The following is a 121,896-nucleotide window of genomic DNA, read 5'->3' on the forward strand; positions in this document are numbered from 1 at the left end:
CCAGACACCCCAACAAAATAATTTTTAAAAAAATCTGAACGTGTCCTATCCCTACTTCAAGTCCTCCAGCAATTTCCTAAGGCATTTGAAACAAAGTTCCAACTCAGTTCAGCATGGAAGCCAGTTCCTGATCCCTTCTCTCCACATTTCCTGCCAACCCCTCCCTCTCACACAGCTTTCCCACCAGTCAAAGGAAGTAGCTTCTCATTCCTCCAGCCAGCTTTCACATATGCTGTTCCCTCTGCCTGGAACACCCTACCCTTCTCCCAACCTTCTTCCCCAGCCAAAAAACACCCTCCAGGAAATGTACTGCTTCCAGATTAGGAAAGCTAACTTATATTGTGGTATTGGGATGTGTTAATGACAAAGAATTCCCACCTCTCCAGGAGAGCAAATCCTCCCAAACTCAGCCCTAGGGTCCCCCTCATCTGAGGCACCCCGAGCCCTTACTCTGGTTCAGATCCTCCGCTTTGGGGGCATGGCTCTCCCGTGGTACCCCAACACACCCGTGTCATATTGTTTGGTTTCCTTCACCCTCTCTAGACTGGACAACTTGAGGCAAACGGTGTTCTCATTCACTCAGTTTTGAGTGCCGTGCCTGTCACTAGCAGATGTTCAGCCATATTCTTTGAGCAAAGATTGTGATGCCAGCCACTGCTTTAGGAGAAAACTCACAGCAGTGAACAAGATAGGCCCTGCCTTCAGGGAGGAGACTGACAACAAGCAGGCAAACAGATGAATGAGATCATTGCTGTCTTACTGAAACTCCTCTTTGTCCTCCAGATCCAACCCCCTTTTTCTCTGTGTACCGAGAGACTGACCTCTGCAGACTGTATCAGTGGGCTCCCCCATCATCTGGCTCCTTGTTGGGTTGCATCAATGGGAGGCACGAACATGAGACATGAGGGTGGGAAGAGAATGAGACTGGGGTACTTTTTCTCCACAGGTCCCAGCAAAGTCACTATGGTAGGTCACAGCTCCTGCCAGGCAGTCTGCCTCTCCTTAGTCTCTCTCTGGGTCTGGGAAACCTTCTTCTTCTTGTATGTTCCGGCCTAAGACAGTGAGGGCTTCTCTCTGTTACTAATTGTATGGTACCACACTATCCTGTGTGGGTTTCCCCAAACCCGGCCCACACCTTTGTAAATCATCCTTACTAAACTCTCCCCAATGACCCAGTTTGAATGGATCCTGTTTCTTGCAAGGACTCTGAATGATCAGTGGGTTCTTTGCAAATCTGTGGTATACCATCCTTGGAAAACTCAGCTTTTTGCCCCAACCTGGTTCCCTCTGATCACAAGATAGCTGCTGCAGTTCACATTCAGACATGACAAGGGCCAGAGGGACGAGATTGCACCTCTTGCCATGTATCCATTTTCAGAGTGAAGAAGCCTTTCTCAAAAGCTGTCCCAGTTGACCCTGGCTTTCAGAATAGCTTGCCTTGAAGCATTTTTTCATTAAGGGAATTCCCCTGTCCTTCCTATGGCTTTCAGTAAATGACCACAAATGTGTTCCAAAAAGTATTTGGTCCCAGCTGTAATCAAATTGGTCTTAGTAAGCAAACAAAATAACTTTGTCAGCCAAATGTTCTTGGATGTGCTCTCACTGTCTCTGCCAAGGAGGTGGTCTCTTTTAGACCTATCGGGGACAGCCTGGCCGCCCCACCAGACACTGACGGGCCACTTGACAAACTTAGGAACTCTATCCCACCTGCCCCACCACTTGCAGACACCCGATGACCATTCCTTATCTTTTAACCTGGAGAATAAAAACTCAAGCAGAATCTCAGTCTCTCTCCACCATACTGCTAGCTCTTGGCTTCTGTTTCCCTGCTGGCCACGAGGCTTTGGTGGGCCTTCTCAGGCTCTTGGGAGCCTCTGTCTTCCGGGCCAGTGGTGCAGGCACTGTCTAGGACCCAACACCCTTAGGAAGAGCAGTGCCTTGACTTTCAGTCCCTCCCAGGCTCCTTGGCAGCTGCCTCGGTTGGACCTGTTTCATACACAAAACAACACAAACAGTCCAAAAAACATTCTTCTTTCTTCCCTTTTTTTTTTTTTTAATTCTTATTTCTTTTTGAAGGTTTTGCATGTGTTGTTATCATTAACCGGGCTTTTTTTTTTTTTTTTAAAGATTTTATTTATTTGAGAGAGAGAAAGATCATGAGCAGGGGGAGAGATAAGGGGAGAAGCAAGCTTCCCGCTTAGTGGGGAGCTCGATACAGGACTCAGTCCCAGGACCCTGGGATCATGACCTGAACCAAAGGCAGACACTTAACTGACTGGGCCATCCAGGTGCCCCTTAACCAGTCTTTCTTAACCAGATTCCTGTCATGAACCAGATTTCTCCTACATATCATTGGCCAGAATCCTATCACGGATCTGTGTTTAATCCAATCACCAGCAAGGCAACTGAGGCCACAGTGGCTGGTGCAGGGCAGCCAGGACCCACTCCCTCAGGCTGGGGGATTAGGGTCAGTCTCCTCCAAAGGCACATAGCTCAGGAAAGGAAGGTGGAGGACACTTGCACGAAACAGGGGTGGAAGAGGTGTTAGGAAGAAGAGAACTCAAGGTTGTTGGGGGGAGAATGGCCATCAGGTGCCTACAGGTGGTGGGGCAGTTGGGAAAGTGTTCCTCTATTGGTCCAGTGGCCAAACCCTGGCTGGTGGGGCGGCCAGGCTCTGCCCCGATAGGTCCGAATGAGACCACCTCCTTGGCAGAGACAGTGGGAAGTCATCCAGCAGCATTTGGCTGACCAGAGCAGAGGACTTGCTTTGAGGAGAGGATGAGAACATTCTCTCTCAGCAGATCTCGGTGTTTATATATAAAAGGGCATTTCTTTCTTTCTTTCTTCTTCTTATTTTTTTAATTTGATAGACAGAGATCACAAGTAGGCAGAGAGGCATGCAGAGAGAGAGAGAGGAGGAAACAGGCTGCCCGCTGAGCAGAGAGCCCAATGTGGGGCTGGATCCCAAGACCCTGGGATCATGACCTGAGCCGAAGGCAGAGGTTCAACTGAAGGCAGAGGTTTAACCGACTGAGCCACCCAGGCACCCCTATAAAAGGACATTTCTAACTGGGAATCGGAGCATTCCCCTGAGCATGCCCAGCACCCCCATTAGCAGGTCAAACATTTCCCTGCGAGGCTGTTTTCACAATTCCCTGGCTTGGTAAACATTCCCCCAATAGTAAAGGCAACTGCCAACCTGAGTGGAATTAGTCAAATTGGGACATATACTATGGGTCTAAATTAATCCTATCTGTTGCTATTGAAGGAAGAAGAGACAAAGGAAAAAGAAGGTCTGCCTTTGTCTCCATTGCCACTCTCCCTCCCTCCCTAGCCTTCTCTGTGCAGTTTCCCAGGTCTGCCCCTTCCCGGCCATTCCCCACCTATCAAAACATGGAGGTCTCTCGTCCCAATCCTGCAGCGCTCCCTCTGTTGAGGGCCACCCCAGAGCCGGCCCTCTGCCGATTATTGTAGGGGACCCAATTGTGGCCCCATTGAAAGGAGCCAGGAGACTTTGAAACAGAAAGAAATTGAGAACTTCTGGTGACCATGACCATGTGGTTAGCCATGTGGCCTTGTCCAGATGCTGGCCTTGAAGAGAAATGAAGAAGACCTAAGGTAGGATGTCTGATCTGGGCCAGGCTGAGATGAGATTCTGAAGGTAGGATGGTGCCTGATGTCCTGTCTGCTGGGAACAGAATGACTGACAATCTCTTAAAGAAAGGATCTGGGGTGGGAAGATCCATTTAGCTGACCACCTTGGACTTGGTGCCCTGCCTACAAAGACCCAGAATCTCACTAGGCCTCTGCTATTGAAAACTAGATGTGTTTTCCCATTTGGGGGTATCACATTCCCTTATGTAACAAATATGCATTTACCATCCACAGTGTGCCAGTTTGCTATTGATGAAACATTGATCAAAACAGACAAGAGGGGTGCCAGAGTGGCTCCATCAGTTAAGAGTCCTACTCTTGATTTTGGCTCAGGTTATGATCTCAGGATTGTGGGATCAAGGCCCTGCACTGGGCTCTGCGCTCAGCCTGGAGTCTGCTTATCCCTCTTTCTCAATTTCTGCACCTCTCCCTGTTCTCTCTCTCTCAAATAAATAAATATACTCTATCTCTCTCTTCTCTCTCTCTCACTCAAATAAATAAATAAAATTATTTAAGTGAGAGAGAGAAGAGACAGAGAGAGCACACAAAAGCTGGGGGAGTGGCAGGCAGAGGGAGGGAGAGAAGCATGAAGTTTGTAAGTATACAAATTAAAACTCAAGTTGAGAAGAAAGGTAGAGTGGAGTGGGAGTCAGTGTCTAGTCTTACATAGGATGACTAAGGAAGGTGTATTGAGAAGGTGATATATAAGGAAGTAGACAGGAGGATTTGGGGAGAAATTTTCCAGGGGGAGGGGGAACAGCAAGTGCAAAGGCCCTGAGATAGAGTATAGAACTCTGGCCCCTTGCTTCCTGGCCAGGACTCTATCCACCACAGTATCAATCCAGCAAAGCCTCAGGGGCCCAAAAATGGACAGGCTCGGCCCCTGGGTCAGGGCCCCCCATTTCCCTCTACTCCTGGACAAGAGTCTGGTGCTACTAGGGTTATGGGAGGCATTGCACTTCTCATTGCCAACTGTGCCTCAGTGAACAGTCCACAAGAAAAAGGGGCCCACGAATCACCAGACAGAGAAGGAGGGAGGCAGGCAGGAGGTCAGAGGTCCTTGATGTGGATGGAGCTAAACAGCCTATCCTGGGTCAAAGTTCGTATGCCTTTGCGTGAGAAGAACTTTGGCTAGGATTCCCTAGCCATCGATCCATTTGCTACCAGGAACATGGGGACAGTGGGGCAGTGGGGAGGGGAGAGGGTTCTGGGCTGAGGGTCTTGGCCCAACCAACAGTGTTTGGTCAGCACTGCTGAAGACTGTGGTGGGCAGGGGCAGATGGAGAGACAGTAAAACCCAAAATAAACCCCTCTCCCACGGTGAGGATGGGAAGCACGCCCCAAACACAGCCTATGCTGACTCTGCAAATGCTCCAGGAGCTGTGAGAAGGCTAACACCTTGGGGTGGGGGCAGGTAATGGGGTTCTACCAGAGGGTAGACTCAGAAGAGTGTAAGGGGGGCATTCCAGGCTTGAGGAGAGAGCATGGCAATGAAGAGGTAGATTTACCTGCTTAACGGATTATTAATACCTTGCAAAGGCTTAGCTAATCAATCTATTTCCTCCAGGTTGGTGTTTGTTCTGTGTTAGGGCATGGAGGAAGAAATGACGGGTTGGTTTGAGGTCATAGTAAGGGTCAAATGCCCTAACAGTTACTATGGAGGAGTGCTGGAAACATAGATCAGGAGACATTGAACTAGCTGTGGGCAGGACTTGGGGTGGGGTAAGGGCTTCCCAGAAGAAGTGATGTTTTAGCTGAAATTGACTGATTGATTTATTTAAAGATTTTATTTATTTGAGAGAGAGAGCACTAGCAGGGGTTAGGAGGAAAGAGGGCAAAGGGTGCAGGGGAAGCAGACTCCCCACTGATCAGGGAGCCCAATACCAGGCTCCATCCCAGGACCTCAAGATCATGAACTGAGCCAGAGGCAGACCCTTAACTGACTGAGCCACCCATGTACCCCTATTTATTATTTATTATTTTTGTTTATTTCTTTAAAAGATTTTATTTATTTATTTGACAGAGAGAGATATAGTGAGAGAGGGAACACAAGCAGAGGGAGTGGGAGAGGGAGAAGCAGGCTTCCCGCTGAGCAGGGAGCCCAAAGTGGGCTCGATCCCAGGACTCTGGGATCATGACCTGAGCCAAAGGCAGATGCTTAACAACTGAGTCACCCAGGCGCGCCCCTATTTATTTTTTTAATGAAGATTTATTTATTTATTTTAGGGAAAAAGAGAGAGGGAGAGAGAGCAAGGGCATGGGCAGTTTGGGACGAGGAGAGGGAGAGAGTGAATCTCAAGCAGACTCTCCACTCCCTCTCATGACTCTGAGATCATGACTTGAGCCGAAAATGAAGAATTGGATGCTTTAACCCACTGAGCCACCCAGGTGTCCCCTAGATGAGATTTAAAATAGGGGAGATTGGGGCGCCTGGGTGGCTCAGTGGGTTAAAGCCTCTGCCTTCGGCTCAGGTCATGATCTCAGGATCCTGGGATTGAGCTCCACATCAGGCTCTCTGCTCAGCAGGGAGCCTGCTTCCTCTTTTCTCTCTCTGCCTGCCTCTCTGCCTACTTGTGATCTCTGTCTGTCAAATAAATAAATAAAATATTTAAAATAAAATAAAATAGGGGAGATTAACAGTAGAGCTGGTGGGGCTCCTTGCTCAGTGGGAAGCCTGCCCTCCACATATGTGCTCTGTCTTTCTAATAAATAAATAAAATTTAAAAAATAATAAAAAGTGTGACACCTTAAGATTTAAAAAAAAAAAAAAAAGAGGAAGTAGAGGTGGTCAGGCCTGGTAGGTTCTGCCAAAGATTCTGGTTTCCATCTAGATGGGAGCCACTCAAGGGGCATGGTTGTGACAGAATGAGAATTTCGCACTTTTGGAAAGACACCTGTGGGTGCCACAGGCTTGAGAAGGTATTGGAGGGAGCAACAGGCAAGTGGGAACCAGGTTTGGAGATTATTTTTACTCTAGGGAGCAATGATAGGATCCCAGGAGAGGGTTCCGAAGATTTGCAGTGGGGTTGGACAGCTGTCAGGGTGGGTAACCTATCCTCTGTGATCTTCCTTGCCTCAGACCCCACAATGTGTCCATCTCACACACAGGAGATGTTTCTCAAGGGAGTGCTCTCTGCACCTGGGGATGGGGGCACTCCATGCTAAGAGAAATCCCCAGTCACAAGACCACTGCCATTTCCAGGGCCCCTGGTACTGTTGCTTCCCTCCGCCTCCGCCAATGACTGCCTTTAGGGGCCTTTGAACTTGCTGTCTCTTCTACTTCCAGATACCTGTGTGCCTGGGGTCTTGATTCCACACTCTTGCCTCTGCTTACTGTCATTTTCTCAGTGAGGCCTTCTCTAACTGCCCTATTTTTTTTTTTTTTTTTTTTTTTAAGTAGGTTCCAGACCCAACATGGGTCTTGAACTCAGAACCTCCAGATCAGGAGTCCCTCCACCAGCTGAGCCAGCCAGGTGCCCCTGACCACCCACCCTATTTTGAATTGCAATTTTTCCCTGGGGTGATTTCTACCCCTTCTCTCCTGTATTTTTCTCTAAAGCATTTTTCACCCTATGACATTCTCTATGTGTGATTGGCACCCCTTCCCCCCCCCCACCCGTCCCGCCCCCGACCCGACCCCAGAGTAAGCTCTAAGTGAGCGGGAGTAGGGTCAGTTTTGATCACTTGTGGATCCATCGCCAGCATGCAGAACAGTGCCTGCCACATAGTAGGCATCTGTCCAGTGTTTGAGCGGAGTGGTGAAGGGGCGGGATGAACCTCTGTTTGCGGTTGGGCCAGCGGATGGCGGTGTCATTCGCTGGGTCGGGAAGCACGGGCGGGTTGGGCGGATGAAGTGGTTAGTTGGGGACAGGATGAGCAAGACACGCAAATGCGACTTTTCCCTCCTGCACGTTCTACAGCAGGAGGGCTCGGCACGGGCAGCGTCCAAGGCAGCCAGCCAGGCGATCCGTGTGGCGCTGGGGCTGCGTGTCCTGCCACAGGCGTGGACCACAAATATGACACGCGCAGGCTCCTCCTTGCAGGCAAAAGCCTAGCTCCGCACGCAAGCCGGGGCCCTTTGCACCGCCCCCCCCCCCCCCCACCAATCGCGCACCCGCCAGGCTTCGGCGTTCCTCTCCCTCCACCCTCACCTCCAGGCTCGCCTAGGGACTGGCGCTTTAAGAGCCCCGCCCCCGACTCCTCACCCCCTTCGCGTGACTGTGCCGGGACCCGAGGTGGGGAGTCAGGCAGCTGGGTGGCTGCGCCAGGCTCCAGGTCCTTCTCACGCGACTGCTGGGCACCGCGCGCAGCCCAGGTGGAGCGGGGATGGGCCGCGTGACCTCTGCCCCCTGGAGGGATGTACCAAACAAGTGCACGCTAGCCTGGGGAGGCTTTTGCGCTGGGCGTCCCCCTCCTCGGTCCCTGGGCCCCCCCTTCTCCCCGGTCCGAGAGTCCCCCTCTTCTCGGTCACCTGGAGCTGGCCGCACAGCCTGCTCGATTTCTCCGCCCCTCCACTAAGCTGGCAGCCCCGGAGTCAAAAGGGAACCTCGAAGGCCTGTGGGTGCCCCCTGGAGATACCCCCAAAGTGGTCCTAGAGCTAGTGAGGGCCAGTGAGCGCTCAGCGAGACTGAGCGTTTCCATCCATTCCCGCCTATCTATCGCCTATCTATCGGGGAGCTCAGACTTCGGCCAGTCACCCCGGCTCTGGGGGCTCTTGGGGAATGAAGCCAGCCCTTCGGCGCCTCTGGCCTTCCGGCCCCGGTGACCTCAGGGCTGGGGTCGCCGAGCTTCTCACGCGAGCCCGGACTCAGTAACCCGGGGGAAAGAGGTCATCACAAGGCAGCCCCGCCCCGCCTGCCAGGCCCCCGTCAACTAGTAGCAAGAGGTAGGCACTTGCAAGCCGTGTCCTAGGGAGGCAAAAATTAGGGTGAGGGGTTACCGCACCCGGGTCTGGAGGACTTCTCATACCGTGTCTTTGGGCGGTTTGGGGACTTTTTCAAATCCCCACCTCAGGTGGGGTCTGCGCTGTCCATCGGGACCTTGGAACTGGGGTCTCAAGTATCCCCAGCCGTCACCCCTTTTCCTGCTGGCACTTGGATGAGGAGACCCCATAGTGAGTTCTTACCTGTCCCTGAGTTCCCCCAACCCAGTCTAACCCCCACTTCCCATCTCCGGTTTCTCCCCTCTATCCCCTCTATCCTAGAGCAACCCCCTCTTCAGTCAGCCCCTCCCTCTGCCTAGCTCCAGGGGGTGTGGCCAAGAGCTCCAGCTGTTTATAAAGGTGGAAGTGCTTTTCACCCTCATCCTGAAGGTGACAGTTCCTAGGAGCCTTCCCTGATCTTCTTTGGGGTCTACGGCTTAAGAGACCACTTGTCCCAGCTCACTTCAGTACCTCCTCATAGCCGCAGGTGAGTGCTGGGGACTTCTGGCTTGCCCTTTTCCTCCCAACAGTAAGAAAATTTTGATGCCTCTTAGGTTTTCCTAGGTGGCCGCTGACCTGGCACCTCAAAAAAGGAGGCTAAGAGTGTCCTTAGTGACCAGGCACTCCACCTCTGTAGTGGGAATACTGAGGCCAGGGGAAAAACAGGAATTAGCCAAGGTCCCACAGCTAGTGTCAGAATTCTAGATTTTCCATGGGCTCCCTTCAAGGACTCTGGGATTCAGCCTCCAGTTCCATTCCCACTGACTCTCTGAAAGCCTCTGGGCTTCCCCATCAGGGTCACCTAGGAGGCTGGAATAAGTACCGTATACACTGCGGGAGGCAAGAATGATGTGCAGTGCCTTGTTCAAGCTGTGTGAGGAGGGGGGCTTCTCCCTGGGTGGACAGGTTGGATGGAGGGGGCAGGTTGGGTTCTTATCTGTTGTACCTTGTCTCATCTAAAAGCTACCCCTGGCAGTCTCAACCCTCCTACACCCAAGGCCTGGCTTGTAACACCCAAGATGTGCTGGCCAGAACAAGAGAGGCTGCTCTGAACGAGAGTCCTGGGCACTGCCCAGGGCCCCTCCCTATCCCACTAACTGCCTTCTCTGTCCTGTGCTCTGGGGCAGTCTATGGGAGAGCCTACGGAGAGCTGGACTGTCAGTCCCTGAAAACTTACCAGTCACATCTTTCTTGGCCTCTTACTGTCGTGCTAAGGCTGGAGGTCATCTGGGCACCCCGTGTGCCGAAGGGAAACCATGGCACCCCAAGACCTGTCCCTACATCACTCAAGGAGTCAGGGCTTGAAGGATCTAGCTCCTCCAGGAGGCCTCCCTAGACAGATGGCTGTATAAGGTAGGACCTAGGCAATCTCCCCATCTTAGGAAGTTCTGTGGGGAAACCAGGATTCAGATGGGGAGGCTCCCAGGTCAGATCTAGGTTTTCTGTTCTCTGAGATCTAACTGAGCCTCCTGAATCAAAGATCATATCCCCACTTCCACTCCAAGTGATATAACTGCCAGAAAGGCAAAATGACAAGTCCAAGGCCCGTGGACTTGGAATGGGGAAACCTGGAGCTCCTCATCTCCAGTCTGGGACACCTGGCAGGAGCCCCAGTCAGAGACCCATGTCTTGAAGAGAATACTCAATGAATTTGCACACCCTTTCTAGAACAATCCTAGAGAGAAAGTATTGTCTCCACTTCTGTTAAATTTAGATTGATTCCTAATTTCCCCAATTCCAGTCTAGTGTTTTCTTGCAGCCCTTATCTGGTGGGAGTCTTCCATTTATTCTCTGTTCTTTGGTGACTAGGAAATGGGGGAGGCCCAGACCATTCATTCATTTAGAACTGAGCCCAGTGAAAACCCTGGCCTGGATTTCTGTGACCGGGAGCCTCTTGTAGCTTTTCTCTGGTTGCTTTTAAACCCTGGGTCAGTCTGACTCAGAGAGCCTCATGAGGCGGAGTAGTGTGGCTTAGGCAGTGGCCTTGGGGTTCCCTGTCACTTCCCTACCCTGTCCCAGGGTCTGGTCTGGCAGGATTCCCTAGACCCTGGGATGGAGATATAGAAAATGGAGAGTTCTAGGAGAGAATGTGACCACTCTTCAAAGGGAGGTAGCTGTGACGGGAGCTTTGGAACTTCCTAGGGAACTTTTCCTGAGAGGTCTGAGTCCCAGCTCTGTCACTGAGGGGTGGGTGACTTCAGTCAAGTCAATAGCCCCTCTGGAGGTCAATGTCCTGAAATGTGAAATGAGCCAAAAGGAGCACATGATCCCTAGTTCTCCTGACGTCCTTGTTTCCCCAAGTGAGGTGGATAGTACTCAAGGGGGTTGGTGGTGACATATGTCGATTATGTGTTTGATAAACATTAGGGGGAAAAAATCAAACCTGTACTTTGACACGGGTTTTTTTTGTTTGGGATGATGCTATGTGGGTAGATTTAAAGTTGATTATATTTTATTTTTTTAAGATTTTATTTATTTGTTTGACAGACAGAGATCACAAGTAGGCAGAGAGGCAGGCAGAGAGAGAAGGAAGCAGGCTCCCTGCTAAGTAGAGATCGCTGTGATGTGGGGCTCCACCCCAGGACCCTGGGATCATGACTTGAGCCGGATCCAAAGGTAGAGGCTTTAGCCCACTGAGCCACCCTGACGCCCCTAAAGTTAATTTTAGAAAAGTATAAAATAAGTGACAGTACAGGTGCTATATGAGAATCACAGACTGAGGTGTAGAAAACCCTTTTTTAAAAAATTTATTTTATTTTATTTTATTTCATTTCCCTTTAAGGGGGCTCCACGCTGGGCTTGAACTCACAACCCTGAGATCAAGACCTGAGCTGACATCAAGAGTTGGATGCTTAACTGACTGAGCCACCTAGGAGCCCCAAGGAAAAACCTGTTTTAGATAGGTGCAGCAGTGTTCTGGAATTGGGCACTTTGGGTTGGGAGTGTGGATCCAACACTGTGTGACCTTGTGCTAGTTACTTAACCTCTCTGAGCCTCACTATAGTCTACCTTATAGGCTGTGGCCAGGACTGAATGAATGACTGTGAAATTCTTGGCACATGGCCGCATCTCAACAAACAGCTTCTCCCATCTTCTCCTCTCCTTCATGTCCAGATACTGTTCTGGATAGGAAAATTTCTCCTTTCTTTGACCAGCATGCTGACACTTTAGGACACTGGTTCCTCATATCCCCCCATCTGATATCTTGGTCTTTTCTCCCCACCCTGCCTCTCAGCAGTCATCTGGAGAACTCTACACTGATGATGTCCTCTGTGTCCAGACTCTCCATCCCCATCTCGGCCACAGAGTTTCTTCTGGCCTCTGCCGTCTTCTGCCTAGTGCTCTGGGTGGTCAGGGCCAGGCAGCCTCGGGTTCCCAAAGGCCTGAAGAGTCCACCAGGGCCGTGGGGATGGCCCCTGCTGGGGAACTTGCTGACCTTGGGGAAGACCCCACACCTGGCGCTGACGAGGCTGAGCCAGAGGTACGGGGATGTGCTGCAAATCCACATTGGCTCCACACCCGTGCTGGTGCTCAGTGGCCTGGACACCATCCGGCAGGCCCTGGTGCGGCAGGGGGATGATTTCAAGGGCCGGCCTGACCTCTACAGCTTCACTCTGGTTACTAATGGCCAAAGCATGACCTTCAACCCGGACTCTGGACCAGCGTGGGCTGCGCGCAGGCGCCTGGCCCAGAATGCCCTGAAGAGCTTCTCCACCGCATCAGACCCGGCTTCCTCGTGCACCTGCTACCTGGAAGAGCACGTGAGCAAGGAGGCAGAGGCCCTCCTCGGCAGGCTGCAGCAGCAGATGGCAGAGGCTGGGTGCTTTGAACCCTACAGATATGTAGTGGTATCGGTGGCTAATGTCATCTGTGCCATGTGCTTTGGCAAGCGCTATGACCATGATGACCAAGAGCTACTTAGCTTAGTGAACCTGAGTAATGAGTTCGGGGAGGCGGTTGCCTCTGGGAGCCCCGTGGACTTCTTCCCCATCCTTCGTTACTTGCCCAACCCCACCCTGGATTCCTTCAAGGACCTGAATAAGAAGTTCTATAACTTCATGCAAAAGTTGGTCAAGGAACACTACAGAACATTTGAGAAGGTACTGGCTGGGGAGAGGTAGGCGACTGTGGGGAGCAGTAGGGTTGGGGTCGGAAGGTCAGAGACAACTGGAGGAGTAGGGGGTTTGGCGGGCTCTCAGGGACTTCACCCTGCGATTTTGAGGAGAGTTGTCGAGTGGACTCCGTCCTTGGCAGGGAAATAGAACTTTTCCTTAATTGGCTTTTCTATCCTTCCATTAGACAGCAATATTTACTGAATCGAATATCCAGTTTGCGCAGGTCCCAAGGCCAGTGGTTATGGGCAACAGAGAGTTAAAAAGCTGGTCTCCTGGCCTCATAGATGACACCTCTGTCTCTGGGGTCCCTTAAATTGGGGCTGCCTGCATTCCAAGGCAGGAGAGAGCCTTAAAGAGGCAGAAAAGCTGGTCTGGCAGCCTTGGGGTAGAGGGGTCACCTCTTGAATGAAGGTGCTAGGGATGTGAGGAACCAGTCCTCATGTGAAAGGTAGGCCTGGATTTGGGATCTCGTTCACCTGTGGGCCTTCCCTACCCAGGGCCACATTCGGGATATCACAGACAGCCTGATCGAGCACTGCCAGGAGAAGAGGCTAGATGAAAATGCCAACATCCAGCTGTCTGACGAGAAGATTGTTAACGTTGTCTTGGACCTGTTTGGAGCAGGTATGAGCTACCCCTTCATGCCTTTCCTATTCCCGGCTGCCCAGACCTGCCAACTGCTTGAGCTTTCCCTTTGTTCTCTGCGGGGCAGGATTTGACACGGTCACAACTGCCATCTCCTGGAGCCTCCTGTACCTGGTGACAAACCCCAATGTGCAGAAAAAGATCCAGGAGGAGCTGGGTAAGTGGGGGCTTCCTTTGAAGTACTCAAGGCAGAAGGCCTGGCCAGGTTCTGGGCAGCCCCTTCATGCACATAGTCCTTTTATTTTATTTTATTGTAAATATTTTATTTATTTGAGACAGTGAGTGAGAGAGGAGAGCACAAGCTGGGGGAGGGTAGGGGGAGAGGGAGAGGAAGAAGAGGGCTCCCTGTTAAGCAGGGAGCCCAATGCGGGGCTCAATCCCAGGACCCCAAGATCATGACCTGAGCCGAAGGCAGATGCTTAGCAGACTGAGCCACCCAGGTGCCCCACATGGTCCTTTATGTTCTGCAGACACAGTAATTGGCAGGGCCCGGCAGCCCCGGCTCTCCGACAGGCCCCAGCTGCCCTACATGGAGGCCTTCATCCTGGAGATATTCCGACACGCTTCCTTCGTCCCCTTTACCATCCCTCATAGGTGAGGCTCCATGGATCGACTGCTGTCCCTCCAGTCCATGCACCCCATCAGGGCCAGTGGGAGGGAACAGTGTGGGAGGCAAGGGGATGTCCTTGTGGTCCTGAGCCTGACTGGGCTTCCTTCTTCCCCAGCACCACAAGAGACACAAGCCTCAGTGGCTTTTACATCCCCAAGGGACGTTGTGTCTTTGTGAACCAGTGGAAGATCAACCATGACCAGTAAGTTGAGAGGAGGCAAGGGCAACTCTGCCCTCTCCCGAGCTCCAAACCCTGCTGTCTTCGGGCCACTTGGCCATCCCCTACCCTTCCAGGCTTGGGTTCAACCCACTGGATGCTTCTGAGCCCCTGGGCTACCACTTTAGCTGCTTCTCTCTGATTACAGGAAGCTCTGGGGTGACCCGTCTAAGTTCCGACCAGAACGATTTCTCAATCTCGATGGCACCATCAACAAGGCACTGAGTGAGAAGGTGATTCTCTTTGGTATGGGCAAGCGGAAGTGCATCGGTGAGACCATTGCTCGCCTGGAGGTCTTTCTCTTCCTGGCCATCCTGCTGCAGCAGGTGGAATTCAGTGTGCCCCAGGGCACAAGGGTGGACATGACCCCCATCTATGGGCTGACCATGAAGCATGCCCGCTGTGAGCACTTCCAAGTGCGGGTGCGCACTTAGGGACTTGAGAGCCCTGCAGCCTAGACTCTGCCTACCTGGCCTGTCTGGGTAGCCAGGACAGGGGACTGGCCCAGGTCTGGGGGGTGTTCTAAGCCTCAGCCAGAAACCCACAGATATTGGGCTGCAGGCAAGTCTGAAGGATCGTGCCTGCCCACCAGCCTGGACTTGCTGCTCTGCGTACTGACCATGGACAGTGGGCACAGCAGGAGCCCCAAAGGAGCAGATGGAGCCTTCTGGAATTGTGCTTGAGCCAGGAGGCTTGGTTGGTTTGGGAGATCCCAAGTGCCTGGAAAGCTTGAGGGAATGCACTAAAAGGCCGTAAACCCAGTGGCTGGCTGGCTTTCTGTGGGGGTGGATTGGCTGGAGAAACATTTAGAGCAGGCCACACCGGGGCCTGTCCAATCCCTCTGACACTTGGGAGCTGTCACTAATGATGGGAAGAAGCATCTTCAGATCTGCTGAGCGATCTGACCACGGGGTTCTGGGCCACTGTGATGCCTTTTGTGTTCTCCCTGCGTCAGCAACAGGGCTGCCTCCCAGCCTTGGAAGGCCCCTGTTCCTGTCCAGGAGGGGCTGGGGACTTGGACATGTCTAAGAGGAGTAGAGAGCAGAGGGAGGGCCCAGATTCAGACACCAGAGACCAGTTCTCTATGCCCTATATAAAAATGCCTTTTAAAAATATTTGTATGCAAGAAGCTTTTTATTCGCCTGCATTTATCATACATAAGAGCTTAAGAACAACTTACTGAGTGCAATAGAGACAAAGTCTAACCCAAGTATCCAGAAATGTGTAAGAAACACCTACCTAAGCTAAATAAAGATATTATCCAGGACTCCTATTGTGGAAATTTTTTGATTCTTGAGTGAATCCGTCCCTCCTCTACCTGCCCAGTCTGAGCCCAGTCTCATGGTGGGTTTTACTCGGGGAGGAAGAAAAGGAAGAAGAGGCGGTGAAGAGGTGAAGCCATGGCTCTCGGATGCTCAGTGTCCAGCTGGGGCCCAGGATTACCGCCTCACTGCCTTCCTCCAACTGATCACACACCGATGAAGTACATTCTCTAGACCAGGCACTGGGGGATACACAGCAGATAAGACACAGTCTTGGCCTTCAGAAGTCTCCCAGACTCATTGGAGGAACCAACTCCTAAACACATCACCCAATCCATTGTGATGAGGGCTCTACCAGACAGATGCATGGAAGACGAGGCCCTGAGCTGGGGCTGGGTGGCAGGGAGAGAGAGAGAGAGAGTAAGGGGATGCTGCAGATCTTGGGGTTATCAATGCAGATTCTTTCTCAAAGAATGAGAGGCAGGGGATGCCTGGGTGGCTCAGTCTGTTGAGCCTCTGACTCTTGATTTTTTTTTTAAAGATTTTATTTATTTATTTGACAGACAGAAATCACAAATAGGCAGAGAGACAGAAGGGGAAACAGGTTCCTGCCGGCAGAGAGCCCTATGTGGGGCTCGATCCCAGGACCCTGAGACCATGACCCGAGCTGAAGGCAGAAACTTAATCTACTGAGCCACCCAGGCGCCCCTGACTCTTGATTTTTTACTTAAGTCATGGTCTCAGGGCTGTGAGATCGAGCCCTGCCTCAGGCTTTGTGCTTAGTGAGGAGTCAGCTTGAGATTTTTTCTCCCTCTCCTTCTGTCCCTCTCCCCTACTCACATTTTCCCTCTCGCTGTCTAAAATAAATAAATAGGTCTTAAAAAAAGAAATGAACAATACTAAACTGCACTGTCTGGGAATACACACTTGGCAACAACTCTGACAATAAGAAGAAGGAAATGATTACTATCTGGATATAGAGAGTGGTCGCTCTGGTGGGGAGGGAGTGTGTTATAATTGAAATGGCCATGTAAGGGACACCTGGGTGGCTCAGTTGGTTAAGCAGCTGCCTTCGGCTCAGGTCATGATCCCAGCGTCCTGGGATCGAGTCCCACATTGGGCTCCTTGCTCAACAGGGAGCCTGCTTCTCCCTCTGTCTGCCACTCTATCTGCCTGTGCTCACTCTCTCTGACAAATAAATAAATAAAATCTTAAAAAAAAAAAAAAAGAAATGGCCATGTAGATGGCTTCCAGGATGACTGATAAAGTTCCATTTCTTCTTTTTTTCCCAAAGATTTTATTTACTTATTTGACAGAGACACAACAAGAGAGGGAACACAAACATGGGGAGCAGGAGGGGGAGAAGCAGGCTTCCTGCCAAGCAGGGAGCCTGATGCGGGGTTCGATCCCAAGACCCTGGGATCACAACCCGAGCTGAAGGCAGACACTTAACCCACTAAGCCACCCAGACATTCCCCATCTTTTCCTCTTTCAATTATTTCTAGTTTTATACCCATGCAGCTGGAAAAGAAATTAGTATTATTTCAGTATTCTTAAATTTGCCATGACTTGTTTTATGACCTATCATATGACGTATCTTGGAGAACGTTCCTTGTGCACTTGAATAAAATATGTTTTCGGCTGCTATTAGATGGAATCTCCTGTATATCTGTGACAGGTCTATTTGGCATAAATTTGGGAGTGTGTTATAATTGAAATGGCCATGTAAGGGACACCTGGGTGGCTCAGTTGGTTAAGCAGCTGCCTTCGGCTCAGGTCATGATCCCTTGAATCAGGACATGATTCAAGTCCAATGTTTCCTTGTTGATTTTCTCTCTGGATGATATATCTATTGTTGAAAGTGAGATTTTGAAATCCTTCACTATTATGATATTGCTGCCTACTTTTCCTTTCGGATCTGTTAGTATTTGCTTAATATATATTAGATATTCTGGTGTTGGGTGACATATATATATATAATATGTATATTATATATATGATTATTATTATTTCTTGTTGATGAACTGACTCCTTTAGCATTATACAGTGACCTTCTTTGTCTTTTATTAGCATTTTTGGCTTGAAGCCTTGTTTTGTCAAAATACAGCTACCTATGCGATCTTTTGGTTTCCACTTGCATTGTGTATCTTTTTCCATCCTTTCTCTTTGAGCCTCGGTGTGTCCTGAAAACTGAAGTGTTTTTGTTGTTGTTGTTGTTGTTTTGTTCCTGTTTGGTTTTGGGGAGGAAGAGCCCGGCAAGAACTTTGTGACCCCAGGAAAGCAGCTGCTAGGGAGCAGCACCTGGAGCCAAATGGGCTTCTGTGGGCAGGTAGGAGACGTGGCCTGCTGGGCTCAGAGCCCCGGCTGGATCCCAGTGGCGCTCCTTCTTGTTCATGTGACCTTCACCAAGTGTGGTAAACCGTCTGCGTCAGCGGAGGAGCAACAGGAGGCCTCCACAGAAGAGCTCACTAAGTGTCCGACTTCGTAAGCACGAGGCACCCAGCAGCTCAGTTAAACCTCATCACGGCTGCGCGCGCAGGGACCGTCACCCCCGTGTTCCACTTGAGAAAACGGAGAACCAAAGATGGTAAATACCACGTCCCGCGTGGTCCGTGGGGGCGGGGGCGTCCATACATTATTTCAAATTCTCCTTTACTTCCAGTCGGGGCACGTCGGTAGCGGCACCTGGGAGAAGGTCAGGTCAGGGCTGAGGTTGGAGAACACCCAACAGCTTCTTCACTGCCTCCCTCTCTCCGGCTGAAATACTTGTTCCCACCCCCGCGCTCTTTGTCACGCCCCCTGCCGGCTGTGGAGTAGCGACCTTCGTTTCCCAGCTCATGCTTGAGGCCATATGGGCCTGCAGCCTGGAGGCAACAGAGAGGAAAGGACCCGTGGGGCCCGGGGAGGTGAGTGGGGCTGACTTTGCCGGGGTGAAAGGAGATGGTCCGTCGGGAGGCTCAGTGCCGGGGCTCACATCAGGCGGCTGGGCTGTCTGCTTCAGCCAGGCTTGCTGGGCCGCCGGGTACCTAGGAGGGAAACCGCACAGGAAGGTGGTAGGTGGGGAGCTGGGGCCCGGCTGCGGACCTTCCAGAAGAGACAGTGCTTCGCCTTGAGGAATGTGTAGGCGCTTGCTCCATAGGAAACTAGGGAAGGGCATTCCAGGAAGAGGGAACAGCATGCACAAAAGCTGCGGGCCTCAAACCCTGGCTGTGTTTAGGGAGCTGTGTTTCCAGGTGTGGCCGAGGCCTGGAGGGCCCAGGAGTGGGGTAGCTGCAGATGGGCCTGGAAGAGAGGCAGGCCCAGCTCATGGACACCACGGGCCTAGAGCTGGGCCTCTGGGAGTGAAAATGGACAGCAGGGGACTGGCCTGTTGAGGTATGGGCTTTGGAATGCCCTTGTGTCAGAGATTGTGGAGTTGAATGGGAAGGGGGAGATTCTAGAGGGGGTGGGGTGAGAGGCAGAAGAAGAGCTAGCAGGAGACTGAAATACAGGTTAAACATTTTTTTGGTTGTTTGTTTTATTTTTTTAAAAAGATTTTATTTATTTATTTGACAGAGAGATCACAAGTAGGCAGAGAGGCAGGCGCTGGTGGGTGGGTGGGAAGCAGGCTCCCCGCTGAGCAGAGAGCCGGATACAGGGCTCCATCCCAGGACCCTGAGATTATACCCTGAGTGGAAGGCGGAGTCTTAACCCACTAAGCCACCCAGACTGCCCGCAGTTTGAACATTTAGCCATTTCCTCCTCCCCTACAGGCAGTGTTAGTTGGATCTTGGTTTTTTATCCCTTCAACCACTTTATGTCTTTGGATTGAAGAATTCATTTCATTTACATTTAAAATAATTTTGGGAGTGCCTGGATGGCTCAGTTGGTTGAATGTGCTCTGGTCCTGGTCCCAGAGTCCTGGGATTGACCCCTACATGGGGCTCCCTGCTCAGTGGGGAGCCTGCTTCTCCCTCTGCCTCTGCAGCCCCCACTGCTTGTGCTCTCTCTCTCTGTCAAATGAATAAATAAAATCTTGAAAAGAAAAATAATAAAATAAAATAATTATTGAGGGGTGCCTGACTGGCTCAGTTACTAAAGCATGTGACTCTTAATCTCAGGGTGGTGAGTTCAAGTTCCACCTTTGGCAAGGAGGCTACTTAAAAATAAAATAAAATATTTAAAATAATTTTTGATAGGTGAGAACTCACTAATGCCATCTTCTTAATTGGTTTACTGGCTATTCTGTAGTTCCCTTGTGTCTTTCTTCCTCTTTCCGCCTTTGTGAATTGAGGTTTTCCATTGTGGTATGCTTTGACTCCTTTCTCTTCATCTTCTGTGAATCTACTATAGGTTTTTGGTTTTATTTTATTTTATTTTATAAAGATTTTATTTATTTATTTATTTATTTGACAGAGAGAAATCACGAGTAGATGGAGAGGCAGGCAAAGAGAGACAGAGGGAAGCAGGCTCCCCGCTGAGCAGAGCCCGATGCGGGACTCCATCCCAGCACCCTGAGATCACGACCTGAGCCGAAGGCAGCGGCTTAACCCACTGAGCCACCCAGGCGCCCCTGTTTTTTTTTTAAGATTTTATTTATTTACTTGACAGACAGAAATCACAAGTAGGCAGAGAGTCAGGCAAAGAGAGAGAGAGGAGAAAGCAGGCTCCCTGCTGAGCAGAGAGCCCAATGGGGGCTTGATCCCAGGACCCTGGGATCATGACCTGAGCCGAAGGCAGAGGCTTTAACCCACTGAGCCACCCAGGCGCCCCTACTGTAGGTTTTTGCTGTGTGGTTACCACGAGGCTTACATAAAACTTCTTCTAGATATAATTGTCTGTTTTACATGGAGAGCAATTTAACTTCCAATGGATATATAAACTCCATTCTTTTATGCCCTCCTTTTGTTTTTGATGTCACAATTTACATCTCTTTATATTGTGTATCCATTAATAAATTATTATAGCTATAGCTATTGTAATCATTTTGGCCTTTAACCTATTTCTTTGTAAAATTCCGGTATAATTAAATGTAATTAGTGTTATATAGGTTTCCGGTGTACAATATAGTGATTCAAAAGTTTTATACATTACTCAGGGCTCATCACAGTAAGTGTCTGTCCTTTAACCTTTATATTAGAATTAAGTGGTTAACACATCACCACAGGACAGTATTAGAGGGGTGCCTGGGTGGCTCAGTGGGTTAAGCCTCTGCCTTCAGCTCAGGTCATGATCTCAGGGTCCTGGGATCGAGCCCCACATCGAGCCCTGCATCGAGCCCGGAATCATGCTCTCTGCTCAGTAGCGAGCCTGCCCCTCCCCCCGCCCCACCTGATTCTCTTCCTGCCTCTTTGCCTACTTGTGATCTCTGTCTGTCAAATAAATGAATAAAATCTTAAAAAAAAAAAAAAGAACAGTATTAGATTAGATTGTTAGGAAACCCTAACAACTGGGCTTAAACATCCATTTCAGTTGGGAACAATCAGAAGAAAAAGTGTGGTGCATCGCTGGGTGGGACAGTTAACTGCCTGATTCTTCATTTCGGCTCAGGTCATGATCTTGGGTCCCGAATTAAGCCCCATGTCAGCTCCACACTCAGTGCAGAGTAGCTTAGGATTCTCTGGCCCTCCCCCCGTGCTTTCTCTCCCTCTTTCCCTCTCTTTTTCTAAAATAAATAATCTTTTTAAAAAAATTTTTATTTATTTATTTGACAGAGATCACAAGTAGGCAGAGAGGCAGGCAGAGAGAAAGGAGGAAGCAGGCTCCCTGCTCAGCAGTGAGCTTGATTCCAGGACCCTGAGATCATGACCCGAGCCAAAGGCAGAGGCTTAACCCACTGAACCACCCAGGTGCCCCTAATACAAATAATCTTAAAAAAAAAAAAAAAAAAAGGAAAACTTTGTGGTGTAAGAGGCAGACTGAATGTGTATTATTCTCAAGAAAGCTTTCCACTTTCCTCGTTCCAGTATTGTTGATATTAACATAGATCAGAGCCATTCAGTCTTACCATGCTCAAGTAGATTTGTTGTTTTGTTTTAAGATTTTATTTATTCGGGGTGCCTGGGTGGCTCAGAGCGTTAAGCCTCTGCCTTTGGCCCAGGTCATGAACTCAAGGTCCTGAGATCGAGCCCTGGATCGAGCTCTCTGCTCAGCAAGGAACCTGCTTTCCCCCCTTTCTCTGCCTGCCTCTCTGCCTACTTGTGATCTCTGTCAAATAAATAAATAAAATCTTAAAAAAAAAAGATTTTATTTTTTCATTTGAAAGAGACAGAGAGAGAGAGATCTCAAGCAGGGAAAGCAGTGGGCAGAGGGATAGGGAGAGGGAGAAGCAGACTCCCTGCTTCTGGGGCTGGATCCCAGGACCCTAGGATCATGACCTGAGCCTAAGGCAGACAATGGACTGAGCCAATCTTTTTTTTAATCAGTCAGAGAGAAAGAGACCACCAGTAGGGAGAGCAGGGGGAGCAGTAGGCATAGAGAAAGGGAGCCCAAAGCAGGATCATGACCCAAGCCAACCACTTGCCTTCTTCCTTACACTACCACAAGTTATAGATCAGAAATTGAGTTTTCTAGAAGGAACATCAAAAAGCTTCAACAATGAACCATTACAGACACTCATCAGACTATACTAAATGACCAGGCCAGGACCTTTCAGACCTTTTTAGTCCAGAAACAGGGTCTTCATGAAAGTAGACAGCTCCACCCCAAGACTTTTCAATCAAGATCAATACCCAAAAATAATGCTAGTGATTTACCTTTTAATTCTGCTAAAAGATACATTGTTAACAACTTAAGCCTTTCTTTAAAAGGTAAATCTTTTGGGGTGCCTGGGTGGCTCAGTTGTTAAGGGTCTGCCCTCAGCTCAGGTCATGATCCCAGGGTCCTACATTGGGCTCCTTGCTCAGAGGGAAGCCTGCTTTTCCCTCTCCCACTCCCCCTGCTTGTGTTCCTTCTCTCGCCGTCTGTCCAATAAAGTCTTTAACCAAAAAAATCACAATGAGATTGCTTCACAGTCAATAGAATAACTATAATAATCATCATCTTAAAAAGGAGGAATAAAAGTGTTGTGAGGTGCGAAAAATTTCGAACCCTTGTATATTGATAATGGGAATACAAAAAAGCAGCCACTGTGGAAAACAGTTCCTCAATAAGTTAAACATAGAATTATCATATGACCCCACATTTGCCCTCCTAGATAGATACCCAAAAGAACTGATAACAGGTGTTCGAACAAAAACTTGTACATAAATGTTCATAGCAGCAATATTTATAGTAGCCAAAAGGAAGAAACAGCTCAAATATCTATCATAAGATAAATAGATAAACAAAATGTGGTTTGTTCATGCCCTGGAATATTATTCAGCCATAAAAAGGGATGAAGTGCTGGTACATATTACAACATGGTTGAATCTCAAAAACAATATTCTAATGAAAGAAGATACAAAGTCCCCATATTGTACTAATCCCATTTAAATGAAATATCCAGAGTCAGCAAATCCTTAGAGACAAAAGACAGATTAGTAATTGACAGGGGTTGTAGGGAGAGAGGAATGGGGAGCTACTGCTTTATGGGCGGGGTTTCCTTTGAGATGATGAAATGTACTTGTGATCTCTGCCTGTCAAATAAATAAATAAAATCTTTTTTTTTTTAAAGATTTTATTTATTTATTTGACAGAGAGAGATCACAAGCAGGCAGAGAGGCAGGCAGAGAGAGAGGAGGAAGCAGGCTCTCTGCTGAGCAGAGAGCCCGATGCGGGGCTCGATCCCAGGACTCTGAGATCATGACCTGAGCCGAAGGCAGCGGCTTAACCCACTGAGCCACCCAGGCACCACCTAAATAAATAAAATCTTAAAAAAAAAAAAAAAAGATCAGCCACTCCTAGCCCAATCAGTTGAACTATCCAACTAATCCATAAACTAATGAGCTAATAAATCATTGTTATTTTTTAATATTTAATTTATTTGTTTGAGACAGAGCGAGAGAGAGAATGAATGGGGGGAGGGGGCAGAGGAAGAAGCAGTCTCCTCGCTGAGCAGGGAACCCTATCTGGGACTCGATCCCAAGACCCCAGGATCATGACCTGAGCTGGAGGCAGGCACTTAATGGACTGAGCCACCCAAGTGCCCCAAATGGTTGTTAATTTTAAACCACTAAATTTGGTGGGGGGAGTTTGTTACATAGCAATAAATAATTGATACAGTGTATTAATTTGGTTTCCTTGGTTGAACAAGAAGCTTCTTCACGGCAGGCCTTATTTGTTGCCTCCATCCTAGCTTTTAATGCCAGGGATGAGCACAAGGTTGCCATTCCATACATCCTTGTTGATTTCTTCCCTAATAACTTTCTCTGTTGGTTGGGTGAGTTGGAGCCCCTTATTTTGCTTGTCTAGGTTTACTTCTCTCCTGTTTACACCTCTGTCTGCTTTTCCACAGGCTTGGGTCATGACTAAGTAAAGATGTATATTGCCCTGTTGGGGCTTTTTCCCTGAGCATTTCTTTCTTTCTTTCTTTCTTTCTTTCTTTCTTTTTTTTTTTTTTAGAGAATGGAGAGGGAGCAGAGAGGGGGAGAGAATCTTCAGCAAGCTCCATGGCCAGTGCGCAGGGCCTCTCAGGGGGCCCGATCTCATGACCCTGAGATCATGACCTGAGAGGAAATCAGGAGTCTGATGTTCGGTCAACTGAGCCACCCAGGTGTGCGAGTTCCTGAGTGATGCAGGAGGGATGTTAGAGTGTAAGCTGATGGCCAAGAAAGAATTCTTGAGACGTCTTTGGTGAAAAAAGGTGGTTTTATTAAAGCATAAGACAGGACCCATGGGCAGAAAGAGGTGCACTGGGGTCATGAGGAATAGCCTATTATATACTTTGAAGTTGGGAGGGCTTAAGGATAGCTCAAACCTCCCAGGTATTTTGGAAACAGGTTTTCAGGATCCTGTGGGGCTAGCTATTGTTAGGAAAAGGTCATTTATCACTATTTAGTAAAAACTCAGTCATGAGACCCTTCAGATGTGTATCAGTGGGTCATATGCTTGGAGTATGATTGCCAAAATGCATCTTGGGGGTTGGAGATAAAGGAAATTTCCAAAGGAATTTTTATGTGTTAAGGTAGACTTTCAGGATCCTGGGGATTGGGCCTAAGATTGCCTTTTGCCCTTAGCAAAGTATTAACATCAAAACAGCTGAGTTCCTAGAGGAATGTCACTCTACCTGTTTCAGGTGGGCTGCAAGTAGTAGTGAAAATTAATAACTTTTCTTCTGCCTTCATTTCCCAAATCACTGAGCAGACTCCATCAATTAGACTCAGTCTATTTAAGAAAAATGTAGACTCATGAAATAGGCCATTGAATTCTTGGGTTTATCACAAAATTTGTTTAAAGGCTCTTACCCTGCCTGTGAAACTATCGTTGATTTCCCACTTGGCACTTCTCTTAAAGGGGAAATGTCAGTGATCTGAGGATGTAGTACCCAGGTGAGTGGTAGTAGACAATAAGGCATCACGGAGATATACAACCTGTAGTCATCACCCATTTGGGCTGTGGGGAGCACCCAGAGGTGTCCTGAACTCAATTATTCTGCACCACGAGTTTAACCCTTGAGGTATGCTGGGGGAGGACAGCTGGCTTCTAGGTCCCCAGGAGCACAATGAAGCCAAAAGGGAGCTCACCATCTGGGCCATCTGCCAGAATGACCTAGGAGGTTTTTTTCCATGCAACCCCCTCCCTGCTGACCTCTGAACTTCCACTGGGTCCTGCTCTGTACCTGTGTAGTGAGATCTTCTCTCCTGAGTACTTTAATAGCAGGCTTGCAGGTTCCGGTGAGGAGAATTGCAAACCTGTGCACCCCTGCAAAGCCCTTAAGGCTTGCCTGGGAACCTGTGAAGGGAAGCAGGCACTCCTGAAACTGTTTAAAACTCTAAGGCCCAAGCAGGAAGTGGTCAGTCAGCAACACCATTTGAAAAGGCCAACCGTAGGTGGCCCATGGGGGACTCAGTGGGTTAAGCCTCTGCCTTCAGCTCAGGTCATGATCTCAGGGTCCTGGGATCAAGTCCCACATTGGGCTATCGGCTCAGCAGGGAGCCTGATTCCCCCTCTCTGCCTGCTTCTCTGCCTACTTGTGATCTCGGTCAAATAAATTTAAAAAATCTTAAGAAAAGAAAAGGCCAACTGTAGGGGAGCCTGGGTGGCTCAGTAGTTGGGCATCTGCCTTGTGCTCAGGTCATGGTCCTGGGATCCTGGGATTGAGCACCCCTGCCGGCATTGGGCTCCCTGCTCAGCAGGAAGCCTGCTTCTCCCTCTCCCACTCCCCATGCTTGTGTTCCCTCTCTTGCTGTGTGTTTTTATGTCAAATACATAAATAAAATCTTTAAAAAGAAAATGAAAGGCAAACTGTTGCTGGGCCGGTGGACCTCGGAGGATGCAGGAGGACAGGGGAGGGAGGACAGAGCTGGAGCTGGGAGCCACATCCTAGGTGAGGGGAGTCTGTGGCCTCAGCTGGGACCTTTGTCTGTTCTCTTCCTGGACATCGTTTCCAACAGAAAACACACCCTCCCCTATTACCCAGCACAGTTCTACCTTACCCTGGTTCTTTATGCTCATATCTATCCCTGCCTTATTGAAAAAATGAAAGCATTCTTTCATTAGACATCGGGAAAGGGGACGTCTGGGTGGCTCAGTGGGTTACAGCCTTTGCCTTCAGCTCAGGTCATGATCTGAGGGTCCTGGGATGGAGCCCCGCATGGAGCCCCCCCACCCCCGGCCCCTGCATGCAGCATCGGGGCTCTCTGCTAAGAAGGGAGCCTGCTTCCCTTCCTCTCTTTCTGCCTACTTGTGATCTTTAAAATAGAAAAAAGGAAAAAAAATAGACATCAGGAAAGGAGCTTGACAGAGAAGGCCAAAGAGAAGGTAAGGATCACAGGGTATGGCGAAGAGGTGTAGTGGTGATGTAGTTTTGGAATACAGGTGAGGTTTGGTGGGGTGAAGTCTGGAGCTGATGACCAAGAAAGAATTCTTGATCCATCTTTGGTGCAAAATGGTGGTTTTATGAAAGCACAGGCACAGGACGTGTGGGCAGAAAGAGCTGCTGCCCCAGGGTGGTGAGGGGTGGCTGGTTTTATACTTGGGAATTGGGGGTGGGTAAGGAAAAGGGAGGTTTTGAAAGAACTTTCATATGCTAAAGAGGACCTACCAGATACTGGAGGCCTTGCTATTGGTCAAGCTAAGGTTGTTTTTCCCTCTAGTAAGACATTAACTTTAAGACAGTTGGGAACTTCCTGGAGGAATGTCACGAAAATCCCACCCAGGAGTGGGGGAGGGAGGAGGTTGCTGGGTGTCAGCCTGTGCCTTGTCCTCAGTTAGCCTTCTGCTCCCTCCTCCGGCCAGATTCCCTCTTGCTGTTAGCAAAGTATTGATATATTCTTTTAAAGATTTTATTTATTTATTTGACAGACAGAGATCACAAGTAGGCAGAGAGGCAAGCAGTAAAAGATGGGGAAACAGGCTCCCTGCTCAGCAGAGAGCCAATGTGGGGCTCCATCCAAGGACCCTGAGATCATGACCTGAGCCGAAGGCAGGGGCTTAACCCACTGAGCCACCCAGGTGCCCCTAGCAAAGTATTGATATTAAGGCAGGCAGCTGAGTTCCTAGAGGAATGTCACTCGGCCTGTTTCAAGGACCTATCAATGTGATGAGGGAGCAGGAGGCTGGCTGAGGACAAAGCAGGAGCTGGCGCCTTGCACCCCCTCTTCACCCTTTCCCCTCCATAAGTGTAGCATCCCTCAGGCAGCCCTGACTGCCAGGAACAATAAGCAAATAGTTAACTTGCAGAGCTCACAGTCCTGCTAGACAGGAGTCTCCCTTGGCTTACAAAAGTTCTAAATCTCACTAACAAAGACGATTGATAGCAGGATTGTGACCCCCCACCAAAAAGTCTCCCAACTATCTTAATGTTAATGGCTGGTCTAAAGACAACATTGATCCAGCCGCAAGGGCTAGGCCTCCGGCAGGCCTGGGACATCCTGGCACCTTGTAGGCCCTCTTTAGCATATGAAAACTCCACTGAAACCTCCCTTCCCCTCACCTTCCCCCAACAGCAGGGTACATAACCTGCCATCCCTCACAACCCGGGGCAGCAGCTCTTCCTGCCCACGGGTCCTGTCCCCGTGCTTTAATAAACCACCATTTTGCACCAAAGATGTCTCAAGAATTCTTTTTTGGTCATCGGCTCCGGACCTCAGCCCACCAAACCTCACCTAGGTTCTAGAACTTCATCAAATGGGCCACGGAAAGTAAATAAATCTAATAGTTTTTCTTCTGCCTTTGTTTTCCACATCGTTAAACTACTTACAGCCCATTGACAAATCCCTGAGACAGGCAGAGTCTGACCGTCCTCAAGGAATACACAACCACCGTAAGGTATTTATCAATGGGCTGCAAGTTTTTTTTTTTTTTTTAAGATTTTATTTATTTATTTGACAGAGCGAGATCACAAGTAGGCAGAGAGGCAGACAGAGAGAGAGGGGGAAGCAGGCTCCCTGCTGAGCAGAGAGCCCGATGCTGGGCTCCATCCCAGGACCCTGGGATCATGACGGGAGCGGAAGGCAGAGGCTTTAACCCACTGAGCCAGCCAGGTGCCCCTGGGCTGCAAGTTTTAAGGAAATTTAATTTTACCTAAATATCTTTAGCCTTTGTTCTCATCTTGGAAGCAGCCAGTCACAAAAGACCACATGCTGTGTGATTCCACTAACCTGTCTTGTAATAGGTGACTCTATGGAAACCCCCCCCCCCGCCCCTTTATGCATGGCAGCCGTTTCCCCATTTGCCCCTCCCCCAAGCCCCAGGCAAGCTCTAATTTAATTTCTGTCTCTACATTTATCTGTTCTTCTGTTGATGGACTTTTAGGTTGTTTCCATCTGTGGCTATTGAAAATAATGCTACTATGACCGTTTGTGTACAAAATCTTGTTCCAAGACATGTTTTCAGTTCTCTGGGGTATATACCCAGAAGTGGAATTGCTGGGTCATGTGGATAGTCTAACTTTTTGAAGAACTGCCAGAGTGTTTTTTCACATTTTTCACAACTATTTTATGTTCCCACCAGCAAGCTTGAGTACTTTCCTCTCCCTTTATTCTCAGGGACTTTTAAAGGAGTCTTCTTTAATTAAAAAAAAATTTTTTTTTTAAAGATTTTATTTATTTATTTGACAGAGAGAGATCACAAGTAGATGGAGAGGCAGGAGAGAGAGAGAGAGAGAGAGAGGGAAGCAGACTCCCTGCTGAGCAGAGAGCCTGATGCGGGACTTGATCCCAGGACCCTGAGATCATGACCTGAGCCGAAGGCAGCGGCTTAACCCACTGAGCCATCCTGGCACCCCTAATTTTTAAAATTTAAAAAATTTTTAATTTTTAAAGGAGTTTTCTTTAATTTTTAAAAAAAAAATTAATTAATAATTAATTAATTTGTGAGAGAGAGTCAAGTTTGAGTCCAAGCTGAGTGGGGGCAGGGTAGGGGCAGAGAGAGAAGCAGACTCCCTGCAGACCAGGAAGCCTGATGGGGGGCTCGGTCCCAGGACCCCAGGATCATGACCTGAGCCCAAGGCAGAGGCTTACCCCACTGAGCCACCCAGGTGCCTCTAAGGAGTTGGCACAGTCAGATCAGCTGTTCAGGCTGTAATCGTCTAGCCTGTGGCTATTCTATTGGGAGGAGAAAGCCTGCCTTTTGGTTGGAAGTTAGTACCCATGGTGGTAATATTGATGAAGTTCTAGAACACAGGTGAGGTTTGGTGGGGTGAGGTCCAGATCCGATGACCAGGAAAGAATTCTTGAGACATCTTTGGTACAAAATGGTGGTTTATTAAAGCACAGCGACAGGACCTGTGAGCAGAAAGAGCTGCTGCCCCAGGGATGAGGAGTGGCCTATTATATACTTCTAAGTTAGGAAGGGGATTAAGGATGATGTAAGTCTCTAAGGAATTTTGGAAGCAAGGTTTCTAGGACCTTGAGGGGCTAGCTATTGTCTGGGGGAAAAGCTTATTCATTACCAGTAATAAAGCTTCTCGTGAGACCCTTTAATGTGTATCAGTGGGCCATCCGCTTGGGAATGATTGTCAACACTATCTTGGAGGTTTAGAGATAAAGTTTCTAAAAGAATTGTTAAAGTAGACTTAATAGGATCCTGGTTGGGGATAGGGGTTCAGTCAGTCTAGGATTGAGTCCCTAGAGGAGAGTCACTCTGCCTGTTTTAAGGGCTTGTCAGTAGGTAAGGAAATTTAATAATTTTTCTTCTGCTTCTGTTTCCCACATCAACATGACCCAGAAATTGTGTCTTCTCTTTATTTCTATTCTTTTGTAAAGTTGTCTTGGGCACGGGAGAGCCACCTAAATCACCAGGACAGCTGCTAATCTTAAGATTTCTGTGTGAGTTTCCTCCTCATTGGTCTAATGTGATCCTCTCCACATCCCTGGTGTCACCTCTTCCGGCCACAAGAACTCCACTGTGAGCCGGCTGAAACCAGTAACTGATTGAATTGAAACCCAACTAGGCACCCTTTCCAAGGAAGTTGGCTGTGAAGGCTGCATGTGTTGGAATGTCGCTTAGGCCATGATGGAATTCTATCTTTACTGTTTTCTGTCAGTGTCCTGTAACTACTTAAGCTACAAAACTGGATACTTTCCTCTTGAAAAGCTTTTTTTTTTTTTTTTTTAAGTTGAAAACCTTTTCTAGTGTTTTCCATGGGTTAAAAACAGCCGGTTCTTTGTGGCCTTCACAGTGGGGCCTTCAGCAAGACTAGCCAAGCTGCGGTGCAGCCTTCACAGTAAAGCAAACTCGGTCCATACATCAGCACCCATCATAGAATAGAATGCAATGGTTAGGAGTGCCTGGGTGACTCAGTTGTTAAGTGTCTGCCTTCGGCTCAGGTCATGATCCGGAGGTCCTAGAACCGAGCCCCACATTGGGCTCCCTGCTCGGCGGGAAACCTGCTTCTCCCTCTCCCACTCCCCCCTGCTGTATTCCCTCTCTCACTGCGTCTCTCTGTGTCAAATAAATAAAAATAAAATCTTAGAATGCAGTGGCAAAGCGGGGGAGCAAGGGGGACGGCAGGGGTAGAGGTGGGCAGGCCTTCATCCTACAGGGCGTTTATGGCAGGTGGTGATCACAGCAGTTTCATTTGAGGGATCCCTTGGGTCACTTTGGCACTAGGAATCTCTGACAAATCCTGCATGTAGGACTCCACCCAGGAGTTGGGAGTTGGAGGTCAAGGGTCGGGGGATGGGAGTTGGGTCCAAGTGGTGCACGTTAGGGGGTGGTTTTCTTGGTAATGGACCTTCTCTCATCAGTCCCCAAGGACACTCCACTGGGATACCTATTTAACCCACTGGAAACAATTCAGATTGCAAAATTTAAGAAGGGTACTGCATGGCCTCAGGAGGATCTAGCAGTTAGGTCTCTTCTGCAGGAAACGGGGCAAATAGATGGAGGTAGCCTAGGTCCTTCCAGACCTAAATACCTCTTGCAGAATGTGTTTGGTCATAACCAGACTAGTAAACTTCTTCCTGATATACTGGGTGATAATGATCTAAACAGGCCTCTTCTGAATAAACCCAGATGGGAAGAAACACAGGCCATCCCTGACAAAGGGGATGCTGCCTCTTATTGTTCTCCTGTTAGATTCTCTCTCATTCATTTCCCAGGTTAATGGCTATAGTTGGAAACGACTGTCTGTTAGTTTACCCCAGGATATGGGCTTTAAGGAATATTCCCGGGGCACCTGGGTGGCTCAGTCAGTTAAGCCTCTGCCTTTGGCTCAGGTCATGATCCCAAGGTCCTGGGACTGAGCCCCATGTCAGGCTCTCTGCCTATCAGGGAGCCTGCTTCTCCCTCTACCTCTGCTGCTCCCCCTGTTTGTGCTCTCCCTCTCTCTAATTAATAAATAAAATTTTTTTTAAAGGAATATTCTCAAGCAGCTGTCAAAATTCCCTTTGTTTTGGAATAATCCTGTGTTCCCCAGCCAGATGTGGACTGCCTATTCCTTCTTTTTGGCAGGAAAATATGGCATCTGCTCCTCTCTTGAGCTGATCGCCTCTAGAACTGGGAACCCTTTCTCTGCCTCTGGCCATACTTTGCCTCTTCAGTCTCCCTTTTCCCTTCGTGTTTCTGCACCGCCTTGGGTGCAGCCTGCCTAAGTGGCTTCTAGACCGTCCTCAGTGTCTTTACCACCTTTGGCTCCTCCTCCTCCCAGGAGCAGAGAGCATACTCTGGATTTAACACAGCGCACTTCAATTTCTCCACCAGTGTCTCAGGTAAAAATTAACAATGGGGAGCAAACTCACGACTTTTTTTTTTTTTAAGATTTCATTTTTTTGACAGCGATCACAAGTAGATGGAGAGGCAGAGAGAGAGAGAGAGAGAGAGAGAGAGAGAAAAGCAGGCTCCCTGCTGAGCAGGGAGCCCCATGCGGGACTCGATCCCAGGACCCTGAGATCACGACCTGAGCCGAAGGCAGCGGCTTAACCCACTGAGCCACCCAGGCGCCCAAACTTACGACTTTTAAAAGCGAATTCAGGTGGAACAGAGTTCGGTATTTAAACTAATTTAAGTTTTTGGTTTAATTAAGGTAGCCCTGTCTTTTAGAGTTATCAGCATTAAATGTGAAACTTTCATTTAACCAAGAATTGAAGGTCAGATAAGCTTGTGTTATCTCTGTTGCAATTTTATTTTTTAAAAGATTTTATTTGAGAGAGACCGAGCTCAAGTAGGCAGAATGGCAGGCAGAGGGAGAGGAAATGCAGGCTCCCGGGTGAGCAAAGAGCCCGATGGGCTGCTGGACTTATTACGTCCCACATCGGCAACTGATCAAGGATGGGGTCCACGTCACCATCCACTCTCTCCTCTCTAAAGTCCTCCGCTCTTCTTTGGGGATAAGCCCAAGGGGTGTAGAGGGAAAGCGGGAACTTTTCATCCTCCAGGTCTCTGAGCCGGAGAGTGGGGCAGGACCCCAGCTCCAACCAAACCTCTACGCGACAACAGTAGGCGGGGCTCACAGAATGGACGCCCATGCGCAGTTTAGGAAGGCCGCAGCGCCTGCCCTCGCCACGGTCTCCCAACCTCTCAAATTTCCCGGGCGCTCCGCCCCCCAACCGCTCGCCCTGTAGTTGCCAAGGCGTCGCGCCGGAAGTGACCTCACGACGGTGGCGTGGAGACGCGGGGCGCTTCCGGCCGCCGCTGTGGGGGTGGGTTGTGGAGAAGACCCTCAGCCTCCGGGTCTTCTCCTGTTTCGGGGTGGACTTGGCGAGGTGTGCAGAGGAGGCGGCGGCCAGACGGCGTGGAGGTGGGAGCGAGGCGGCGACTGGGCTGTGGGTGCTTGCGAGAGGGGGCTTCCGGGGTTGCTAGGCGGGTTTGCTTTTAGGCTTCGGGGTTCCAGGCCTTGTAGAGTTTTTTATCAAGGCCGGCGCGAGCTGGGGACCGGGTCCTAGGGTTTGCGTCAGGGGGTATGGTTTGAGGTGGGAGACTGAGGGCAGCAGTTCTAAATGAACCGGGAATCGTATGAATTGTAGGCATGAGCGGCCTAGGCTCTTGGTTTCGCCTCGTTGATGGCCGCTGCAGTTCGCCCACTGTTTGCTCCCTGCCTCAATGTCCTTTTGCACAATGGAATAGGGTGGCATGGAAAACCTCGGGTGCCCCAGCCGTGACCGATAGCCTGAGGACGGAGGTGAACTGGGGTCTGAAAGGGAAGGTGGTTGAGAAATTAAGGATACCTGCCAGGGCGCAGCTTCTTGATTATTTTCAGCTGTAGTTTATGTCTGAGCTTCTTCAAGTGTTCTTTGTGTGCTGTTGATTGAATTTCTCAGTAGTTGGCTTGTTGAGCGGTTCAAGTGTTGTGGTGTGCAAGGCGTAGCCCTCGCCTGCTTGGCCAGTTTTCAGTGACTCTCCCAATTCCAGAGCTAGGAGGAGTCCTTAACAACTCTCCTATGGTTACTGATGAGAAATCAGAATGATTTTTGTTCTCTTCCCTAGCCAGTTTAAACAGATTTCAGTCTCCTGTCAAATAGAGGTGTTTCTACCAATTCAGAACATAAATGACTGTCTCTGAGCAGGTTAGTATTTCAACTGGAAACCTCAGGTGGATTCTAGGCTTTTTTTTTTTTAATGATGGCAGATTAGGTGTACCGAGTTCAAAATTCCTATTGGTTTCTCTGTATGAAATGAAGATGGTTACAAACATAACTTTTTGATTACTAAGAATTTCTTTGGTGGAGCTTCCTTGTGGGGGTAGGGCTGTGGGACTAGCAAAGTGTGATTAAACTTTTTTTGACTGGGACCCACGGTTAGATACATTTACATTATGACTTAATGTGCTCCAAGCATACGCAGAGTACACACACACAGAGCCCAAAAGTTTACCCTTTCTGCGTATGATCCCCTTTGACACTTTCTGTTTCATTAAAAGAAAAAAAGTTGATGGCAACTCACTAAATTGACTATATGTCTGACCGCTAAAGACCCCTAGTTTGAAAAACAATAGACTAGAAAATGTTTAAGATATTTGTAATTCCTGAGATGCTGTAATTAATGCAAAGTGGGAAATGTGTCTTTTTCCTGTCCTTTATAGGCAGAGGAGCAAGGGTACTAGAGTTATAAGTTCCGTCAGAACAACAGGACAGGACATTCAAATTGGTATCTTAAAGGAGTGTAGTGATTGTCAGAATTTTAGCAAGGCATTTGGTAAGTCTTTTATGAGGACTTGGTGGATGAGATAGGGGAAGTTGCTAGAGTGGGGTAAAATTAGATGGAATCCTGGTTTTGAGCATCAGTGTCTGGAGGGGTTTGATTTATGGATACAACTTAGAGTTGGGATTCTGGTGAGTTGAGGCTGCATCACTTTCTTTATATACAGTATGTATTTAAAGCTTTATCTGGAAAATGTGCTTATTAGATTTGTTGCCTTTATGAAGTGAAGAGAGAAGATATCATCTGGTTAATCTCAAGATTTGTCCAGTGCAGTTTAATGAAATGGAAGGGTCATATACGTGTGAAAAATTTCAGTTGGGTCCAAAAATTGCAGTTATACCAGTTAATGAAGGTAGAGATGTGACTTAGGGGCTCGAGTAGAGTCTCAGTCTTCTAAATCAGTCACATGGTTAGAGCTGACGTGCCCTACAGTAGTAGATAACATTAGGCGAATGTAGAATCTAGAAGAAAGGAAGGTTGACCCTAGCACTGGTTGACTCCGTCCTGGAGTATTAGGTGTATGTCTGGGTACTCTACAAAAATAAATTAACTTGGGGGTAGAAGTTAAAAGGATTTGGAATTCGTCAAATTTTCAAAAATAATTTTTGTGTGTGTGTGAAGATAGGATGGAGTTGCTTTGGGATGAATGATTCTTTTTCCCTTGTTACTCGGGTCTTAAAACATTTTTTAGTGTTCAGAACATTAGAAAATCTATGTATCTCTTACACATTAAGTTGGCATTTGAAATTTTTCATCATGAATTTAAGTAGTTTTAATAGTTTAGGATGTAATTTTTGATGTGTAAATATTGGCTTTTAAAAAATAAATACAAAGGGTGCCTTGGTGGCTCAGTTGGTTAAGCGTCTGCCTTTTTCTGCCTTCTTCGACTCAGGTCATGATCCCAGGGTCCTGGGATGGAGTCCCGTGTTGGGCTCCCAGCTTAGTGGGAAGCCTGCTTCTCCCTTTCCCTCTTCTCCTCCCCCTGCTTGTGCTTGTGCCCTCTTTACCTCTGTCAAGTGAAAAATAAAGTCTCTAGATAAAAAAATAAAAAATACAAAGTTATCTAAATACACAATTTGATATTTTTATTTTATTTTATTTTATTTTTTTTTTTTTTTTAAGATTTTATTTATTTATTTATTTGACAGAGAGAGACCACAAGTAGGCAGAGAGGCAGGCAGAGAGAGAGAGGAGGAAGCAGGCTCCCTGCTGAGCAGAGAGCCCGATGTGGGACTTGATCCCAGGACCCTGAGATCATGACCTGAGCCGAAGGCAGTGGCTTAACCCACTGAGCCACCCAGGCGCCCTATTTTATTTTTTAAAGTAGCTCCATACCCAGTGTGGGGCTTGAACTCACAACCTCCAGATCAAGAGCCACATGCTCTACTGACTGAGTCAGCCAGGAGCCCCTTGATGTTTTAAAAATGTACAAATAACTTTTTTTTTTTTAAGATTTTATTTATTTATTTGACAGATCACAAGTAGGCAGAGAGGCAGGCAGAGAGGGAGAGAGGAGGAAGCAAGCTCCCTGTTGAGCAGAGAGCCCGATAGTGGGGTTTGGTCCCAGGACCCTGGGATCATGACCTGAGCCAAAGGCAGAGGCTTTAACTCTCTGAGCCACCCAGGCACCCCCAAATAACCTTTTCTATATTAAAAAAAAAAACTCTTCTAAGATATGTATAAATGGTGTATTTACTTGAGTTTTGGATATTAAACCAATCTTCTGTTCCTGGAATGAACCCCACTTAGTCATGGTGTATATATTTTTTATATGTTGCTGAATTTAGTTTGCTAAAATTTTGTTAAGGATTTTCATGTCTGTGCTCATGAGGGATGTTGAGGTTTTCTTATGATGTCTTTAGCTTTAGTATCAGAGTGATAGTACCTTCATAACAGTGGTGAAATGTTACTTTCTCTTTTGTTTCCTGAAAGAGTTTGTGTAGCATTTTTTATTTTTCTATATGTTTGGTAGAATTTATCAGTGGACTCTTCAGGGCCTGAGCTTTTTTTTTTTTTTAAGATTTTATTTATTTATTTGATAGCACAAGTAAGCAGAGTGGCAAGCAGAGCAAGAGAGAAAAGCAGGCTCTCTGCTGAGCAGGGTGCCCAATGCAGGGCTTCATCCCAGAACCCTGGAATCGTGACCCCTGAGGTGAAGGCAGCCGCTTAACCAGCTGAGTCACCCAGGTGCCCTTTTTAAAAAAGATTTTATTTATTTATTTGACAGACAGGGAACACAAGCAGGGGGAGCAGCAGGCAGAGGGAGAGAGAGAAGCAGGCTCCTTGTGGAGCAGGGGGCCTGATGTGGGGCTCAATCCTAGGACCGTGGGATCACGATCTGAGCCGAAGGTAGATGCTCAACCAACTGAGCCATTCAGGAGCCCCATTTAAAAAAAAAAAAAATTAATTGATTAATTTGAGAGAGAGAAAGTAGATGCATAGGGGAAGGGGCCAAGGGAGAGGGAGAGAGAATATCAAGCTGACTCCTCACTGAGCAGAGAGCTGGAAGGGCCCCATCCCTTGACTCTGAGATCATGACTTGAGCTGAAATCAAGAGCCAGAGGCTTAAATGAGCTACCCAGGCAACCCACTTTTTTTTTTTTTTTTAAGATTTTATTTATTTGGCAGAGAGAACAAGCAGGGGGAGCAGCAGGCAGAGGCTCCCTGCTGAGCGGGGAGCCCAATGCGGGGCTCGATCCCAGGCCCCTGGGGTCATGACCTGAGCTGCAGACAGACTCTTAACTGACTGAGCCACCCAGGTACCCCCCGCTTCTTTTTTAAGTTCGTTTGTTATAACCCCTACACCCAGCATGGGTCTCGAGCTCAGGACCTCGAGATCGAGAGTCATATGCTCTACCCACTGACCCAACCAGGCACCCCGCTAATTAAGTTTCTCTGCTTGATACAGGTCCATCCAGATTTTCTATTCTTGAGTCATTTTTGGTAATTTGTATTATTCTGGGGATTTGTCTGTTTCATAGTTTTCCTTTTTCTTTTCTTTTCTTTCTTTCTTTTTTTTTTTTTTTAAAGATTCATTTATTTTAGAGAGTGTGAGAGTGCAGGAGTGGGAGAGGGAGAGAGAATCTCAGGTGGACTCCACGCTAGCTCACAACCCCAGCCAAAAGGGAGTCCAGGAGTCCAAGGCTCTACCGACTGAGCCATTGAGGCACTCCAAGTGTGGCGGTGTTCTGATTCACCTTAATTGGTAGTGGGGCCTGTTTGGTCCACGGTCTGTAGTTTTCAGACTCATGTCTGAAAACATATTACTTTAGGAGTAATAAATTTATGGCTGTAGTTTTCAGACTCATGTCTGAAAACATACTACTTTAGGAGTAATAAATTTAAGGTTAAAAATATTTTATTGATAATCCAATTGTGTGGGCTGTTTAGGTTTATAAAAGAGTATGGAAATTGATTCCCTTGCTTGCATATCTTCGTGTACCCCTAAAGATGTGTGTGTTTCAGTTGAAGATTGGAACTTCATTTCCAAGATGCAGAGAATTTGTTTTTGTAGTTGCATTTTTGTTGTTTTGTTTGGGTGAGAATGGAAGTGGCCCTCATACTATGATTTTCTAGGGCCTTAACTCAAGTCCCTTATCCAGTCAATATTTCCACTAAAAGGAGACATTTGAAATAAAATTTAATAATAGAATATATTCTATAATATATATATGATATAATATATATCATCTCTGTTCTCAGAACACATCCTTAATGTGGAAAAAGTGGTAGTTTAGCATTTGAGCAAATAGTCCATAATACTCTATGACTTCCTGTGTAATATGGCCAGAATAATGGGTACGTTTGTTCCCCACAAAGACAAATACAGAAATGTTTAACTCTTTATTCTTGATAGCCCCCCAAACTGGAAATAACCCAACTGTCTATCAGCAGTAGGATGAGGGGCGCCTGGGTGGCTCAGTGGGTTAAGCCGCTGCCTTCGGCTCAGGTCATGATCTCATCGTCCTGGGATCGAGCCCCGCATCGGGCTCTCTGCTCAGCAGGGAGCCTGCTTCCTCCTCTCTCTCTCTCTGCCTGCCTCTCTGCCTACTTGTGATCTCTCTCTGTCAAATAAATAAATAATCTTAAAAAAAAAAAAAAAAGCCTCTGCCTTTGGCTTGGGTCATGATCTCAGTGTCCTGGGTTTGAGGCCTGCATTGGGTCAGCAGGGAGCCTGCTCCCCGCAGCCCCCTGCCGCCTCCCTCTCTGCCTACTTGTGATCTCTCTCTCAAACAAATAAAATGTTAAAAAAAAAAAAAAAAACAACAACCAACAACAGTAGGATGGGTTTATACATTGAAGTATAGTTACAGAATACTATGTAGCCATGAGAAAGAATGAACTATTGCTTGCTACATGCAACAACAAGGATGAATTTCACAGGTAAATATTGAGCAAAAGAAGCCAAACATTTTATTTCTTTATTTATTAAAAGATTTTATTTATTTATTTGACAGAGATCACAAGTAGGCTGAGAGGCAGGTAGACAGAGAAAGGCAGACACAGGCTCCCTGTTGAGCAGAGAGCCCAATGTAGGGCTCGATCCCAGGACCCTGGGATCGTGACCTGAGCCGAGAGGCTTTAACCCACTGAGCCATCCAGGTGCCCCTAAGCCAAACATTTAAAAAGAAAACCTTTATGATCCCATTTACGTGAAGTTCAAAAACTGGGATCGAGCCCCGCATCAGGTTCCCTGCTTAGTGGGGAGTCGCTTCTCCTTCTCCACTCCCCCTGCTAGTGTTCCTCCTCTCGTTGTTTCTCTCTCTCTGTCAAATAAATAAATAAAATCTTTTTTTTTTTTTTAAGGATTTAATTTATTTGGTGGAGAGAGACACAGCAAGAGAAGGAACACAAGTAGGGGGGAGAGGGAGGAGTAGGCTTCCCGCTGAGCAGGGAGCTGAATGTGGGACTTGATCCCAGGACCGGGGGATCATGACCTGAACCTAAGGAAAAAGCTTAACGGCTGAGCCATCCAGGCACCCCCAAATAAATAAAATCTTTTTAAAAAAATTGTCTCTTGATTTAGGTGGTAGTTATATGGGTGAATTAGTATGCAGTAATTCATTCATCTATACGCTTATAATATGTAGACTTTATAGTATACCTTGATGGAAAGGTAGAATGTGAAAGGCATCAAAGGCTGGTCTCCTTGTGGCTCCTAAATCTCCTGCTTCAGCTGTCGCTCTTCTTTTAACATAAAGGTGTTAGCCCTATAATTAATGAAGGCTCTTTCCTTAATGAAGGCTCTTTCCTTAGTGTGTTCATCTGATTAGAAACCCAGATGGTGACACTTGTTTTAGATTCATGGTTTTCAGTTAATAGAGGAATTTTCTTTCTTTCTTTCTTTCTTCTTTTTTTTTTTTAGATTTTGTTTATTTATTTGGCAGAGATCACAAGTAGGCAAAGAAGCAGGCAGAGAGAGGGGAGGAAGCAGGCTCCCTGCTGAGCAGAGAGCCCAATGAGGGGCTCCATCCCAGGACCCTGGGATCATGACCTGAGCTGAAGGCCGAAGCTTTAACCCACTGAACCACCCAGGCACCTAATAGAGGAATTTTCTTTATAGAATAAACCTTTTTGATGAGTTTTGAATAATGCATTAATGTTGTATTTTACATAGAGGGAAGTTTGTTACAGGTTGAGTACTTTTTTATTTTTATTTTTTTTACAGATTTTATTTATTTATTTGACAGAGATCACAAGTAGGCAAGAGAGAGGAAGGTAAGCAGGCTCCCCGCTGAGCAGAGTGCCCAATGCAGGGCTGGTCCTAGGACCCTGGGATCATGACCTGAGCCTGAGCCGAAGGCTGAGGCTTTAACCCACTCAGCCACCCAGGTGCCCTGAGTAGATACTTTTTTAAAAGTTTCTATTGTAGAACTGGCAATCCACATGTTGAAACTATTAAAAAGTCTGCTCAATTATTAACAGTATAAACCTGGATGTACAACATCAGTGTCTTTTTTTAAAGATTTTATTTACTTATTTGACAGACAGAGATCACAAGTAGGCAGAGAGGCAGCCAGAGAGAGAGAGGGGGAAGCAGGCTCCCTGCTCAGCAGAGAGCCCGATGTGGGACTCGATTCCAGTACCCCAAGACCATGATCTGAGCCGAAGGCAGAGGCACAACCCACTGAGCCACCCAGGCACCCAACATCAGTGTCTTTTTAAATTCTAGTTGACATATAATTTTATATTTGTTTCAGGTGTACAGCACCATGATTTGATAATTCTGTACATCACACTATGCACACCATGATAAGTATATGTACCATCTGTCACTGTACATTGTTACAATATTACTATGATTATCCTTGCTTTAAGATTTTATTTATTTGACAGAAAGAGGGAGAAGTAGGCCCCTGTTGAGCAGGGATCCTGATGTGGGGCTCAATCCCAGAACCCTGGGACCCTGACCTGAGCCAAAGGCAGACACTTAACTACTGAGCCACTCAGGCGTCCCCATTGTTACAATATTATTGACTATATTTCCTGTGCTATACTTTTCATCCGTTACTTACTTTTTAAGTGGAATTTTGTACCTCTTAATCACCTTCACTTATTTTGCCTATCCCAACTCCTGCTCCTCTGGCAGCCACCAGTTCTCTGATCCTTTTTCTGTTTGTTATTTGTTTCGTTTTTTAAGATTCTACATGCAAGTGAAGTCCTATAATACTTGTCTTTATCAGACTTACTTCATTTAGCAGAATAGCCTCTTGTCACAAATGGCAAGTACATATGCATTTTGACGGCTGAATAATATTCCAGGGTTTGTGGTGTACATTGCATCTTCTATCTTCATCTCTCAGTGTGCACTTAGGTTCATTTCCATTTTTTTTTAAGATTTTATTTATTTATTTGACAGATCACAAGTAGGCAGAGAGGCAGGCAGAGAGAGAGAGGAGGAAGCAGGCTCCCCACTGAGCAGAGAGCCCAGTGGAGAACTCAATCCCAGGACCCTGAGATTATGACCTGAGCCGAAGGCAGCGGCTTAACCCACTGAGCCACCCAGGCGCCCAGTTCATTTCCGTTTCTTGGTATTGTAAATAATGTTGCAACGAATATAGGGGTGCATGTGTCTTTCCTTTTTTTAAGTATTTTATTTATTTATTTGGCAGACAATGAGAAAGGGAAGACAAGCAGGGGGAGAGGGAGAAGCAGGCTTCCCAATGAACAGGGAGCCTGTAGTGGGGCTGGATCCCAGAACCCTGGGATCATGACCTGAGCAGAAGGCAGATGCTTAACAACTGAGCCACCCAGGTACCGCCCCCCCCCCTTTTTTTTTAAGATTTTATTTATGTATTTGGAGAGAGAGCATGAGCAGGGGAGGGTCAGAGGGAGAAGTATGCTTCCTACTGAGCAGGGATCCTGATGTGGGGCTTGATTCTAGGACCTTGGGACTATGACTTGCGCCCGAGACAGATGCTTAACTGACTGAGACACTCAGGTGCCCTGCATATATCTTTTCAAGTTAATGTTTTCATTTCTTTGGGTAAGTATCTTGTAGTGGAGTTATTGGATTGTATAGTATTTATTTTTTTTATCTTTTAATATTTTATTTTTGCATGTGCACATGTGTGCGTGTGAAAAGAACAAATGTGTGTGCACATGAGCATTGGAGAGGGGCAGAGGGATAAGCAGACTCCCCGCTGAGCAGGGAGACTCCATGCTAGGACGCCAGCAGTTGCTTAACCAACTGAGTCACCCAGGTACCCCCTGATTGTAGTTTTGATTTGTATTTCCCTGTATTTTGATTAGTGATGTCTCATGTGTTGGCCATCTGTGTCTTCTTTGGAAAAATGTCTGTTCAGGCCCTTTGGCCATCTTGAATCAGATTATTTGTATTTGTTGTGTAAGTTCTTTATAAATTTTGGATATTAAACCTTTATTGGATATATCATGTGCAATCATATTTTCCCAGTAGTAAGTTGCCTTTTTCTTTTGTTGGTTTCCTTTCCTGTGCAGAAGCTTTTTATTTTGGTTCAACATAAGTGCCTTTTTTTTTTTTTTTTAAGAGAGAGAGAGAAAGCACACACACATGCAGGGAGAGGCAGAGGGAGAGGGACAAGCACACTCCTTGCTGAGCGTGGAAGATGTCACAGGGCTCGATCCCAGGACTCCCAAGATCGTTACCGAGCCAAAGTCACGCTTAACCAGTTGAGCTACCTAGGCACCCTTTATCATTAGTCTTGAAGATACATGTTGAATGAGGAAGAAGTAAAAGTCTTTTTCACATCTGATTAATTTCTGGTATTCAAAAAAATTCTTGTTATTATGGCTTTCTTCATCTATCTAATAAAGGCATCAGAGTAGGATTGTGATGGAGTATAAGTGATAGGAAGTGAAATTCATACTTTTGTGATATTAAGTAGACAAAGTCTTGTGAGGACATTGGAAATAAGCCTAAAGTGTATTTTTTGCCTTTTACCATTATCAGTGCTGTATTGGAAATTGACCTGATTTCTTAATTTCTTATATTGTTAATTGTAGCAGCTGAGTTATGGGTATGTGGGGATCATTATGCTATTCTGTCTACATTTGTATATGTTTGAAAATTTTCATAAAATGTAAAAAAGAGTCTTATGATTGAGTCTGCTAATGCATTATTTTCTGTTCTGTCAGCGTAGTTTTCTGATACTGCTTAGTTGGATCACTGGAAAACAACCTGAGTTTTCTCTTTAGGTTTTTGTGTTTCTGATGGGTCATACTCTCCCCCTGACAAGAGTGTTTTTTTAATTTTTCCTTCATTAGACTCTATATTTTATGTAGGTATGTTTCTTCTTTTTTTATTATTTATTTTTTTTGAGAGAGAGCAAGTGAGCAGGACCAAGGGTGGGTATGTAGAGACACCACACTGAGCGCAGAGCCCCCATGTGGGGCTCAGTCTCACTACCACAAGATCATGTCCTGAGCCCAAACCCAGAATCAGGAGCTTAACTGACTCACTCAGGCGCCCCTTATGTAGGTATATTTCTGAAATTGGTATTTGAAACCAGCTCGAAATGCTATTTTTTATTTTTCATGGAGAACACTAAGCAATATTTCATTTTGTACTTAATACTGTATATTTATATTCATGTGCTATCTCCTGACTTCCTTCTGTGTATAGGGCAGTGTTAGATTCCATATCTTATATAGGATTTTGCATAAAGGGTATTATGATTTTAGAACCATTTCCAAGAAGGGCCACAACATTTAGATATAAAGAGATACTCTAGATTTTCAGCGATTAACTTCTGTCAGATTTATTATGTGTAATTCAGTCATTGATTAGATAAATATTTTGAGCTTTTTCTCATTGTAAGCACTCTGTTGGCTGAACAAGACAAGGTTTCTTGCCCTCATGAAGCTTACATTTTAGTGGGGTGATAGAACATAAACCAAAAAGATAATTTATTTAGTGATGAATTTTGAGATCATAACCGAAGGTGAGGTGTTGAAGAGCGATGGGGAGTAGTGACATTAGATTAGGGTAGCCAGGGAAGGCCTCTTTGGGGGATGGTGACATTTTAGATACCATATAGACAAGATAGAATTAGCTTTTCATAGAGTTTTGTTGTAGTGTCTTTTATTCCTTTTTGTTGTTGAGTAGCATTCTGTTGTATAATACCATGACTTGTTTATCTCTTCTCCTTGTTCCCAGTTTTCCTGCTCTATGAATAAAGCTGCTGCGTACATTTGTGTACAAGTTCTTTTGTGAATATGTTTTTGTTTTTCTTAGGTAAATCCTGGGGATGAAATTTTGGGTCATAAGCATGTGTTCAATATTAAAAGAAACCGCTAAACTCTTTTCCAGAGTTGTATCATTTTACATGGTCAGCAGTGTAAGGGGGGGTTCCGGTTGCTCCACGTCATCCCCCATTTGGTGTAACCTACCAGCCCTTTTTAATTTTAAGCCATTGTAGTGGGTGTAAATGGTATCTTTCAGTGTTTTTTGCCAATTTAATGGTTTTTTATTGTTGTAAAATACATATAAAAGTTACCATTTTGGGGGCACCTGGGTGGCTCAGTGGGTTAAGCCTCTGCTTTCAGCTCAGGTCATGATCTCAGGGTCCTGGGATCGAGCCCCACGTCGGGCTCTCTGCTCAGCAGGGAGCCTGCTTCTCCCTCTGTCTCTGCTTGCCTCTCTGCCTACTTGTGATCTCTGTCTGTCAAATAAATAAATAAATACATCTTTTAAAAAAAAGTTAACCATTTTTAAGTGTATAGTTCATGGCATTGAGTACACTAAAGTTGTTGTGCGACCATCACCACCACCCATCTCTAGAGCTTTTTCATGCTCTCCCAAACTGAAATTCTGTACCCATTAAACAATAATTTACCATTCCCTGTTCCCGCAGCTGTGGCAGCCACCTTCTACTCTCCGTCTCTGATTGAATAGTCTCTTGTGATAAGTAGTCTCTTGACTACTCTAGGGACCTCATGCAAGTGGAATCCTACACGATTTGTATTTTCGTGTCTGACTTATTTAACTTCTCATAATATCAGGATTCATCTGTGCTGTAACATATGGTCAGAACTCCTTTTTAAGACTGAATGATGTTCCACTGTATGTGTTTACCACATTTTGTTTTTCCATTCAACCATCGTGGACATTGGAGTTGTTGCATTGGGTTTTAGTTTTCATTGCCCTGATAATTAATGATGTTGAGCAGCCCTCCCTGTGTTTATTGGTCATTCAGATAACCTCTTTTGCTCATTTTATTTTATTTTTTTTAATTTTTAAAAAGATTTTATTTATTTGACACACAGAGAGCGGTCATGAGTAGGCAGAGATGCACGCAGCGGGGGAGGGGGAAGCAGGCTCCCTGCTAAGCAGAGAGCCCAATGCGGGGCTCCATCCGAGGACCCTGAGAGCCAAAGGCAGAGGCTTAACCCACTAAGCCACCCAGGCGCCCCGGATATAAGTCCTTGATCAGATGTATTGATTGTGAATGTTTTCTTCTTGACTTGCTCGACCCATTTTTTCCCCCTCTTGCTTTGGGGTGATAGAGAAGAGGGCAGAAGTTTCTTTTTGCTTCTTGAAGTACTTCACTTGGCTGCCTGGGAGGTTGTCTCTATTGAGGTAATTTTGGGATGTGGCTTGGTAATGTGGAATACCATCCTAAATATTTTATTACATTACTGTTATTTTGTTATTTATTTATTATTTATTTACTTACTTTTTAGTCAGGGGAGAGGTTCTTGCAGTGGGGGACTCAGTCTCACAACACTGAGATCATGACCAGAGCTGAAATCAAGGGATGCTTAACTGACTGAGTCACCCAGGTGTCCCCTTGATGAGTAAACCTCTAGATTTTGATGAAATCAAATTCATCGGATTTTTTTCTTTTATGATTAGTACTTATTTGTGTTTTCTCTAAGAAAGCTCTCTCCTCTAAGGCCACTGAGATACTCCAATTTTTGTTTTTGTAGTAGCTTTAGTTTTATCTTTTATGTTTAGTTTGTTTCAAATTGATTTTTTGTATCTGGTGTGGGATAGGAATAGGAGGTTATTTTTCCTCATATGTTCAGTTCTAGCACCATTTTATTTTTAAGATTTTTATTTTTTTTGACAGGGAGACCCAGGGAACAGCAAGAGAGGGAATGCAAGTAGGGGGAATGAGAGAGGGGGAAGCAGGCTTCCCTGCTGAGTAAAGATCCCAATGCTGGGCTCGATCCCAGGACCCTGGGATCATGACCTGAGCCAAAGGCAGCCGCATCACCACTGAGCCACCCAGGCACCCTTCTCGCACCATTGGTTGAAAAATACTTAGATTTCTTTATTGATTTATCTTGGTGCTTTGATCAGTAGTCCGTGTGGGTCTGTGTCTGGATACTCTTCTGGTCCATGGATCTATTCGCTTATCCTTGCACCAACACCATATTGATTTCTTTCCTTTTTAAGATTTTATTTATTTGTTGGGGCGTGGGTCAGGGAGAGGGACAAGCAGACTGTATTGAGCATGGAGCCCAACTTGGGGCTCAACCTCTTGACACAGAGATCCTGACCTCACCTAAAACCAAGAGTTAGCTGCCCAGCTTACTGAGTCACCCAGGTGCCCCAACACCTCAGTGGTTTCTCTAGCTTTATAGTATATCTTGAAATAAGGTGGTATAAAACATCTTTGCCTTGTTTTATATTTTCATGATTATTTTGGCTAGTCTAAGTATTTTGCATTTCCATATACAGTTTATTTTATTTTATTTTTTAAAAGATTTTATTTATTCATTTGGCAGAGACACAGCAAGAGAGGGAACACAAGCAGGGGTAGTGGGAGAGGGAGAAGCAAGCTTCCCCCCAAGCAGGAGCCTGATGTGGGGCTCGATCCCAGAACCCTGGGATCATGACCTGAGCCGAAGGCAGAGGCTTAACCCACTGAGCCACCCAGGTGCCCCTCCAGCTGGGATTTTTATTGATATCTGTGTTTGATTCCTAGATCAGTTTGGGGAGAATTGACATTATCTCTTCATTTATTTACGTCTTTTAATTTTTCTCAGGGGTCTTTTGTAGTTTTCATTATAGCATTCTGCACATTCTTCATTAGATTTATTCCTAAGTACTTGATGTTTTTAAATACTATTATAAATGATATTTTAAAATTTCATTTTCAGGGCATCTCCATGGCTCAGTTGGTTGGCTTTCTGCCTTCAGCTTCTGTCATGGTCTCTGGGTCCTGGGTTTGAATGTTGCATAGGACTTCCTGCTCGGGATCATGACCTGGGTCAAAGGCAACATTGCACTGGGTAGAACATACAGTACAGTGTTGAATAGAAGTGGAAATGGTGAAAGTGGACATCCTTGCCTTGTCTTAGTCTTGTGGAGTAAAGAAGTCATTATTTCACCATTAATATGATGTTAGCTGGAATTGTTTTGTAGATGCCACTACCCTCCCCTTTTTGGTATCACAAGTGGATGTTGAATTTTGTCAGATTATCTTTCTGCATTGTGTGTGTGTGTGTGTGTGTTTAAAAGAAACATTTTTTTTTTTTAAGATTTTATTTATTCACTTGACAGGCTGAGATCACAAGCAGGCAGAGAGGCAGGCAGAGAGAGAGGAAGTTCCCTTCCTCCTGCCAAGCAGAGAGCCTGATGTGGGGCTCTATCCCAGGACCCTGAGACTGTGACCTGAGCCGAAGGCAGAGGCTCCAACCTACTGAGCCACCCAGGAGCCCCTGTTTTTTGTTTCTTGTTTTTTGTTTTTAGATTTTATTTGAGCGAGATGGAGAGTGAGAGAGCATAAGAAGAGGGAGCTGCAGAGGGAGTAGCAGAGGGAGAGGGAGAAGCATACTCCTCACTGAGCAGGGAGCCTGATGCGGGGCTCTATCCCAGGACCCTGGGATCATGACCTGGACAAGGCAGATGCTTAACCGACTGAGCCACTCAGGCGCCCCTATTTATTTATTTATTAATTTAAGATTTTTATTTTTAAGTAATCTCCGCACCTAATGTGGGGCTTGAACTCAAAACCCTGAGATTGAGAGTTGCATGCTCTACTGACCGAGCCAGCCAGGCACCCGTATGGTTCCGCATTTATTGATTTTATACATGATTTCCTCATTTATTTTGTTAACGTGGTAGAAGACATAAATTTTATTTATTTATTTATTTGACAGAGACACAGTGAGAGAGGGAACACAAGCAGGGGGAGTGAGAGAGGGAGAAGAAGTAGGCTTCCCGCTAAGCAGGGAGTCCAGTGCAGTGCTCAGTCCCAGCACCCTGGGGTCGTAACCTGAGCCAAAGGTGACGCTTAGCTACCAAGCCACCCAGGCACCTGGCATGGATTTTTTTGGTTAAACTTTTTATTTGAGATACTTTTAGATTTGTATGCACTTGTAAGGAATAATACAGAAAGATTCCATATACCCATCCTAGTTTTTCTCATTGATAACATCTTCAAAAACTGTAATACAGTGTCACTACTAAGATGCTGACATTGATGTGGTCCAGATACAGAATATTCCCATTACTATAAGGATCCCTGGTGTTGTCCCTTTCATAGCCATCCTCATTTCCCTCCTGCCTCACACCCTTCCTAAACCCTGGGAACCACTCATCTCCATGTCTGTAGTTTGTAGTTTTAAGAATGTTAACATAGATTGAATCCTGCGGAATGCAACTTTTTAACTTTTTTTCCATGGTATGGAGGTACCAGTTTGTTTAACCATTCACCCTCTGAAGGTCATCTGGGTTTCTAGTTTGGGGCTATTTTTGTGAACTTGACTTCCTTTCTCTGGGATAAATGACCAGTAGTGCCGTTGCTTAGTCATGTAATGGTTGCACGTTCATGATTTTTGTTTTGTTTTGTTTATAGATGGCTGAATTGTTTACCAAAATGGCCACATCATTTTATAGTCTCATCAGCAATGTATGAGGAATCCAGTTTTTCCGCTTTGTTTCCAGGACTTGGTGGTGTCACTGTTTATTTTAGCTATTCTGGTGCGTGTGTAGTGATCTTCACGGGAGGAGTTTTAATTTGCCTTTCCCTAATGGTTAATGATGTTGAACATTTTTTCATGTGCTTGCTTGGTGTCTGTTTGTTTTCTAGGTTGAAATGTCTTCTTGTGTTTTTTGACCTTTTTAAAAATTGGATTGTTTGGGTTTTTTTAACTACTGGGTTTTGAGAGTTCTTTATACTAGATATTCTTTGTCTTTTTCAGATATGTGGTTTGCAAATATTTTTTCTCAGCCTGTAGTTTTTGTTTTTATCTTCCTACCAGGGTTTTTACAGAACAAAAAAGTTTTTAGTTTACAAGAATTCCAGTGTACCAGTTTGTGTTTTTATTGATTATGCTTTTGGTATCTTAAGAATCTTTTGCCTCACCCTAGATCTTGAAGGTTTCTCTTATGTTTTCTGTAAAAGTTTTATTGGTTGACATACTACATTTAAGTCTATAATCATTTTTGGTAAATGTATAAATTATGACACTTAAGTCAAAGTTTATTTTTACTGATGAATATCCATTTGCTCCAACACCATTTGTAAAAGCTGTGTCATCTTTGTTGAGTTACTTTTGCACTTTGTCAGAGTCAGTTCAGGGTTTATTTTGTGTGGGTCTATTTCTGGGTTTTCTCTTCTATTCCATTGATTTATATATCTGTCCTCCTACCTGTACCGTGTAGTCTTGATTACTATAGCTATATAATAAGTCTTGAAATTGAATAGACTGATTCCTCCCATTTTCTTGTCAGAATTGATTTAGCTATAAAATAGTTGCATAGTTTGTATGATTTGATGTCTAGGTAAATTTTATCTTTACTATTTATTCTTTAAAGCATTTATAAAATTCAGTGTTATTTTTATTCACTAATATGCATGCTTCTACTAAAAAAAGTAAAACAATTTTTTTTCAGTTCCAGTGTAGTTAACATACAGGGTTATACTAGTTTGAGGTATACAATACAACATAGTGATTCATCAATTCTATGCATAGAGCTCATCAAGATGAGTGTACTATTGATCCCTTCACCTATGTCACCCATCTCCCACCCACTTCCTATTTGGCAACCGTCTGTTTGTTCTCTATAGTTAAGAGTCTATTTTTGATTTGATCTCTCCCCCCCCTCCACTCTGCTTTCCTTGTTTGTTTTGTTTTTTAAATTGCATATATGATCGAAATCATACGGTAATTGTCTTTCTCTGACTGGCTTTTTTTTTTTTTTTTTAAGATTTTATTTATTTATTAGCAAGAGAGAGCAATGGGGTGTGGAGGGCAGAGCGAGAGGGACAAACAGACTCCCTGCTGAACAAGGAGCCAGACAGGGGCCTCAGTGTCAGAACTTTGGGATCGTGACCTGAGCTGAAGGCAGACACTTAAACAGCTAAGCCACCCAGGTGCCCCATGACTGGTTTATTTTGTTTAGCATTATACATTATAGCTCCATCCATGTTGTTGCAAATGGCATGATTTCAGTTTTTTTTGTGTGTGTGGCCAAGTAATATTCTGTGTGTGTGTGTATGTGTGTGTGTGTGTGTGTGTGTATGTGTGTGTAACCCATACCTACTCTTTGAGTAGTGCAGTTACTGTATCATAGATAGGTTAGTTCTGTTTTTAATTTTTTGACGAACCTCTGTGCTGTTTTCCACAGTGGCTGCACCAGTTTGCATTCCTGTCGAAAGTTTTATTTTATTTATTTATTTATTTATTTATTTAAAGATTTTATTTATTTATTTAACAGAGAGAAAGTGCACAGCAGGAGAAGCAGTAGGCAGAGGGAGAGGGAGAAGCAAGCTTGTCTAATAGGGGGGCCCATGCAGGGCTCGATCCCAGGACGCCAGGATCATGACCTGAGCCGAAGGCAGACGCTTAATGACTTAGCCACCCAGATGCCCCAAAGGTTTTATTTTTTATACTTTACTACTTCAGTTAAGGATGTGACAGAATATGCAGTATTTTTTCTTTCTTTCTTTCTTTCTTTTTTTTTTTTTTTTAATAAGATTTATGTGTTAGGGCACCTGGGTCACTTAGTCATTTAAGCATCTTCCTTTGGCTCAAGCCCTGTCTCAGGCTCCCTGCTCAGTGGGGAGTCTGCTTCTCCCTCTCCCTCTGCCCTACACCCCAGTCATGCGTGCATGTGCGTGCCTCCTCAAATCTTTAAAATAAATAAGAAGATTGATGTATTAGCGTGCATGCACACAGAAAGGGGGGCCAGGCGGGGAGAGATAGAGGGGAAAGGAAAGAATCCCAAGCGGACTGAATGCAGGGTCCTATCTCATGACCCTGGGTTCTATCCCACAACCTGAGCCAAAATCAAGAGTCGGAAGCCTAATGGACTGAGCCCAGGTGCCCCCAGAATATGTAGTATTAAGGTTCAGATCCTGACACAATATTTGCTGAATTTAATGAAAGGTTTTTCTGTTTCTCAAGATTTGCATGACTCCTTCTCTCTACAGTGGTCTTACATCAGAAACATGGCTACAGATTGGCTGGGCAGTATTGTGTCCATCAACTGCGGAGATAGCTTGGGTGTCTATCAGGGAAGAGTGTCAGCCGTGGATCAGATCAGCCAGACCATTTCTCTCACCCGGCCTTTCCACAATGGAGTGAAGTGCCTCGTGCCAGAAGTCACCTTCAGGTGAGTGTCCTGACTGATTTCTTCAAATCTAGTCTGGTGGTCTGTGGAGCTTGAATCTAGGTCTAGTTGCCAACATTCTCTTGGATAGGGCTGCTTTTGAATAGTGTCTTGTCAGGGGTGAGATTTTGCAGTCTTAACCTTCATAGTCTAGCTGTTGTTTCAGTATAGACTTTGTGTGGTAATTAGCTTTCAGCCAGGAATCAGGGTTTGTGAAACATTTTTCTTAGCTCTGGCAAGCCCTTAATATTCTTATTTAAATGGGTCAAATTTGGAATAAGCTTTCTGTTTTCTTTGGCTTTTGTTATTTGTGTTTTCTTATATCTAAGGCCTTTACTGATCTCCCCACCCCCCACATTAATGTATCTTTCTTTGTAGATTTGTGTCTTAATTTATCTCTAGAAGCACACTGTCACCAATAGCTGATGTCCTTAGTTACAGGAACATGTGTTTTTTAGTGTTTGTCTGCAGATTTCAAGTTCACTTGTCTTCACATCCCTCTTTTCACCAGTTTGTCACAAAATCTCCATTCTTAGATTAAAATGGCAACAAAAACAACAACAAAACAGTCAGGCAAGAACTTCCTTGACTTTCTGAACAATACCTTCACTTAATCTTTTCTCTAGGAGTATCCATTCTTAATGTCTTAGCCCTTCTGAAGACTCAGTAGAAGGCATGCCCTCTGTGTTTAGGGCTACCCTTATCCCATATGCTTTATATACTGTCCTTTTCTGTCTCCTTTGACACTCTTTTGTGTCTTCATTTTCAACCTTCATACCTCATTTTCCTCTTTGCATTCTAACATTCCCAGCCTTCCCCCACAGGTCACACCCTCCTACACACCCACATCCACTTACACACACGCACACCCACACACCTGCCACATCTTGGTGTTTACCATTAGGTGTTGCCCTGTCATTTCCCTTCTCTTTATACCCACAGTTCTTTTCAGAGCAAAACAGTCTGCTTTCATTTCCTTTGTGGCCTCATTCTCTAGTCCTTCCTTAACCCCACAATTATCTTTCTTCTAACTTTATCATCTTGCTGAATGAGCTCTTGCCAAGGTTGCAAATGACCGAGTAGGCAAATTCAGTGGCAGTGTTTTAATGCTAACCTTAGTCAGATGCTCCCTAAGTGTTGAAGTGCCCTCTTTAATTTCTCTGTCACCCCTTTGGGTTTTCTTTCCATGTATTCCTCCATTCCTTTACATCCCCCAGCACCAGATTCCTTTTCTTCTCACTTTTTAAGATTGGTTTATTTAGGTTTTATTTTTTATTCTTTTCTCAGTCTGTAATCTCCCTAGACCATTTCATGTGTACTTCTTACACATTAATGAGACTCCAGATCTTTTTTTTTTTTTTTTCTTTTTTTGAGAGAGAGAGAGATCACAAGTAGGCAGAGAGGGGGAAGCAGGCTCCCTGCTGGGCAGAGAGCCTGACTCAGGACTCAATCCCAGGACCCTGAAATCATGACCTGAGCCAAAGGCGGAGGCTTAACCCACTGAGCCACCCAGGCACCCGGCAGAGACTCCAGATCTTTAATTAAGACCCATTATCTGAACTCCAGACACTTACTTTGTCTATTGGCCATTTCCAGGTGGATATCCCAGAAAATATCTTAGATTTAAGAATTTCAAAGCTTAGGGGCGCCTGGGTGGCTCAGTGGGTTGAGCCTCTGCCTTTGGCTCGGGTCATGATCTCAGGGTCCTGGGATCGAGCCCCACATCAGGCTCTCTGCTCAGCAGGGAGCCTGCTTCCTCCCTCTCTCTCTGCCTGCCTCTCTGCCTACTTCTCTGTCAAATAAATAAAAACCTTTAAAAAAAAAAATTTCAAAGCGGAGCTCATTATATCACCTGCAGGTTTCTTCCAAAGGTCTGCCCTTAATTGGTGGCTAATGACAGCTTTCCAAATTAGAAGCTTAGAATCATTGTAAATCCTTCTTTCTCTTTGTTCATCATATTCATTTAGTCACCAAACCCTATGGATTCCAAATGTCTCTTGGGTTCATCCTCTCCTCTCCCTTTGCACTGTCACTTGTCCTGTTCATCCTCTCTTATTTCTCGCCTGGTCTCCTATTGGGTGCTTTTCCCTCTAGTTTTCCACCTTTTCTATAGTCACCAGAAAAATTCAATGTGATTATGATCTAGTCCCTGATTACCTCCACAGCCTTACCTCTTGGTGGCTTTCCACAAGCATCTTTCCCGTTAGTAACAACATGATGTTGGCACTTTGTCAGGTGTGCCGCATTTTCTCAGTCTCTGAGTCTTGGTCTGTGATAGTACTCCCCGCCCCCATACTGCTGGGCCAGCTCTTATTTTCCCTCCCTGCTCAGGCTTTGTTTAAATGTCTCATCGATTTCTGCCAGAGTAGCTTACATATTTTGCTTTTGGGCTCTTTGGCCCCCTATACACACCTCTGTCACAGTATTTAACACTTTTGATTGTCTGCTTGTTTTTTCCACTGACCAGACTGTTCATTTTGGGCATGTGTTGGTTTTTGTCTCTGTCTAGTCCATTCTTAGCACAGGGCAGACCATATGGTAAGTGCTGTATATACACTTGTGGAATGACAAAGTGAGTGAATGAATGAAAAAAATCTATTAGGCATTCTGAAAATCTAATATGCTGGTGATAGTTCTGTGATTAATAATAGGTCTCTTTAAAGGCCAGTGCTGTCACTTGACTGTTGTTGCTGAGCCTTGTCTTTAAGTAGTCTACTACTTTTCCTCACTTTTGCCTCTATACTTCACTGGAATGGAGCCCTGGATTAAGAGGTACAAATTTCCAGTTATAAGTAAGTCATAGGAATGTAAAGTATAGCATATAAAATAACTTCATTTGGTGACAGATGGTCACTAGACTTACTGTGGTGATTATTTCATGGTATATGTAAATATCAGATCATTATGTTGTACACCTAGAACTAATGCAATATTGTACATCAACTATACTTCAGTTAGGAAAAAAACAAAAAACCACAGGTCTGCAAAAGTGTAGCTGGTTGCTATTGATCCCAGTTTCATAATTTTTATTACTGTTAGACTTTGTGTGTGTGTGTGTGTGTTTTACATTGCCTGTATTATTTTTTAACGTGGTAAGGTGGCCACAACATAAAATTTACCATTTTAACCACTTTTCAGTGTATAATTCAGTGGCATTAAGTACATTGACATAATGGGCAACCATTACCACTCTCCATCTCAAGAACTTTTCCATCCTCCCACACTGAAACTTGATACCCTATAAACTAACTACAGTCCCCCTTCCTCTGGCCCTAATAGCCACCTTTTTACTTTCTTTCACTATGAATTTGATGGTTCTAGATATCTCATATAATTGGGATCATTTAATCACTGTCCTTTTGTGATGGCTTATTTTACTTAGAAATAGTGTCTTCAATATTGTAGCACGTGTCAAAATTTCCCTCCTTTTTAAGGTTGAGTAAATATTTTACTGTGTGTTTGTACCGTATTTTGTTTAGCCATTCATCTTACGGGGGGACTTGGGTTTGTTGGTTATTATAACCTTTTGGTTATTGTGAAGTATGTTATTATGAACATTGGTTGTGACACCATTACAGTTTTGAGACTTGGATTCTTTTGTGTATTTCAGGGCAGGTGACATTACGGAATTAAAAATTTTGGAGATACCAGGTCCTGGAGAAAATCAACATTTTGGAGACCTTCATCAGACAGAATTAGGCCATTCTGGTGTTGGGTACCAAGTGGGTATCAATCAGAATGGCACGGGCAAGCTGGTGAAGAAGCCAACCTCTTCCAGCAGTGCCCCTCAGAATATCCCTAAGAGGACAGACATGAAGAGTCAGGATGTTGCCATTTCCCCACAGCAGCAACAGTGCTCAAAGAGCTATGTGGACAGGCACACGGAGTCCCTGAGTCAGTCCAAAAGTTTCCGCCGTCGGCACAACTCTTGTAAGTTGAATCAAGTTGATGTATCTTCTTAACCTTGTGTTTCAGGCCTATAAGCTCTTACCCACTGCTGTTCTTTAAAGAAATTCTTTATTGGGCGCCTGGGTGGCTCAGTGGGTTAAAGCCGCTGCCTTCAGCTCAGGTCATGGTCTCGGGGTCCTGGGATCGAGTCCCACATCGGGCTCTCTGCTCAGCAGGGAGCCTGCGTCTCTCTCTCTCTCTCTCTCTCTCTCTCTCTGCTTCTCCATTTACTTGTGACCTCTCTTTGTCAAATAAATAAATAAAATCTTTAAAAAAAAAAAAAGAAATTCTTTATTACCCTCATAAAAAAGGATGCTGGCAGAGCATGATCGACTTCATGCAGGGCTAGTCCCTCAGGATATTAAGGGAAAGAAAATAAGCTATTAGTGACTCACATCAGCTCCTTACTCTCTCCCTCCACTTAACTTCCTTCGAGAAAAGCCAGTGACCTGCCTGGAGTTCACATAGACAGAAGTCATTATTAACTTCAATCTGGTAACTGATGGTAGTAGTGATGTTTGAGTTGAGCACGTGGCTGTTCAAGGGCATTTTTGAGTAACTTGTGATTTGGTTTCCATCCTCAAGAAGACAGGAAGCGGGGCGCCTGAGTGGCTCAGTGGGTTGAGCCTCTGCCTTTGGCTTGGGTTATGGTCTCAGGGTCCTGGGATCGAGCCCCACATTGGGCTCTCTGCTCAGCAGGGAGCCTGCTTCCCCCCTCTCTCTGCCTGCCTCTCTGCCTACTTGTGATTCCTCTCTCTCTCTGTCAAATAAATAAATAATCCTTAAAAAAAAAAAAAAAAAAAGGAAAGGATTGGCCTATGCCTCTCTGTGATCAGACCGTTTCTAACAGACTACAGTTTTTTGAATTTGCTGTATTCCCTGTCCTTACTGACACATCAAGGAGGAAATGCACAGGTGTATTTATGGCCCAGTTTTGTTTGGCACTAACAAATTGTTGAATGCCATTCAATCACCATGGAACCATAGGTAATTCACTAGAATGTGGTTTGCTCTTTAGCATATTCAGTTATGTTATATGTAATGTTATAAAAAGTGAAGTATAGGGGGACCTGGGTGGCTCAGTCCTTAAGTGTCTGCCTTTGGCTCTGGTCATGATCCCGGGGTCCTGGGATCAAGTCCCGCATCAGGCTCTCTGCTTGGCAAGAAGCCTAATTCTCCCCCTCCCACTGCCCCTGCTTGTGTTCCCTTTCTCACTATGTCTCTCTCTGTCAAATAAATAAATAAAATCTTAAAAAAAAAAAAAAAGTTAATTTTAACATTCACCAAAATCTGTATGGTGTCTGTCTTAAGGGGCCAACAGTTTCAAGTTTTGAAGATGCCTTGATTTTGTGAACAAGCTATTGAAATTTTGGAAATTAAGGGGCGCCTGGGTGGCTCAGTGGGTTAAAGCCTCTGCCTTCGGTTCAGGTCATGATCCCAGGGTACTGGGGATTGAGCCCCACGTCAGGCTCTTTGCTCAGCGGGGAGCCTGCTTTCCTTCCTCTTTCTCTGCCTGCCTCTCTGCCTACTTGTGATCTTTGTGTCAAATAAATAAAAATCTTAAACTTTTGGAAATTTAAAAAAAAAATTAATTCTGGACATTTTCCGTCATTGCTTAGGTAACTGTCTGAATCAGGGCACCTAGGTGGCTCATCAGTTACGGGTCTGCAGTTGACCCAGGTCATGATCCTGGGGTCCTAGGATCAAGCTCCACATTGGGCTCCCCACCCAGTGGGGAATCTGCCTCCCCCATTCCCCCTCCCTGCTGCTTTTTCATGTGCCCTCTCGCTCTCTCAAATGACTATAATCTTAAAAAAAAAAAAAAACTGTCTAAATTGACAATAATTGAAAACCTGAGAGTGAAATTGAATTGTTACTTTCATATCCTTGGAAAAAACCGTAGAATGCTTGGGTAGAAAATTCGTTCTTTCCATTTCAACTTTAACCCTCACTACTTCGCTTTATTTTCCCTTTCTAATTTTTAAAAAACGTTTATTTATTTATTTTAGAGAGTGAGCTTGCCCGTGCCTGTGTGTGCAGGATGAGAGGAAGGAGGAGCCAGAGGGAGAGGGAGAGAATCTTTTTTTTTTTTTTTTTTAATTTTATTTTTTTCAGTGTTCCAATATTCATTGTTTATGTACCACACCCAGTGCTCCATGCAACACTTGCACTCCATAATACCCACCACCAGGCTCACCCAACCTCCCACCCCCTCCCCTACAAAACCCTCAGTTTGTTTCTCAGAGTCCACAGTCACTTATGGTTCGTCAGAGAGGGAGAGAATCTTAAGCAGGCTTCATGCCCAGAATTTGGACTCTGAGATCATGACCTGACCTGAACAGAAACCAAGAGGCGGGTGCTCAACTGACTGAGCCATGTAGGTGCCCGTTTTAAAAAGCTCTTTTTCTTAGGGCGCCTGAGTGCCTCAGTGAGTTAAAGCCTCTGCCTTTGGCTCAGGTCATGATCTCAGGATCCTGGGATTGAGCCCCACATCGGGCTCTCTGCTCAGCGGCTCGGCCTGCCTCTCTGCCTATTGTGATCTCTATCTGATAAATAAATAAAATCTTTCTAAAAAAAAACCAACTCTTTCTTTACCAAAAACATGGACTTGTTTGTTTAAAGTTCAAATATTCAAGCAGTTTATAGTCTCATGTGCTTGGAGACAACCTTCATTAGCAGTTTTTTCCTAAATATTTTTTCCGCCTGTTATTAACATCTTACTAAGGTAGATTTGTTATACTTTTTTTTTTTTTAAAGATTTTATTTATTTATTTGAGAGAGAGACAGTGAGAAAGAGCATGAGCGAGGAGAAGGTCAGAGGGAGAAGCAGACTCCCCATGGAGCTGGGAGCCTGATGCAGGACTCGATCCCAGGACTCCAGGATCATGACCTGAGCTGAAGGCAGTCATCCAACCAACTGAGCCACCCAGGCGTCCCTAGATTTGTTATAATTAATGAACCAATGTTGATATATTATTATTAATTAAAATCAGTATTTCATTCTCATTACCTGTTCTTGTCATAGACTTCTGTCCCGCACACCACCTTACATTTAGTAGTCAATCTCCTCTTGCTTCTGACGGTTCTCAGACTGATTAGTTTTGGTGACCTAGACTATTTTGATGAGTACTGGTCAGGTATTTTGTAGAGTATCCTTCCATTGGTATTTGATGTTTTTCTCATGATTAGATTGGGTTATGTGTTTGGGGGAGGAAGACCAAGGTGATAAGTTATTTTCATCACATCGTATTAAGGGCATGTGATATCAGTATGGTTTATGACTTGATGTTGACCTTGATATCGGGGCTGAGGGAATGTGTGTGTCAAATTTCTACTCTAGAGGTTTTCCCACCCCCTTCCATATTGAAAGGACATCTGTGTCCATACCTAAGGAGTAGAAAGATATGCAGTGTATCTGCATAAATTATTCGGAATTCTTCTACGTCAGAGATTTGTCTCTTCTCCCCTGTTGACTCAGTTAAGTATTTTTTATCATTGAGGACTCATAGTTATCTTCTACCTTGGGTTATAATTCATCACTGCTTTATTTTAGTGCTGAAATTGTTTGTTTTCACAACTGGTAGCTGTTTTAGTTAGCTCCTGTGTTCCTTTGACATTCCCCCATTCTTGTGTGTGGGGGGGTCCCTACTACTCTACTTTCTGGCAGTACAAGATGCTCCAGGTTTATCTTGTTTATTTCCTACCCTACCCTAGAGTCATCAGTGTCTTTAGGGAGCCCTGTTTCTTTTATTGGAGAATGGTATTACAAGCCACTGTCTGGGTGCTAGATGTGCTCATTGCTACTGAGTGTTGCCTTTTGGCTGACAGAGCTAGGAAATGGGTATCTGTATACATGTATAGATGTGTATCTATTATTTTCTATATGACTTTCTGTACTATATTAAGTTAATGTGAGTTCATACGGTTGTGTCCAACTCTAACCCATTACCATGTCGCCTCATTCTAGCTGCCTCCTTTTTTTATGTGTAACTTCTCACTCTAACAATGAGAGACCTGTCTCCTACTATCTGCCATCCATTAGCTTAAACGATTCCATTCTGCATGGTTATAGCACTATCAGAGTTAACAACCTGCACCCACACTCCCTTCATTGACTTTTTTGTACTTTGTAGCAGATTGTTTTGTCCCCTTCTGCCGTCTGTCTTGGGATCCTCCCACCTCCTCAATGGTATTTTAAAAATTTGCATACACTAAGGCTAATTCTTTTTTAAAGATTTTATTTATTTGAGAGGGAAAGTGAGAGAGAAAGAGAGCATCAGCTGGGGGAGGAGGAGAGGGAGAAGCAGACTCTGCACTGAGTAGGGAGCCCGAGGCAGGGATTGCGCTTAACCAGCTGAGCCACCCAGGTGTCCCATGGGCTTATTCTTTGTGCTCTTAAGTTCTTTGGGTTTTAACAAATACAGTGCCTTGTATCCATCATTACAATATTATACAGGATGCCTTTTTCACCATTTCAGTCCTTCCCCTTTATCCTCCACGACCTTTCCCCCACTTCAGCAACTGCTGATCCTTTCACCATTTCTCCAGTTTTGCCTTTTCCAGAATATCACATAATTAAAATCATGCAGTATGTAGCTTTTTGAGACAGGCTTCTTTCACTTAATGTGTGTTTAAGATTCATTCATGTTTTTTTGTGGCTGGATAGCTCATTTCCTTTTAGTGCTACAATATTCCACTGTATGGATGTGTCAGAGTTTGCCTATCCATTTATCTATCAAAGGGCATCTTAGTTGCTTCTAGCTTTTGGTGATTATGAATAAAACTGATATAAACATTTGTGTGTGGGTTTTGTGTGGACTTAAGTTTTCAGATCAGTTGGGTAAATACCTAGGAGTATGATTGCTGGATGTTATAGTAAGAGTATCTTTCTAATTTTCCCCCCCTTACCAACAATTATACCAACTCTCTTGAAAGAGTGCAGTTAAGTTCAAAACAAATAATTTATTTGATCTTTACTAAGTCACTGGTAAAAAAGTGGGATCACTCTCAAAAGCATTCCCTGGTAGATATTTCTTCTGCTTTTGCTGGTTGGTGTTCAAGTGCACATAAATAAGGTAAAGAGGTCATGGCCCTAAAATGTTATTCTAATTCAGAGAACTTCTTTTGAATCCAGGTTAGTGTGGAAAATGTCTGTGGCCTGGGAATCTGATGATGAGATGTGGCTGAGAATTGGTTTATGTTGGAAGGTAGAGTTGCCTTTATTTGTTCAGTGAACCCTGAGTTTACTTAGTAGACTGGTCTGCCAGAGACTTTGCATTTTATGTGGCATTTTAAGGATTCCAAGAAAATAGAGTGGTTTCTTCCCACCGTAGTTGTAATGTAGATTATCAGTGTTTTTCTCATCAATGAATGGAGAAATGGAGGTTAAATATTTTTCTCATTAGAGATATGTAAGTAGAATTTTCTCTGGTCTATGTGCATTGATACTGAGACTAGTAGATTGATAAAGTATAGGAATATAATAATCTCTCTGGTTTTTAGTGTTCTTTCAGGGTTAATGATGAGTTGTAGAGGATTTGTTGGTTCTGGTTACCTAATCCAACATTGATGAGAGATTTAGCACAAGCAGATTTTAATCTCTTCTTTAGGTTGTGTGTATATGTGGGGTGGTTATGGAGGATAGTTCCTGTGGCCTTGGCCATTGAACTGACCACTGAGAGTATTTGTCATGTAGCTGAATGGAACATGAGTGCTGTGGAGTAGAGGGAAAACCATTTGAGACCAGCTAAGGATACAGGTCTGTGTATAGTGTGTTCAGTGTAACAGGGACCGCACCATCTGAGGTTAGAAAGTTTTTATGGTCCTACTGAGGTCCTACTGTGACTTAACCTCCTTGGGTGTGCTTCATCCAACAGGCTTGAAAACCCTGGTGCTGCTGCTGGAGCCCAAGAAGTTGACTGATTACTAAGGCCTGGAATTTGGGGAGTTGAAAAGAAGGTCCCAGATGCTCTCAGTCACTTCCTCATGAAGCCTGTTGAGTCTGACATTAAAAGATTTGCAGTCTGACCTTCAGGTGCCCTTTAGCGTGCTAACTGCAGGACAAAGTTTCCCTTCACAATATGTGTGTGACAAAAACCAATAAATAAGTGGCAGTGAGGGTTACACAACAATGGGTTTGTGTTAAGTTATCCTGGCCAAAGGGCTTTTGTGCCAGAGGCTGGCAGCAAAATGGCACAGGAAGGCGGCCAGCCTCTAGTCTTAACACATATTTGGCCCTTGCAATTGAAAGGTAAAGAAATCTGCAAAGCACTGTTTATCTTTTCCAAGGGAAGTGCTTTTCTCTCTTAGTAGCCAGAGGCCATTTTAAATACAGAGCCAAGACCTTTGGGCTGAGTAACCCAAGTATCAAGACCACTTATTCACCCAGGACTTCGTAATATTTGTATTCACTGTGAGCAAGAGGAAGAATAGGAAGACAACTAAGCATATTGACCTGCCTTTCGTTTACTTTATTTTGTCTTCTCTTTTTCTTGCTGACCTACGATGTCAGTATTTCCTCTTGGAGGTTTTTTTCCACTGTCTGCTTTCCGGACAGTATTTGGAACATGGCTGGTCCTTAGTGTATATTTGTCAAACGAGTGAATGTAAGGTCTGTCTTGAGACAGCATGAGGAAAAACACCTGTTACTTTCTAAAGGCACAACTCTGGTTTGGTTGGAAGTGGTGTTTGTAGAGCCTTTAGGCTGAGCCAAAAATGGCTTCCCGTTTTGCTGCTTTTACCCTGCCTTCTCTTAAATTGATTAATTGCTTATTTTCATCTGTTGTTGTGATAGATGCAGGATAGTTCATGGTCACTTCCTAGTGGGCACAGCTGAACTCCTTTCCTCTGAAGCCCCTGCCTTATGCTCCCTCTTGTATTACTGTTGACAACTTCGTCTTCCTAACCTTTTCAGTTGCGCACAGTTTTGATAGATCCCTTTCTTTCCCATAGTTAATCTCAAGATGGCTTTTCTTTTGTGACCTCTTCAGACTCCTAACTTTTGTTGGTTTTGGGGGGTGTTTTTTGGTTTGTTTGTGTGTGTGTGTGTTGATATAGCTGTTTCTATTCAGAGATTTGTGTATTTATGGTGGGCTAGGCATAGAATTGGGTGACAGTCTGAATGACACGGTTCTGCCCTCTGCTGGCTTACGGTGTCCTTGGGGAGTTAGAGTAAGAACACAGATAACTGCAGAACAGAGTGGGTGGTATAAGTCAAGTGCCAGCTGAAAGGCACCTGCACCGCTGCAGGCAGTCCAGTGGGGATGATCTTTCAGCTGCAGTGATCAGCGTGGTGTGTTTGGGCTGAGTCTGTAACAATAGGAGTGAGAAATAGCTTAAAAACTCAGCAGTAGGGGCACCTGGGTGGCTCAGTGGGTTAAGCCTCTGCCTTCAGCTCAGGTCATGATCCCAGAGTCCTGGGATCGAGCCCCACATCGGGCTCTCTGCTCAGCAGGGAGCCTGCTTCATCCTCTCTCTTCTGCCTGCCTCTGTCTGCTTGTGATTTCTGTCTGTCAAATAAATAAATAAAATCTTTAAAAAAAACAAACAACTCAGCAGTAGGGGGGCGCCTGGGTGGCTCAGTGGGTTAAGCCTCTGCCTTCGGCTCAGGTCATGGTCTCAGGGTCCTAGGATCGAGCCCCGCATCGGGCTCTCTGCTCAGCGGGGAGCTTGCTTCCCTGTCTCTCTGCCTGCTTCTCTGCCTACTTGTGATTTCTCTATCAAATAAATAAAAAGGAAAAAAAAAATTAAAAAATAAAAAAACCCCTCAGCAGTAAGGATGGTGTAGATCAATATGGTATAACCTATAAAAATCATATAAAAAGATATTTGGAGAAATCTTTCATGAAACAGAAATAAGCTCTTTTTAAAATTTTTTTAAAGATTTTATTTATCGGGGGGGGGGGAGCGAGCACAGGCAGACAGAATGGCAGGCAGAGGCAGAGGAAGAAGCAGGCTCCCTGCTGAGCAAGGATCCCAGGACGATGTGGGACTTGATCCCAGGACGCTGGGATCATGACCTGAGCCAAAGGCAGCTGCTTAACCAACTGAGCCACCCAGGCGTTCCCCAGAACTAAGCTCTTACGAAAGAAAGCAAGGTATAAAGTTTTGTAAGATGGATGCATATTGGGTGCATATCGAGCCCTGAGTCGGGCTTTCTGCTCAGCAGGGAGCCTGCTTCCCTCTCTCTGCCTGCCTCTCTGTCTACTTGTGATCTCTCTCTCTGCCAAATAAATAAATAAAATCTTAAAAAAAAAAAAAAAGATGGATGCATATTTTTGACTAAAAGGAAACATGTCAAAATGTTAAGTATCTGGAATTTTCTATATATTTTATGCATTACTATGAACATTTGTTAACAAAAAGTTATTTAAAAAAATTTTTTTAAAAAGGATTTTATTTATTTATTTGACAGATCATAAGTAGGCAGAGAGGCAGGCAGAGAGAGAGGGGGAAGCAGGCTTCCCTCTGAGCAGAGAGCCTGATGTGACGTGGGTCTCGTCTCGATCCCGGGACCCTGAGACCATGACCTGAGCCGAAGGCAGAGGCTTAACCCATTGAGCCACCCGGGCGCCCCCGAAAAGTTATTTTTAAAAAAGGAATGCTTGTTTCCTGTTCGTTTTGAATTCCTTTTTAGCCTTGTGCTATACTGGAGAAGTTTTTTGCCTTTACCTTATATGCTCATTTTCTAGACGTGATCGTCTGTTCGTTCTTTTAACTTTGCCTGGGTCTATCAGAGTTTTGTGGTTTCCCTACTTGTTTCCACAATTGTGTGGAATTTGGAATCTGACAGCTCAGAGCTCAAAACCTAACTCAGACATTATCAGTTTGGAGCATCCTTAGTTTCTTCATTTGTAGAATGCTGATTTTAATCGGGTTGTTTGGAAGACAGACTGAGAAAATGTGTCTATCAAAGCCTAAGATGGTACATAGGCTCTGGAAGATGACAAGTGGAGTGAGTCCTTAGTGTCTTCCTCTGCTCTTGGCTAGTAAAGGGAGACAGTAATAATCATCCTAACTATTTTCTCGCCTTTCTAATACCTTAACGATACTTTAAAGTGTAACAATGAAGTCTTCTTTGGGAAAAAGCTCGTGGTAAATGTTCATGTACAAGTGGATTATATCAGGGTGCTCTGATTTAGTAATAGAAACCCTACTTCATGGCTCAGATAACAGAGAAATTATGTCATAGGTGAAGTCCAGAGTTGGGACATTTCCAGGGATAGTATAATCAGGCCTTCAGTCTTGTTTCTCTGAAGCTCTCCTCTGTGTGTTGGCTTTGTTCTCAGACTGAAACTAGCTGGGTCCAGCAGTTCTGTGTGTCTCATCCAGATTCTTTAGAAGGAGAGAAGACACTGTCTCTTCCAGGGTATCCTCTTTAGCAGGGCTTCTTAACCTCAGTACTCTTGGCATTTGGAGCCAGATCATTGTTGTTGTTGTGGGAGACTGTCCTATGTAGTTGTTGAATGTTTAGCAGCATCCATGGACTCTACCTTCTAGATGCCGGGAGCACTCCCCAACCACCACCAGTTGTCATAACCAAAAATGTCTCTAGACATTGTCAGATATCCCATGGGGGTAATATTGCCCCTGATCAAGAATCAGAAGTTCTTTAGGAGTGAGAAAACCTTTATCGGAAACTGCTGGGGATGCCTGGGTGGCTCAGTCAGTGAAGTGTCTGCGTTAGGCTCAGGTCATGATCGCAGGGCCCTGGGACCCAGCACCCCATCGGGCTCCCTGCTCAGTGGGGATTCTGCTTCTCCCTTCCCATTGCTTGCGCGCTCGCTCTCTCTCTGACATAATAAGTAAAATCTTAAAAAAAAAAATAAATAAATAAATAACAACCTGCTGCAAGAGCTGCCCTTTGCCCTTCCCCCAGTCCTGTCTACTTGACCAGTATTCTTCTCATGCCCATGCTTAAATCAGTTGTTGGCATGAGCACCACATGATTGATTCAGAAACTAATCCATTCCTTCACCTTAGAGGAGGGCATTGTATCTATCTGAACAAAAATGGGTTTTGTTCTGAAGGTAGAGAGGTATGGATGTTGGGTAGACAACAGCAGGGTCTGCTTACAGGGCAAAACTCTAAAATTGCTTATCTGTGGCAAGGGCCTACTGAAAGTACATGGTGGAAGATGTGAGCAGTTTGACTGTCGGGTCTGCAGAAGTGATTGGGGGTGATCGTGAGGGGGGTTGAGTGTAACAGGAGAGGACTGGGGTCACATTATATTGTTCACCATTGACTCTCTGGCACTTAGCACAGATCCTGGTGGACAGCAGATGCTTAATGAACATTTTTGAACAAATAAAGAAAAATGCTGATCAGAATTTTTTCCTGAGTGAAATTTGCGCCCCCATTAATTAATTAATTAATTAATTAGACAGACTGCGAGAGAGGGAACACAAGCAGGGGGAGTGGGAGAGAGAGAAATAGGCTTCCCGCTGAGCAGGGAGCCCAATGTGGGGCTTAGTCCTAGGACCCTAGGACTAAGGTCAGGATCGTGACCTGAGCTGAAGGCAGATACTTAATGACCTAGCCACCTAGGTGCCCTGCGAAATGTGTTTTGGATTCAGTAAGCAGTGGTATGATTATAGGTGCAGTTTGCGGAAATGAAGATACTTATGGAGACCCCCCCCCCCATTTGTGTCTTTCAGATAAACTATATTCAGCTTCAGACAAATTACGCGTTGGCCTATATAGTGCGTTAAAATAAGCATTAAGTGGGGGCATCTGGGTGGCTCAGTTGGTTAAGTAGCTGCTTTCGGCTCAGGTCATGATTCCAGGGTCCTGGGATTGAGCCCCGCATTGGGGTCCCTGCTCAGGAGAGAGCCTGCTTCTCCTTCTCCCTCTGCCTGCTCTTCTGCCTACTTGTGCTCTTTCTCTCTCTGTCAAATAAATAAATAAAATCTTTAAAAAATATAAGCATGAAATATTTGACTCATAATATTATTTCATTAGGTTTCTTGTGCTTCCTCTTTTAAAACTAAACATTCCTGTGACATTGACAACTCTTAAGTGGCTCATCAATTTATTGTTTTCTATCATACATACATATATACATATTATATGTATATATCAGATACAAGACACAAAAGGACAAATTAAAAAAGACTAGATAAACACGGAGTAAACCTTTACAGTGATATTGGTTTAAATTTGGCTCAGTGGTTCAAAATGTTTTGCTTATTAAAAAATTAATATTTAGTTAGAACAGTGAATAACTGTGAGTCATTGACTTTTTTGGGGGTGATGGGAGATGATGGATAGGTTTATTATTGTGGTTGCGGGCATGGTATAGCAAGTGTTTGAATATGTCCAAACTTCTAAAATTGTATACATGAAGTATGTGCAGGTTTTTGTATACTGATTATATACTTCAGTAAAGCTGTAAAAATAAAAATCAGTGCTGCACTTCTGAGCAGCTCAAGCCTGGCTGCATCTTTTCTTGGTTCCCAGGGATGAATCCAGAGCTGCAGTAGACTCTTTGTGTTTCTTTAGTATTTTCCCCTTTGACTAATATTGTGTTTGTCTTCATTTTTGGATTGTTTATAGCTAAGCTGTTCCCCCTCATTGGTAGCAGCAGTGATTAGGGGTTTGCCTTTATGATTTGATCACTTGACCTCTGTTAGGGGATTAATGTTTTCTAGATATCTACTTTGTTGAATTAGAGACTGTTAACAGAGAAGTAGGTTAGTCTTTTTTTAATCTTTTCTCTTTGTCTATTTGTCTACTTTGAGTTCCAGTCAATTAAGACTTCCATCCACACTGGGAGAAGATGGGCTCTTTAACCTCTAGACTGGTCTGTGTTTACTCTTGGCCCATGTCTGAGACTTTAGAATTGGAGCTGTAAGTGCTATTTCTCTCATGTCTGTCTGTAATTGAGAAAGTTCTTTACCTTTACAAATTAAAAAGGATTAAATAACAATTTTTGAAGTAATATTTTATTAATGGTTCAGAACTTTTTTGCTCATTAAACATTAACATTTGGTTAGAAGAGGGCGCCTGGGTGGCTCAGTGGGTTAAGCTGCTGCCTTCAGCTCGGGTCATGATCTCAGGGTCCTGGGATCGAGTCCCGCATCGGGCTCTCTGCTCAGCAGGGAGCCTGCTTCCCTCTCTCTCTCTCTCTGCCTGCCTCTCCGTCTACTTGTGATTTCTCTCTGTCAAATAAATAAATAAAATCTTTTTTTTTTTTTTTTTTTTTTTTTTTTTTTTTTAAAGATTTTATTTATTTATTTGACAGAGAGAGATCACAAGTAGACAGAGAGGCAGGCAGAGAGAGAGAGGGAAGCAGGCTCCCCGCTGAGCAGAGAGCCCGATGCGGGCCTCGATCCCAGGACCCCGAGATCATGACCTGAGCCGAAGGCAGCGGCTTAACCCACTGAGCCACCCAGGCGCCCTAAATAAAATCTTTAAAAAAAAAAAAAAAACATTTGGTTAGAAGAGTAATTAGCTCTGAGTCATTAATTTTTTAGATCTTGATATACCACTAAAGAAAATAGTAACCATGCTAGTTATTTCAGATGAAATTTAATAGAATTGGTTAAGTAGGTGTCAGAATACCAAAGAAGCAAAAGGAGACATTGAGGGAGAGGAAGCCGGGAAGAGATTCTGTTGTCAGAACGTGGACATTCAGAGAACGGGCTTCCCAGAGCCACTGGTGGTTCTTCAGGGAGTTGCAGTGAAGCTTGTTCTGTCTACACCAGCCGAAAAGAAAAACTGGAGACTGGAACCAGCTGGCAGGGCAGTGCTGGTGCAGATAGCAAGCAAACAAGGAGGAAGTCCCTTCTCATTCCTCCTTCCTTTCTCTTTCCATTCTCTTCAGGTAACTACTGCTGGTAGTGGAAGCTAACTGACAGCCAGCTAAGGAAAGAAAATTGTAGTTTTTAGAGTTCCAGCCTGGCACTGTGAAGATTGAGTGTAGAGTTGAAAGACAGTAGTTTAGGGACACTTGGGTGGCTCAGTCGGTTAGGTTTCCAACTCTTGATTGGGGCTCAGGTCATGCTCTCAGGGTTGAGCACCCCACATTGAGCTCCCCAAGTTGGGCTCTGCATTCAGCTGAGAGTCTGATTGTCCCTCTCACCGTTCCTCCCCCAGCCTGTGCTCATGCACTGTCTCTCAAATAAAATCTTAACAAAAGACAGTAGTTTAGTGACACTATTATTATTCTTACTAATTATTATTGAAACAGAGGTTCAAAGGACTGATCCTGGGCTCAGTTAATTAAAAAATTTAAAATTTTGGTGCCTGAAGAGTCATTAGCTGAAAAAAAGAAACTTATAGTAACCAAAAAGAATACTTCTGAGAGGCATGATGGAGAGCAGGGCGAGCGAACTTCTGTAAAAGGTCAGATGTTAAACACTTTAGGCTTCGCAGGTTGTAAGGTCTCTGACTTAAGTACTTTTTGTTGCTTTTTTAGCACAGAGGAAGCCTTAGACAATATGTAAACAAATGAGTGTGGCTGTTCCAGTAAAACACTTACAGAAGCAGGCAGTGGACTGGATTTGGCAGAGTCGGAATAGTTGGTAGAGTCCTGATGTACAATATTCACTTACTGTGAGGTTGGTCAGTGATAGGCCGTATGCATTCATGTTTGGAATAACCTTAATACTTTTTAATTTGGGAGACCATCTTCTTTAGATCTGATGAATTTTGTAAGCACTTCATCCTAGCTAAAGAATGCCTGTAAGAGGAATAGGGGAAGTGTTAGCTGTGCCATGCGCTTGTTCAGTTGTGATTGCATTATTAGTATTATTTTAATAATACTGTTTCTTTATAGGAATCTTTCTAAGCTGCTTATTTTATTATGCTCTAATAGCTACAAATTCATACAGTTGCACAACAGTGTGCCTGTACTTACTGCTGCTGGGCTTCTTGTTATATATATTTTACCATGATGAAAAAGAATTGATGTTACGTCTACTTGCATGGACATCATTCTTTCCTCTGATACCTGGAATACTGGCAGTGATCAACTGGCATGAAACCTCATAAGGGTGCCAGTTTCTGTCCATACATTAAATTCATAAATCTTAATTTTTCTACTCTTTTTAGTTAGTGTCTTTTCCCTGCATCCCAGTGGATCATGTTTTACACTCCTGGGTTTGCACACACTCACTGGAGAGAGACCACTGGGCTAGAGACTGTTTTTTAATAAGATGCCTTGATTTCGTATTGAGGCAAAACATTCGGCCTACACACTGGACTTTTTTTCTGGTTGTTCCTCTCCCTGCTTATATTGCTGATGGTTTTATCCTGACCCGTGTTTTCCTGCCTGTTCTTCCATTCCTAATTCAGTTCTGCTTTCTCATCCACATTTCTGTGATACTTGATATAAACTTACAGTATAATTCTTACCACGTTGTATTTCAGTTACTAGCTGTTATAGCTCTCCTCCTTCCTTTTGAGTAGCATGTCTTGCGTTTATACAGTGTATTCCTAGCACCTAGCTGTGGCACACAGCATGCTTTCACTAAATGTTTTTGTCAGATTTTTGGAACTAGAACTTAACCCAGATTTTGACGAGCTTGTCATTGTTTCTTAATTCAGGCTATTTCTGGTGGCTCAGCTAGATTTTCCTCTACTTCATAATTTTGGCCAGCCTTAGTTTTTTTCTGAGGTCTAAATCTCATCTTCTAGCTCAGCCCTTTTCCATACCAATATTTGACATTAGGAAGACTTGGATGTGAGTTCTATTTACATGGTGTACATCTTTCTTTTTTACTTTCTTTCTTTCTTTTCTTCTTCTTCTTCTTTTTTTTTTTTAAAGATTTTATTTATTTGACAGAGCACAAGCAGCGGGAACAGCAGGCAGAGGGAGAAGCAGACTCCCCGCCTGAGCAGAGAGCCCAATGCGGGACTCGATCCCAGGACCCTGGGATCTTGACCTGAGCCAAAGGCAGATGTTTAACCAGCTAAGCCACCCAGGTGCCCAGTACACCTCTTTCAGAATAGTTATTGTAATTAATTTTGTCAATGTTGGTGAATTTGTTAAATATATATTGACTGTTCACTATGTGCTAGGAACTGCGCTGGGGATACAACAGTGAGTATTTTACATACAAGGAGATTGAAAGGTTGAATGACAGGTGTAAGATAATGTGGTAATGAGAACTGCAGCTAGATCCTAGGTCTCCTGGCTGGTCTATAGGGCAGAAGGGAGTTGCTGTGAGAAGCTACTGTAGTGTAGTTGGAATGATATGAGTGTGGGGGTGAGGGGGTTTCCTTGTGATCATTCTAACCTCTAACCTTAATAATTGAGGAGCTCAGTCTTTCAAAAGGAAGCACATTACATTTATTTAAACCATATTGGAGGTTCCATTTGGCCTACCAATAACCTGATCTACCCTTTCAGGGTGGTCGTATTAGGTCAGAGCATAAACTCAGTTCAGGGTTCCCTGGGAATGGATGGTTTGTAGAGTTTTGTGGCGTGTTCTGTCTTGGCTGCCAGAAGACTCGTTAACTGATGTGTGGTGGCCATGTGGAGGGTAGCTGCTTTTGGTGCTGGTGTGCATCTTGGTGTGGTCATGACAGAATCAGGTCAGTGTGGTACTTGTCATATTTGATGGTTCAGAAATTGCTTACCGACACGTGTTAAGTTCTGAGAAGAGAGAGCACATGAACTAAGAGATCTAAAAACAGGTTTATAAATCAAAATACCAACTTAACAGTGATAGATGTATGCTTGGCTCAAGATCTGGAATCTCTTTAAACAGAGATTGTCTCCGGCTGGTGTCTATTAGACTGAGATCAAATTAAAAATCAGAAGGTTGCTTGCTTGGTAAGCAGAGAATTAGGAGTCAGTTGAGTATTCTCTTCCTTTGAGCTTCAGGTTATGAGGAGTTGGCCTTATTTTACAGCGAGGGGGTGGGTATTTCTCTGTTCACTGCTGCTGGACAGTTAAGATCAAAACATCCAGACCTGGGGCGCCTGGGTGGCTCAGTGGGTTAAGCCGCTGCCTTCGGCTCAGGTCATGATCTCAAGGTCCTGGGATCAATTCCCGCATGGGGCTCTCTGCTCAGCAGGGAGCCTGCTTCCCTTCCCCTCTCTCTGCCTGCCTCTCTGCTTACTTGTGATCTCTCTCTGTCAAATGAATAAATAAAATCTTAAAAAAAAAAAAAATCCAGACCTGTGGGAAGCTGTTGTACTCTTGTCCTTCCACTTTTTTATTACTCAGTTGCCAAAAAAGCCTCTGTCATTACTAATTTCCTTATGAAGGATAGAACTGGTAAGATTTCCAGGAGTTGTACTTATTTTATCTTCACTGTTACTTGGTTAATATATGAAATCTATTATTCCATGAGATTTGTGGTAGTTTGTGCTACTTAATATGATCTAGGAATAGCCTACCTTTCTCATCTTCACTTTGATTCCTTTAACACTCTCCATAAAAGACTAATGTATTTTCCATTTCTACTGAGTGCTTCCTGTGGGCACATTTACCTTAGTCCGTGTCTTTTCTCTAGGGTCATCTAGTAGCAGACACCCAAATCAGGCAACTCCAAAGAAAAGTGGCTTAAAGAATGGCCAAATGAAGAATAAAGATGATGAGTGCTTCGGGGATGATATCGAAGAGATCCCAGACACAGATTTTGATTTTGAAGGGAATCTGGCCCTTTTTGACAAGGCAGCTGTGTTCGAAGAGATTGATACCTATGAGAGGAGAAGCGGTACCCGTTCCCGGGGCATCCCAAATGAAAGGCCAACTCGGTACCGCCATGATGAGAACATCCTGGAGTCAGAGCCCATTGTCTATCGTCGGATCACAGTGCCCCACAACGTGAGCAAGGAGTTCTGCACGGGTGAGTTGCACCAGCCCATCTCACTGGTTCTCTCTGCTTTCTGTTATGCTTGAAAGAGAATGACCTAAATTCTGAATCGGAGTGTTGCGGTAGGAATTCACTAAACTCAGTAAAGTGGCTTTGTGGTTGGCTATTATTATTGTCTCTTGGGAATTGTGGTTACTATGGCATCCTAGCTACCACAGGGATGTGGGGGTGTGGCGTAGGGGGCTGATTTCATGTCTGTTTATATCCCATATCTGACAGGTTCTGGTCTGCTCTTTATTTAGTGTGTCGTGATTAGCCATGAAAGGCAGAGGAGCCATCTGTCTAGAGTCACATAATCAGATCCTTGCCTTTTCACTGTGGCTTGCCTGCTACGACCTGTACATTTCACCAGAAGTTTCCCGTTGTTTGTTGGGGTTAAAAACAGTCAGAGATGGACGGTTGAAACCACTGGCTAAAATTGGGGTTTCCATAAATTGTTTACTACAGTGTCCTCATCTCCTCCTATCCCTGGTCAGAGAGGGTTTGGCTAGTCCCATTTCTCACGTAACAAAGTAGTGCCTTGGTATTTCCGTCGGCCATTGTATAGGATAGTCTAGTCTATTACCTCAGTGGTTTTTAAGCTTCTTTTTTTAACATTAGGATCTTTTCTTCAAACATGGCATTAGAGAGGCACCTGGGTGGCTAGGTCAATGAAGCATCTGCCTTGGGCTCAGGTAATGATCCCACTGTCCTGGGATGGAGCCCTGCCTTGGGCTCCCTGCTCAGTGGGGAGTCTCCTTCTCTCTCTGACCCTCCCCCCTCTCATGCGTACTCTTTTCTCTCACACTCTCTCTCACTCTGTCTCTCAAATAAATAAAATCTTAAAAAACAAAAAACCCATGCACAAAAAAAAGACATGGCATTAGAGGCAGATAAAGCCAGCTATGGAGGGTGGGCGCCTGGGTGGCTCAGTGCGTTAAAGTTAAAGCCTCTGCCTTCGGCTCAGGTCATGATCCCAGGGTCCTGGGATCGAGCCCTGCATCTGGCTTTCTGCTCAGCAGGGAGCCTGCTTCCCTTCCTCTCTCTCTGCCTGCCTCTCTGCCTACTTGTGATCTCTGTCTGTCAAATAAATAAATAAAATCTTAAAAAACAAACAAACAGCTATGGGAGAAGTGGTCTGCCTCATCCCTGTCCCTGTCCTTTCCCACTAAACCACATTATTACATGAGATGCTTCAAATAGTTTGAAAACTATTCTTTTTAAATATATATATATTTTTTTTATTTGACAGAGAGATCATAAGCAGGCAGAGAGGCAGACAGAGAGAGAGGAGGAAGCAGGCTCCCTGCTGAGCAGAGAGCCCGATGCGGGGCTTGATCCCAGGACCCTGAGATCATGACCTGAGCCGAAGGCAGTGGCTTAACCCACTGAGCCACCCAGGCGCCCCTTGAAAACTATTCTTATTGAACAATCTTAAAGAGCTGAAGGAGGAATCATAATCATTTTAATTAAGTAGAAAGGAACTAAGTACAATATTCGTTTTGGTTTGAGGGTTTGAATATAGGGGATATAAATTTAGAACAGTAGTAGCAGTTATAGAAAGTGTTATGGAGATGGCTTAATTACATTTGGAAGAAAATCAGATATGGTGTGGCTTTTTTGTAGATAACAGTAAGGCTGTTCTGTATTTAGTTTGCTGAATATAGAAGTTTGCACGTGCTTTCCATGTGGAAAAAAAATAAGACTGTCAGGCTAAGAGTACCAAATTATTTTTCCATCGTTCACTGGGGGACTCGTGGGGATACCTCTTTACCAAGGTAGTTTCCCTAAGTGGCACTGACAGTGTGACTTCCTCTGATTTTTACCACCTGTGTGTAGGCAAACAGCCCAACTCAGAGTCCGGCTTCATTCAGTTGCCAGGTGTTTAGCTTTTCAGAGGCATCCATCGTCCAGCAGGTCTGGTAGCACACTCAGTTCCTGTCATTCATTTGCCCCACTGCTCCCCTCTTTTACTATACTCATTTGCAAAATAAGCTGCTTCTGTGGGACCTCTTGAGCTGAGGTGGTCCAGTATGCAGCAGGTCATTTCCCTGAAATTCCTCAACTTGGGGAGATACAGCCTGCCTTGGACGTGGCTACAGGGAAGGAAAGAGAAGAGAAGAGTAGACTCAAAGAGTCTCAGATCTAAAAGAGCCGAAGAAAACATTGCTAAAGTAGACAAAGGGGAGGGTGGGAATTTTTTCCCGCTACACACTCCTCCTCCCCAACTTGATTTTCACACCTTAATTTAACAACAGAAGTAAAAAGTCCCCTTCTCTCGCATGAAACCATTTTTCCAGAATTGCCATTAATAAGCTTACAGCAGACACATGAGCTGGTCCTCAGCCAAGCCTTCAGGTATGGCGGCTTGTTTGCTGGCGACCAGTTGCACTTCATTGAGGCATGACGATCATGGGAGGCCCTGCAGCTTCATGCCATCTGGTTTTCCTCTTTGTCCGCAGAAGTGATAGGAGTGCAAATGAAGCCCTTTTCCCAAGAAGGGTCTGTGTTGGAAATAGAGCAAGTAAGCCGTTGGCCTTGCTGAGTAACTTCTCCTACATCAAGTTTTTATCTCTGCTCCAGCAACAAGACACAAGTCTCAAAGTCGGTTTCTACTCTTACCCAGAGAGTGTCTGGCTGGGGACACTTTTCCACTTGGGTCTTTTTTTTTTTTTTTTTTAAAGATTTTATTTATTTATTTGACAGAGAGAAATCACAAGTAGATGGAGAGGCAGGCAGAGAGAGAGAGGAAAGCAGGCTCTCTGCTCAGGGACTCGATCCCAGGACTCTGAGATCATGACCTGAGCCGAAGGCAGCGGCTTAACCCACTGAGCCACCCAGGCGCCTCTCCACTTGGGTCTTCTATGCAGATGTTACAGTCAGAGTAAGGCAAACTATCTAGAATACATGGGGAAACAACCTAAGACCATCAAATGTTAGTGTTAGGTTACTCGATCACTTAGTATGATTTTTCTCATTCTGCAGATGAGAACATTGAAGCCCAGAGAGATAATGACTCTCACAAACCTTCTTTATCACATTTCCTTTCACTTTTGGAAAGTGGCTAAGTTGAGGAGGAGGAAGGACGTAGGATCAGAGGAGAAGGATAGTGTAATGGCACAACAGACCACAGTTGTTTCTCTTTAGTGTCCTCAGAAACGGACCAGTTTAGATCAGCAGTTGTGGAGGCTAGCTTGGATAGCTTCCCAGCTAGCTTTTTGGCATTCATGTTCTAGAACCCCAAAACCTTATTTTCTCCTAATCCCCAGGGTAGCAAAAGAACAACATGTTTACTACCCATGTGGTGTGATGGCTTGGGTCTCAGGATTCTGACAGCTTGCTGCTGCTATTCAGCACGTCGACTGCATGCTAAGTGGTGTCAGCAGTTTCTAAGCCAATATGCTGTAATTGCTCACACTCCTCTTGGCAGTACTCTACCAACTGTGTGTGTGTGTGTGTGTGTGTGTGTGTGTTACGGGGCAGTGTTATAAAAGGTCTGTTGATTGGGAAAACACATTCAGGAAGCAACTAAATTCAGCTCTTTGTTTAACCCAAATCTTTTCTCTCTGGAAAGCCTTTTTGAGTCCTTTGACAGTGCTGCTGTCTCCAACAATTGTGGATTGTCAGACATTCCTCCAGCTTGGATTTAGCCTGCTGAATAATATCCAGTGGTTACATACTTGTCTATTAAGTTTGGCTGTAAAATGTGAGATGTGTGTGAGCACTCCATTCAGTGGGTAAGAGCTTCTCAAAGAACACTGGTTAGGAGAGCTGTAAGGCTTCAAAGAAGAATCTTAGTTCAACATTCATATTCTTCTAAGACAAATAGGTTAGTCTAAATACTGTTGCTTATTTTGTGTAAGTCACTCTAAGATCTTGTATTTGTTATTTAGGTGTATTAGGAAGGGGCGCCTGGGTGACTCAGTTAAGCATCTGAGTCTTGATTTTGGCTCTGATCTTAGGATTGAGCCCTACATGGTGCTCCGTGCTCAGCGGGGCATCTGCTTGAGGACCCCCCCCACCCCCTGCCATGCGCATGTGCTCACGTGCACTCTCTCTCAAATAAATACATTATATTTTTTAATCTTAAAAAGATGTATTAGGGGCGCCTGGGTGGCTCAGTGGGTTAAGCCCCTGCCTTCGGCTCAGGTCATGATCTCAGGGTCCTGGGATTGAGTTTCGCATCGGACTCTCTGCTCAGCAGGGAGCCTGCTTCCTCCTCTCTCTCTGCCTGCCTCTCTGCCTACTTGTGATCTCTCTCTGTCAAATAATAATAATAAAAAAAGATGCATTAGGAAGCAGCATATATGTACCATATATGCCTGGAGTCCAGTGAGTGTGGACATTAATTGTACTAAATGTTGAGAGGCAGAAGAGGTCCTGAAGGCTGGACTGATCAGGAATGGGTTCACAAAGGGAGCAGGACAGAAGCCTTGAAGCATGTGCAGGGTTTCACCAGACAGAGAGGAAGAGGGAATATGTGGATAGGCTGGTAGGTGCTGGTGAATAGTGAGAGTAAAGGGCCTTATGGGAAATTGGCCATCGGCTGGTTTGGCCAGGCCAGAGAGTGTTTGTGTGGGGGAGTAGCAGGAATTAAATAAGCCTTGGACCACAAGAACACAGAGCCTTATGTGTGTACGTTATCCTTGTCCTGTGCCATAGGGAACAACTGAAGAATTCTGAAAATGACATGATCCCAATCTCATTTAGGAAGACTTAGAGACTTTTTTTTTAAAATAAAGATTCTATTTATCTACTTGACAGAAAGAGAAAAAAACACAAGCAAGGGGAGTGGCAGGCAGAGGGAGAGAGAAGCAGCCTGATGGAGGGCTTCATCCCGGGATCCTGGGATCACGACCTGAGCCAAAGGCAGACACTTAACTGACTGAGCTACCCAAGTGCCCCAGGAAGATTTAGAGTCTCTCTCTCTCTCTCTCTCTTTTTTTTAAAATTAACATAAAATGTATTATTTGCTTCAGGGGTACAGGTCTGTGAATCATCAGTCTTATTACACAGTTCACAGCGCTCACCATATCACAGGCCTTCCGCTATGTCTGTAACCCAGCCACCCTGTCCCTCCCTGCCCCAGATTTAGAGCCTTGAGGAAGACTGGTCTCATAGATTTCAGGGTGGAATGAGAGGAGAGAGACCGTTGTAGGAAGACTAGGTTCCTGACGTAACTAATGGACCAGAGGTTTGGACTGCTGAATGGAAAGGAAGAAAAGGTGTTGAAAGAAATGACAAAGGGAATTGATAGTTGAGAGCAGTTGGAAAAGGGTTGAGTGAGCGGAGGACTCAAAGGCATTGAACCTGTGGGGCAGGAAGAATGGCAGTGAAAGTCTGGTTGTCATTAGGTTGCCTGAGTCTGCAGCAGGCCTAGTCTGCATGGTTTTGTGATTTCCCTCCTGTGGTGCTCTGCGGTTGAGCTCGGAGAAAGCAAATAGTAGAGGTACCACACTGAGAGAGAGGTCAGAGAGCTATTAAAAGGTTCAATGAGGAAGCTTCTGTAGAATCAAAGAATGGAGTTATATAGCCAAATGAGGGCTACTGAGCCTGTTTCCTTATCTGTAAAGTGGGATAAAATTGTAAACTAAATGAGATCATGTGGAAAAGCAGCTAGTGCAATGCCCAGTTTATGATTGTTAGTCAGTTTTTGAGTTCAAATATGAATTGCAGAGGTGGCCTCAGTAAGGTTATTTCAAAGCATCTACATTTGTAAAATTTCTATTGTGTGTGAGGTAGCATTCTAGATCCTCTGGGTAAGTTCTTGTCATCCCAGGGGCCTTACAGAGGAGCCAAATGTTACAGAGTAATTTTACAGAGTACTCTGTAACCAAATTACAGCAGTGTGTGCAGGGTTTGGAGGTGGCAGCAAGGGGATGGTGGGAGCCTGGTTCGGGAGAAGAAACATTATTATGATCAGTGTCATAGCATTGAAAGTTCATTGGATATTTACTGTGTCACAGGCACCATTCTAAGCACTTCACGTTTGTCACAGTTTTCATGGCGTATCTATGAGATTGCACTGTTCTCCCCATTTTGTTATTATCCCTGTTTTCTTGGCATTAAGTGATCCAGTAAGCCTTTCAAACCAGGAGTGACTTTAAAAAGTGTCTCAAATTGTTCGTTTCCTGAATGCTAATAAATTCTTCTTAGGTATATTTATTCAAGAATCCTTCCTATTGGGTTGAATTCTTATTTAACTTCTGCCATTTGTGTTCCACTGTGTAGCCTCCTTCTGCCTCCAAGTGTTCAAAAGCCCAGATGGGAGGCAGCGGGGTGCTGTTGATGCAGACAGTGAGTGGCTGCGGTTGTCCCATTTGCTTTGCCCGAAGGCTGTTCTTTTGCCGCAATACTGTCTGCCTGCTGAGATTTGGGGAGCAGCAAGTATATGAGGAGGATGAGCTGAGGTAGAGTTACTATTTACTGTCTTGCAAAAGGATCAAGTCGGGATTGAGTGAGGCACTCTGGCCTGAGCTCCCTTTGAGTCTGGCATCACTTAAACATGCCTGTTACTCTTGGTAAGAGCAGTCATGGTTCCTTCTCTGGAGGGAGTTGCTGGTGAAGCCACAGTTGGTTTATTCCTGCTGCTTTATGGCTTCCCTCTTTACTCTTCCCACCTTGGCTAGCTAAATTTTTGAACTTCAATGGGGATGTGTCTTGCCCTCAGGACAAGCTTGACCTTCACTCACTTTTGAGGCTGGCAATTGTCTTCCACAGCTAGTGTTCCATTTCTGCCTCTGAACTCTGGCTGCCTTCTCTTGCTTCTTGTCAAGAGTCCCTTAAGAAATATTCACATGCTTTTAAGACCAGCAATGTTCGTATCTCTTGAAGAACAGATAATCAGGAAATCTGCTTTGGGTTTGTATGTATGTTCAGCAGGAATTCAGAAAGAAATAAATCTTTGAGTTTAGAAGTGGCCATTGAAGAATTTTACCCGCAGGTGGTGAGACCTCCTTCAGTAATCATGGTCTTGAGAGCCACAGAGATGCACTGGGAGGTAAATTCTAGGAGATGGTCTGGATCAGAACATCTGCCCTGTCACACTTGTGCTGGAGCAGGTTCTGATGTAACTTTTCACGGAACAGAGGTAATGAACCAAGTTTCTGAAATGGTGTCTGCAGGCAAAATTCCTTGACAGTGACCTGGTTGATTTTAGGAACCTCAGGTTCTAAGCAGTTCTCCCAGTGCCAGGAGTTGAGGGAGTAGACAGTCCCTTTAATGTGGTGTCCTTTGGAGTTTCTGGGCCTGGATAATCAGATGGATACTTGTAGACCTGAAGGGCTTGGTTGAACTCATTGGTAGTCTTAAGAGGTTTTAGGGCTACATTGTTAAGACAGGTGTCTTGGGGGGTGTGCCTGGGTGGCTCAGTGGGTTAAGCCTCTGCTTTCAGCTCAGGTCATGATCTCAGGGTCCTAGGATCAAGCCCCGCATCGGGCTCTCAGCTTGGTGGGGAGTCTGCTTCCCCCTCTCTCTCTCTGCCTGCCTCTCTGCCTACTTATGATCTCTGTCTGTCAAATAAATAAATAAAGTCTTAAAAAAAATTTTTTTTAAATTCAAATTAAGGTGGGGGAGGATGTGGAGCCTTGGTACTTTATGGCCTGACACCTGAGAGAGATAGAGTGAGAGAGTGTTTTCTTTTTAAAGAGAGGACACTCAAAGGGCAGAGGGAGAAGGAGAATTTCAGCAGGCTCCTTGCTCGGGCTCAGTGCTGCTGAACCCGATGCAGGGCTCAGTCTCATGACCCTGAGGTTATGACCTGAGCTGAAATCAAGAATCAGACACTTAATTGTCTGAGCCACCCAGCTGCTGCCTCCCCCACCTGAGTTTGATAAAACTCGAAATGGGACCACTTTGCCCTTATGTATCATCTTGCCATTTCAGAACCACAGGTGTCTAGCCAGGGTGAGGATGAGGAAAGAGTTTGATTTCAGTGTATGCACCATCCTCCTTAAAGTCGACACACTGCAGCAGCTAAGTCAGCACAACATCTCCTCCTTGCCACCCCCCCCCCCCACCAGTTCTGGCAGTATTATTGCCTCTTTGCATTCTTGTATCTTTCAATGCAGTCGCCCTTGTTAAGCTTTGCAGCCACCTTTACCTTTTCCTTCTCATATAAATTCATGCCACATGCAGAGCCTCACTTGGATGTGTTCGGAGCTTTGGAAGCTTGGCCTACCCTATGTCCTCCTAAACTTGACCTTTTGAGGCTTGTGTAGAGTTCCTAAGCAGGGGAGTGCAGCTACTCGTGTACCCTTGATGGAAGAACAGTCCTCCTGTCTTGGGGACGGTTTCCTCTTTGACCAGCAGGCAGCTTTAGGAGGGACACCCACGGAATGGTGAGGGAGGAAGGCGACACCCACTTAGCCAGTCAGATCAGCCGAATGAACCCTGGTGATCAATGGGGTGACAGATGCCACAGCCAGATTGCCCTGACCTCCTTTTTTTCTAATTTCATAGCAAATATAGTGATTCCTTCTATAGCAGCCCTGGCAAGGAGTTTCCTTTATCCTCTGTTCATTCTGGCTTGGGGCTTTCTAACTCCTTACTTGGTCACCATTGAAATGCTTATGATTTTTTCTCCTGCTACCCTATCTATGGGTTTCCTATGTCCCTTGACATCAGTTCTACCTAGTCCTCCTCTCTTCATTTTCTAGCCCAGTCAGCATAGCCTTCACATCAGCCTCCAGGTTCCAGCAGGGAATTTGCATCTGCACAGTCACCCAGATTCTAGCCTGTGGAACTTTGTTCATTGTTCCACCCACCCCCACCTGGAGGGCTCTCTCCCCCTCCTGTCCTTCTGACTACAGTCCTGTCTGCCTTTCCAGGCACAGTTCAGTTTGAGAATTTGAACATTGCCTCAAGCTCCTGGGGATAACAGTTTACTGTGTGTATTTTCTGGTATTTGCATATATATATTTTCTGTTTTCAGCTAGATTGTAAGACTGTGGGAAACAGGGTTGGTTTTTGTATTTTTTTTTTAAAGATTTTATTTACACATAGAGAAGGAACCCAAGCAGGGCGAGTGGGAGAGGGAAGGGGGGAAGGAAGCAGGCTTCCCAACAAGCGGGAGCCCAGTGAGGGGCTCGATCCCAGGATCTCGGGATATGACCTGAGACGAAGGCAGATGCTTAATGACTGAGCCACCCAGATGCCCCCCCCCTACTTTTTTATATTGAAGACCATTTTACACTTTAAGTTGCTAGAATAGTATAATGAATACCATGCACTCTCCATTTAGATTCATCTATTAGTATTTTGCCACATTTACTTTTAAATACAGACACACAGGAGCACACCTGAGCCACCTGAGGGTTCATTGCTCTCGTCCCGTTCCTGTGCAGTCCACAGGATGTTGCTCTTACAGCCACGCAGTGAGACTGCCCTCAGGAGACGTACAGCTAGCACCAAGTGTTATTTAACACACACTCCGTATCCGTGGCTCTCCGGTTGTCCCAGCTGTGTCCTTTATAGCTGTATTTTTAGTCGACAGTTGTGCATCACATTGAATGAGATGTAGTTGAGACACAGCTGTCTCTTTTTTGTTTCTTTTAACCAGGAGAGTTCCTACAACTTCTGTCATCTCTTGTGACAGATTTATGAAGAGTCTAGGCCAGTTGATTTGCAGAATGCGCCTTAGTTTTATTTACTGATTGTTCCTTTTGATTCATGTGATTTATGTTCCAGGTGATTCATGTTAAACATGTTTCCCAAGATTTTGGGGGGATCTGTCTGTCTCAGGGTATCACATCATAAAAATAAACAGTGTCGTTTTGTCTCCCCATTGGGGCCGGGTTAATCACTTGGTAAGGTTTTGTCCACTGGGTTTTTCCTTTGTAAAGATACTTCTTCCCTTCATAATTAGTAAGTCTTCTTGTCAGCAGGTCCTTCACCCCTTGAGTCCACAGCTTGTTCCAGTGGAGCTTTAACCTGAAGGAATAAAGTTCATGGTGGGCAGGGGGGTTTGTCTAGTTGTAACGAATAGGGGAAGGAAAAGGTGAGGAAGCATTCTGAAACCTCTTCCTCTCCCTTTATCTTTAAAGGTTACAGCAGGCCTTTTACCCAGCTGGCAGAATGGACCGCGCTGAGGAAGTTTTATCAGTTTCCTTCCCATTCATTCACTAATTGCACCTGTATTTCTGTAGACCGTCCAGGCCCTTCGCTAACACTGAAGGCACCGTGAAGAACGGGTAGAGCCGTGAACAAGACAGACGTGGTCACTGCCTTTGTGGAGTTTGCAGTCTGGCAAAGTAGATAGTCCAGAAAGAAAAACAGTTATTTACAAGTTGTGTTCAGTACAGTGAAGAAAATCAGCAGCGTGCTGAGACTGATAGGTAGTTAAGAAGAGGGACAGAAGAAGGAGGGACCAGCCATGAGTGTGGGTAGAGCACTGGAAGAGCGAAGAGAGTCCCTGGAGAGGGGACGTGCTTTCTGAGGCCAGCAGGGACTTGGAGTGTTTAGAAACCAGAAGGCAGCCAAGGTCCCTTAGACCATGGTGGGATTTGGGGTTCAAGGTGAAGGGGGTGAAGTAAACAGGGGCCAGATCATGGGGGCCTTGTGGGCCCTAATAAAGAGTATTGAGTATTTAGGCTTCTTGTAACAAATCCTTCTTTCAGAGATAGATGTGACACCAAATTTCATTTGTGTAGATCTTAGGATATGAATTGGGATCTGATTAACCTCAGGGTATCAGTGTGTTTAACTATAGGGAGCAAACTGGTGGTTACCAAGGGGGAGTTGTGGGGGAGGGTGAAGTAGGTGATGGAGGTTAAGGAGGGCACTGGTCCTGATGAGCACCAGGTGATTAAAAATAAAAACTTAAAAAAAAAAAAAAAAGTGTGGTATCTCCCTGAAATGGTGTGATCCTCCACAGAATAGAATTGGAATTCATAGCCCTAGAGAACTCAACATGCCCTCCTTGAGGCATTGAACCTTCAGTGAGCTATGCTTCTTGTTGGTAAGACATGGGGTGCGCACAGCCTTTCTAACTAAAGGGCCATGTCTGTGTGAGGATTGAGTTTAGATCTGAGCTGATGCTTTGTTGTGGGAGTCTTTTTTTTTTTTTTAAATTTGACACAGAGATTGGCAGAGACCGTGAGAGAGGGAACACAAGCAGGGGGAGTGGGAGAGGGAGAAGCAGGTTTCCCGCTGAGCAGGGAGCCTGATTGGGGGCAGGGGGCTGGATACTAGGACCATGGGATCATGACCTGAGCTGAAGGCAGATGCCTAACAACTGAGCCCACCCAGGCACCCCAAATTCCATTGTGGGAGTCTTGTCACACAACCAAAAGGCCGGGAGGTTTAAGGGACAGGGAGGGATATACATGCAGAGGCTGCCAGAGGAGGCTTGGACATAGTGCTGCTTGAGGGTGTGAGAACGTGTGTAAATGTCCACACGAGAGGTAGAGTCCTTAAGGTGTATGTGCTAGAAGGAGCTGTGTGGCAGTGAGAAAGATTAGAGAAGCTGAAGCCGCAGCAGGCACTGTGGTGGCTGGCCTGCGAGCTTGCCAGGCCTGCTGTGGAGTGTGCTGCGTGGGGAGGAGTCTTCCCTCCCAGCCCATACAGAGTGTGCTTAAGCCATTTTCCTGGATACCCTGAGGTTAATCAGATCCCAAGATGTGCTCTGCTTGTCACGAACTGACTGGAATTCTATCTCCCTTTCTTGTTCCACCGACAGCTGTAAAATACATATTGAGAGAAACCCTACCGACTGATTTTACTGCCTTGGTTCCAGAACAATAAAGATCTACCTTCCAGCTCAAACATAATTAAGCTTGGCTCATGTTCAAGCTTTGGCAGTGTTATTGTTTGCCATTTACACGCTATGTTCTTGGTTCCCTTCCTTCGGAGTTTATTTTATCCCCTCTGCCTGTTTCTGATAAGCAGTCTGACTGGTGGAACTTTATGTGTAAATGTTGAAAAGGAACATTTTGTGGTGCTTGCACATTCCTTCCAGAGAAACTGAGTAGGTGCAGCGGAGTCCTGTAGCTGGCAGGCTGGGAAGAAAGGGTGCAGCCTTGTCTTGCCTTAGGCTTTATAAGTGTGCGGGTTCATCAGTGTGCCCCTGCCACCAGTGAGGGGCTGGTGACGGATACCCAGCTCCCAGCTGTAGCAGCCAGCCAGCCAGGGTGTGGGTTCTGCTCTCCTCTCCCTGTACTGCGAGTTTTGTACCCTTCAGGACTGTGAGGAGAAAGGTAGCAGAAAACGCTCAGCCTGCCTCCAGAGAGATGTCCGAATGGGAGGGGGCTGGGTGCCTGTACCTACAGCACAAGATGTAGACCCACAAAGAATGCTTGCTCTGAAGGGTGGTGTGCTCAGGACTCCCTGTCTGGATCTGTTTCAGATTAAACAGAAAGCAGTTAAATGGGTGAAGAAATGCACAGGGTCAAGGGAACACGCTCTCTTGCGTGACTCTGCAGGGAAAGAGGGTTTGGAAGTAGGCATGACTTGTCTGACAGGTTTAGGGTTGTTAGTGGCTTAGGACTCCTCTGAGAATTCCTTTGGCCTTTTCACACTGCTATCAGTGATTCCTAATTAGTTCTGATTATATGTGCGTGTCTGGAGCAGGCCATAAAAATGGCTGTTAGAATCAGCTGTTGACATGCAAGGTCAAGCTGCAGCCTCCAGCGTTAGCGCTTAGGACTGGTATTTCAGAAAGAGAGAGGAGACCTTGCTCCTGATGGCACTGTTTGTGCCAGAGTGGGACTAGGACTCTGGTAGGTAGAAGGCTTCAGCTAATCAACAAGATAGTGTTAATTTTGATGTGTAGATGTCTTTTATTGTCATTATTACAGTAAGTCATTATTTCGCCTTCCTTTGAGAGGATGTATACCTTGGTGTTTTCGGTTCAGTCTTTGTGCTTGGATTTCTGTTGTTCAGGTGTACCACCATAGCCTTGTTCTGTGTGGTTTTAAGAGTCTGTGTAGGCGGGACTGGATATCTGGTAGAACTTCAAGAAATTATTCCTGAAATGATAAAGGAGGAAGACAAGTTTTTCTAATGGATAATTTATCCATTATCTAGGATAAATGAGGAACTTCTGAAAACTTCTCCCAGACCAGAAATAGCACCAGGTTTGCATCATTTATGTGTTTGAGGACTTGATGAGAGCTCGCCTCTGTTGATAAATGTAGTTGAAGCAAGTTGAGGAGATGGGGGCCAAAGGAGTAAAAGGTTTACTTCCCTGCTCAGAGGAGTGTATAGTCCAGTATAGATGAAGACGCAGGATCTGAGAAGGCGTCGGATCCAGTCTGACAAAACCCGTTAGGTGCGGTCCCACGACAGCTTGCTGATTGGAGTCTGTGTGCGTTCGTCTGTCAGCCAGTGAGGCCAGGTGGGGCTCGTGCGTGAAGGTCTCTCTTGGGGCCAGTCCAGTGGCTTCTGGTATTTGTAAGATGGCATTGGTTGTCAAGACGAGCTGCTCGTTACAGATCACAATTCTTTACTTTGGTGTTTCTTTCCTGTCCTGGCTTTCTGGCCCTGAAATGGCCCCGGTGTGTTGGTGCTGATGTGTATGAGACTCTTGCCTGTGTCCCAGCTGCTGCAGACTTTGGCCTTACGAAACCAAGTATTTTCCATGCTGTACTTGCAGCGACTGACTCTCCCTAACCTTTACAGAGTTCCTTTCTCTATGGCAAATAAAATATTCAAGATTCTTCTGAGCAGGCTGCTTTCCATGTGCTCTTGCCCTGAGGTTTGAGTATTAGGTTACATTCACCCCAGATGTGGAAGAAAATGATAAATTATTTGAGAAAACAAGTTGCTAATTAAATTTTTTAAGCGAAGAGGAAGGGCTGAGTAAAGAGAAAGTGGGGAGCAGACGGGGTCAGCACACCATCCAGCCAGGACCTGAGGGTCAGGAGGCTTAGTCAGTGTCTGTTCCTCTTGTGGGGAAGGAGGAGGAGTCTGCTCCTGAGGACGGTGCCACTGCCAGGGATATCATTTCCCCCACTTTGGGAAAAGCATGGTCTCTTCTGACATGGCCCACAAGTTGCTGTTCCACGCTGTGCCAGCCCTTTCTCTGTAATAACCAAATAGGTCTTGGTAGATCTGTTTGGATTTGGAACTGTTAGGAGAGTAGCGCCTGGGTGGCTCAGTCGGTTAAGTGACTTCATACAGCTCAGGGCATGATCCCAGGGTCCTGGGATTGAGCCATGTGTTGGGCTCCCTGCTCAGCGGGACTCTTCATCCCTTTCCCTCTGCCCCCTACCCCACTCCTCCTCGTGGGTACCTGCCCTCATGCGCTCTCTCTCATAAAGAAAACCTGAAAGAATAAAGTGCTCAGAGAGCTTAAGCTAGCTCCTGCTCTTTGGTAATGGGCACAAGGTGTTACTTCCCAGCTGCTGCTGTGGAGGGCTCCATGGTACACCTCCATCCCACCATAGGCAGCTAGGCCAGGGGAGGGCTAGTCTGAGAGTCTTGGCTGTCACAGAATCCTGGATCGAGTATGTCCATTTGTTGGTATGGTTTCCTGTCATCTCTTTCTCTTTCTCTCTCCATCTCCTTTTGAACTGCAGACTCTGGCCTGGTTGTCCCAAGTGTTTCCTATGAACTGCACAAAAAGCTCTTGTCTGTGGCTGAGAAGCACGGGTTGACTCTGGAGCGGAGACTGGAGATGACAGGAGTGTGTGCCAGCCAGATGGCCCTGACCCTGCTTGGAGGACCCAACAGGTAAACGCCTCTGGACTGGGCGGGGGCTGCGGGTAGGGAGGTGCTGCCCTGCCTAGGCGCCACCGCGCCCCCACCAGAGGAGTCTGTCAGTGTGAAGTCCCTCCCTGGGGTGCTCTGAGGGTGTTGTTTGCCCCTCTTACCCCCTCCCGGAAGTCCTCATTCTTCTCTAGGCAAGCTGCCCTTTGACCCTTTCTTTCCTGATAACTGCTGGCTTTGACACTCTTGCTGGCTCCCAGAGATCTGCCTTCTAAGAGCCTTCAGAGACTCAGCCTTTGGCACTTGTCCTTCACTCAGAGGGGCTGAGATACAGATTAGCCCAAGTTCCATACCTGAGCACTGTTAGAACCACCCTGACAACTGGGGTTGGGAGAGCTGGAGGTCGGTGCCTTCCTACCTCCTTTCTGGGCCTCTGTGTCAAGAGCAGTGCTTAATTTTATTTGTGGTCACTTACTGGTATCATGTGCCAGTCCTTGTGCTAGAACTAGGCACACAAAGAAGAGTAGAATACTGCGCCTGCCCTCTGGAAGGCTAGTGAGGTGTCCGGAAGGTACACCGTGGCAGGAGAGGAAGCAGGATCGCCGAGGAGGCCGCAGCAGCATCCACACAGAGTCCTGTGGGGGCTGAGGAGGCATTAACAGGCCAGCAGGCAGGGCGGGGGGTCCAGGTCTGGGGAGTAGCCTGCGCTGAGGGCGGACAGAATGGAGAGCGTGGTCGTGGCTGGGATCTGTGACGTCCTTCTGTGGGGCTGGGAAGTCGGGCTTTGCCTCAGCTGCGCAGTAGGGAGCTGAGCTGCCAATGGGATTTCAGAAACAGCCTTGAGGGGGCAGGATGTGAATGTCCTCACCCCATCACAGTGCCCTCTAGCTGGCTTCTTGGGGCCAGCTGTCTGTGGGCCTGGCTTTTCTTGCCGCCTCTGACCTCTCCAAAGGGCCAACTCCTGCAGCCCCTTTGAGAAGGGTTGCCACAGCTAGTAATCTTCCTCATGTGTGTCCAGTCCCATGCAGTTCTCACTGTGCTCACAGCCCTGTTCAGTTTGAGCCTTGTGGCTTCACCTCGAAGGTGAATAGTAGCCTAATGTTTGAGGATGAGCCCGCTGAGGCTCCGAGAGTGGAAAGGCGTGCCCAACTTGGTGCCGCCGCTATGTGGTGGAGCCAGGTCTCCTGTCCAGACAGGCGTGTTTCCAGTGTCTGGTCCCTGACCCTTACTGTCGGCTGTGTGATGCCAGGGTCTGCGTCCTCCGACGGCGGTGCCTCTGTGAGAGCAGGAGTCTTCAGGAGCAGCCGTGGGTGAGGCAGCTGCCACGACGCAGCAGTGTCTGTGTGAGGGGAGAGGCGCTCACCATATTTCCTTCAGATGCACACGTAGTGGGGGAAATGAGTGGTTTGGTATATATGCAGAGTACGTTGCTAAACGCCCCCAAATTTACTTGGAGCATAGGGGCTTCCTCTCTGACTGGAACAGCATCTGTCATCTGCCTCCTTTCGGGAGACTAGTAAGTGACTCACTGCTAAGGAGGTACCTAAGCCCATTTCTTGCTGTCCATCTCCTCCTGCCTTCTGCCCCTGAGGCAAGCCGTATGGCCTGTGAGTTGGGAACAGCTCCAGTCAATCCAGGCCTCCTGTGGCTCAGCTTTGAATGACAGGAGCTGGAAGTGACTTCATCAGGACCTGGGTAGCCAAGGGAGCTGCCAGCGTAGGAGCCCAGGAAGGCCTGCCTGCTGCCTCTGTGACCTGCGATGTAATGTGACAGTCCTGTTCTGAGTGCTGTGCGTGCGTGGACACACAGCATCCTGTGGAAAAGGTCTTGTTTGTATCTGGTGTTGCCCTTATTCCACTTATTGGTGGCTCAGTGAGGAGCACTTGGCCTGGCACCTGATTGAGGAGACGATCTAGAACGGCCCTGTTTGCTGCTGCTGTTGAGTTTCTTAGGAGCTGAGCCAGAGTAACCCTGGAAGAGGTGAGGCTTGAGCTGGATTCCAGAGAAAGGGTGGGTGAGAGTTTGCCAAGCGAAGGGCTTTCTGCGCAGGAGACCTCATCTGAGGAGAAGCAAGGAAGAGCCTTTCAGAAACAGTTCCGTGTTTCTGGTCGGAGAGCCATGTTCCGGCAACAGTGTTGTATGGCTCAAGATGTGGGTGAGCTGCCTTGTGAGAGGACCCACTAGATGAAGTGACACCGGGGTGTGGGACCATGGGAATGCCACCCTGTAGCCCTGGGGTGTGTGGCTTTTCACCTCCTCTGGGAGGGATTGGCAGGTCTGCAGCTGCTAATACTTATTTGCCTTCTGTTCTAGGTTGAATCCCAAAAATGTTCACCAGAGGCCCACAGTGGCCCTGCTGTGTGGCCCCCATGTGAAAGGGGCTCAGGGGATCAGCTGTGGAAGGCACCTGGCTAACCATGATGTCCAGGTCATTCTCTTCCTGCCCAACTTTGTCAAGATGCTGGAGTCCATCACCAATGAGCTATCTCTTTTCAGCAAGACCCAAGGCCAACAAGTATCTAACCTCAAAGGTGAGCACTCGCCTAGGGCAGGCCTGCACCCTCCTCCTGTAGTTGGATGGTCCGGTGCTGCCGCCCAGTGGCGACAGATGGAACATCACAGATGTAAGGCGTGCTCTGCCTGCTGGAGTCTTTGTACACAGAGGAAATACTTTGGTTGTTGACTTGGTTATTTCCCACCCCTTCACTGTTCTCCCTCTCTGATTACTCAGATGGAGAGCTGGGGGCCCACTTGTTCACTTTACAAACGTTTACAGAACAGGCCCCACTGCTGACACTGAGGATGTGGCAGTAGATCGTTTTTTTGATCCGTACTTCCATGGAGCTTACACTCTGTTTAGGACAGAGAAGAGACAGATAAGGAAGCTTTCTGTTAGGCCAGTTGGTGGTGTTATGAGACAAAGGAGGGAAGGGAGCTAGAGAGGGTCGGAGGGTTGCGTTAGGGAGGTGCAGGTGGTAAAGTGCCTGCGGTTCGCTGTACGGGTTTGACTTTCACACTCACTGTGATGGAGAGTCACTGGAGGAACAAGCAAAGGAAGGCAGAGGCCAGCTCAGATTCCTAATGATCCCCTGGCTGCTGCTTGGGAGTAAACTAGAGATTTACAAAGAGAAGTGTTAAGAGGCTGTTGTGCTGGGGCGCCTGGGTGGCTCAGTGGGTTAAGCCTCTGCCTTCAGCTTGGGTCATGATCTCAGGGTCCTGGGATTGAGTCCCGCGTCGGGCTCTCTACTTGGCGGGGAGCCTGCTTCACCCTCTCTCTCTGCCTGCCTCTCTGCGTACTTGTGATTTCTCTCTCTCTGTCAAATAAATAAAATCTTAAAAAAAAAAAAGCAGTTGCAGGAAACCAGAAGGAAATGTTGGTGGCTGAGACAGTGATAGTGGTAGAGGAGGTAAAGGGGGGGGTTAGGTTTTTTGTTTTTTAAGATTTTATTTACTTATTTGACAGATCACAAGGACTCTGAGATCATGACCTGCGCTGAAGACAGAGGCTTTAACCCACTGAGCCACCCAGGTGCCCCAGGGAGTTAGTTTCTAAGTTAGTTTTGGAGCTAGAGGCTGCAGAGTGGATATAAGGGATGTGACAGGGAAAGGTTAAGAACAATTCCAAGGTGTTTGGCCTGAGTGACCAGAAGGATGAAGGTGCCATCCTGAGCTGGGAAGACTTGCGGGAGGAGGTTTGGGGAGGAAGGTGCCTGTTGAATATGCAGGTAGAAATGTTGACTGATGCAGATGAGTCTGCAGGTAGGGGCAGGGGTCTGGTCTGGGTGCTGAGGATGTAGGTAGGAATGAGCCCTAATAAACCTGGATAAGCTATCTTCTAGGAAGAGGTAGGGAAGTTGTTAAGTCTAAGTTCTTTTAGAAGTCAGGGAGTTGATGGGGCGCCTGGGTGGCTCAGTGGGTTAAAGCCTCTGCCTTCGGCTCGGGTCGTGATCTCAGGGTCCTGGGATCAAGCCCCACATCGGGCTCTCTGCTCAGTGAGGAGCCTGCTTCCTCCTCTCTCTCTGCCTGCCTCTCTGCCTACTTGTGATCTCTCTCTCTCTCTCTGTCAAATAAATAAATAAGTCTTAAAAACAAAAAACAAAAAAACAAGTCAGGGAGTTGAGAGAGCAGCTCAGGAGACAGGGTGGAAGAAGCAGGGGAGCCTGGCACCTGGAAGGCAAGAGAATTGGGAGGTGTGGTGTGGTCAGCTCTGCCAGCAAGCCGCTCTGAGTTAGGCTCAGATGAAAGCTGAGAATTGACCACTAGATCTGTGTGGGAGCCCTGTGAGGATCTCAACCAGAGCAGTTTCTCAGTGGCGATGTATGGGGGCGCGGTACAAAGTGATTAGAGTGGGTTTTAGTGAGAGCAGGGGAGAAGAGAGAAGAAATACGAAGGAAGGGTCTTGCCAGGGGTCAGATGGCAAGTTGGGGCCAGATCCTGGACCAGAACCTCTGGCTCCTGTGTACATGTAGAAGGTAAGACCCCATTCTTACTCTTGAGAGCCTACTGGTCCCCAGCAATGCCTCATCATGGTGGTCATATCTAAGTATGGAAGCCCTGAATCCCTAATTGAGAACTAGCATTACTGGAGCTGGAAAACAGGCCTGTTCTGGGTTCCTCTGCTTGAGATCTGTAACATGATGCTCTGTTTTAGGTAATTCTTCCTCTGGCTACCTAAAAGCCTTCCAATTTCAACTCCAGGAGCCAAGTCTGAGGATGCTGACCTTGAATTTGGTCTGGTTTCTCCTATTCTCAAGTTACTTTCTTAGGCTGGTCAAGGCTTAACGTAGCTTTTGAGACATCTGTTCTTCTGCTGTCCCAGAGGCTTGGTTTGAGCAGAAAAACTTTTTATGTAAAGTGTTTGAAGAAGTGATCAGTTTCCTCTCCATCCTTCAGATTGGGCTGTAAGCAGAGCCTATTTTATGAGATAGACGTGGGGCATGATGCAGCAAGGCCAGGCTGGCTCAGGTCGGGTGAGGAGGCTAGCCCAAGGTTCTGGCCAGCTTGCTGTTCGGCTAGTCACACGTGGCAGTCAGCCCATTTCTGCTAGGGTGTGGGCAGAGCTCCCTGTGAGGGCTAACTCAGCGGCAGTCAGCTCCCCCTTCTCAGATCTCCTAGTGTGTACCCTGTGTGTTAGTTGGATGTGTGTCTGCTGTCCCCGGAGACAGCCTGTATGGCCTGCAGCACAGGGCTTCAGCTTGGGAGACTCCATGAGGACACTGGTCCACCGGGCTGACATGCCCTTTGTCTCTGGTGCCCAGCCCAGCCTGGCCTTGGAAGTCCTGGGGCTGGTCCTGGCCTTGAGAAAGCCAGCCTGTGGTGAGGCCACAGAGTGGTGTCAGAACAAGACCCCCCTTGGGACCATCTGGGTCCTAGTCCCCACCTGGGCTACTCTCTCCTTATAGTGATTCCTATGTGGTGCTCTTCCCACCTGCAGATCTGCCCTCTAGTCCTGTGGACCTGGTGATCAACTGCCTGGACTGCCCCGAGAATGCCTTCCTGCGGGACCAGCCCTGGTACAAGGCAGCCGTGGCCTGGGCCAACCGGAACCGGGCGCCGGTGCTCAGCATTGACCCTCCCGTGCATGAAGGCGAACAGGGTATCGACGCCAAGTGGTCGCTGGCTCTGGGCCTGCCTCTGCCCCTGGGGGAGCGCGCGGGCCGCGTCTACTTGTGCGACATTGGCCTCCCCCAGCAGGTATTCCAGGAGGTAGGAATCAGCTACCACTCACCCTTTGGCTGCAAGTTTGTCATTCCATTACACTCTGCCTAGAGGGACTCTGGGCGAGTTGGACTCTGCAGTCCCCCGCTGCTCTGGACACACTGAACTTGACAACGAACGCCTTAAGGATGTGAAGCTTCATGGACCTTCAGTTTTTTTCACTTTTGGATTTGTTACTTCTGTGAGAGAACAGATCATATTTAAAAATGACCTGTCACCTGCCGATAGCCAGGGAAGGCTTTCCCACTGGGTGTCCTGGGTGGGCGGCAGGCCAAGTGGCTCTAGGCATCTCTACACTTGGCCCCCTGTGTGGTTGGGTGGGGCTTTGTTTACAGACTTAGGCAGCTCACAGACTGTGTTTCAGGTTTACAGTCACTGGGGCCTGGGCAAGCACCTTGCGGGGTGGGGCGGGTCCTATTTGGGGGCCTGTACTTGCTTTGGCTCCGTGTCCTCTGCTCCCCCACCCCCCCAGCCCTTCTGATCATGTCGAACTGGCTGTGCTGCAGCCGCCCGCCAGAGGGCAGACTCGCACTCTGTTCCTTGCCAGAGCTCTGAGGAGGCCTTCCCAGAGCCCCCCCACAAGTTGGTTTGGGGGCTTTTGACCCTTTCTTCTGAGCTGATGCAAACTGTTTGCTGGGATTTTTCTCAAGGGTCCTTCTTCCTTTCCACTCCATCATTCTGAGAGGCAGGGAAGGGGGTGGCATCAGGATGGTTTTACTGTATGGGGATTTTATACTGTTTTTCTGTTTTCAGCATAGGTAGTACAAGGTCATGTTACTGTAGAACCACAGTGCCCATCTTGCCAGCAGTGCCCCCGCCCCATACCCTCTCTAGCTGGGGCCGGAGCCCTCAGGGTGCAGCTTTAATGTTCAGTATTGGGAAGGCCCCTGAGGGAGCCTGGTGCTGAGCCAGAAGAGGCTCCCTGGTGCTTCTGTCTTAGGCCACTACCACCCCGTTCCTGCCTCCTTGCCTGCCCATGCACCCTCCTTTCTTCTGTCCCTGCCCCATCTTCCTGCTCAAACAGTCCTCTGCAGCTGTCATCCCAGAGCAGGGCGCATGTCCCTCCCCTGTCTGTGCTCCACCCCAGTTCTTACAGTCTGGGCTTTGAACCCTTTATGGTTGTCCACTCGAGATGAGTAGGCTCGGGGCCAGCACGCTATCTCAAAAGATGCCAAAATGAGGCTAGTTCTAGAAGAGCTAGCTGGCAGGGCTCAGCCACAGGAACATGCTGCTGTTCAGATCCTAAGGCGGGAAAGCCCTCGGACCTCACAGGCTTAGGCCTTGGAGGCTGCTTTCAGAGCAGGAGCCATGCCTTGGGAGTCCTTCACAGGGACTCTTCCAAAAAGTTCATGCTTTAAAGCCTTTTTCAGGCCTTCAGGCTTAGCTTCTGCTTTCTCCCCACCCACTCTGGTTAAGGGGGTGAGTGTGACAGCTTGCAAGGGATCATGGACACAGGACAGGCCCTGCTGCCATGGGTTTCAGGCTGCCTATCACTTTTCTTATAGGAACATAGCCAGGAGCAGATGAGGCGAGGCAGAGGGCTGGTCCCTCCTTTTCTCCCATTCTCCCTGAAGGTCTGATTGTCTCCAGCAGTGGGAGGAGGCCAGAGGCCTGAGGCCCAGGGCCTTGTGTGTATCCTCCCTGAGCTTCTGCTCACTCAGGGCCGTAGTCTGAGGAGCAGTGCTGGGTCATAGGCATTTTAGTAAGCAACCACTGCATAGTTTCTGGGTACCTGCCTGGCCACGCAGTAAGGCCCCCCAAGTTGGGTACGGTAGGGGAGCAGCTTTAGGAGCCCTGGTGCCACAGACTGCTGACTTGGGTGAGCTGCAGCGGCCTTGGGGGTGAGGGCCTTGGGGGTGAGGGCCTTGTGGAGGGGCACTGGGAGCTTGTGCCTGAACCTGGCTTCTCCCCGCAGGGGGCTCTGAAGCAGCTTCCTGCCCTCAGCATGGGCCTTCCCCGGTGGTATTCACATCAGCATGATTCCTCTGCCTTCAGCTCCTTCCAGAGGCATCCTGTCCCCAGGGGGCCCCAGTCAGGGGGTCAGGACTGTCACTCATGCAGCTCTTGGGGAACCAAAAACCAGCACTTAAAATAAAGCTGAATGACAGAGTCCTGGGCTCTGTGGTAAATCGCTCTGTAGGCTGCAGTGAGGTGCCCCCCCACCCCACCCCAGGAGCCCAGAAGGGTCTCCTCACAGTTGCCCACCTGCAGTCAGGTGGTTGGGCAGGCACGGCCTGAAGTGGCAGGTGGTGATGGGGCCAGAGGCAGAGGTCAAATCAGCTGCTGACCGGCCAGGGATTCCATGGGGGCTGAGGGAAACTGTTGCCTTCCAGCAGGCCTGCCACCTTCAGGCTCTTCTCCGTGGCCCAGAGGGACACACGGCTTCTGTCTGGTCACTGGCTAGCCCTTCTGTGCCAGCCTAGTTCACACTTAGCTCTCCACAAGCTGAACTGCTAAGAAAGTCTTTATTAATAAGGTGGGAAGGGAAGGCAAGGAGCCTGGAGACGGACACACTGGTACCAGGGGTTACAAACAGTAAGAAACACTTTATTATAACTTTACAACATATAAATAGCTTGGGTCAAATCTGTGCTTTCTGGCAGCTGGGCATCCAGTCTTGTCCCCTGCAGGCTCCGGCCTTCCTTCACATTGCACTGTTCGCTGGGTGGCTCTGGCCCTGGGGCCTGGTGGTGGAGGGTGGAGAGAAAGCCGGGCAGCCCCGTTCCGCTGTCCAGCTCCCGGAGGGGGGGCCCCGCCTGTCATCTGCTTGGGTTGCGGCTGGTGTGGAAGGACCGCTCCTCAGGGGTCAGGCCGGCAAAGAAGGGGTGCAGCAGGGCCTCCGCCAGTGTGATGCGCTGGGCAGGGTCGAATTCTAACATCTTCCTCATCAGGTCAAACAGCTGCACGTGCTCCAAGGCATCCTCGAGCATGTAGCTCTGCTCAGGGACACAAGGTGCCGCAGTGTGACGGCGGGGCTGGGGGCCACCGCGGGTCCCCGGGCCTCTGGGAGGCGTTGCTGCAGGGCTCGAGGAGCCAGTGCTTGCCCCCCGGAGGACCACTTCTGCCCTCCTGGACCGCGAGCGGCTCTGCTCCTTGCATGCCCGCGTAGAGCTTTTGGCTCTGAGCGTCTCGCTGGCTTGGTGCCTCTGCCCCTGCATGCAACGTCCCGACAGGTGGGCAGTGTCCCCTCTGTAGAATTCACTGGTCCGGGCACCAGATGCCGTCGACAGAGGATTTCAGGCCATGTCTACATCTTCCCTCCCCCTCACCTCAGTCCTGCCTACTTCTTCCCAAAACTGAGAGAAGAGGAGCACCGGAGGCAGCAAGGTCTCTGACATCGGGCTCTTCTGGTGCTCCCCCATTACATCCATGGCCACCCTGTGGGGGAGGGGCGGGGCTAAGGGCCCCTGGGGGGGGCGGTTGGCAAGCAGCCCCACGGCCCGCACCCAGCAGCCTTGGGTGTGGCCTCCCACAGAGCCGGAGCGAGGAGGCAGCCTGTAGCTGCCCGGCCGGTCTCTGCTGTGTGTCTGCCCAGTGCCTGGGGCCTCCTTGGCATGAGCCGAGCTGGGGGAAGCCAGAAACTGACCTTCAGAGGTTTGCAGTTCTCCTTCACATACCGGCCATCAGAGCTGTTCTCATCCCAAACCAGACCCCCTTTGTAGAAATATTTCTGTTTCCTGGAAGCGAAGGAAAGAAGGGGTCAAGCCTCAGGGGTTGGGGGAGACATGGCAGTCTGGGGAATGACTGCAGAGCCACCGGGGATGCTAACTGGCCCAGTACAGCAGGGGAGGGAGGTCTGGGCGAGTGTCTGCCAGCTCAGAGTGCGGTACGGGAGGGAAGGCTGCTAGGAGCCTGGGGGAGCCAGGGTGTCCCAGGAGACTGGCTTGTGACCCAAGGCCAAGATGGGAAAGGCCCCTATGGCCACCCCTGAAGGTGTCCCCACGGCTGCTTACCTGGTACGGTGGATCATGTGTGAGGGGATGGGCCCTAGGATCTTCTCCATCATCACCAAATGTTCTCGGTTTTCGTGGGTCTATTGGAAGGTCAGGGATAGAGCAAGCAGGAGTCAGTACCAGCCTCTGCCCCCTCAGAAAAATAAGGGACCCAAAAAGATGGGCAGGTGCCTTCCTTGCCCCAAGAGATGTGAACCCACCAGGTGAATAGTAATCCCAGCCTCTGACATGGTGGCAGCCTGCCAGACCATTCTCTCAAGGTCACGTTCACTCTCCTTAGCCTTTCAGGTGGATTTAACCATCACCGCACACCTCTCTCCAATGACTTCCTCACTCTTTCCAAAACGTGCCCCTCTCTGCACCCTCCTCCCTCAGGTTGTGCTCCTGCCTCAAATGCTCGCTCCTCTTGCTTATGGTCCTCCACGCTGAGGCTGAGCACGAGAGAATCCCTGGGCGCTCCACTCCTCGACCTCAGGAGCCTGAGTGTTCCAGCGTGCTGACGCGGGGTGGTCATAGGGCTCTCCCACGTCAGCCCCTGCAGCCTACCCAAGGAGCAGTGCTCAGGCGAGCCCCGTGATGCAGGAGGCCTTACCTGGAAGAGTGTGAAGCCCCGGTAGTACTCGAAGAGAATGCAGCCAATGCTCCAGACGTCGCAGGGCTGTGCCCAGCCCAGCTCTGAAAACCAACATGGGAGGAGACTGTGACACTCAACTCAGCCCCCTGCTCCCAGCCCAGATGTCAAAGGATAGCTGCCACTCTGGTGGGCAGGACCCTAGCCCAAACCCCAACAGAAGGCCCTTTCTCAGGGAAGGCCAAGTGAGCCGCTACAGTGACACCGGCCCCTGCGGGCAGGCACATCCCGCCCCTAGTCCTCCCCTCCCGACAATGGTCTGCTTTATCAAGGCCTGGGGGCTAGCCAGTCACTCACCAAGGATCACCTCAGGTGGGCGGTAGTGACGGGTAGCCACAATGGTCGTGTGGTGCTCATGGTCAAAGGTGGCACTGCCGAAGTCAGCCACTCGGATGCTGGTGTTCTTCACCGCCTTCTCCTCACAGCTCTGAGGCAAGGAGGGCGCGCAGGTCAGGAGCCTGCAGGTAGGTCCCAGTGGGTGACCTACCACAGAGCACGGCCTTGCCCTCTCCCAACCCCTACCTTGTGCTCATTGTAGAGAGTTTCAAACTCTGAATTCACAAACAAGATGTTCTCTGGCTTCAAGTCTGTGTGGGTCAGTTGGTTTTCATGTAGAACTGGGGAGGCAGGAAACAACCTTGAGAACCCTGGCTGCTTCTAGGGCCACTGCCGGTGCGAGACGAGACTGCAACCCCACAGCTGGTCTCTCGGCCACCCTGATCCCCCCAGCCTCTGCAGGGGGCACAGTGGACTCTGCCTCCATACTGGCTTCCCTCTTGAGTGCTCGGTGCTTGGGGCCGTGGCCAGTTCTGATACTTCACAAGGGGCCAGGGACACTCTTCCCATCCAGTATAGAAAACCTCCCTCCTCCTCTTCCTCAGCCGGTCTCTGGCTGAGGCTGCAGCATCAGCCTGGGGGCTCCTTCTCCCCAGCACCGGCTGCATGATTTGCAGGCCCGGGGACAAGATGAACACGCAGGTCCCCTCAGGAGTCACAAAGAATGTTAAGTTGGCAGCGAGCGAACAATGAATAACCACAGGGCCGCCCCTGAAACAACCTGAGGCCGGCCCTACCTCTTCCCATCCCTCAGCCTGGGAAGAGACCTCTACCTTCTCCTTCCAGCTCCTGTCCCATCAATGCTGGCCCCCAGTTAGCACCTTCTGACTCCACGCTCCCAGCTGGTGGTCAAGACCTGGCCCGTAGGGTGACCCACCTCTCTCCAGCCTGGACCCTGCTTCCTCAGAGGGAGTTTCAGCACGTGCCGGGGTCTGGGGCCCCCGGGCCTCCCCGCCCCCCCACCATCTGTGTAGACCCGAACAGACTAGATCTAGGCTCCTCTCTAAGGAGCCTTTGTCCTGTGTGGACCGCCATGCCCTTCAGGGCACCTCTGAAAGCCCCACACCACCAAAAGCAGCTCTGAGAGGCCGGCGGGCAGATGGGAAGGGGTGGTCAGACGAAGGGCATCTGTCCACAGTCAGGCTTCAGCCTTCCCATCCTCCGTAGGATGGCAAAAGGGACAAGGGGAAGATCTTTATTCCTGAGTGCCTGTGGCATAGGTGGGCTCAGGGGCCCCCTGGAGGGGAACCAAGCCTCTCCTTCCTCCCAAACAGTCCTCCCTGAAGGCCTTTCAGCCAAAGGGGACCCAGTGCCTCTGGGGCCAGGCATGATGGTTGGTAGTGCACTGGTGTTAGCGGGGGAGCAGGACGCCACCGGGCGCGGGCACGGACACTTACATCGGAGGGCGTGGCAGAGCTGGTAGGCCATATGCCGCACATGCGGCAGGGGGTAAGGCTGGAAGTTATTCTCCTTCAGGAACTCAAAGGTGTTCTTGCCTAGGAGCTCAAAGGCGATGCACATGTGCCCATGGAAGTTGAACCAGTCGGACATCAAGACACACAGGCTAGAGGAGAAGATTGGAGGGGGGGGGCTCAGTTTCTGCCCCTCCCTCAGATAAGGCCGGTCCCCACCCCCAGGCCACTGGGTCACCCATGCCCATAAAGAAAAACCCTCAATTACAAAAAGCATGTCTCCCATCAGAGACCACCCTGATCAGCTCAGGGCAAGGACTAAACTTCCTACTGCCACAGGGGAAGTTCTGGTCCAAGGCATCCTGCCCTGTCTACTTAAGACATGGCCACAATCCCTGCACCTTGGAAAGAGATGGAATTGTGCCTGCCGTTCTCCAGCTCCCTTAACTGAGCTTCCCGAGTTTGCGGGGCTCAGCACCGGGCTGGCAGGAGAGGAACTGCTCAGTGTGAGTGCACCGGGGTGGCTCGACTTCGGAGCCCTCCGACTGTATAAGCGCTGCAGCAGCTGCCAGGGCTGCATCTGTTCTGATCCCTGCTGTGACCCACGAGGCCCTCACTTATGGAAGCGGGCCCAGGAGGCCGCCTCGGAGCACAGAACCCTTGGGGTGGAGCCTGCACTGCGAACCCAGGGCTCCTCCAGCAGGACTCACAGGGCCTGGGCGTGCTGCTCTGCACGCCAACTGGGTGAAGGGCCACGGCTCCGCCGGGGGTCCGGGCAACTGCAGCCGGAGCAGACACCGTCCCCACCGAAAGCTTCCCTCTCATTCCCTGAGACACTCACAACTTGTTCTCTTTGTCCTTCTCCTTGATTTTTTTGAGAACGTTGATTTCTAGCCGGGCGGCCTCCCGGTACTTGCCCACATTGCGAATGATCTTCAGGGCCACCTGAGACTTCCCTCTGGGAGCCAGGAAAGAAGCAGAGGTTCTCAGAAGTGCCCTAGCCCTTCCCTGCCCCCCCCCCGCCCTCCACCCCAATCTCGCAGCTCCTGGCAAACCGTGCTCAGGACTCCAGGAACAGCACCTGTTCAGAGGGCGCAGATACCTGGCCCCCAGCCTGTCCCCAGGCAACATCCCCCCCCACCCTGCCCTGCCAGCTCCCCTGGCATCTGTGAGTTAGTGCGTCAGGGCCAGCCTGGACTTCGCTGATGCCAGCCGCTACCAGCTCCCCAGACAGCAGGCAAGGAGTAGAGGCCCAGCCTGCCGGCCGGCACCAACACCAACTCCCCTAGGAACCTGACCTGCAGGCCAGCCAGCCCTGACCCTGGCCAGACCATCCCACCTAGAACCTTCCTACAGCACCTCCTGACCTTCCTAAAGCACATCTCCAGGTCTGGGCAAATGGCTCCACCTGGGGTGGGGGTGCCAGGATGAGACAAAGCTTTGGCAAGAGGGTGAGGGTGCCAGCAGTAGGGTCTTCTCGCTGGGCGTCCCCGGCTTCCTCCCTTTACTACACTTCCTCTAGCCGCCTGCCAACCAACCAGCCACAGCGTTTCTCGGAGACTCCCGAGTGCTAGGAGGCCTCTTCAGGGTCTAGTAAGGATTTGAAGAATCCCATCCCTGCTCTGTGCTTCCCATCCGCCAGCCCCGCCCCACAGCCTGCCTGTAGGATGCCCACAGAGCAGGGACCACGCTGAGGTTCGAATGCCAGGCCCAGCGGCCAGCAGGAAGGGCCAGCCAGACTTCAGAAGCCCGGGGGAACAGGAGTGAGACGGCACTGGCCCACAAGAATGTGGCATCTTGAGGCCCCTGGGAAGCTGGCGTGGTGCCTAAGGAAAAAGTTCACAAGCCCCAGGGCAAAGGCATCTTCTGGAAAATAACCTGTTTTTCTCTCCCTATCCCACTTTCCCAGATTTTCAGGGCAGGGAAAGACCTCAGAGGAAAGGCTGCTCACTCCAGGTTCCTAGGGCAGGATCCCTCAATGGCATTCTCACCTTCAGCAGAGAGCTCACAGCTCCCGCAGGCAGCCACAGCCTGGGCTGGATGGCACTGGGGATCAGGCCTGCCCTTTGGCCGAGGTCAATTTACCCCCCTCATTACCACCCTTCTGGCCAACTACCTTTGGATCCCCTAAAAGTCCCCCAAGTGTTGTGGCTGCCCCTTAGTGATTTCAGAGACTCACTTCCCCTCCACCTACTCGGGGTGGGGGGTGGGGGGACATGGCCCAGATAGCTTAGCTGCCCCCACATGTCACAGCTTGCCGGTCTGCCTCCCACCTTCAGGTCCCAGTATGGTCTACATGTCCATCCCTATGCCCACCGGCCCCAGCCCTAACCTCGGGGGCCACACTGGGTCTGAGGGGTGTTTAAATGGGAGCTGGGAGCCCAGGGAGATTTCCTGTCAGTCACTGTCATTACCTTAGCCAGCTGGATGGCTAGGTCTAACTGTCCTTTCTGAGCGCCCAGTACCATGGTGGCCCGGTGCCAGGGGAGCATGGGTCCTATCCCTTCACCCCGAGCACAGTGATGGGCAGCACATGGCTCAGTGGGACAGGAGAGACAGGGCACCTGGTAGCTAAGGCATCAGACCAATGAGAGTGCCCTCAGAGAAGAGGCAGCGGGCTCCCGGGAGGTGGCCTCCCAGCCTAAGGCAGAGGGGCACAAGTTCTGGTCTGCTAGAATGGTGAGGGAACAGAAGTGTTTCACTGCGCAGCCTGGATCCCCAGAAACCCCCAAACACACACCGGAGGAGCCCCGTTCTACCTGCATGACCCAGAGGGACGCGCAGTCCAGCCTGGCCATGTGGGAGAGGGCAGCAGCCAGCAGGGTCAGAGAGCCTGAGCCTGGTTCCTCTCAACCCAGCCATGCACTGGGTTTAGGGGGTCCAAAGGGAGTTGGCCAGCAGGGTGGACAGCGGGGTGGCCAACCTCTCAGACAGACCTCCTGAGCCAGGGAGGGGTTGCTCAGGCTGGGCTCTGCAGTATTCCCAACCCGCCTCCCAGCCCCAACCTGACACAAGATGGCAGGAAGCGGGCCCAAACCACAGAAGGGCCAGGGCCTTGGCCATGTGCCGATAGCCACCACCAAGTCCTGGGGCCAAAGGGTCACCAGAGCTGCACCCCTCGCCAGCCAGCAGTTCATGGGCAGGGAGGCCACCTGGCTGCGGAGCCCCGGGACAGCTCCCTATCTCAGGGGATCAGCAGAAGCTCAGCACTTGCAGGCCGGACCCCTGCCATGAGCCCGCTAGGATGCCCACCACCCATCGCGCAGAGTTGCTCACCGGGCGTGGTCCAAGCACTCCACCACCTTGCCGAACGTGCCTTCACCCAAGTTCCCCACGATCTCATCTAGGAGAGAAAAGAAGCAGGGCATGAGGGCCTGTAGGGCAGAGAGCCGGCAGCTCCTGCAAGTTCACAGCATTCAAATTCTCAAAAACAAAAAAGGTTTCTCTCTCACGGCTACACTCTTAAAAACAGAAGTTGCTAGCGTCTGCGTCATTCAGGCAATTACTGGTGGCCCCGCTAAGGCGCCACGCGCACTAGAGGCCCCTCCGGGCAGGAGAGGTCTCGTCTAACAGGGGGGAGGAAGTAGAGAGGTAAAGTTTTACGAAAGGTGGCTGTACATCGCTCCTGGAGCCAATCGCCGGTCCGACACACCAGGTGGCCCTCCTTGTCATCTTCCACACTCCGGCTGCTGCGCTTACTGCTCTGTTGGCTTCTCTGCATGCACCGCCCCCCGAAACGCCATCCGACCCATCGCATGGTAGGCGGTTCCGATTGACAGATTGAGGTGTCAGTCAAAGGCAGAGGTGGAGACGGTGAGGAGCCGGCGGGTTGGTTGGTTGGATTTTCCAGATCCCAGCATTTCATAAGGCACACAGCATATATAACGATAGGGATATTGCAAGGGACACGTCAAGACACAAACTGACTTCAAAAACAGAAAAGTAAAAACAGCTACAGGTATGTAAGGAAAACTCGGACATTATCTAAGAGAAGGGCGCCGCCAGCGCTCAGAAAGACCACCAAGCCTCTGCTGCCAAGGGGCTGGGCCACGCTGAGAGCCACAGCCCTGACTCCCTTCGCCACTGCGCGTCCCCCTCCCGGGCCCTCCCGAGACGGCCCCTGCTGCTGAAGCCGTGCTGAGGACGGCACAAGAAGGCGGCCAGCTCAGCGCACGGCCGGTCGTGCGGAATGGCCAGAGGCCATTCCGGCCTGAGCAGCAGGACGCCTGGCCCACCCCTGCCTGCCTCTCTGCGCACACGCAGCCCTGCACGGGCCGGACAGCTGCCACTCAGAGCCACGCCTGCCACCTGCCCCTAGACGGCATCCGCGGCCAGACGTCACGTCACCACCACAAATGGCCTGTTGCCGGCGGCCCTCGTGCCGCCGGCGTTGAGCAGGGAAGGAGCCCGGGATCCGCTGGGCCAGGCAGCCTCCTACCACAACGGCCCCCGCGGGCCCCACGCCAGCTCCTGCCCTGGCCTCGGCGCCCAGGCGACAGCCTCATGACGACAGAGGGCACCAGAAAGAGAAGAAGCAGAGCCCCAGCCCTGCACTGCCATCCTGCAGCAATGTGTGGCTGCGGGCACAGAGGCCACCAGGCCATGCTCGGTGGTCGCGGTCAAGCCTCAACCTGTGGCCACTCAAGGAAGTCGCAGGAAAGCTGAGCAGAAGAGATGCCTGGCCCCTGCACTGGGTCCGCCACTAATCCTCAGGGGCCTCCTGGCCGGCGGGAAGGAAGAGGGGCGGGGAGGAGAAGAGAAGACAGCAGGTCCCCTGACACGCGCACGAGGGGCCCGAGTGCCGCGTGGGCTCCCAGCCTCGGCCGAGATCGAGACCGCCTCCATCCGTGCCAACACCACGACCAGAGCCTGCACCTGGTGCCTGGCCAGCAAGCAGAAGAGGCCTGGGCCGCAGGCCTTTCTGCCATTCGTCCATGCGCCCCATCACATGGGCAGCCTGTCCCCTCATCTTGACCGCCCCTCCCAGGAAGAGGCGAGGCTGCAGAGGGCCCGGCCGGAGATCAAGGTCAGAGGGGCCGCTCCCGGTCTGAGCTGACGGGCAGACCTCCCCTACCCGTGGGCACTCCGGCCTCCGGGCCTCTGGGGAGGGCTGCGGACCTGAGAGACCGGGCCACGCGTCGCCAGACCACACACCAGCAGCCCTATCAAGTTCCCTAAATGTCCCCGGCCACGCACATCACGTGGCCCGGAGCAGCACGGAGACACAGATAGGTGGGGGTAGGGGGTGGCTATCGCTGGAGCCAGAGCCCCTCTCGCCACCAGCACAGTGGCCCGAAGATGGAGGAGCCAGGCATCTGGCTCGGCCCTGCACCTGGACCAGACGACACAGACACACACACAGGCACACACACCCAGTACGCGGGCGCAGGGCTGGCGGTACTCACCCAGACCCGCCAGCCTGAGAAGGCTAGAAAGCCACAGGGCCCTGAGGCCCCAGCCAGCACACCCCGGCCACCACTCACCGAGGAGGCACTGCTACAAGACCTGGTGCGGCGTTTGTGGCAGTGGTGGGCATGCTTGCGGGGCCGGTATGGCTCCCTGTCCCGCGACCGCCGCCGGTGGTGGGAACGCGAAGACCCGTAGCAGTCCTCCCCGAAGGACGGGCTCCGCTCTTCACACCGGTATGTGTCGCTGTCCCGACGCTCCCGGTACCTCCTCTGGTAGGGCAGGCGGTCATGGCTGCCGGGAGGGGGTGAGGACACAGTAAGATGGGGTACTTCCTCCCACCAGCCCGGTTTTGCTTCTGGGCAAAAGGCGTGTGGCGAGACCCCCACAAAAAGCTCATGGGGGGGCCCGCTGGAGCAGAGGCATCCAGATGGGGGTGGGATGCATGTGCATGAAGTCCCACCTCCAGAACCCGGGCTGCTGGCAGCACCCCTCCAGACAGGAGGCAATGCACGGGGGAAGGTGAGCAGGGTGAAGGGCCTTGGAGGGTCCTATCACCCCAAGACTCCCTGTGGCTGCTAACACAGGATGAGGAGCCAACCTCCAGAAAGGACAGAGGCTGTGTTATGAATCCCACTGAGGGAGGCTCAGAAGTCAGCAGGGGAGATGCTGGCCTAGAAACGGGGAACCAGTCTGGAGAAGGAAGACTCAAGGACAGAGAAAGGGGCAGCAGGATGGCAGTGAATACAGAGGCCCGGGAACACAGCTGAGATGGGGGGGGGGTGGGCAGAGGCGGCAGGTGCTGAAGGAGCCCAGGGCTGCCCCAAGCCTCCACACTGTCTCCCCAGCCCTGCCCAGGGATGGAGCCCGTTCCTCCCACCTAGCCCCCTGTCACCTTCTGGACCGAGATCTCCGGGGCGGAGGCTCCCTTCGAGACGGGTACCGCAGTCTCCCTTCATGCTCCCGACTGTAAGACCTCCTCCTCTTCCATCGGTAGCTCAGGTACGGGTCTGGCTCAGGGGAGCGGTATCGCTTACAGTGATGCATCTAGGCCACGGGAAAGGGAGCCCCGCTCAGTGGGGAGCCAGGCAGCCAGTCACCTCTGGCCACTCGGGCCCCAGGGCTGCTCGGGGCACCCAGGCGCTCCTGAAGAAGAGGCCCATTGTTGTGTTTGGGGGCAGCCCCTCCCAGGGGTTTATGAAGCAAAAAAGAGCTCTGAGGTCACACTAGTCCAACAGCACACAACGGGCAACACCCTTCTGTGCCAATGAACAAACAAACAGCTGCCTCCCCAGCCCAGCATCGTGGGGCCTGGGGACCTGAGCGCTCAGGTCACCCGGCGAGCCGGCACAGGTGCAGCAACAGAATGGGTGGGTGGGGGGCACTGGTGAGCACCATCCCAGAAAACCAAGGCCAAGGAGAGAGGAGAGCCTCCTGGCCACCATCCCCTCCTGTCTGTGGGCTTCTATGAAGTGACTGGCCTATCAAGCCAGAGGCCCAAGGGCTGCTGGCAGGGAACAAACACACAAGAGCAAAGGGTGAAAGCCCTCAAGTTTGAGGCCAGGTTGCCTGACTGAGGCCCTGAACTGGACCCCACTCAAGGGAGCAAAGGCCACACCTCCGTATCAGGGGCCATGGGCAGAAACGAGAAGACCAGCCTTTAGAGAAGGAGGTGCACAGGGCCTTACATACATTCCCTAGCCGATCCGACGGGCCAACCAAACAGACCTGGGGGTCTGTCCAGCCCCTGCTGCTCCATACTCTGTCTCAGCACCAATAAACTGACGTCAGCCTCCTCAGGGCAGTGAGTCTCTCACCAAGACACCCAGGGCACCCTCCACCCACCTGCAGTGCCACGCCAGGCAGCGCCTCGCCGCCAACTGTACCACCGCTGCCCCCTATGCTAGATCCCCTGCTAGATCTGCTAGATCCTACCTCGAAGTTCCAGTCCCCTCTCCTATGCTCATCTTGGGAGAAGCCAGAGGACCGAGTGTCTGGCAGCCTGTGTGCTTGGAGAGGCCTGCCCAAAGGGCCCTACCTCACCGTGCCTGTTTGGCAGGGACTTAAAATCCACCACAGGAAACCGCCAGGCTGGATCAGACACGAGCTGAGGAAGAAGGCTATGTGAGGCCAGCTCCCGGTTCCACCCACACCCAGAACCCGGACACTGCCTCCGCTGGAAGGCTGGGCCAGGGATCGTGGCCAGCCTTCCTCCCAACCCTTTACTTGGCCTTCTCCAGCCTTCAGTGGTCAGTGCTGGGCTCGCCTTACTCAGCACATTTGGACAAACCCACCGAGGCTGCCCCAGCTCACGAGAAGGGTCCATCAGGAGAGCAGAGTGAACCAGCTCCTGTGGATGGGCAGGCAGCCGGGCCTATCTGACTAAACCCCTGGAAAACCTGAGAAATCCTCTGTTCCGGATCTCCTCACCAGCAGATTTCTCCCCATATCTACCTTGAAGCCCAGGCCCCAGCAACCCTCGGAGGTAAACACCATGTAAAATCACCAACTGCTCCTCAAGAGCTTAAACTGCTGTTCTGTTTTGACGATCAGCTGACTAATGAATGTTTCACGGTTTTCCTGCAATTACCCGGGTCAGGTGCCCGAGTTATAGAATGAAGGCAGTATGTCACATCTCCCTAAGCGACAGCGAAGATGCTCTGGTGGCCAGGCAGGCAAAGTTCCAGAGCTGGACACATGGTCTGGTCTACACCAGGCCAACTCCTCCAGGGACCAGGAGGGTTCCCATGCCCCCCCCCCCCACCGTACTCGAGAGGGCGGAGCAGAGGTTCAGAGTAGACAGATGTTGAGTCCCAACACTGCCACTTCTAGCTGTGTGTCTTCAGGCAAGTTATTAAACTACTCTGACCTTCAACTTCCTCTTGCAACAAGGGAATAATAATCTCTTATAAGGCTCTGTGAGGATTAAATTATGCCACTCCTTTAGTAATGCCCAGCACACGCCTTTGGGTCATTTCATTAACAAGGTTAAAAAGATTCTAGGTAACACCTCTGGGTCTAAGTTAGGACACAAAGGATATTTTATAAATCCCTTCCAAGGGGTGGGGGTGAGAGCCCTGGGTAGAAAATCCCAAACTAATTCCCAGTGCTCCACTTACTGGCCTCATGACTCTAAGGTCGCCATACCTGAAAATTGCAAAAAACACCCTCCAGCCAACTTGGCAATGGAGATGACAAGGATGAGAGCTACAGAGTACCACACAAGGTAATCAGAGAGGAGATAACCTCTGCTTCAACACTTTCTAGACAGGGGAAATATGGGGAATACCAGATGTTCCTCATTATCTTCCCAGCCAGGGCTCCAGATCCCATTTCTCACCAATGATCTCTGAAGCTCTGAGACCCCAGCAAATAGGTTATTCAAGAAAGCTAAGGGTCACAATTACGTTCAAGAAGGCTCTGCTCTTACACAGTGAAGAAAGAGATAATGTAGAGGAAACCAGGCCAAGGATGCCAGCTTTTCTGTGCAGGGGCCTAGTCGGCTTCTCATCTGCAGCTCCTGGCCAGAGAACTGGGTTGACAAGAAGAGCAGCCAGCCAGGTCAGCGTCTGCACTACCGGATCCCAGCCACTCCAGAGCCCCATGGTTATTTTTGGCTGACGCGGCCCCACCGCTGCAACCTCAAACCTGCCACCTTACAAGCCGCCACCACCGGGTGAAACGCTCCTCCTTTTCAAGGGCAAGGAGGAGGGAAACTGGAAGGCCGCCAACTCCGCCTCGACGGGGGCCTGGCTCAGGCAACTCCCACTCCAGCTCCACACCAGGGCACCCGCACCCGGAACTAAAGCACAAGACTCCCCCGGACCAAGGAACAGCTCCGGCATTTGTAGTGTCAGCTTGACTCGGCCCCTTCCCCGGGCTGGAGAGGCTCCATCATCACAACAAAACAGGCTGGAGGCCTGCGGCCCTCGCTCGCGTCCCTTCCTGACGCGCCTTGGGTCTCAGAGATCCAAGCCCCTTCCCCCATAACCGCCGCCAGCGGCGGCGAGGGGCTACCCGGGGGACAGGCGGATGGCCAGCCTGAGCTAGAATCAAACTTCAGGCCGCGCGTGGAGGAGGAGTCTGCAGGCCTCGAGCAGAGGGTATGGGAGGAGTCTGAAGGCCCCTCCAGGCTCTCCCAGGTAAGACCCCGACCCCACTCCGCGGGAGGTGCAGGGCTGAATCTGGATCCCTGCAGGGGCCTCAGCCGCCGCTCAGACTCCGACACCGGGGGATCGAGAGGTCGGGGTCTGCGGTGACCGCCCCTCCGGGGGAGAAGCGGCGGGTCAGGGGTGAGAGGTCGGGGCCGCGACCAGAGGCGGGCCGAGGGAGAGAAAGAGACTAGACCGAGACGGAACCGAAAGCCCGGAGACCCGCACCCACTGCGCCCGCCCTACCGACTCACCCCCCGCCGCTGCCGCCGCCGCCGCCGCCGTGGGCCTGGGCCCACACTCACCGTCTCCCAGGATCCGGCTGCGGCTAGGCCCCACTCCCCACTCCGAGCGCCTCTTCCGCTTCCGGCTCCGGCCTCCGCCCGCGGCGGCCCCGCCCCTCGCGTGACGCAGCCGTCGCCAGTCCCGGCTCGACCCGGGTCGGTGGCCTGGCCGCTCTGGCCCCCGACTCGAAGGCTCTGGAGGACCCACCTTCGCCGCTCCGGTCCGGGCGGCAGCAGTGGAGACAGGTTCCGGGAGGGCAGAGGGGACGTCCCCAGCCGCGGCCCACCCCCGCCGTATCGCGCCGCACGTAGGCCTCAAGACTCGACGTGGGTGCAGGCCCAAGCCGCGGGCGCCCGGAGGTGGAGCCCCGACCAGGCCGGGGCACCCTGCCTGCTCTGCAGACTCGACCCCGCCCGTGCCCGCCAACCCCTTCCTGCTCGTGGAGGGGCGGGCATTGTTTCGCTTTTGCCTCAGTGAAAACCGGGCGGGCCTTGAGCGTCCCCTTGGCCCCGGAGGGCGCCAAAGATGACGGAAGCTAGTGTCGCTAGGCTCGGGAAGGCGGGCGCCACTCCCGGTTAAGGGGAAGACGCAAATGAGAGGCAACTCTCTGTGTGGGTTTCTATTAAAGATCTGCGACACGTCCCCGTTCCCGTGTGCGTCCAGAACGGTTTCGGGGAAGATACCCGAGAGCCATGTCGGCGGGTTTCTGGAGGGACGTGGTCTGGGGGCAAGGATGTCCCCTCTTCCCTGAGCAGCGCCGGACGCAGACCAGCACTGTGTCTCAGTTCATGAACCCCGGGCTCTCGCGGTCAGGCCGCGCGGGCCATTCCTCCCAGCCACTCGACGCCCTTTTTGCCGAGGCTGCGCGGGTGGGATCGCCGGGGCCCGTCCCGCCCCTGGCCCGGGCGGGATAACGAGACCCCACTTTCCACAGGAGAAAGCCAAGGTCGGGTCCTTTGCGGGAAACTCAGGGATTGTGAGCGTTCACGCCCCACGGCTCTTGCTGGTAACCACCAGGCTACGCGGCCGGGAGCTGGAGGCCGGGGCACCCTCCCGGGACCGCTCTGTCGGGGGCGGGCCGCCCACTCCCCCAATGAGGGCTGGGCACGCCCCCGACGCGAAATGTCCTCTCCCCGCCCGGGCTGGCGCGCGGCGGGCGCATCCGCTCCCTCCGGATTTGTGGCGGTTCCCTCGGTCTTTGGTCTCTGGCTCTCGCTTAAACCGAGGTCCGACGGCGTGGCCTGAGCGGGGTGCTTAGTACCTCCCGCCCCCCAGTTCTCTGTTAGCTCCACCACGCCACCCGAAGTAACCAAGAGAAGCTAAGGCAACACCGAGGCTTTCTATGCTAATGCGGCCTCAAGAACGGATCCCGGTCCCCTCCCAATCAAATTCAGAAGGCGCTTCCAGTGTGCTGTGGGTGACCGAGAGCCCGGCTGTCCCCGCCCCTCGGTCGCCCTCCCTTAGGATCCTGCCTCCGGAGCCAGAGGTAATGAGTTGCCATTCTTGGCCCGGGGCGCTGTCCGTGGCCTAAGGCCACGGCCTGCGTTAGCCTGGTTTCATCTCGGGGTTTCACCCACACAGACAAGATGAAAGGTGTCTCCCCCCACTTCACCCCAAGCGTCATGGCTCCTAGAAGCCAGGACTGCATGGGCAGCTGAGGGTGGAGGAGCTGGGGGAGGCTCCTGTCTTCTAGCCCTGCACTGGGCGCCGGGCTCCGAGGGGGCAAGTCAGGCGCATCTTCCCACATCGGGGACCCAGGAGTCCCTGCCTCCGGCTAAGGAAGCTGCTCTCCTTCTCTGAAATGGGGCAGGAGCCATCTCCCAGCCCTCTCTCCAAAAGCAGTTCCATAGCTGTCTGGTGCCTCAGATTCTATCATTAGAGCTTCCTTCTTCTGTCTTTATTGTTCCTGAAAGAACTCACACCTAGAAGAAAAAGAGGCAGAGTATCAGATAGGCACTTGGAAAAAGATCTAACCTGAGGTCAGGTACAGGTACCCCCCCCCCACACACACCCTCCTATCTCATTACTGCCACTGCTGGAAGGCTGTAGCTTTGGCAGCTCTTCGCTGGGGAGTTCAAGCGGTGAGCCACCTTCAGAGGACCCTTGCTCCACACCCCCAGCCCCTTGGGACCCACCATTTTCCCCAGGTCTCTACCCTCATACCCACCAAGCCTTTGCTGTGCGGGCTGAGAACTGCAACACAGTTCCAGGGCACCAGGGAAATGCCCTGCCCCGTGCCCTGCTCCCAGCCACCTGAGACCCACGGCAGCTCCCGTCCCTCTTGATCTCCCTTTTGCCCTGCTGGGCTCCTGGCTCAGCTCGATGCCTTCTCCAGACCCCAGGCCCTCTGATCCCCTCCTTGTCCTGCTGCCCTTGCTCTCTCTAGTCTGCCACATCCATCTTTGGCTCCTCTGGGGCAGTTAATTCACCTTTGAGCTTCAGCTCCAGGGGCAGGTTAGCCTTCCTGGACGCTCCAGAGGAGAACCGGACTCCCTACCCCTGTGCTCCCGCAGCATTGGGGGCTGCCCCTTCCTCTGCACAGGCTCTGTGAATTCAACATCTGGCTGGTGCCACTCCCCACTCCCGCAGACCAGGAGCCCTCCTACACCCAAGTTAGGTAGTCTGGGTTCTCAGTAAGCGCTGGGGGCGGTCTGTGGGGAGGACTTTTTTTTTTTTTAAGATTCTATTTATTTATTTGACAGAGAGAGAGAGATCACAGGTAGGCAGAGAGGCAGGCAGAGAGAGAGGAAAGCAGGTTCCCTGCTGAGCAGAGAGCCCAATGCGGGGCTCGATCCCAGGACCTTGAGATCATGATCCGAGCCGAAGGCAGAGGCTTAACCCACTGAGCCACCCAGGCGCCCCAGGACTTGTTTTTAATGGGAAGACTGAGTACCCAGCCAGAGTGGAGTTGTGGTGGCTGCGCCAGGGCGTGGGAGATGGGGGCAGCAGACCGTCATCATAGACCATCTTGGAGAGGCCTTGCATGGTGGTGAAATGTGGAGAGAGAAGCTCAGAAGTGGCTGCAAGAATGTGAGCCTGGAGTCCAGAGAGGAGAACGTCAAGGTGTCTACAGGGAGAGGGCTGGTGGGTAGTAGTGCCATCCTGAGCTGGGAGCAGGTCTGGGAATGTGAGGAGTGAACAAGTCAGTTAGGGGTCCAGGGGAGCTCAGCCCAGTAGCTCAGTTGGTATCTTCTCCCTGTGCCCACACAGAGTTGGGGCAGGGTGCCTGGTGCCCAGGTGCATGGGTGGGAAGATAGTGGTAGGATTCTGAGGCTCAGTCCCTGGAGGTTAAGTGGGTGGGGCCTAGGGCTCAGGTCCCCCATCTTCCAGCTAAAGCTATGGAAGCCAAAGGGGAACTGAAGCAGTAACTTGGTTTAAGGGTTTCTGACTTCTTACACTGGAGCTAATCTACAGTGTCCCCCAAATGTTCCCCTGTCCCCTGCAATTTCCAGACTCCCATACTGGGTAGGGGAGCAGCAGGGGTTGGGGAGTGTGGGCCCAGTTTGCAGTGGGCCCCCTTCATGACCTGGGGCAACTGACATCCCCTTCAGGCTTCTGTGCCCCCTCCTGAAGCCGGGGAGGGCCAGGTGAGTTTGGCTGTTCAGCAGGTGGCTGGGCCAGGGTCAGCACCAAAGCTCATGGAAGCTGTTGGAACTGAGAACTGTTCAGCGGGGTTGGGGCAGACATTTATCTGAAATCTGAATCACCAGGGAAGATCCTGAGCCAGGGTGTTGTCGGGTTTGTGCAGGCTCAGTGCTGGGGCCTCAGTTTCCCTATCTGAAGAGGGGCCTTGGAAGCTGGTGCCCTAGCTCCAGGGTCTCCCATCTGTCCCGCTCTCAGGAACTGCACTGTGCAGGAGCCCCATGGACCTGCCTCCCCTCCTGCCCCCACGGCACTCCTATCACTTCTAGCCACTGGACTGTGCCTGCTCACTGAGCGCCACCGGAGGGTGCAGGTGAGTTTGGGAAAGGTGGGCATGGCAGCTCCTGAGGCCCAGGCTGAAGCCTGGCTCCTCTTTCCTAGCAGGTGCTCAGAGAGAGCCCTGGAGTAGGTTGGGAGGCCCTCAGAGAAGGCCCTGTGTGGGTACAGCTAGCAGAGAGCTGGGAGCACTGGGCCAAGCCGGCTGGCCACCTGCGGGCATCACTGGAGGCTGTGTGAAGCGAGCACAGGTGCTGTGGAGGCAGGGATGTGAGCTGGGACTCGGCAGGGCCCCGGGCAACCTCCTCATGCAGGAGCAGAAAGTGAGGTTTAGGGTCCCATCATCCTCTCCTTGATTATCTGTAGCCTCAGGGAGGTCCCCTAAGCTAGCAAGGTCCTCTTCACAGACTGAGAAGTCCAGAGGGCTCGGGGCTGGTGCTCACATCTGGGGTCATGTTCTCGGGAAGGCTTGTCAAGGTCTGGGGCATCCAAGGGGACAGATGGGAAGTGGGTCCCCAACAAGGCTGCTGTGCTGAAGTGTCATCTCTGTGAATGGCGCCCTCTGCAGGTGCACAGAGCATTGCTTGGTGTGGCTAGAGGCGCTGATTGGAGGCAAAGGAAGGGCCTGGGTCCCTGTGGCTCCCCAGGGAGAGTCAGAGGAAGGGAGGGGCTGGTTTTAGCTCAGCAGAAAGAGGAGTTTCCTTCAAGGGCCATTTGCCCCTGGTGAAAGCTGCAGTCCCCAGGAAGAGAGGAAGGCGATGGTTCATGCAAGCTGAGGGTTCTAGGGGAGGTATCCAGCACCCCTGTCCCATGTGAGGACGTGGCAGGCACGGCCACCCCGTGATGGTCTAGGTATCTGAGCCTTTAGTGACATGGGGGTCTCAGCCCACAGCTGCCCCTCCTAGAACTCCTGCTCCTTACAGTGCCTGGGGTGACTCTGGGGACTCACCTGACAGCCTGTCTGCTCCTGCCTGACAGCTGTCATTCCACGACAGTGTCCTTGGTCCTCCTGCTGGGGCTCTAAAGCCATCAGCAACTGGTATGTCCTAGGTCCAGCTGGAGGTGGAGGGTCACACATCTGGAGCCCGTAGTGGTAATAGTTGGGCACTCCCTGGGAGCTGCGTCCCTTGTGCACAGGCCAGGACATGGGTCGGTGCTGGGCTGGCAGGTGGGCCCCTGGTGGGCTTATCGCAGTGGGTGGGAGCCAGCAGGACCTGGTGGAGTCAGCCTGCTTTATCAGAATCTGCAGGCACTGCTGTGCTAGGGGCAGGGACGGCCCTCTCCAGGGGCTCAGCGCTGCCTTTGGCCCTCCCTGCAGCAGGAGGAATGCTTTCTGGCCCACCTGGAGCAGGAGGGGGACCAGCTGCAGGGGTCCCAGGGACAGCAGTGGAGGAGGCCAGACCAGGACGCAGAAGACAAACCAGGGTGCCAGTCATGCAGGAGGGGCCTAGTGGCAAGAGGTCCAGCAGGATTCTGCTGTTGCAGATGGAAGTAGAAAAGGCCAGCTGTGTTTGGACCAGAGGAGCCAACAGCCCCTTGGCCTAGAGCCTCCTCTAAGTGGGTGCATGGGCAGGGCCCCGAAGACTGGCCCTGCCTTTACTTCATTCTCTGGTCTTCATTCTTGGAGTAGCAGCTGGGGAGGGAGGGAGAGGCATGCAAAGATTTCTGTGCAGCCCAGAGAGGGACAACCCCGCCCCCATCATTTGGGAAGACCCTGCCATTACCCAGCCAACTCCCCTCCTGGTTCAGATGGGAAAACAAAGCCCCGAGGGTGGGGAGGAACTCATTCAGGGTCAAAATAGTGTGGTCTGGAGGCTGTGAGGAGACCCCGGGATCCTGGACTGAGCGGACCTGCAGGAGATGCTGGTGTCAGGCCTGCAGGGGTGGGGTGGGGACAGGGCCTAAGCACTTCGGGGCCCTGGTGGAGTCTTAACCCCTGCCCAGGCTCAGGACACAATCTTCCCGCAGAGCAGCTGTTGATGCTTGCCCCGGGGGTCCGGGGACAGGCATTGTGGGAGGTGGGGGGATGTGCTGCAGATGGGTAAGTCCTCCATATCAAGGGGACTTCTGAGCCTCTGAACTGTCACAGAAGGATGAACAGGCATCCTCAGCAAAGAAAAGAAGGGTGGAGCACATGCAAAGGCCCCAAGACAAGAGGCATGAAGGTGGCAGTGCTGTGAACAGTCCCTGCCCCAACTGAGAAGCCGAGCGGGTAAGGGGCTAAAATATGCAGCAGGGGCCAGAGTAAGGGCTGGGGTGCCCCGGGCCCTATCCACCAGACTTGAACTCGTTTAGTGACTGCCTCCTTCCAGCTGGTGCCCTCCCTTAGTCTCCAGGGCAAACGTTTATGTGCACAAGCAGACAGACTGGTGGACACACACCTGCCCCCGCCCCAGAGACACACACCTGTTCCCAGATGCACATACACAGACACAGAGAAACAGAGGCAGCAAGGAGGTGGCTGGTAGAAGCAGAGATGTAGAGCCCCAGGTTGGGGGCGCGCTCTGCCGCAGTGGAGCTTATCTGTTGGTCCAGCTGGAAGGAGCATGAGAGAGGGTCTCGGCAGTCCTGCTTAGCTGGCCTTGAGCCTCATAAAATGTGGGGTTGGTCTGAATCAGTGTATCTCAAGCTGGGGTCCGGAGCTTTGCTCTGAGAGGGCTGTTAGTTCCGCAAGGCAGCGTATTTGCTGTGATTGTCTGCAACCGTGATTGTATATTTATACAGACAGTGATTGTGAATTTGTACGGAAAGAAATCTCAAGTTTTTGTCTGTTTCTTGATCCAGACCCCTGAGGATGGAAGTGTCTCCCCAGGGCCTGGAAAGAGAGTCTACACTTTCTGGGGTGCATGCTGGTCAAGATGGGGGTCTGCAGTGGACGATGTCAGGGAGAAAGCTGGGCCCTTGGGCAGATTTAGGTGCCTGGAAGGAAGCGGTGTGGGGGGGCGCTATGCAAACAACATGCAAAGGACCCCCAAACCAGTGTCCACGTGGGCCCCAACTCTAGGGCCTTCCAGTCCTGTGCTTCTCAGGGACAGCGTAGGCCATTTTTCTCCAGTGCCCAGGGAGGCCTGCCCAGGACTCATCTTCTGTGAGCAAGTGGGTGTCCTGGGCTCTGTGCCTGTCCAGGGAGGGTGGCCTAGGATTCTGCCCTGGGTCATTGGCAGGGGTACTGTGGGGAACAACCAAATGGCCAAAGTCACAGCAGGGCGGAGGCCCTGAGGGAGAGGGGGCAACAGCTGGCTGGCAAGAGGGTGCAAGGGGCTCCCAGGGCCACCAGCACCCTCCACCTCCATCCATCCTAACCTCAAGCTCCTTCTACCCTGATCCTTTCCTGGGCTCTACCTCAGTCTGTCTTCCTCTGCTCAATCCCAAGATTCTCTGCTCTTCGCTGTTCCCAAATTAGTGGATGATGGTGGACTCTGGAGCCTGAATACTGGGCACAAACCAGGCCCCCATAGAGCACTCACTACGTGACCTTGGGCAAGTCACTCTCCCTCTCTGGGCTCATCTGTAAACAAAGAAACAGACACCGAGAGCAGCTGCAGTTCTCCATCAGCTGCGTATGAGGGTTCCGTCCGGCAAGCGTGGAAAAGGCTCACGTGGCTCGCAGTCACAGAAGCGTCGCTCCCGTCAGTCCGCGCTTCACGCCACCGCACACGCGGCTGCCCGGAGGTGAGAGGCCCCCTTCCAGTCAGGGTCCTGCTGGGGCCAGGGAGCTGCCGCAGGGGGTTCTGTCTCACCCCACTCTGAGGTAGTGTGCTAGGGCTGCCCTGACAAAGAGCGAACCCAGGGGTGTGTGTGTCCAAATTTTCCTTCTAGAAGAACACCAGTCAGATTAGATTAGGGTGCTCTATAATGGCTTCGTGTTACCTTGATTACCTTGCAAAGACCTTATCTCTAAAGAGGGTCACATTTTGAGATACTAGGGGTTAGAACACAAACATACCTTTTTGGGGGGAGTCTAGAGTTCAACCTGTAACGCCTCCCAATTTGTTTCCTGTTACCTTCCTGTTGGGTGGGTTGGATCTGACTGGAGATCTCGGGGACCCAGCTGTTCTGTCTTGCTCTTGCCCTCACTTAACGCCAGGCCCCTGACATGGCTATAGAAAGACCGTAGGGGCCGCAGGACGGGCCGTTGTGAGGAGTGGTGGGCCCTGCTCAGTGAGCCCCCGGGCAGGCCAAGGTCCAGGCTGGACACCGGCTCCTGTCTGCAGGCCAGGCCCTGCCCAGACCCAAGAGCCTGTGTGTGTGTTTCTGGGCACAAGAGGATGGGGTGGGGGTCCCCTCAGGTGGACCAGCCACAGCAAGAGGCAGGCTCTGGGGAAGAAAAATCAGATGCCTGCCAGGATCCAGAGGTGGAAGGTGGGGAGGAGCTGGAGGCTGCCTGGGGTACCTTCAGGTCAGTGTGGCCTGGGCCTGCCCCCAGCCCAGAACAAGAAGGAGAACCTGGACAGTCCAGTCAGCCTGGAAGGGAGGCCAGTGTCCCTGAGTCCTAACCACCCGCCTTCTTCCCACAGGTGCAGGCCATGGCAGAGCACCCCCCACAAGCCCCGATTCTGCACAGGGCAGGTGAGTTCCGCACCCTCTCAGCCCCCTGTGGAGGTCTGGGGACAAGACTGGCACATGCTGAGTAGGCACCAGTCAAGCCTACTCCCCAGCCTGTTGGGGAGGGCCCTGGGGAGTCCTCCCTGGGCCTTTCAGGCAGGGAGGACAGGGCTCCTAAGCACACGGATGAGGCAGTGGCCTGGTAGCCCTGGCTGTCGTGCTTAGCTCTTCCTCTGTACAAAGTGCATCAGGGCTGAGCCTCTGTAGGCCGGGCCTGGTGCACAGGGACCTCCCTCGGAGACGAGGGAGGATCTGGAAATGGGGAGGGTTTGGAGACATGGCCTGCTCTCAGAGAGCCCTGAGGCTGGGTGGTGTAGCATCTAGGGAGCACTAAGGGAGTACCACCCATTCGTATTTTTGGATTTGGGGGACTCTGTAGTCACCTGTACAGAGTAGAGTAGCAGAATGAGGCCATCCTGCTCCCTCCCCTGAGGGCTGATCTGTCAGCCTCCCAGCACCTGACGGCCATTATACCCCTTGTTTGGGTCAAGGCGGAGTTCCCAGGCAGGCCCCCATGAGAATGGGCCTCCAAGAGCAGGGGTGGGGTGATGTCCTGCAGCACCAGATCAGGTCAGGAGCCAATGACCCCCTCTCTCTACACCCCTTCCCCAGACTTCCCTGTAGGATGGGCTTGGAGCTGGCCTGGATGTGCGCTGAACTCCAGAAAATCTGGGATTCAGAAGTGGAGAGGCTCAGCAGCCAGCCCCAGAAGGTCCCCAGAACCCAGTGTTCGGCACCCCTCCACCTCTGTGCCTCTGCTGGGCCTGCACGCCCAGGGAGCCCACAGTCCCCTATGCCCAATCCCCTGTGCCCCTGACCTGCCCTTCCCAGATTAACTCAAACCCCTCCCCGCCACTCACTGCCCTCTGCCCTCCTCCCCAAGGTGGCAGAGAGCCCTTGCCAAGAAGCTGGGGTTAGAGCAGCAGCTGGTAGAAAAGTGAGGACCATGGAGTGAGGGCACCCGGATCTGAGGGGCTCTGCGGAGAGAAATCCCCTTCCCTCACAGAGGTGTTCACACTTCCTCCCTTCCCGTAAGAAGCTGGGATAGACAGGTGAGGGCATCTGGGGACATGCTAAGAGAGCCCTCTCATCCCTGGGGGGGCGCTGGGGGGCGGAGCAGAACAGTGCCAGGCCTGGGACTTGATGTATCATCTCCTGGTCGGCCTTCTCTCTGAGGAGGAGGGCACAGGGGCAGAAGCAGGAGAGGCATGGCTAGGTGGGCTATGGAGGCACAGGGAGTTAGGACATCTGGGTTCCTGGGCCTGGGGTTATGAATGAAAGGAGAGTGGCCTTTAGAGCCAAGAAGTCCTGTGCTCGCCTCAGCTCCACCACTGACCAGCTCAGTGGGCAATAAGCAAGTCTGCCTTCTCGAGGCCTCAGTCTCCGCATCGGCAAAATGGGGATACCACCTTACCTACCTCAGAGATTGGCGTGAGGATTACATGAGATGGTGCCCCTGGCTCAGTGCCTGCTGCCCTGAGTCTCCCCTGGGGTCCAGTTAGGGGGAGTCAGAACTAAGGTTATAAAACCATGGATGTGTGCCCAAGACCACCTGCACAGAGAGCTTTAGTCACAATGTCTGTTTATCCAGTATTTCGTCCGCAAGCCATTATTTACAGTTAATAAACTCAGGAAACCATATGCTGTCATGTGCAGCTGCCGGTGATGGACAATGTAGCAAGTTCCACTGCCCAGGACAGTCCTGTCTTACACTTCAATACCAGGGAGGGCCTCGTCTTTCTCACTCTGCATGGAGGAGCCTCGTGGGGTGGGGATTCCTATCTTTTGCCTCAGCTGCTCTCCGGGGACCCCTAGAGAATGGGGTCCTACCTGCACCTGGGACCTGGGAGATGCCAAGAGTTCTGACCCTGAGGCTGAGAACCGGGTCCCCAGAGGGCAGGAGCTGGAGCTCTGAGCATCAGCACTCCAGCACAGGGAGGGCAGGGACCTCCAGCCACCTCTCAGAGCCTGAAGGTAAGAGCTGGGGACTCTCCAGAGGGGCAGGCGGAGTGAGCCCTGCTTCCCTAGGGGACCCAGGCCCAGTTACTCTCTCCACCTTCATCTCCCCATCTGCAAGCTGGGGGCGGAGAAGGCCCAAAGGGTCCTTCCAGTTGGGCCTTTGCTGGTTCTGGAAGGACTTCTCAGTTCACCTCCCCTCCCTGGGAAGAGCTGGAGTTACTCCTCACTGGTACCCGGCCTGCCTCTCTGCCCTCTGTGGGGTCAGATGCTGCTTCTTCTGTCCCCAGATGTCAGACAAAGCCCAAGAGCCACTGAAGAGAGGTCTGAGAAAAGCTGGCAACCAGGGCAGTGCCCTGACTGGGGGAGAAAGGTGGTATGGAGACTGAGGCTCACAGCTCACTCTGCCACACAAGACACTGAGGTCAGCCCTTTGCCCCCAATGAGGGGACAGTGGACTGACAGGCTTCAGGGACCAGGGGTGGGCAAGGACTCCCTGGGGAGAGGGCAGGCCTGTAAGACTATGCCTTTATCCCCTCATGCTGGGGTTTCTGTCAGGTCTGAGCGGTGGGATCTGTCACAGGTGGCTGCAGACAGAGGTCTCCCTGTCCCCAGCCTGCAACAGGGCCTGAAATGCCCATGTTGACACAAGGCCCCTGACTGCCAGTGCATGAGGCCCCTTGCCCTTTCTCAGGGGGATCCTGTGGCTAGGAGCTGGGCAGAGAGTGGCTAGTGGGGTGCTGGTGTCCTTGTGGGGCTTTGTTGGTCCATTCACTGCTCTGGTGTCAGCAGAATGATGACTACAGACCTTCTGCTTTCTGGTGAAGGCCTTGGGCACTGGGCTTTAGACTTTTCAAAGTGAGTTCTGATTCACTTGTGCCTCAGATCACTCTATAGTCCCCATTTTACAATAGGGAAACTGCCCAGACAAGGGCAGTAAATTGCCCAAAGTCACATAGCAGAACAGCATCTAAGACCCCTGGCTCCCCTAACCTGTCCCAGAAAAGGTGGTTTCTCGGTTCCAAGCTTGAAAGCATGGTCATCTTCAATGGCTACAAGCAAGGCCAGCCTAGAGTTAACCTCCCTCGAAGTCACCTGGTCATTTTCTCTTTCTCTCTTTCTTTCAAGATTTTATTTATTTATTTGACAGAGATCACAAACAGGCAGAGAGGCAGGCAGAGAGAGAGAGGGAAGCAGGCTCCCTGCGGAGCAGAGAGCCCAATATGGGGCTTGATCCCAGGACCCCGAGATCATGACCCGAGCCCAGGGCAGAGGCTTAACCCACTGAGCCACCCAGGCGCCCCTCATTTTCTTTTTCTGAACTTCCTTCCCCACTTTGCTGTGTGTTTCCTTGCCCTACAGAGCTCTGTCAGCTGGGCCATGTGCTTCCAGAATCCTACTCAACTCTATTGCTCTACACTCTTTCCATCTACTGACTTAACTGAAGCAGAGTTTTGCAGAGGGGGACTCTGGCAGGGTGGAAGGACAGAATACCTCTGAGACTGCTTCTCCAGTGTCATCTGCAAAATGTTCTCTGCCCTCCCTGCCATTCACACCACTGCTGTAGGGGCTGCCGAGTTCTCAGTGGATGTGTCCAGCACGGGGTCCCGAGCCCAACTGAGCCAATGGCCCCTTCCTGATCACTAGACTTGAGACAAAATCATAGTTCTCACCGGGGCTGAAGACTGGACACAGAAGTTGGGAAGTGTCAACTGCTCTTTTTCACAGTGGATAAAGCTGCATTTCAGTGACAGCAAATGGAGCCGACAATTTCCAGGAAGTGGAATTGGGATGGAGAGATTTTGGTTCAGCCCAGGAAGTCTCATGTATGGAGAAGACATAAACCTGACTTTTGGGACGGTCATGTCATGTTGCTCTGTGGCCTGGGCAGCAGGGTGGGCTGGTCTTCAGGAGAGGAGTACCTTCCATGGGCAGCCCAGGTCCCGCTGTCCTTGGGCTCCTCCACACCCCGAAAATAAATCCCTCTCCTTTCTGTTTACATGGGCCCGAGTGGTTTGGGTCCCCTGCCAAGGACCCAGCGCGCTCCAGAGCGCGGCGCTCCTGGACAGCCCTCCCTCCGGCCAGGAACCCACCCGGCACCGGCTCACCGCCCAGAACCGCTCCTGTTTGCTTCCGGGCGCACAGCGCAACCCCGCCCCGGCCTTCCTGTCGGTCCCTGTGTCCCAGCAGCGGTCGGCTTTGTACCTCACTGTTTCCAAGCGTGGCAGGGCCCCCACTCGTCCCGGTCCTGCTTCTCTGGTCGGTTCCTTCTTCCCTTCCCTCCGGTGGTGATTCCGAACCTCCCTCCAGAAGCCGCAAGCCACCGACTCCCCTTTCCTTCTGGGCAGGGACCCGCAGAAGGTGCAGCCTGCGTCCGGGCTTCCCTCCCTGCTCCGCCCCCTCGCACCCACTGGCTATGTGGGGGACCCGTGACCAATTCTGGCCAATGAGATGGGGGGAGTTTGCGGCGCGGAACCCGGGCCGCTGCTCTTGGAGAACGTTGGGGCTGCTAGTGGCCGCCTGTGACAGGCGACTCCCGGCTGTGCAGAGCAAAGGGCACGTGGGCAGAACGGAGACTTGGGACACCTAACCCCCGCCCCGCCTCAACCTCTGCTTCTTTCTGTCCCCGGGCTGGCTTGCCCCTGCCCCTCAGGAGTTAGGGCAGCTGATCAGAGTCCATTCCTCGCCCAGCTATTCACCAGATGTGTGACTTTGGCCACATCTCTGCTCTTCAGTTTCTTCATCTGTAAAATGAACAAACTCACTGCCTCATAAGGTTGTGGGTGGAGTGGAAATGTGACAATGTGTATAGAATGCTTAGCCGTTCCTGGGAGGGCAGGCTCTGGGCGCTGTCGCCACTGAATTATAACCCTACAAGTTCTCAGGAGTTAAAGGACCTCACGCTAGTTACTCAACTTCTCCGCATCTCAGTCTCCTGCTCTGTAAAATGGGAACA

The 121,896-nt window shown here is 49.2% G+C and overlaps 3 protein-coding genes and 1 long non-coding RNA gene across 21 annotated transcripts; 3 read left to right on the plus strand and 1 right to left on the minus strand.

Moving 5' to 3' along the window:
• The first annotated feature begins 8,931 nt into the window (after positions 1–8,931).
• LOC101676222 (cytochrome P450 1A1) lies at positions 8,932–15,429 on the plus strand. Of its 2 annotated transcripts, none has more exons than XM_004758429.3 (7): positions 8,932–9,062; positions 11,814–12,675; positions 13,188–13,314; positions 13,403–13,492; positions 13,806–13,929; positions 14,061–14,147; positions 14,311–15,429. In XM_004758429.3, the coding sequence occupies exons 2-7, from the start codon at positions 11,836–11,838 to the stop codon at positions 14,594–14,596; spliced, it is 1,554 nt and encodes a 517-aa protein (XP_004758486.1). In that variant the 5' UTR covers positions 8,932–9,062; positions 11,814–11,835; the 3' UTR covers positions 14,597–15,429. The 2 variants fall into 2 exon arrangements, with proteins under 2 accessions (XP_004758486.1, XP_004758485.1); XM_004758428.3 differs by having other exon boundaries at positions 8,933–9,062; positions 11,811–12,675.
• Positions 15,430–32,570: 17,141 nt separating this feature from the next.
• Positions 32,571–94,397, plus strand: EDC3 (enhancer of mRNA decapping 3). 2 transcript variants are annotated; one of them, XM_004758421.3, is made up of 7 exons: positions 32,571–32,723; positions 50,992–51,173; positions 54,781–55,100; positions 71,582–71,917; positions 86,440–86,593; positions 88,883–89,100; positions 92,004–94,397. In XM_004758421.3, exons 2-7 carry the CDS (start codon positions 51,010–51,012, stop codon positions 92,336–92,338), a joined length of 1,527 nt encoding a protein of 508 aa, XP_004758478.1. In that variant the 5' UTR covers positions 32,571–32,723; positions 50,992–51,009; the 3' UTR covers positions 92,339–94,397. The 2 variants fall into 2 exon arrangements, with proteins under 2 accessions (XP_004758478.1, XP_044926632.1); XM_045070697.1 differs by lacking the exon at positions 32,571–32,723 and adding an exon at positions 48,446–48,536.
• A 416-nt stretch (positions 94,398–94,813) lies between these two features.
• CLK3 (CDC like kinase 3) lies at positions 94,814–121,337 on the minus strand. Of its 5 annotated transcripts, XM_004758426.3 has the most exons (13): positions 108,482–108,612; positions 104,921–105,072; positions 104,103–104,319; positions 102,238–102,334; positions 101,896–101,962; positions 99,461–99,577; positions 98,605–98,771; positions 97,394–97,488; positions 97,169–97,298; positions 96,833–96,915; positions 96,241–96,320; positions 95,874–95,964; positions 94,814–95,223 (listed from the first exon to the last, which is right to left on the minus strand). In XM_004758426.3, exons 2-13 carry the CDS (start codon positions 105,070–105,072, stop codon positions 95,047–95,049), a joined length of 1,473 nt encoding a protein of 490 aa, XP_004758483.1. In that variant the 5' UTR covers positions 108,482–108,612; the 3' UTR covers positions 94,814–95,046. The 5 variants fall into 5 exon arrangements, with proteins under 5 accessions (XP_004758483.1, XP_004758480.2, XP_004758481.2 ...); XM_004758423.3 differs by lacking the exon at positions 108,482–108,612 and adding an exon at positions 121,146–121,337 and having other exon boundaries at positions 95,081–95,964; XM_004758424.3 differs by lacking the exon at positions 108,482–108,612 and adding an exon at positions 108,669–108,793 and having other exon boundaries at positions 95,081–95,964.
• LOC106006459 lies at positions 105,088–120,939 on the plus strand. 12 transcript variants are annotated; one of them, XR_006603909.1, is made up of 5 exons: positions 105,092–108,167; positions 112,302–112,416; positions 115,727–116,051; positions 116,897–116,948; positions 120,303–120,939. It is a non-coding gene; the product is annotated as an uncharacterized LOC106006459 (long non-coding RNA). The 12 variants fall into 12 exon arrangements; XR_006603912.1 differs by having other exon boundaries at positions 115,783–116,051; XR_006603908.1 differs by having other exon boundaries at positions 105,093–108,167; positions 115,753–116,051.
• Positions 121,338–121,896: the final 559 nt, after the last annotated feature.

The sequence above is a fragment of the Mustela putorius genome, unplaced genomic scaffold (assembly GCF_011764305.1).
Source record: "Mustela putorius furo isolate JIRA1106 unplaced genomic scaffold, ASM1176430v1.1 tig00003972_pilon_pilon_pilon, whole genome shotgun sequence".
NCBI lineage: Eukaryota > Metazoa > Chordata > Mammalia > Carnivora > Mustelidae > Mustela > Mustela putorius.

What these genes read in the sequence shown, in the direction of transcription:
- CLK3 (XM_004758423.3), bottom strand. Translation starts at nt 105,072, where the DNA reads ATGCATCACTGTAAGCGATACCGCTCCCCTGAGCCAGACCCGTACCTG. An exon ending in AAGGACAAAGAGAACAAGTT is followed by an intron (nt 98,772 to 99,460) that starts GTGAGTGTCTCA and finishes CTTCTCCTCTAG; the next exon opens with CCTGTGTGTCTTGATGTCCG. An exon ending in CCCACCTGAGGTGATCCTTG is followed by an intron (nt 96,916 to 97,168) that starts GTGAGTGACTGG and finishes GTTGGTTTTCAG; the next exon opens with AGCTGGGCTGGGCACAGCCC.
- LOC101676222 (XM_004758429.3), top strand. Translation starts at nt 11,836, where the DNA reads ATGATGTCCTCTGTGTCCAGACTCTCCATCCCCATCTCGGCCACAGAG. An exon ending in AAAGATCCAGGAGGAGCTGG is followed by an intron (nt 13,493 to 13,805) that starts GTAAGTGGGGGC and finishes TATGTTCTGCAG; the next exon opens with ACACAGTAATTGGCAGGGCC. An exon ending in CCCTTTACCATCCCTCATAG is followed by an intron (nt 13,930 to 14,060) that starts GTGAGGCTCCAT and finishes CTTCTTCCCCAG; the next exon opens with CACCACAAGAGACACAAGCC.
- EDC3 (XM_045070697.1), top strand. Translation starts at nt 48,468, where the DNA reads ATGAGGAATCCAGTTTTTCCGCTTTGTTTCCAGGACTTGGTGGTGTCA. An exon ending in GTGCCAGAAGTCACCTTCAG is followed by an intron (nt 51,174 to 54,780) that starts GTGAGTGTCCTG and finishes TGTGTATTTCAG; the next exon opens with GGCAGGTGACATTACGGAAT. An exon ending in GAGCAAGGAGTTCTGCACGG is followed by an intron (nt 71,918 to 86,439) that starts GTGAGTTGCACC and finishes TTTGAACTGCAG; the next exon opens with ACTCTGGCCTGGTTGTCCCA.